The sequence below is a fragment of the Camelina sativa genome, chromosome 19 (genome assembly GCF_030686135.1).
Source record: "Camelina sativa cultivar CO46 ecotype springtype chromosome 19, ASM3068613v1".
In the NCBI taxonomy this organism is placed as follows: Eukaryota; Viridiplantae; Streptophyta; class Magnoliopsida; order Brassicales; family Brassicaceae; genus Camelina; species Camelina sativa.
In genome coordinates this window covers 18,275,871-18,418,073 of record NC_141898.1, presented here as the reverse complement: position 1 = coordinate 18,418,073, position 142,203 = coordinate 18,275,871, and the positions used below count along the sequence as shown (strand labels likewise).

The following is a 142,203-nucleotide window of genomic DNA, read 5'->3' as shown; positions in this document are numbered from 1 at the left end:
AAAAATAAATAACTAGGAGAAGATATTATTGTGATGTATCCATCTCAAAATCATGGACTTACACAGATGTATAATTTATAACTGGTGTATAGAATAACTTTGCATTTGAGGTTTTATTTGAGCAAGTGTACAATTAAAAACAAATCTCTTACAAGGTTTTAAAATGCAGATAACTAATTTAGTGATCATGGAGGAAACGGGTAGAGGATAAAAAGTTGTGTATAAACAACATACATCCAAATAAAGAATTGACCGATAAACTCAAATAACAAGATGATTAATCTTATATCAAAAAATATTTACACCTTTGGTGGTAATAAAATTTGTAGGGTTTAAAAGTAACTGAATATTATATCTCGATCAAGTTGTAAAGTACCGAGTATATTATTTTGAGTGTAAGAAAATAGAAACAGCTAGCTAGGAGAAAGTATCATTATGAATTATGATGCACCAGTCCCAAAACCATGGAGTTATACAGATGCTTAATTTATAATTGGGGAATAGAATACCCTTTGCATTTGAGGATTTGTTTTAGAAAGTCTACGATAAGAACATAAATCTCTTACTAGTTACACTCATTATAATTGGCTCATATTAAAAAGCTGTTATAGATAAGCGGTTGGCCAATAAGTTGACAAAAATACACTCAAATGACATATTTCACAAGGAAAAAAAAATCTTATATTGTTAGGTTTACACATATTATTGTATTATTATTTGTTTGATTTCAAATAGAATATCATAACTCTATCAATTGTGAAGTAAGTATATTGTTTTAACAAAGGTAACAAAGAGAATGATGTGGACCTTGTGGTTACAATTATTTATGCAAGAGTTGGATAATGACCACAGACAATTATATCAATTAAGCGTATCAGCTTAGAAAGATGGAAAGTGATGCTTGAAAAGATCTTGAGAAGTCATAATCTAATAGACATGTTGACAAAGGTCTTCTTGTGATCAATATCTAAGTGGGAGTTTGTTAAGTCGTGGAGTCGATATCTCAGATTTGTTGTGTAACTTAACGTTTGTACAATACGCTGACCGAGCAACGCATGGTGAAAAAGTATGGCTAGTTCGACTGTTCAAGCAAGAATATTTTAATTCGTCTAATGTTTTGAGGGGATCGAAAGTGAGAGATGTGAAGGGGAGAAATGAGAATGAGAGACTCGGTTGTTGAACGTGACAGTTTTTGTTGCTATTAGTAATTAGTTTATCCACTAATCAAAACGAAAAATGTAATTAATTAAACTAATGACTCATTATATAAGCTGACAAAATAAATAAATAAACCAATAATCAAATTTGATTAGGTTTAAGTCAATGAAAGGACGGCTGATCGTGCGCGTGGAAATGCTATATAACCATTCTTATCAAAAACAAAAATACACATGAACTTAACTAAAATTTGAATTTTCCACGTGAACTATTGAAATCAAGCCAAAACCATCAAATCGAGTAATGGTATTACTGTTCCGTTAATATATGATGATTGGATGCTACACTAGACCTTAAACGACGCCGTTTTAATTGTTTTAAGAAAAAATTGAAGTAAAATAAATTTCAAAAATTCAAGGATTGAACCATAGAATCATAACGCATGTAAGCAGGCGATTTAGCAGCTGAACTATAGTAACAAATAGTACAATTGCAAACGGGTATACGTATATAGATTTACGATGCAAATGAAAAAAACTAAGAAAAATAAAAGCTTATCATTTCTTCTCCTCCGATCTTCCTTTTCCTATTTCTACACACTTCTTTCGCTGCGTCTTCAACAATTGGGATATTTATGATGATTAATTTTTCTTAATTTCAAATTAGGATGTCATATATGAACTGCAGAGGTTAATTTCAAATTAGGATGTCAAGAACTGAGATATTTATCACCCAATTCAATTTCTGTTACAATTTTTTTTTATATATAAAATCAAGTTCAGCTATTAAGGATCGGATTTTATACACGATTTTAATTAATTTTGATCTAAACTAACAAAAAAATCACAATTCTTGATCCAATCCATGAGAAATCAACAATCACAATCACAATGTTATCGGAGAAGAAAAAACAAAAGCAGAGAACAGGGTTACCTTTTCTTTAATAATTTCTGCGTTGTCTTAAATATATATGTTTATCCATTTCATATTTAACGAAAAGTTACGGTAGTTCAGCTGGTTTTATGGTTTGTCGTGAGTATAAGAGGTTGGGGGTTCAACCGCGTATTCTGTACATACTGATTTTTTATTTTTTTTCTTAAAACAATAAAACAACGTCGTTTAAGGGTCTAGTGTGGCATCCAGTCATCATATATTAACGGAACAGTAACACTCTTACTCGATTTAATGGTTTTGGCTTGATTTCGATAGTTCATGTGGAAAATTCAAATTTTAATTAAGTTCATGTAGTTTTAGGCACACTCCAAAGATCTGTGTATGAATATGATAAAGCAACTAAGTTCAGGGGGGAATTGGCCGTTTTCCCGATTTCTTTCTAAGTAATTTAAAATGATCTGTGCAACTAAACATTTTCTTTCTTTCTTTTTTTTTATTAAAAAAACCTAAAATTTAGATATTGTAGTAAAAGAGGGAAAACGGCCAATTCCCCCTTGAACTTAGTTTCTTTATCGTATTCATACACAGATCTTTGGAGTGTACCTAAAACTACATGAACTTAACTAAAATTTGAATTTTCCACATGAACTATTGAAATCAAGCTAAAACCATCAAATCGAGTAACGGTGTTACTGTTCCGTTAATATATGATGATTGGATGCCACATTGGACCTAAACGACGCTGTTTTTATTGTTTTAAGAAAAAATTGAAGTAAAATAAATTTCAAAAACTCAAGGATCGAACCATAGAATCATAACGCACGTAAGCAGGCGATTTAGCAGTTGAACTATAGTAACAAATAGTACAATTGCAAACGGGTATACGTATATAGATTTACGATGCAAATTAAAAAAGCTAAGAAAAATAAAAGCTTATCCTTTCTTCTCCTCCGATCTTCGTTTTCCTGTTTTCTACACACTTCTTTCGCCGCGTCTTCAACAATTGGGATATTTATGATGATTAATTTTTCTTAATTTCAAATTAGGATGTCATATATGAACTGCAGAGGTTAATTTCAAATTAGGATGTCAAGAACTGAGATATTTATCACCCAATTCAATTTCAGTTACAAATTTTTTTTATATATAAAATCAAGTTCAGCTATTAAGGATTGGATTTTATACATGATTTTAATTAATTTTGATCTAAACTAACAAAAAAATCCCAATTCTTGATCCAATCCATGAAAAATCAATAGTCATAGTCGCAATGTTATCGGAGAAGAGAAAACAAAAGCAGAGAACAGGGTTATCTTTTCTTTAATAATTTCTGCATTGTCTTAAATAAATATGTTTATCCATTCATATTTAATGAAAAGTTACGGTAGTTCAGCTGGTTTTATGGTTCGTCGTGAGTATTAGAGGTCGGGGGTTCAACTGCGTATTCTGTACATACTGATTTTTTATTTTTTTTCTTAAAACAATAAAACGACGTCGTTTAAGGGTCTAGTGTGGCATCCAGTCATCATATATTAACGGAACAGTAACACCATTGCTCGATTTGATGGTTTTGGCTTGATTTCGATAGTTCATGTGGAAAATTCAAATTTTAATTAAGTTCATGTAGTTTTAGGCACACTCTAAAGATCTGTGTATGAATATGATAAAGCAACTAAGTTCAGGGGGGAATTGGCCGTTTTCCCGATTTCTTTCTAAGTAATTTAAAATGATCTGTGCAACTAAACATTTTCTTTCTTTCTTTTTTTTATTAAAAAAACCTAAAATTTAGATATTGTAGTAAAAGAGGGAAAACGGCCAATTCCCCCCTGAACTTAGTTTCTTTATCGTATTCATACACAGATCTTTGGAGTGTACCTAAAACTACATGAACTTAACTAAAATTTGAATTTTCCACATGAACTATTGAAATCAAGCTAAAACCATCAAATCGAGTAACGGTGTTACTGTTCCGTTAATATATGATGATTGGATGCCACATTGGACCTAAACGACGCTGTTTTTATTGTTTTAAGAAAAAATTGAAGTAAAATAAATTTCAAAAACTCAAGGATCGAACCATAGAATCATAACGCACGTAAGCAGGCGATTTAGCAGTTGAACTATAGTAACAAATAGTACAATTGCAAACGGGTATACATATATAGATTTACGATGCAAATTAAAAAAGCTAAGAAAAATAAAAGCTTATCCTTTCTTCTCCTCCGATCTTCGTTTTCCTGTTTTCTACACACTTCTTTCGCCGCGTCTTCAACAATTGGGATATTTATGATGATTAATTTTTCTTAATTTCAAATTAGGATGTCATATATGAACTGCAGAGGTTAATTTCAAATTAGGATGTCAAGAACTGAGATATTTATCACCCAATTCAATTTCAGTTACAAATTTTTTTTTTATATAAAATCAAGTTCAGCTATTAAGGATTGGATTTTATACATGATTTTAATTAATTTTGATCTAAACTAACAAAAAAATCCCAATTCTTGATCCAATCCATGAAAAATCAACAGTCATAGTCGCAATGTTATCGGAGAAGAGAAAACAAAAGCAGAGAACAGGGTTACCTTTTCTTTAATAATTTCTGCATTGTCTTAAATAAATATGTTTATCCATTCATATTTAATGAAAAGTTACGGTAGTTCAGCTGGTTTTATGGTTCGTCGTGAGTATTAGAGGTCGGGGGTTCAACTGCGTATTCTGTACATACTGATTTTTTATTTTTTTTCTTAAAACAATAAAACGACGTCGTTTAAGGGTCTAGTGTGGCATCCAGTCATCATATATTAACGGAACAGTAACACCATTGCTCGATTTGATGGTTTTGGCTTGATTTCGATAGTTCATGTGGAAAATTCAAATTTTAATTAAATTCATGTAGTTTTAGGCACACTTCAAAGATCTGTGTATGAATATGATAAAGCAACTAAGTTCAGCGGCGAATTGGCCGTTTTCCCGTAATAAAAGATATACACATTTTGTCTTTAACAAGTACCTAGAAGTTTCCGTAACTGATCAAATATAAATATTTTTAGAAATTGCAAATACATAACAAATGCGCGTTTTAATAATGAAATATGGATTCGTATTCACAATTATATTAATTTTTGTTCTATTTCCAATTGAAATTTGTCTCTCTTGTTACTCTAACAATTTTCTTGTGAACATTTTACAATATATATTCTGGAATAAAAAATATCTAAAATATGTTGTCAATTTACTAAACAAATCTTTTTATCCAGAATATTTGCTTCTAATTTTTATTTTGTATGTCTTATAATTTCTGTTGAAATATGTTATTATAATACCTATTTTTGTTTAACACTCCTTTCGTTTATTTGAAGTGTCATTTAAAATTTTGACACACATATTTTGTGTTGATTTTCATGGGCGCATGACTAATCAGTACCGTTGGTAGTTCGAGATTCATGAGCATCGACACATCATTACTTCATCGATCTCTAAAGTTTGGAATTCTTTCATTAAGAAGCCAAGACTATGAATTAAGGGGTTTAATTTGACAATGTAGAGTTTGACCTGGGAAAACAATCTGACGTTAAACAACATTTACCAAGGAAGGCTCAAGGGAGGCTTAACTGATCTTGTCTGCTTATGATATTGTTGGATACATTGTTAAATGATTTGAATTCATTTTTAAAAACTTTGCTTGGGAATATCCGTCACACGTGGCACCTTAATCTCCAACCAAATTGTCATTATGGAGGAAAGTATTTTTTATCAATAAATTTTTAAAAGAGAAAAAACTATAGTTAATATAAAAATTAAAAGAATGGGATGATTAAAATATAAACACAAAATAGCGTCGATGCTAAATCAAACGACAATAATGGTCGTATGACTATCTTAAAGCATAAGGGGCCATCAAATTGACAGCTATTAGCCTTCTTACATATTGTAACCATATTTTGTCGTGCGTGCAAGGATTGTCTCGTGTACAATAGTTTTCCCAAAAAAAATTACAAACACAAGAAAATACTCCTTCCATTTCAAAATATATGATGTTTTAACTAAAGCACGCTGATTAAGAAGTTTTTACTTTTAACAAGTTCAACCAATCAGAACAATACTGCATAATATAAAATACTAAATTAATATAAAAATTGTATAGAAACTTGAAAACATCTTATATTATGAACAAAAAACTTCTCTAAAACATCTTATATTTTGAAACGGAAGGAGTATCATATTTCGCAATCCCAATTCTCCTCTTAAGATGAACAAACAAGTTTCCCTAAGAAACTATTAACTTTTAATACGTTAAGGCAAATTCTAAAAAACTGATTAACTTTTGTGGCAAAATAAAAATAATACGTAGAGAAACAAATGAAAAAAAAAACAAACAAAAAAGAAAAAAATGATAAAAATCCCAAAAAAAAATATCTCCTTATTTAAGTTTTAGATGTTTTAGTACCCAAATTTTTTCGGTTGAAAGACTACTACACATATTTATCGGTGCTCATACAATAGAGAGCGCATCTTCCATAGCTTTGTAATGTTATTTACTTTGATTTTAAAACATGGTGTTATTTTGAAATTTTATAAATGGGCCAAATGGCATACTAAATTTAAAAATATATTTTGAAATTTTATAAATGGGCCAAATGGCATACTAAATTTAAAAATAAAATTTGTGATGTGTGTGAGTGACCATATCCATGGTGGATTTAGAGGCCGTGTTGAAGAATTTATAGGAGCCAGCCACTACCACCGTCAACGGAGATAAGTCCTAGCCATGGTGAAGCTCTTTATCCGGAAGAAACAACTGAATGTGTCAAAAAAATAGTTCAAAATAGCTAGAATAGAGGAGTAAATCGCATTCTCCACAGCACCAAGGGCATAGTTTGTAAGGCCCTTAAAAGGTACCTCCGCATAAATCGGTTTTTAACAAGCTAGCTCTTGGATATTAAGACGTCCATTGTAACAATTCGAAAACGCATATTATAAGCGAGATGTGAATTAAGGAGATTACCTCCAACGTGGACTGGGAAACGTAAATAGGTAACAAAAACTCAGACACAGAAAATTAAATGCTCCACCAAACATGCAAAAGGCAGAAGCCGTGGCATATTCTGTTCATGCAGCTTCTTTTGCGAATCTTAAGTAGACTATTGATTTAGAAACTAAATCCAGGTGTGGTAATGTGAAGGATGAGATAACAAAGAAAATTGAAATCAGCAAGATATAAACTAATCAAAGAGTGGAATGATTATTTTCTTCTTCTTCTTCTTCAGATTCATCAACTAACGCAAAACAAACTATAACTGGAATTTAAAAAAAATCACTACAAGAACTGAATTGATATTATATATACACACGCTTTAACAGGAAAAAAACAACAACAACATGATTATGACATATTCATCAAAGTGTAACAGCAAGAACATGTGCTACATCGTACTTATCTGGCTCAGTGGTTGTATACACAATGTCATACCACTCAAGTGTTCCCCAAATATCCCCTTGTTTTTTTTCAAGCGCAATTACCCCACACCAAACTATCTTTTTATGATGGTGGTACTCATTAATAGACACATTTTCTTCCCGGAAAACCACCATCTTTCCATCATAATCCGTCACTTTGGCATCAACAGGACGATAGCCCGACAATCTTAACATTTTTTCAAACCAATCAAACCCTTTAAATATGTCCAATCATCCCGTCACTACAAAAGTATATAACACGTTCTCTATCACAAAATAAGATGATGAGCACAACCATCCCCTGTTAATAGCTAAGTCTGCCGCTCTCCATCTACCTTTATTCAGCTTGAAAGTCACAGCTGGTCGCTCAAAACACTTCACCTAGACACTTCCATCATACCCTACGCTTTGATACCTAAAATCGCCACATATTTTCTCGCTAGGATTTGATGAATCAAACTCCCAAGTTAATTTGATGCCTTGTATCGAATACCTCCATCAAGTTAAAGTTAGTTACATCGAGAATTTTGGAGCCTCCTATCACATATATTTCTCCATCAAGGACGCAAGCAGAAGGGGACACTCTTGTGACCCGCATGCTTGGGGCCTAATGCCATGATGCTAGCCTATGATGCATTATCATCTTTTATGAATCCGCCAATGACATAAATATTAGAACCAACCCTTGCAAAAACTGACTTTTAGATCGGTTGCCTTTAAAGGAAAATTGCTTTATTATTTTATTTAGATAACAACGAAAATATTTAACTGAAACAATAGCTTTTACTTCTTTTCTTCCTTCTGAAAAAAGTAAACTCCAGAACTTTTCTTTTCTATTGTAGGTTTTATATCAGCTCAAATCATTCTCCTTCCGTCCTTCGTCTTTAAAATAGCACTAGTAATTCTTAGAAAAATAGATGGTTCCACGTAATATCGCCCGGAAGAATGTATATAACCATCAATGTGATTATGTGAATCAATGCATTAAAAACTAGATGATGTTCATCCTACGAGCAGGCTACGCCTGCTAGGTGATCTCTCATCTAACTTTAATCTTAATTTTTTTTAGTTATTTGATGCATTTTGATATTGATTGTGTATTAATGTCGTCAAATTTCAGCTCTCAAGAATTTATCTTCTGTCTAGTTATATCATCCCAACACTATTTCAGCTCTCAAGAATTTATTAGTTTTTAGATTCAAAAAAAAAAAAGAATTTTATCAGTTTCAATCTGCTTTCACATTTCTATTCAACTTTCCGCACATTGTCTCGTATTTTCCTTTGCTTGCGCTAGCTCAGGAATAAATCGATGAATACCTGCTTATAATGGGGCATCTTCCCCATACCCTGCAGCAATTTATTGGCAAACCATCGATAACATTACTTATCAATCAGTATTTTGATTGAGGCACAGAGAATTTCATTAAACAAAAAACTTGCCAGCAAAATAGTTGATGTCAATGACATAAAACCCAACTATGCTCCCATGTTCTCTGATCATGTCTATGTAAAACAGCTAGAGTTCCCTGCATGTACACCAGAAACCAGACTCTTACTCGCAATGGGAAAAAGGCTAGATGATTCACATACCAATCGGTTTTGTAATTCTCTCAAAAGCCCCTCGAGCAAAGGCTTTGAAGGTCCAATGCAGTGAATCACTTTTTACAAGAGGAATATACTAACCAACAACATGGGGGTCCAAGTTTCTTTTGTCTATTGAAGCTGCAGCAGGTGATACCCTTGGGAATTGAAATACACCAGCAACTTTGTCAAGTCTCATGGCTTGATCGGTTTTAGTATGCTTGAAGCATTAGTAAATTTCAAATTTACTATAATTTTTCCATGCATATACGTGCAATTTTCTAATATGGTCGAAATTTTGACATTATATTTATTCATATTCTAAGCACAAGTGGTTTCATAAAAACTTTTTCTCTCAGACACAAGAATCGAGGAACCTTCACAGTATCTTTTCTCCGGCGCCGGCAAGGTTTTTCTTTGTCGGCGTCGGGACTTAAATCCTTTCCCTTCCGTTTGTTCTCGAGTTCATGCTTCTGTTTTCACTCTTGTTAAACTTTTTTACTCTTTGAAACCTTCTCAAATCCTCTCGAATCACATGCATCTAACAGGCAAAATAAGAATAAACAACAAAGAGGACATCATATGGCCGGCGTTCTCCATCCCTCACCCTCTAATTGCGTCACCTTACCCGAAGCTTAATGTAGAAGAACCACCAATGTGTAGATCTGGGTCTTCGAGTATCCATGAAGAGCTCTCATACCAGGCTTCGTTGATGGCAGGAGCATATACTCTTGGACCGTCAGATGCACCATGCCTGGTAGAGATGCCGACAGTGCACGGCGACTTCCTCCTCTTGGTTTCGACTTCCCGTACTGGAGAAAGTAAGCTCATATGGTTCATATCTTTTGACTCAAACCTCTCAACTACCGTCCCTCCATTCACCTGAGATGCTCGAGCCACCGCAAAACCTATCAACATCTCTGTACGGCCGCCGCGTTCAGACCTCTCCTCTGCCAACCAAAGTGAACCTAGGGTTTCATCTGGTGGGCTTAGCAAAATTTGGCCCAATAAGGTGTTTGAAGCCCTTATACAAAAAGTGTGATTCAAGCCTCTTTCAACAAATATCCAGGTCTGGTCTGAATTCCTCTTTACCCAACCCTAGTCAATCTATGTGTCATTTTATGAATCCAATTGATCGAAGACTTCATTTGGAACATATCTCACCATCGTTGCTAGCTTGGTACAAGAATCTTGTGAAAAACCTGTTATTAGTTACACTTAGGGATGATACTTATGAAATTGAAAGCTTGGTGGAAATCGACATTATGATCTCGGCTTCACGAAGCCGTGATTACCGAAGCTTCCTCAACCTTTTTCATCTGCCTCCTCTGAATTTTGAGTTTGAGCAAGCGTATCCCACAAGCCTTTTGTCCAACGATTTAAAGCGACTGCCACCCGACTATAGAACCGTAGTCATCCTTGTCCTTGCCGATGAGCAAATTCATCAAGCTCTTCTCATGCCGGTGAGAATTTGGGCCATGACATCCTTCTCAACGTCACATGATCTATTGACAGTGACCATTGCATCGTTCATTGCTTCGTCCATGGATGATCCTTCGACAAACCGTGTTGTCACTTGCGCCAAATTGCCACTAAGCTTTTGTCTCCAAGTTATCATGGATTCTTTGTCGAAATTTTCTAGCTATCTCTTTGTCTTGTTATGTTTGGTTATGCTTGTTGTTAACCTTGTGATATGCTCAAATTGTAATACCCTAATGATACTAACAGCCTTGCAGTTGTAATATTCTAGGGTTCGAATCCACAGAGACTCTAGATCACACAATAGACTTATTAATCTTTTAATTATGCTAAATCAAATTATTAAATTAAAAACAATGCAAAAACAGAATTTAAAGGTGTTGTAAATTCAAAGGATCAAAGAGCTAGGCCTAGGGAAATTCTCAGGAATTTATGAAATATTAAATCAAGAAATAATTAGGATTCAAGCAATTAAGAACAGATCTAGAACTCTAAACTCTTTTGTAAAATAATCAGTTCTCACTGCAAATATTATCTAAATTTAAAACCAGGAAATAATTTATTTTCAAGAAATAATTTTGTTCATCAAAAGGTTTTATCAGGAAAATCAATTATATTCTCATATCAATTTATTTTTCTAGGTGATCAATCAAGAATTAATATGAAGAACAACCTAAGATGAAGATCATAGAAGATAATGAATCCTAAATAATCAGATCTAATGCACCATAAAAATCCTATGAAAAACCCTAAACCTAACAAACAAACTACTCACACATTCAATATAGAACAAAACATCTTTTCTAAATAATAAGCAATTGATATTAAGAAGTAAGAAAGGAGTTCAAGAATCTTCTCTCTACTGATGAAATCAGATCTGTCTCTCCCAAAACTCTCAATAACTCTTTTGGTTGCAGAATAAAAACTTCGGTCTAAACAATGACCATAAAAATCCTATAAATACTCTAAAACACGTCATGAGCCTTAATTGCAAATAAGAGAAACTTGGGCAAATTTTGTAAATCTTCTAAAGCTTGTGGAAACAACTTCCGTTTGGTTTGTGGCAGCTGCATCGATCGATGCTGAGAGTGCATCGGGCGATGCATAGTCTTGATCTCGTCTCCCAGCTTCGTTGATCAGCCTTCATGCTTTGATTATGCTCCAAATCATCCTTTTTAGCTCATTTGTGTTCCATCTGTGCCAATGAGTATCTAAACCTATAAAGACTAAAAACAACCTAGAAAACAATCAAAAGACTCAAAAACTACACTTATACCATGGTTAAAAACCACAAAAACCATGATATATCACCTTGTTACTTTTGGAATATTGGTTACCCTGAACTTTGTCTGATCTGAATGAAACCAAGCTTTTGTCCAAAAAAAAAAAAAAGAAACAAAAAAATTATTCATATTCTCAATATGATATAATATACTAAATGTCTTTGAAACTCCATGAGTTTTCTTATACTTTGGAAAATTAGACATCGATAATTATGAATCAAATACCTTGGGAAATCGAGAGATTAGTTCATCTTAACCTTCCAATTACTTTTGCACTGTCTATAATATATTAACATATGCTTTATATATTATAATAAGGGAAATATATTTTTGATTTTAAAGATACATTTCAATGTCTTTAAATCTCTTATAACACATATTATTATTCTTTACGAATAAACAAACATACAGATTCATAAAATAATAGAAGTGTTATAGCCTTTTATATAGGAACTAGATCAGTTTTAGCACGACTTAAACTTTATTTTATACATAAATTTTGTATATTATTTTTATAATTATAAAATATATTTTTGATATATCATATTCCCTCTGTCCTTCATAGTTTGATGTTTAGGATTTTTCACACATATTAAGACAAATAATATATATGATTAATTTATTATTTACTTTTTCTAATAGTTTATTTATCTTTATTTATAGTCATTTCATGTACATGTGATGATTCATTTTCTGACATTTTTTATACTTTTTCATTTTCCCACTTTTTTAATATTAAAAATATTTAAAACATCAAGTTTTTAAAGATAAAAAAAATTCTCTAAAACACCAATTTATCAGGGACAGAGGGAGTATTCGTTTTTAAACTACTTTGATACTTTATATTAGTTTTAAACCATTTTATCATATAATTTTAATATTTTACATTTAATTCGTTGTCTAGTAAATGATCATAGCTCATTCATCATTTAACTCATTACATTTCACCCGACGCGGTTGTAAATATTTTTAATAATTTTTAGAAATCAAATTAGAGTATTTTGTAATTTTTTTTCTTTATATTAAAGATGTATTTTTTTCTTTACCAAGATCAAATAAAACTAATTAAAAATATTTTAATAGTTTATTTTATTATATACTACAAAATATTATATGAAACTGAATATAAATATTTAAAGAACGACCTGCTACTCAGTTGGAATTTTTGTTTTGTAACAATTTTTTTCATATATGGAACAATTTTTATTCGTTTAAAAATTCAAACCATAGTATATGTGGGAAAAAAATATTTTTATTATTATATGAATAATTTGATGATTTATTTTTCACAAAAATAAAATCATATAAATATATGAGGTGAAATATATTAATTAATGACAAATTTATATAGTAAGTTAGATATCAAATCTAATATATTTCTTTCTATTAGATATATATATGTTTTTAAAAATTAAAAGTTGAGTCATTCAGGCCCGATGACCGAAAGAAGCAAAACAAAATTCGGGGTTGGCCGACATATTGTACTTCTGTTTTTCCAAAATAATTAAATTTAACAAATTAGTATTTGATATTTTTACCCTTATGGACTATTATTAATTTGTTTTTTAAAAAACTAATATTTGTAGTGGCATTATGATGTAATTATTTACACTTTTTAAGGTTAAGTTCAAAAACTTACTTTACAATTCTAAGAAAGAGAGAATTCAATAGGCATGACATTCATTTGATCGTAGAGGATGGAGAGCCAACCATATATCAAAAGATGATGTAGCTATAGATATAATGGTAAAAAGGAGGCAAAACTACCATTTATAACGTTATTAATTCGCAAAAGGCATACTCTCAGGATGTCTATAATATTTATGTTCTATAAACATAAAATTGAAACAATAAAATTTTTACTTACCTCATAAAAGCTCAAGCGTTTAAAGACATCCTGCACATAACATGTTATAAAGTAGAAGGTAACAAATTGTGAATTATGAGAAGAGTCAAGAGAGAAAAGAGAAAAAATTTGATGAAAGACTTCTTATTCTTATTTTTTTACATTCTTCTACAAATTTCTTGCACATAACTATAATAGTGGCAAGGAGAACATGATGACTTATACTCTACTTAAAGAGACAAAGACAAGTGTAGAGGAGCTAATGACAAGTGGTGAACAAGTGTTACACCATAAAAAAAAGATAAATGTAGAGGGCTAATAACAAATGGTGAACAACTGTTACACCATAAGAACATATATTGCATGCAGGGCCGGCCCGTAACAATGGACTGTCTAAAGCAAAAAAAAAAATTTGAAGCTTGACTAACATATTATGGAAAGTATCATAAATATTAAAAGTATCATAAAGTTACCACACTGGGGGATTCGAATAAGAAACTTGACTAACATATTATGGAAGCTTAACCATGGACTACAAAGGGTTTTAATAATTTGGATCCCTCAAAAATACTTATTTATTTATTGTGATGTCTAAAGCTCTTGCTTATTGGGCATTAGCTCTTGGACATGCATGATTGTATGTAGGGTGTATATGTCATTCAGGTGGAAGACACTTGTTATGATGGATAATCATACCTATTTTGTAACGAGCATAAAAATTCAATTTTTTCCTCCAAAATATATTATTTCTCTTCATTTCCTTTTCCTATATCCTTAAACTTAGATTCATACAATCTTAATCACTCTTAGATTCATACAATCTTAACCACTCTCCAGAGTGCCTTAACCATTAAAATAACAACATAATATATTTTTGATGAGTAAGACTATATAATAATACCTATGATAGGCCATAGATATCTCAACGGCCCATATGTGCTAAGAGAATTCCCATCGGTTATATCGATGAGATCTCTTTTATTTTTTAATAATTAAACATAATAAAAATAAAGTCAGTTTGAGTCTCTCTTATCTTGCCAAAAGTTCATCGGGTTCGTTAATGGTGCTATCACAGCTCCACTACGTACCATCTCGTCAACACTTGGCAACACAGAGATCCCCAATCTGCAGTATGAATCCTGGTTCTGCACAGATCAGCTTAACCGTTCGTGGCTCTTTGGAACTCTGTCAGAAGAAGTACTTGGGTATGTTCACAATCTCACTACCTCGAGAGATATCTAGATATATTTAGCTGAGAACTTCAATAAGAGTTAGCCCTGGGCATAATATCTGAACCCGAATCCCAAACTCGACCCAAAGTAGGTGGTTTGATTTGGGTTTGGATTTTGTGTAAAACCCGATCGAGGTGGTTCGGTTCGGGTTCGGATTTTGTATAAAACCCGATCGAGTTTGGTACCTCTGAGGTTCGGATACCTGATCGGGTTCGGCTAATATCTGAACCCGAAATAAAACCCAAACTAATCCGAATTAAATGTAAAAATGCATCTAGGGGGAATCGAACCCAGTACCTTGGACATTTAAGGGTGCATATTAAACCATTTTGCCATCTTAGTTTCTTTGTCCTAATGTGAAACGTTAAATATTTATATATATACATGTGTTCTGAAATTTATAAAATGAGAAAAAAAAAATTTGTTCATGATTTTTTGAGTTCGGGTATACCCGAATAACCCGAACCCGAACGGGTAATACCCGAACCCGACCCAAAAGTACAAAAAACCCAAACAGGTTTTATATGTCTAACCTAAAAACCCGAACCCGATTGGGTTCGGGAACCCGAATGCCCAGGGCTAATAAGAGTAGTATAGCTAGAGAATTTACTCTCCGCCGTAGTTTATGGGTTCTAGACAAAAAAAGACATGACCTTTGCGGCTTACTGTCGAGAGTTTATAGCCATCTGTGATGCTCTAAGTTCCATTAGTAAACCCCTCTGAAGATATTTGGGTTTTTGAATGGTTTGGGTCGTGACTATGATCCAATCACAACTGTTGTTCAAAGCTCTCTCAGCAAGGCCTCTCCTCCAAGCTTTGGTGATGTTGTCTCAGAAGTCAAAAACTTTGACACCAAGCTTCGGTCTTTCAACGTTCCTGACTCTGTTACACCTCATCTGGTGTTTCAAGTTCAAAAAACAGGTTATGGCAACAAGTCACGAGGCGGATATCGTGGTCAAGGAAGGTCTTCAGGGCAAAACAGAGGACGTGGTGGTGACTCTTCTCGGGGCAGAGGTTTTTCTCAGCATCAAACCAATCCTCGAGCTACTGGAGAGTACCCCGTTTGTCAGATTTGTTGACGTGTTGGTCACCTTGCATCCGACTATTGGAACAGATTTGATGAAAACTATCAACGTCCTGATGTTCCACAAGGGTTCTCCTCCCCGCAAGTCTCCGATGGATTGACTGGGTTACAGACTCTGGTGCTACTGCACATGTCACTCCCTCTGCTAACAATCTGCAGTCTGCAACAACCTACACTGGGAATGACACTGTTTTGGTTGGAGATGGAGCCTACCTTCCTATAACACATGTTGGATCCACCACTATCTCTTCTTCTGCAAGTAAGATATCCTTAAATAATGTCTTGGTCTGTCCAGATATCCAAAAGTCTCCTGTGTCTGTCTCGAAACTGTGTGGTGATCTGCCTTGTGGAGTTTGGTTTGATTATAATAATGTCTCTGTTGTTGACATACACACTTAGAAGGTGGTGGCAAAGGGTCCTCGAAGTAGTGGCTTATATATGTTGGAGAATCAAGAATTTGTTTCTCTCTTCTCTAATCGTCAATGTGCAAGCTTCTAAAGACATTTGGCATCATAGACTTGGGCACTCAAACTCTCAAGTTCTCCAACAACTAAAGACCAGCAAGGAAATAAGTTTGAATAAGAGAAGCACAACCTCTATTTGTGAGCCTTGCCAGATGGAGAAGAATAGTAGACTTCAGTTTTTTTCTTCAGACTCTCGAGTTTTTTGTCCTATGGATCGGATCCATTGTGATCTTTGGGGACCATCACCAGTTGTATCTAATTAAAGTTTTAAATATTATGCAGTTTTTGTGGATGATTTCTTCCGGTTCACTTGGTTTTATCCTATGCGTGCTAAGTCAGAATTCATCTCTATATTCAAAGTATTTCAGAAACAAGTTGAGAATCAATTCAAGACTAAGATAAAAGTCTTTCAGAGTGATGGAAGAGGAGAATTTACCAGTAATGCTCTGAAACTCTACTTGTCTGAAAATGGAATAATGCACAGGATTTCTTGTTCCTACACCCCTCAACAAAATGAGGTTGCAGAGAGGAAACACAGGCACATAGTAGAGCTTGGTCTGACAATGTTGTTCCACAGTTATACTCCTCTGCATCATTGGGTAGAAGCTTTCTTCACTGCCAGTTTCATCACCAATTTACTTCCTACACCAACACTGAATAATTGCAGTCCATATGAGGTTCTCTTCAATCAGAAACCAAACTATTTGATGCTAAGAGTCTTCGGTTTTGCTTGTTATCCCTGCCTTTGTCCTATGGCTACCCATAAATTTGATCAAAGATCTCTCCAATGTGTTTTTCTTGGTTATCATACTTAGTATAAAGGGTATAGATGTATCTATCCTCATACAGGCAGAGTTTACATATCTCGCCATGTTGTATTCGATGAAGATTGCTTCCCCTTTCAACAACAATACAAGTCCCTAATTCCACCATATCAGACTCCTCTTTTTCAGGCTTGGCAATCTGCTTCAGTGTCTCCAATTTCACTACCTCGAGAGATATCTGGATATATTTAGCTGAGAACTTCAATAAGAGTTAGCCTTGGGCATATTATCTGAACCCGAATCCCAAACCCGACCCAAAGTAGGTGGTTCGGTTCGGGTTCAGATTTTGTGTAAAACCTGATCGAGGTTGTTCGGTTCGGGTTCGGATTTTGTGTAAACCCCGATCGAGTTCAGTACCTCTGAGGTTAGGATACCCTATTGGGTTCAGGTAATATCTGTACCCGAAATAAAACCCGAACTAATCCGAATTAAATGTAAAAATGCATCTAGGGGGAAACGAACCCAGTACCTTGGACATTTAAGGGTGCATATTAAACCATTTTGCCATCTTAGTTTCTTTGTCCTAATGTGAAACGTTAAATACTTATATATATACATGTGTTCTGAAAATTATAAAATGATAACCCGAACCTGAATGGGTAATACCCGAACCGGACCCGAAAGTACAAAAAACCCAAACGGGTTCTATATGCGTAACCTAAAAACCCGAACCTGAATGCCCAGGGCTAATAAGAGTAGTATAGCTAGAGAATTTACTCTCCGCCGTAGTATAGCTAGAGAATTTACTTTTTTTTTTTTTTTTGTACTGAAGGGAAGAGAGAGGGGAGACATACTTTGAAAAATTGCATTGTCTTGTATGGCCCGAAGAAGAAGTCTAGTCCACTGATTTCCAACCCCAAAGTAAGAGATTAAGTCCGGTTAAAATCCTGATAAAAGTTGAGACAACGTTAGTTTAACCAGATATCCTTTGAATAAGGGCTTTCAGGATTGTTGATACAGCTCATAGATTTTCCAAACTTCAGTTCCGAGATTAAGCATAATCAAGATTCATAAGAGTGTTAGCCAAATAACAGAAACCATTAGTTAGAGATCCTAATTCCAAAAAGAAAAAAAAAATAAAAAATTTGACTCAAAAATATGGTTTTGACAGACACAACTCACACTCAAGAAAGAAAACATAGTTAGTACTAATCTCCCCCAGACTTAAACAACATTGTCCCCAGTGTTATCAAGCCTAAGATTGATCAAGAAAGAAAAATCAAATTGAAAAAGTAGTGAAATAATGAACCAAATACGTGTTACCGAAGTGTTAGCCGTTGTGTCGACCACGACAAATATTGCATCGATCGATGCAACATCGTCCATGTCCGACTCCGAATCCTTCTTAGTTGCATGTTAGTTGTGTGTTTCTCATGAAAGTCAGCTCTGTTAAGAATCACTCAAACACAACATTAAATGCAACATGATAGATAATGGTTCATAATGCAATACAAGTTCAATCTGAAACAAATGACAAACTGACTCAAGGAAAAATAAAAATGACCCAAAGTGAAAGAGAAAAAGGATAAAAAAACCGTAAACAGAAGTAGGATCAATCCTCAAGATCAGCATCACTACCACTCGCTCCACCAAGGGGAGGAGAACCTTATCTGTGCCTAGTGGGACGGACACAGCCACACCGAGACAATCGAGCAATCGCGTTCCAGATGGCACGCATGGTGGATGTCTGGTATACCTGGTAGGCTCCCTGACTCATAGTAGCAGAAGGCTGTGGTGGCTCAGGGAAATCTATCGCGGTAGTGCCGGAGGAGGAACCGAACTCAAAACCCCCAACAGGGTGATCATCAGCAAAATCGGCAGCAGGTGGCTCAGCAGGTGCGGCAGCTCTCTGACGACGAAAAGGTGATGGTATAACAAAATCAAAGGCAGGAGGAAGAAAACGCAACTGCTCTGCATCCTCTCCGATAGTGGTGAGGTCTGTTCATGGCAATCTGATCAGATGAATACCAGTAGAATCCTTAAAACGCCATAGCATTTCCCTCTTTATCCAAGTGGAGTTCCTCAAATGCTCCTCATCAATAACGGACCTCTCAGCACAAACGGAAACAAAATCAGTAGAAATACGCAGTCGCTGAAAAATAGGAGTAAGCAGACTCCCAACAAACTCTGTCTTCCCACGCCCAAAAGTCTTGACCTTCAAAGAGATCAAATGAGAAGCAAACACTGCACCATTGTTAACCCTCTCAGGGTCAACCCAGCAATCATCCTCAGCAATCAAATCATAAATCCCATATGCCATCATCTCCAGCTCACTCACTCTCATCTTTCCAGGTTCCATCTTACACAAAATAGTGTTGGCTATGGCCCTAAAAATGTATCTGATCATTGGATGCCGCACATCAGTCATAGTGGAACCTCGGGAATCATAATCGCCAGTAACGAAGTAGGACCAGAGATGCGAGACATCTACAAACTCTCCTGGAAGTGAAACTCCCTCTGGCTCTCTACTAAAACCGTAAATGTCACAAAGGTCGCATAAAGAAATCTCATACCAAACTCCTCTAATGAAGAAAGACAGCCTTCCTTCACTAGCTTTCGGGACCTGCTCGTTCTGGAAGAGAAGGCGGACTAAAGCCATGAATTGTCGGACCAGCTCCGGATACAAGTCATAGTGGTGAGTGCACATGGTCCCAAGTCCAATCTTCTCTAGAATTCTCAGTACCTCATCATGTATCCCAAGCCTCTGCATAGTAGCAGGATCAACAAACCGAGTTGGCTTGATCTCAACTTTCAGCCAAGCATTGTAGAACATAGTCTCATACTCTCCCCAAGTATCAAGAAGCGGTCGGTTGATGTATTCAAGCTTCTTAACCTCTTCAGTTGGACGTCCAGGCCAAACATGATGTGGCGGAATCCGTAATCCTTCTCTTCTTGGCCATGGATCATGACATGTGGCTTGAAGAGATGCATCAGGGGCTGGAAGTGGTGGGATTGGGTTCAGTGGAACAGGAGGAGGAATCGCCGGCGGTGGAGAGTCGCGGAGGCGCGGCGGCGGTGCGGCAGAACCGGAACAGCATGGTCGTTTCGATCTTTGGCCGGTCGACATTGCTCCGAATGGCAAAGCGGATGTGGGGATCGAGTAGAGGAGAGAAAACTGAGTAGACAGAGCCTTGAATCGATGGATTTGGTGGAGAAATGAGTGAGTTATAGTCGATTTAATCTTGAGTTCTTCGTATACGAGTTCTTGAGGAAAACAGGTGAAGAAGACGAAGTCGGGGTTCTTTAATCGCGACTCTAGGTTAACTTGCATCGATCGATGCTGATGTTGCATCGGTCGATGCAAGTGTTGGGTCGATGCAACTGGGCTCAGTCTGGCCCACCAAAATTCGATTATTTTGAAACCCATCAGCCCATTAAACCTCTGTACCATTAACATCATCGAGCTATGCATCGATTGATGCACCAGATGTGTCGATCGATGCATTGCCACTTCTGTTGATTCCTTTTACGTTTTCTGCATCACTTAAACTCAAAACTAAAAATTAATAGGTTAGTAAATCCTAAAAATAAAAATAAAAATAAAAATAAAAATAATTAAAATCCTACCAGTGGGTTGCCTCCCACTCAGCGCTTGTTTTAAGTCATTAGCTTGACTTGGCAGCGGATTAGGCAGAGGGTGCATCATCCAAACGCACAATGTGTCCGTCTGGTATCCCAGATTCAGCCCAATAGTGTTTCACCCTCTGTCCATTGACAGTAAACTTCTCACCCTTGGAGTTAAGAAGAACAATGGCTCCATAAGGGCGGACTTCTTGGATAGTGAATGCTCCGGACCAGCGAGAATGAAGCTTTCCTGGAAACAGCTTCAAGCGAGAGTTGTACAGAAGTACCTGGTCATTAGGCTCAAAATTTCTGGAGATGATCTTCTTATCATGATAAGCCTTGGTTCTCTCCTTATATAGCTTAGAGTTCTCAAATGCATGATGTCTAAACTCATCCAACTCATTCAGCTGAACCAACCTTCTCTCAGAAGCTGCCTTGGCATCAAAATTCAGCAATTTAACAGCCCATGCTGCTTTGTGCTCTAACTCCACTGGAAGATGACATGCTTTCCCATAAAGCAGATGAAAATGTGTAGTGCCAAGTGGTGTCTTATATGCAGTCTGATATGCCCAAAGTGCATCATCTAACTTGGCTGCCCAATCCTTTCTAGTAACACCCACTGTCTTCTCAAGGATTTCTTTGATTTGACGGTTAGAAACCTCAACTTGACCACTAGTCTGGGGATGATATGGGGTAGCTACTCTATGTTGAACTCCATACTTCTTTAACAACTTATCAAACACTTTATTAATAAAGTGCTTACCTCCATCACTGATAACAATCCGAGGCACTCCAAACCGTGGAAAGATAATTGTCTTAAACAGCTGAAGAACCACTGCAGAATCATTCTTGGGACTTGCAATAGCTTCCACCCACTTGGAGACATAGTCAACAGCTACAAGGATGTACTTGTTCTTGTAAGAAGAAGGGAATGGTCCCATAAAATCAATGCCCCAGCAATCAAACACTTCAACCTCAAGAATGAAGTTTTGTGGCATCTCATGCCGTTTACTGATTTGACCCTTCCGCTGACATGCATCGCATCTTGAGACAAACTCATGAGCGTCTTTGAACATCGTTGGCCACCAAAAGCCTGCTTGGAGAACCTTGGAAACTGTCTTGAATGTAGCAAAATGTCTGGCATAGTCAGATCCATGACAATGAAACAAAACGTCAGGTACCTCAGTTTCTGCTAAACATCTTCTGTAAACTCCATCACTGCAATGGTTATACAAATAAGGTTCATCCCAATAGTATCTCCTAAGATCTCTCAAGAAATTCTTCTTTGCATACCCTGTAAACTTGTCTGGTTCCACCTCATGAGCAAGGTAATTCGCAATATCAACATACCACAGTTGATCAGAAGTAGTTACAGCAGCCACGTCGTCGTCAAACTCATAACCCGATGATTCCAAATACGTGCGTCGATCGATGCATGGTACTGTGTCGGTCGATGCACTCGCTAAATCTTGTTTGTATCTAGATGCTGCATCGATCGATAAATCAGCTGTGTCGGTCGATGCACTGCCACGAGTCTGCAAGATTTCCTGAGGCAAAGTAGCTTGAGAACCAATATCAACAAAGTAGACATTCTCCTATGGCAGTGAATCATGAATTGGAACATCATCTTCTATCTTGATCCTTGATAAATGAGCAGCTACTCCATTCTCTATCCCTTTCTTGTCCTTAACCTCAATGTCAAATTCTTGAAGAAGAAGAATCCATCTTAGTAACCTTGACTTAGCATCCATTTTCTACATAAAGTATTTGAGTGCAGCATGATCTGTATGAACTATGACCTTCGATCCAACCAAGTAAGAACGAAACTTCTCAAAAGCAAACACTACTGCTAACAGCTCCTTCTCCGTTGTTGCATAATTCCTTTGAGCATCATCAAGTGTTCTACTAGCATAGTAAATAACATGAAGTTTCTTATCCTTCATCTGTCCTAGCACTGCTCCCACTGCAAAATCACTGGCATCACACATTACCTCAAAAGGCAAATCCCAATCTGGTGGTTGAACAATAGGAGCACTCACTAACTCTTGCTTAATCTGTTCAAAGGCTAAACGACATTCATCAGTAAACTCAAATTTGACATCCTTGCATAGTAGAGCTGAAAGTGGTCTAGCTATCTTACTGAAATCCTTGATGAAGCGTCTGTAGAACCCGGCATGTCCAAGAAAACTCCTTACCAACTCACATTATCTGGTGGTTGAAGACCTGTCATCACTTCTATCTTAGCGCGGTCCACTTCAATACCAGCTTCTGAAACCCTGTGACCAAGCACTATACCATCTCTAACCATAATATGACACTTCTCCCAATTAAGAACTAAGTGCTTCTCTTCACATCTAGCTAGCACTTTCCAGAGATTATCCAAACAGCTCTTGAATGAAGACCCATAAACAGAAAAATCATCCATGAAAACCTCCATGTAATCTTCAATCATGTCTGTGAAGATGGCCATCATACATCCCTGAAATGTCGCAGGAGCATTACAGAGACCAAAAGGCATTATGCGGTATGCAAAAGTACCATATGGACAAGTGAAAGTCGTCTTCTCCTGGTCATCGGGATGAATCAGAATCTGGAAAACCCCGGAGTAACCATCCAAAAAGCAGTAGTATGGATGGTTAGCTAACCTCTCAAGCATCTGGTCAATGAAGGGCAACGAGAAGTGATCTTTTCTTGTTATGGCATTCAGCTTTCTGTAATCAATGCACATCCGGTGTCCGGTGATTGTCCGCGTCGGAATCAGCTCATTCTTGTCATTCTTCACCACTGTAACTCCACCCTTCTTCGGAACAACATGAACTGGACTAACCCATTTGCTATCAGAAATTGGGTAAATAATCCCGACATTCAGCAATTTCATGATCTCCTTTTTGACAACATCTTGCAAATTCGGATTTAGCCTCCTATGATGCTCAATTGATGTCCTAGCTCTCTCCTCAAGATGAATCCTATGCATGCACAAGTCTGGAGAAATCCATGCAATATCATCAAGAGAATAGCCAAGAGCTTTGCGAAACTTGTGCAGCTTGCTTAGCAATAAAGTGAGCTCTGCATTGTTTAAGGAAGCATTAACAATAACAGGATAAGAAAAATTCTCACCTAGAAATGCATACCTTAACCCTGCAGGAAGTGGCTTGAGATCAACCTTTGGAGCTTTCTCTAGACTCCAATCAGAAAAATTTTCAGCTTGTAAAGAAGTACCAACCAATTCCTCTTGTGCAACCAACTTCTTTACTTGCTCATTAGCATCTAGTAGCTTGACATACCCAGCAGCAATGTCATCTAAATGCTCAGCTTCTTCAGTAGAAGCAACCAATGCTCTCTCAAGAGGATCTTCAAGATGCATCTCCTTGAAAATCTCTTCAGCAATATTAGACAATGTATCTACATAAAAAGTTTGTCCATCTATTGTTGGCCTCTTAACCAGCTTATCCATGTCAAAACGCATCTGCAAATCTCCAACATTAAGACCAATCTGTCCTTTCTTGACATCAATAATGGCTCCAGCAGTTTGTGCAACTTGGTTCTCCAGCTTCTTAACTTGGACATTCAATGAATCAAATTTGCTAGTAAGCTCAGTATAGACATTGTCAATCTTCCCATTGAATGTCACTGTCAACTGCTCTTGTCCCTGAAGAATCTGCTCAAGCATTGCCTCCATCCTACTTTCAGTTGTCTTAAGAGGAGGAGATTGATAAGAGGAGTTGCCATAGGTCCTGGTGTAACCACTGCTCTGCTGCTGTTTCTAATAATCTTGCTTAGGAATGAAGCCTTTAGAATTAGACTGATAGTTGTTGCGCTGGTTGTTTCTACTGAAAGACCTGTTGCCTTGCTGATTTCCAAACCTTTGGCCCTGATTCCCATACATAAAGTTGACATCTTCTTCTTCATTCTGCTGCTCTGGCTCAAAGATCTCAACATCTTCTGCAAAATGGACTGACTTCTTTCCAACAAGAAGGTTATGCATTGTATCCAACTTGACATTCACTGTAGCAAACTGATTTGAATCATATCCTTCATGTGCCCTTTTCCGTTCTAAGTCCGCATTCTTAGTATTGTTGCTGGATGCTAGCCTCTCTATCAACTTTTCAGCCTCATTTGGGTACCTTGTCTTGAAGTTCCCATCACTAGCAGCATCCAAAGCCATCTGATACCTCCAGTCAATCCCGCTGAAGAAGATACTAATCAACTGAACCTCTGAGAACCCATGATGCGGACAGTCTCTCTGATATGCCTTAAACCTCATCCAAGCAGCTTTGTAAGATTCAACAGGTCCTTGTCTAAAGGTTGAAAGCTTAATCCTCAGCTCATCAGACATCGCATCATCGTAGAAGTAGTTCAAGAACGCCACCTTGATGTCATGCCAGGTTATCAGAGATCCTGGTTTGAGTTTTCTTAGCCAATGAGAAGCTTCCCCACCAAGAGAGTAGGGGAAAAGCTTGCAGTAGAGATAGTCCTCAATGGCTCCATTAGCCTTGATGCTTGTAACGATATCCTCGAAGTGCTCAATGTGGTCTAGAGGCTTCTCATGAGGCAAATTCTGGAATGGTCTTTAGCCAACAAGAGCAAAATAGGCAGGCTTCAGCTCAAAATCATTCCTTGGGAATGGAGGAGGAACAATTGCGGAACGGTTCTCATAGAATAAGTCTGTCCTGTTGAAGTCCGCAAGAGTCTTGACAAGCTCTCCATTGTTGTCCCGTCTAGGCTGAAGGTCCAAATTGGCTCCATTCGCACCAGCTCCGACATTGCGTCGATCGATGCCAGCATTGCGTCGATCGATGCCTTCTTGGTTGCGTCGATCGATGCCATCGTTGTGTCGCTCGACGCCACGTGCATCATCCTCAACCACGACGAGTTCTTCCTGAATAACTCGTCCTTCAACATCAAGTTTCTGGCCTTGCTCGTTGTACACATTGCCCTCATGATCCCTCAAAACTCCAGCCTCATCAGGTCTCAATATGAGTGTTTTGACCATCTTCGCTGACTTGGCTGCTTTTGTGTTATCACGCTCTAGTTGTCCCAACTCTTGGTTTGTAAGCTTAACAACTGGACCAGTAGGATTTTTCTTGGTGTTAGGCTTAGGCATGTACCTGAAACACACAAGAGAAAATAAACAAAAGCGTGTGAGTAAAATAGAAAAATAAAAATCTAGACAAAACAAAGACTTTAATCTAATGGTGAATCAAAAGAGTCCCGGCAACGGCGCCAAAATTTGATATGCTCAAATTGTAATACACTAATGATACTAACAGCCTTGCAGTTGTAATATTCTAGGGGTCGAATCCACAGAGACTCTAGATCACACAATAGACTTATTAATCTTTTAATTATGCTAAATCAAATTATTAAATTAAAAACAATGCAAAAACAGAATTTAAAGGTGTTGTAAATTCAAAGGATCAAAGAGCTAGGCCTAGGGAAATTCTCAGGAATTTATGAAATATTAAATCAAGAAATAATTAGGATTCAAGCAATTAAGAACAGATCTAGAACTCTAAATTCTTTTGTAAAATAATCAGTTCTCACTGCAAATATTATCTAAATTTAAAACCAGGAAATAATTTATTTTCAAGAAATAATTTTGTTCATCAAACGGTTTTATCAGGAAAATCAATTATATTCTCATATCAATTTATTTTCCTAGGTATTAATTCTAGGTGATCAATCAATAATTAATATGAAGAACAACCTAAGATAAAGATCATAGAAGATAATGAATCCTAAAATAATCAGATCTAATGCACCATAAAAATCCTATGAAAAACCCTAAACCTAACAAACAAACTACTGAGACATATTCAATATAGAACAAAACATCTTTTCTGAATAATAAGCAATTGATATTAAGAAGTAAGAAAGGAGTTCAAGAATCTTCTCTCTACAAATGAAATCAGATCTGTCTCTCCCAAAACTCTCAATATCTCTTAAAAACTTTGGTCTAAACAATGACCATAAAAATCCTATAAATACTCTAAAACACGTCTTGGGCCTTAACTGCAAATAAGAGAAACTTAGGCAAATTTTGTAAATCTTCTAAAGCTTGTGGAAACAACTTCCGTTTGGTTTGTGGCAGCTGCATTGATCGATTCTGAGAGTGCATCGGTCGATGCATAGTCTTGATCTCGTCTCCTAGCTTCGTTGATCAGCCTTCATGCTTTGATTATGCTCCAAATCATCCTTTTTAGCTCATTTGTGTTCCATCCGTGCCAATGAGTATCTAAACTTATAAAGACTAAAAACAACCTAGAAAACAATCAAAAGACTCAAAAACTACACTTGTACCATGGTTAAAAACCACAAAAACCATGATATATCAGCTTCTTACTTTTGTAATATTGGTTACCCTGAACTTTGTCTGATCTGAATGAAACCAAGCTTTTGTCCAAAAAAAAAAAAAAAAAATTATTCATATTCTCAATATGATATAATATACGAAATGTCTTTGAAACTCCATGAGTTTTTTTATACTTTGAGAACATTAGACATCGATAATTATGAATCAGATACCTTGGGAAATCGAGAGATTAGTTCATCTTAACCTTCCAATTACTTTTGCACTGTCTATAATATATTAACATATGCTTTATATATTATAATAAGGGAAATATATTTTTGATTTTAAAGATACATTTCAATGTCTTTAAATCTCTTATAACACATATTATTATTCTTTACGAATAAACAAACATACAGATTCATAAAATAATAGAAGTGTTATAGCCTTTTATATAGGAACTAGATCAGTTTTAGCACGACTTAAACTTTATTTTATACATAAATTTTGTATATTATTTTTATAATTATAAAATATATTTTTGATATATCATATTCCCTCTGTCCTTCATAGTTTGATGTTTAGGATTTTTCACACATATTAAGACAAATAATATATATGATTAATTTATTATTTACTTTTTCTAATAGTTTATTTATCTTTATTTATAGTCATTTCATGTACATGTGATGATTCATTTTCTGACATTTTTTATACTTTTTCATTTTCCCACTTTTTTAATATTAAAAATATTTAAAACATCAAGTTTTTAAAGATAAAAAAAATTCTCTAAAACACCAATTTATCAGGGACAGAGGGAGTATTCGTTTTTAAACTACTTTGATACTTTATATTAGTTTTAAACCATTTTATCATATAATTTTAATATTTTACATTTAATTCGTTGTCTAGTAAATGATCATAGCTCATTCATCATTTAACTCATTACATTTCACCCGACGCGGTTGTAAATATTTTTAATAATTTTTAGAAATCAAATTAGAGTATTTTGTAATTTTTTTTCTTTATATTAAAGATGTATTTTTTTCTTTACCAAGATCAAATAAAACTAATTAAAAATATTTTAATAGTTTATTTTATTATATACTACAAAATATTATATGAAACTGAATATAAATATTTAAAGAACGACCTGCTACTCAGTTGGAATTTTTGTTTTGTAACAATTTTTTTCATATATGGAACAATTTTTATTCGTTTAAAAATTCAAACCATAGTATATGTGGGAAAAAAATATTTTTATTATTATATGAATAATTTGATGATTTATTTTTCACAAAAATAAAATCATATAAATATATGAGGTGAAATATATTAATTAATGACAAATTTATATAGTAAGTTAGATATCAAATCTAATATATTTCTTTCTATTAGATATATATATGTTTTTAAAAATTAAAAGTTGAGTCATTCAGGCCCGATGACCGAAAGAAGCAAAACAAAATTCGGGGTTGGCCGACATATTGTACTTCTGTTTTTCCAAAATAATTAAATTTAACAAATTAGTATTTGATATTTTTACCCTTATGGACTATTATTAATTTGTTTTTTAAAAAACTAATATTTGTAGTGGCATTATGATGTAATTATTTACACTTTTTAAGGTTAAGTTCAAAAACTTACTTTACAATTCTAAGAAAGAGAGAATTCAATAGGCATGACATTCATTTGATCGTAGAGGATGGAGAGCCAACCATATATCAAAAGATGATGTAGCTATAGATATAATGGTAAAAAGGAGGCAAAACTACCATTTATAACGTTATTAATTCGCAAAAGGCATACTCTCAGGATGTCTATAATATTTATGTTCTATAAACATAAAATTGAAACAATAAAATTTTTACTTACCTCATAAAAGCTCAAGCGTTTAAAGACATCCTGCACATAACATGTTATAAAGTAGAAGGTAACAAATTGTGAATTATGAGAAGAGTCAAGAGAGAAAAGAGAAAAAATTTGATGAAAGACTTCTTATTCTTATTTTTTACATTTTTCTACAAATTTCTTGCACATAACTATAATAGTGGCAAGGAGAACATGATGACTTATACTCTACTTAAAGAGACAAAGACAAGTGTAGAGGAGCTAATGACAAGTGGTGAACAAGTGTTACACCATAAAAAAAAGATAAATGTAGAGGGCTAATAACAAATGGTGAACAACTGTTACACCATAAGAACATATATTGCATGCAGGGCCGGCCCGTAACAATGGACTGTCTAAAGCAAAAAAAAAAATTTGCTGCCCATAAATATTAAAAGTATCATAAAGTTACCACACTGGGGGATTCGAATAAGAAACTTGACTAACATATTATGGAAGCTTAACCATGGACTACAAAGGGTTTTAATAATTTGGATCCCTCAAAAATACTTATTTATTTATTGTGATGTCTAAAGCTCTTGCTTATTGGGCATTAGCTCTTGGACATGCATGATTGTATGTAGGGTGTATATGTCATTCAGGTGGAAGACACTTGTTATGATGGATAATCATACCTATTTTGTAACAAGCATAAAAATACACTTGTTATTTCTCTTCATTTCCTTTTCCTATATCCTTAAACTTAGATTCATACAATCTTAATCACTCTTAGATTCATACAATCTTAACCACTCTCCAGAGTGCCTTAACCATTAAAATAACAACATAATATATTTTTGATGAGTAAGACTATATAATAATACCTATGATAGGACATAGATATCTCAACGGCCCATATGTGCTAAGAGAATTCCCATCGGTTATATCGATGGGATCTCTTTTATTTTTTAATAATTAAACATAATAAAAACAAAGTCAGTTTGAGTCTCTCTTGTCTTGCCAAAAGTTCATCGGGTTCGTTAATGGTGCTATCACAGCTCCACTACGTACCATCTCGTCAACACCTGGCAACACAGAGATCCCCAATCTACAGTATGAATCCTAGTTCTGCACAGATCAGCTTAACCGTTCGTGGCTCTTTGGAACTCTGTCAGAAGAAGTACTCGGGTATGTTCACAATCTCACTACCTCGAGAGATATCTGGATATATTTAGCTGAGAACTTCAATAAGAGTTAGCCCTGGGCATAATATCTGAACCCGAATCCCAAACTCAACCCAAAGTAGGTTGTTCGGTTTGGGTTTGGATTTTGTGTAAAACCCGATTGAGGTGGTTCGGTTCGGGTTCGGATTTTGTATAAAACCCGATCGAGTTCAGTACCTCTGAGGTTCGGATACCCGATCGGGTTCGGCTAATATCTGAACCCGAAATAAAACCCGAACTAATCCGAATTAAATGTAAAAATACATCTAGGGGGAATCGAACCCAGTACCTTGGACATTTAAGGGTGCATATTAAACCATTTTGCAATCTTAGTTTCTTTGTCCTAATGTGAAACGTTAAATATTTATATATATACATGTGTTCTGAAATTTATAAAATGAGAAAAAAAAAAATTTGTTCATGATTTTTTGAGTTCGGGTATACCCGAATAACCCGAACCCGAACGGGAAATACCCGAACCCGACCCAAAAGTACAAAAAACCCAAACAGGTTTTATATGTCTAACCTAAAAACCCGAAAACCCGAACCCGATCGGGTTCGGGAACCCGAATGCCCAGGGCTAATAAGAGTAGTATAGCTAGAGAATTTACTCTCCGCCGCAGTTTATAGGTTCTAGACAAAAAAAGACATGACCTTTGCGGCTTACTGTCGAGAGTTTATAGCCATCTGTGATGCTCTAAGTTCCATTAGTAAACCCCTCTGAAGATATTTGGGTTTTTGAATGGTTTGGGTCGTGACTATGATCCAATCACAACTGTTGTTCAAAGCTCTCTCAGCAAGGCCTCTCCTCCAAGCTTTGGTGATGTTGTCTCAGAAGTCAAAAACTTTGACACCAAGCTTCGGTCTTACAACGTTCCTGACTCTGTTACACCTCATCTGGTGTTTCAAGTTCAAAAAACAGGTTATGGCAACAAGTCACGAGGCGGATATCGTGGTCAAGGAAGGTCTTCAGGGCAAAACAGAGGACGTGGTGGTGACTCTTCTCGGGGCAGAGGTTTTTCTCAGCATCAAACCAATCCTCGAGCTACTGGAGAGTACCCCGTTTGTCAGATTTGTTGACATGTTGGTCACCTTGCATCCGACTATTGGAACAGATTTTATGAAAACTATCAACGTCCTGATGTTCCACAAGGGTTCTCCTCCCCTCAAGTCTCCGATGGATTGACTGGGTTACAGGCTCTGGTGCTACTGCACATGTCACTCCCTCTGCTAACAATCTACAGTCTGCAACAACCTACACTGGGAATGACACTGTTTTGGTTGGAGATGGAGCCTACCTTCCTATAACACATGTTGGATCCACCACTATCTCTTCTTCTGCAAGTAAGATATCCTTAAATAATGTTTTGGTCTGTCCAGATATCCAAAAGTCTCCTGTGTCTGTCTCGAAACTTTGTGGTTATCTGCCTTGTGGAGTTTAGTTTGATTATAATAATGTCTCTGTTGTTGACATACCCACTTAGAAGGTGGTGGCAAAGGGTCCTCGAAGTAGTGGCTTATATATGTTGGAGAATCAAGAATTTGTTTCTCTCTTCTCTAATCGTCAATGTGCAAGCTTCTAAAGACATTTGGCATCATAGACTTGGGCACTCAAACTCTCAAGTTCTCCAACAACTAAAGACCAGCAAGGAAATAAGTTTGAATAAGAGAAGCACAACCTCTATTTGTGAGCCTTGTTAGATGGAGAAGAATAGTAGATTTCAGTTTTTTTCTTCAGACTCTTGAGTTTTTTGTCCTATGGATCGGATCCATTGTGATCTTTGGGGACCATCACCAGTTGTATCTAATTAAGGTTTTAAATTATGCAGTTTTTGTGGATGATTTCTCCCGGTTCACTTTGTTTTATCCTATGCGTGCTAAGTCAGAATTCATCTCTATATTCAAAGTATTTCAGAAACAAGTTGAGAATCAATTCAAGACTAAGATAAAAGTCTTTCAGAGTGATGGAAGAGGAGAATTTACCAGTAATGCTCTGAAACTCTACTTGTCTGAAAATGGAATAATGCACATGATTTCTTGTTCCTACACCCCTCAACAAAATGGGGTTGCAGAGAGGAAACACAGGCACATAGTAGAGCTTGGTCTGACAATGTTGTTCCACAGTTATACTCCTCTGCATCATTGGGTAGAAGCTTTCTTCACTGCCAGTTTCATCACCAATTTACTTCCTACACCAACACTGAATAATTGCAGTCCATATGAGGTTCTCTTCAGTCAGAAACCAAACTATTTGATGCTAAGAGTCTTCGGTTTTGCTTGTTATCCCTGCCTTCGTCCTATGGCTACTCATAAATTTGATCAAAGATCTCTCCAATGTGTTTTTCTTGGTTATCATACTCAGTATAAAGGGTATAGATGTCTCTATCCTCCTACAGGCAAAGTTTACATATCTCGCCATGTTGTATTCGATGAAGATTGCTTCCCCTTTCAACAACAATACAAGTCCCTAATTCCATCATATCAGACTCCTTTTTTTCAGGCTTGGCAATCTGCTTCAGTGTCTCCAATTTCAACTTTTGCACCACAACATGACTCCATATCATCAGTTAACCCTAGTCAAGAGAAGACTTCAACGTCAAGTCCAGCTTCTGAGAATGTTCCTGCTGACGTCGTGGATCAAGAGAATACTCAAGTTCACAGTGATTCTGAGACTTCTTCGACTACAGAAACTGACAACTCTGCTGCCGAAGACAATATACAGGAAGATCAGCTAGAAGAGGAACAAGTTAATAAAACTCATCCTATGACTACAAGGGCAAAAGCTTGGATTCATAAACCTAACACTAGGTATGTTCTCCTCACTTCTCGTTTTGCTCCTGAAGAACCAAAAGATATCACTGCTGCGTTACTACATCCAGGATGGAAATGATGCTGCTAATGATGAAATAAGAACGATTCACATGTTACACACATGGGATCTAACGAAACCTATAGAGGACATGAACATTTTGGGGTGTAAGTGGATTTTTAAAACAAATTCAAACCAGATGGATCTGTAGACAAACTCAAAGCTCGTCTAGTTGCCAAAGGGTTCGATCAAGAGGAGGGGCTATATTATCTTGAAACATTTAGTCTAGTAGGTTGAACAGCAACTATATGAATGGTCCTTGATGTTGCAACTTCAAAAGACTGGGAAATCAAACAGCTTGATGTATCGAATGCTTTTTTACATGGAGAATTGCAGGAACCAGTATTTATGTTGCAACCTCTTGGATTTGTTGACACACAACGACCATCTCACGTTTGTCGACTCACAAAGGCTCTCTACGGTCTTAAACAAGCTCCAAGAGCCTGGTTTGACACCTTCAGCAAGTATCTGATCAAGTTTGGATTCACCTGTAGCAAATCAGACCCTTCACTGTTCACATATCACAAGGATGGTAAGTCACTTGTTCTCCTCATATATGTTGATGATATGCTCCTTTGAGGGAATGATCTGGCTCTGCTACAAGCCCTTCTCACGTCTCTGAACAAACGATTCTCCATGAAAGACCTTAGCGAGCCTAGCTATTTTCTTGGAGTTGAGATTCAGAAATGCTCCACTGGTTTTTTTCTTCACCAGACAGCTTATGCCAAGGATATCCTTCATCAAGCTGATATGTCAAACTGCAATGCAATGCCTACTCTGCTTCCACAAAACTTGGACAAACTGAATCCTGAACTGTTCTTGGAGCCAACCTACTTTAGAAGCCTTGTAGGGAAGCTTCAATATCTCACCATTACACGACCTGACATTCAATTTGCAGTCAACTTCGTGTGCCAAAGGATGCATGAACCAATAGTCTCAGACTTTGGTCTCCTCAAACAAATTCTACGATACATCAAGGGCACCTTACATATGGGACTACACCTACGAGAAGTTCTAATTTGTCCTTGTCAACGTTCTGTGATAATGATCATGCAGGTTGCAAGAAGACTCGACGATCCACCACAGGGTTTTGTATTCTCCTTGGTCCCAATCTCATCAGCTGGTCAGCGAGACGGCAAGAAACAGTCTCAAACTCGTCAACAGAGGAAGAATATAGAGCACTTACAGCCACAGCTAATGAGATAACATGTATATCATTCATGCTTCGCGATATGAGAGTCTCTCAACAGTATCCTACCTTGCTCTGGTGTGACAATCTCTCTGCAGTTTATCTAAGTGCTAATCCTGCTCTTCACCAACGCTTCAAGCATTTTGATACTGATTATCACTACATTCGGGAACAAGTTGCCTTGGGACACATTGAAATACAACATGTTCCAGCACAGCTTCAATTGGCAGATATTTTACTAAGTCACTACCTTAACGTGAGTTTGAAGATCTCAAAACCAAACTCAGTGTTGGTGTTTCACCCACCACGAGTTTGCGGGGAAATGAGATTAAGTATGTATAGTGGGCCAAAAACTAGTCCAACAAGGTAAAAACCCAAGTCAGAATTCAAGTCAACATCCTCAAGACAAGATTGACTGTACTGCAAAACCCCTTCTCCATTTTTTTTTCGTTATGGTACTAAAGAATAAAGCTTAGGATCATAATTCACGTTTTAAATAGATTCCTTTGCTATCCTGTCGAGATGTTGACTAACTTAATTAGAGAAGACGTGAAGGTTCTCATTTTCATTTAATGAAATAATTAAAGAGAACAACCCATCTTCAAAAGAAGAAAAGAGGAAGAAGAAGACTAGCGTGCCAGTTTTGGCGTGTGCCTAAATAAACTGAGAAACAAATATATTCACCAAATATTCTACTTACGAAATCAAATTTAGAAGAAAAATAAGAACTTCGGCGTGTAAATTTTCCACTGTTTTATGTTCAAAGTTCAAACACACTTAGATAATATTTGGTTTTTTTCTAAACTATGTGAATGTATTAATTTTTTTTTCTTTCTGGAATATTAAAACTGTGAATCTGTGATAGCTTTGAGAAATAGGTTTCTCTGGGTTTTTACACGGAGAGCTGTTTCAGGGAACTGTCTTTTCGTTTTTGCTGGTTCACGAAGTTGCTTCCAAGCACAATTTGATTTTGAAATCTCATTGCTTTTAATTTAGTGAGTTTTGTTAGTTAAGGTTTTTGGGTTCTAAAACCCCAAAGCTATCAACTTTGTTGTATGTGATGAATTAGTCATGTCAATTTCTCAGATTTAACTTATGGGTCAACTTTAAACTGATCATAGCACCTGAAATTTGCAGTTTTTTTTTTACTTGATTTAGTGGGTTTTGTTAATTAGGGTCTTACGGTTCTTAAACCCCAAAGCATTCAACTTTGTTTGGTATGATGAATTATTCTTGTAAATTTCTCAGATTTAGCTGATGGGTCAGTTTCAAATTGATCATAGCACTTGTAAATATAAAGTTTTTTGGCTTGGTTTAATGGGTTTGTTGATTAGGGTTTTAGGGTTCACAAACCCTCTCGCTCGCTCTCCCTTGCAAATTTCTCATATTTAGTTAATGGGTCAACTAAAAACTGATCATAGCATCTGAAATTTTCAGTCTTTTCTTGGATTTGTGAGTTTTGTTAATCAGGGTTTCAGGATTCAAAAGTCCTCTGTATCTTGCATTAAGCATTCAACTTTGAACTTTGTAATGAATTTTTCTTGTAAATTTCTTAGATTTAGCTAATGGGTCAACTTAAAATTGATCATAGCACCTGTAATTTGCAGTCTTTGGTTATTCTTTAATTGCAAAGATAATAAATACAAATTAAAGGATAAAAAAAGATACAAAGATGCTTCTTGTCTACCGTTGTGGTGGTTTACTTCTACTGATACCGAGATGCTGTTTTAAATTTTTTTTTTTTTAAATTTGCAGGTTCCCAAACTTCTACGGTTGATTAAACTAATACCAGAAACATGTGCTTCAAAGTTGGAACTTGAAGACTTGAAGAAACACAACACAGTCACCACACAGGTTAATCCATTTTTTTAATCATCATCTTAAGCTGCATTTACATTAATTATAATTAATGAATGACACCAGAAGTGATTAAAGGTGTGGATCTTGATTCGATTTTGTGCTTGAGACATTTTGCTACGGTATTGTCCCCTTTGGTTGCTGCGTTTGGCCGTGCTTCACGGCATTTTGCTAGTGTATAAGGAAGCAATCTGCTTCTCTAATTGGCTTTTCTATTGAAATGAGAACCTTTTTTTAATTTGATTATTCTACAAGTTAACAGTTTAATAAAGAGGAAATAAAAAGAAGTTCTGAATCATGTTGCTAATCTAATTGGTTTTAGAGTCAGTTTCTCTGTATTTGAGGCTTTGTTTTCTTCCTTTTGGTCCTTCTCTGTGTTTGTGCTTTTAGATCTCCAAGGGAAGAAGTTAAGTTAGTTGCATAAAAGTATCAATCTCTGGTCCCCACCCTCAGTTCTTGGAACATCCTCACTTTCTATTTAAGGGAATGGCTTTGGTTATGGTTAAACTAATTTGGAAGAAGTGGAGGTTGTGATCCTTGAGGCTTTTTTTGGTGGTCTTCTTGCAAGTCATTTATCTTTACCTCTTCAAGAGTTTTTTCGCCTAGGGGAAGAAGATGAAGTTCATGAAAATTGGTTCGAAGCCAGATTCGTTCAAAACTGATGGGAATAATGCCAGGTAACAGTCAATCTTGATCAAGTTTAGCTTATTATTGCAATCTATTCTTTTGTTTCTTCTTGTTGTTTGTTTGTTGCAGCTGTTAGTTTAATGTTTATATGTTCTGAAGTCTCTCATCTTGTAAAACATCTATTAAATTGAATCTTGATGCGAAAGGCTATGGTCAAGCTTTCATTATGAATTACTTTTTCTTTCAAAGCTTGTTCTTGTATAGAGAAAATATCATAAACAGAGTATCTAATTGATGATAGCTGACTTTAGATGTTGATTTTATCTCACGCAGGTACGTGGAAAATGAACTGGCTAGTGACATTAGCGTCAATGTTGATGGATCAAGATTTTGTTTGCATAAGGTATGTACCATGGTTCTGTAAATGACTTATCCTCACATTCTTATGTAGTTGGGTTTTTATTAGTCATGGTGCATCTTAAGGTGCAAATCTCTGTGTGCTAGTCCCACAGAAAAGACTTTAACCGGTCCATAGTTCTTCCCATTAGTGGTAAATTTGTATGGACTTTTACGGTTTTCATCTGAATCTTGTGAAACCTATTGTTCAGACATCACGCATCAATTTTAGATTAATAGTTTTACATAATCCATTAGTTTTGATCTGATGAATGATATAGGTAAATCAAGAATATTCAAATATTAGCATTTTATACAAAGAGATTATCAAAGCTGATTTTCCAAACTGATCGCATATTTGATGATTCTGTTTTATCCTTTGCAGTTTCCTCTTCTTTCAAAGTGTGCATGCCTACAAAAGTTGCTCTCAAGCACTGATAAGAACAATAGCGATGAAGTTGATATCTCTGGTATTCCCGGCGGCCCAACTGCGTTTGAGACATGTGCAAAATTCTGTTATGGTATGACAGTAACGCTAAGTGCGTACAACGTTGTGGCCACCAGATGTGCAGCTGAGTATCTAGGTATGCATGAGACAGTCGAGAAAGGTAATCTCATCTACAAGATTGATGTGTTCCTAAACTCAAGTCTCTTCCGTAGCTGGAAAGACTCCATCATTGTTCTTCATACCACCAAACCGTTCTTACCGCTATCTGAGGATCTCAAATTGGTTAGCCTTTGCATTGATGCCATAGCCAGTAAGGCCTGTGTCGATGCTTCCCACGTTGAGTGGTCATATACTTATAACAGAAAGAAGCTTCCTGAAGAAATCAGCGGGGCGGATCAAATCAAGGCTAGAGAGGTTCCACATGATTGGTGGGTGGAGGATTTGTGCGAACTAGAGATTGATTATTACAAAAGGGTTATAATGAACATCAAAACCAAATGCAGACTTGGTGGAGAAGTGATTGGAGAAGCTTTGAAAGCTTATGCTTATAGAAGATTATTGGGTTTTAACAAGGGTGTGATGGAGCAAGGAGATTTGTTGAAGCATAAGACAATCATAGAGACACTTGTTTGGTTGCTTCCAGCTGAGAAAGACAGTGTCTCCTGCGGTTTTATGCTTAAACTGCTGAAAGCAGTGACTATGGTTAACTCTGGAGAGCCGGTTAAGGAACAGCTTGTAAGAAGAATAGGACAGCAACTGGAGGAAGCTTCTATGGCTGAACTCTTGATAAAGTCGCATCAAGGAAGCGAAACATTGTACGATGTGGAGTTAGTGAAGAAGATAGTTATGGAGTTCATGAGAAGAGATCAAAACAGTGAGATAGAGGTTCAAGATGATGACGATGGGTTCGAAGTTCAGGAAGTAAGAAAATTACCCGGGATATTATCTGAAGCTTCGAAGCTGATGGTGGCAAAACTGATAGATAGCTACCTTACTGAAATTGCAAAAGATCCAAACCTTCCTGCATCTAAATTCATTGATCTCGCTGAGGTTGTTACTAGCATCTCCAGACCCGCACATGATGGTCTCTACCGTGCCATTGACATGTTTCTGAAGGTAACTTCTCTTTTCTGGCATACATTTTGAGAGGCAATCTAAGTTTGGTTTCAATTTGTGTTTTTGGTTGTTCGATTTGTGGTTTGGTTTTCCTGATATTGGGTTATACACACAGGAACATCCAGGAATCACAAAGGGAGAAAAGAAAAGGATGTGCAAAATGATGGATTGCCGAAAACTATCAGTAGAAGCGTGTATGCATGCTGTGCAAAACGACAGGCTCCCATTACGAGTGGTGGTCCAAGTACTCTTCTTTGAGCAAGTGAGAGCGGCTGCTTCATCTGGAAGCAGCACACCTGACTTGCCCAGAGGGATGGCAAGAGAACTACGCAGCTGCGGGACCTACGGTAGCTCAAGATCAGTGCCAACGGTCATGGAAGACGAATGGGAAGCGGTTGCAACGGAAGAGGAGATGAGAGCATTGAAGAGCGAGATAGCCGCGCTGAAGCTGCAGGAGGAGAGTGGGAGGAAGAGCATGGACAAAGCAGGGGCCACGGCGAGAAGCAAAATGAGAAGCTTGATAAAGTCCAAGAAGATTTTTGGGAAGAAGCTGCAGTTGCAAAGCAAAGGAGGAGGAGAGAAGAACAATGGAGGAGGAGGAGGTGGGTCGGATTCGTCGGAAAGTCTTGGATCTATGAACGCTGGCGAAGAAGCTGCAAAAACCGCAACGCCTTCGAGAAGCTTGACTAGGAGGGTTTCTGTTTCTTGATGAACAAGGTTTTTTACAAACATGTTTTACTTAGGTTTATCTTCAATATCACGTCAGATTATATGAAATCAACTGTAATTTCTTTGATGTTTTTTTTTTTGGTCTGTTTGATACAAAAGAACCTTTATTATAAGAGATATTTAGAGCTATACACGAAAAATGAAAAATTGTATCGTAGTTAAAGCATAATCACAATCCTTCATCATTTTAAAACTTACCTTGAGCATAATCATAAGAGATATTTAGAGCTATACACGAAAAATGAAAAATTGTATCGTAGTTAAAGCATAATCACAATTGTATCGTAGGAATCGCCTCCTCCTGCCCTAACCTACCGCTGTTGCCTGAAGAATCTGAGTCCTCAGCCAACCAATTACCTTCGCTCCCTTGCACAACCGCACCATCGGTGCCTGTTCAAGCGACAAATGAAATCCCTAGATCTGGAAGTTTGACTGAACTCCCTAGACCTGAAATTTCGAATGTAGCAGCTACAGAGGGGAACAACAAGCCCAATGTACCTGCAATTGAGGATCCACAACCTGCTGATGCAAGTCCCTGGAAAGCACTTGTAAACGGTAGTACGGTACAGCTCGAGAAAAAGGGCACACCGTTCACTCTCGATTCTGGAGAGGTTTGTGTTACTATCCCAAATACCGTCATAGAGAAGAACAAGAAGGCCTGGGATAGTTTCATACTTGGTCAGTTCTACGAGGAACCGCCGCACCGTGGAGCTGTACATGCTATTGTCAATGGCATTTGGAGTAGGCAACGTCGAGACATCACGGTTTCAAAGATGGAAGGTAACTCTTTCCTCTTTAAAGTTCCCTGCCCAAATGCTAGGCGTAGAATCTTGAGCCAAAGTCTATGGCAAGTAGACGGGCAGACTATGTTTGTAGCCAAAGGGACTCCAGATGTTATTCCCACAAAACCCGAACTCTCAATGGTTCCTGTATGGCTGGACTTTCATGGAGTGCCACTGGAGTTTTTTAACAGAGAAGGCCTTGAGCATATTGTCGGATTGGTTGGTCATCCAATCTGTCTGCATCCTCACACAGAGAAGTTAACAAATATTGAGGTGGCGAAAGTTTATACGGTCATCGACCCCAGGAAACCACTTCCCGAAGCAGTAAATGCTAGGTTCGAATCTGGACAGATAAAGAGGATTCGTGTTACCAGCCCGTGGCTTCCTTCCCTATGTAGCCATTGCAAGAAGATTGGGCATACGGTGGCTCGATGCACAAATAATCCACCAAAATGTCAAGAATGTGGTTCGGTGAAACACGTCTCTGAATCCTGTCCGCGAACGGGTTCAAAGAAAAGACCTGACAAAGCTCCCATTCTCAGTCAACTTCCCATAGTAGGAGGAAAGGCCCCGATACCAAATGGCACCTCAACTCAGAAAGAGGCGATATGGAAACCAGTTCGATCTTCAAAACAGAGCAAACCAGGGTGTAAAGAGGTTGGAGAACCAAGTCATCACCCCATTATCAGGAACACTCCTCACACGGTGGAGTTAGATGAGGGTCAATTGTGTGTCGACCTCACCAAAAATCTCTTTGCGCATCTGTCTCCGTCAAGGGATACAGTTAAGGTGCCGGGAGATACCTTAGAGTCAGATAGCTTGTCTGGAGAAGATGATAACGCAGAAGCAGAGTCAGATCGTTTTCTGCGGGTTATCTCCAAAAGACTGCTAAAGAAGAAAGATGGGAAAGCAAGGGTTAGAGGCCCTCAAATCCTCTAATTTTATATCCGTCTGATGGATATTTTTTGTCGTAATGTTAGAAGATTTAATGATCCAGTAAAGCGGAGATGTTTTAGGAAGTGGATAAAGGCGTATAAGCCTCTTTTTGGTGGGATTGTAGAGACTCACGTCAGTCCTGACAAGGCGCAGCATATAGTATCGCGCGTCCTTCTAGGCTGGAATTTTTCTCATAACTATGAATTCTCGGAGATAGGGAAAATATGGGTCGTCTGGCATCCAAGTGCTAAGGTCTCGGTCCTCTCAAAATCACTTCAGATGATCACCTGCTTGGTAAAGCTTCCTTTTGTTCGCTCAGAAATTATAGTTTCTATAGTCCATGCCTCTTCTGTTAGTTGTGAGGCAAGGAGAGGGTTATGGTTGGAGATCCAGTCTATGTCTGTGTCGTCTGTGGTGTCAAGTAAGCCCTGGGTACTGGTGGGAGATTTCAACCAAGTTCTGACCCCTCAAGAACATTCAAAGCCTACCTCAACCACGCAGTCAAGGGGGATGAGAGATCTGAATCAGTGCCTTATCAGTCAAAACTCTTTGATTTGCTTTACTGCGGAAATACATTCACTTGGGCCAATAATCAGGCTAGTGATCCCATTGCTAAAAAGTTGGATAGACTGCTAGTAAATGATGAATGGATGCAAAAGTTTCCCAAGTCACTCGCAGTCTTCGGTGAGCCTGGTTTCTCGGACCACAGTCCTTGCTATTTGTTTCTGGAGAAAACCAAGCCAAAGATAAGGCAACCGTTCAAGTTCATGTCCTTCTTAAATAAGAATCCTGACTTTGCCCCTTTGATAAATGTTTGGTGGTCTGCCTTAAATCTTGATTGTTCAAAGATGCTAAAGGTTTCTAAAAAACTCAAGGCGTTGAAGAGAGTGATAAAGGACTTCAGTAAGGACAACTACTCGCATTTGGAGCAGAGAGTCTCTGAAGCTTTTGAGGAACTACGAAGGTGCCAGCATCAGCTTCTCACCTCTCCTACTCCTCAATCTTCGCTCTTAGAGAGAGAGGCTCATATGAAGTGGAGTACTCTAGCAACTGCAGAGGAAGCTTTCCTCAGGCAGAAATCCCGTATTTGCTGGCTTGAAGAAGGTGACAATTGCACAAAGTTTTTCCATAGGGCGATGATGTCCAGGCAGAGTGTGAACCAGATTTTGTTCCTTATTAATGAAAATGATCAGATTATTGATACAAAGGAAGGAGTGCAGAAACTAGCAGTGGGATATTTTCAAAATCTCCTTGGTGTCAACAATCAATTTCATGCTCCCTCCATTGAAGATTTAGCTGTTATAGTTCCGCATCGATGCCCAGAATCCGCTATTCAAGTCTTGTTTAGCCCCTTCACCCCTGCGGAAATAAAAGAGGCGTTCTTCTCGTTGCCAACGAATAAAGCACCAGGGCCTGACGGTTATTGTGCAGAGTTCTTCACAGCACATTGGAACACGGTAGGGCAGGACATGATCGATGTTGTCTTGGAGTTCTATCACTCGGGTCAAATCTTGAAGCAATGGAACTCAACCGTTCTGACTCTCATTCCAAAGACACCAAACGCTTCAAGAATGTCTGAATTCCGACCTATTGCATGTTGTAACACCGTGTACAAAGTTGCCTCCAAGCTTCTTGCAAACCGCCTCAAGGCTATCTTACCGGATCTTATTGCAAACACGCAGTCAGCGTTTATCCCCGGAAGGCTGCTTATTGAAAACGTTCTGTTAGCAACGGAATTGGTACAAGGCTACAATCTCAAGAGCATCACAGCCAGGGGTATGCTAAAAGTTGACCTGAAGAAAGCCTTTGATTCAGTGCAGTGGGAATTCATCCTCAACACGCTCAAGGCTCTCAACTTCCCACCACATTTTGTCAAACTCATTACTGAATGCAACACAACGCCTACTTTTTCCATATCAGTAAATGGTGAATCTTGTGGTTTCTTCAAGGGTGCGAGGGGCCTAAGGCAAGGGGATGCTATCTCCCCTTACCTCTTCACTCTCGCGATGGAAGTCTTCACACAGATGCTCAACAATGGTTACAACAATAACACCATCGGGCATCACCCCTCGGCTTCAAACCCGCAGGTAACCCATCTTGCCTTTGCAGATGATATAATGATATTTTTTGATGGTCAAGAGGGATCTCTGCAAAACATCAACAAAGTTTTACAAGACTTTGAAGCCATCTCTGGTTTGGCGATGAATAAGGAGAAGACAGACCTTTTTCTTGCAGGAGTGAACCAAGATGAAGCCTCGGAGTTTAACACTCTTGGCTTCAGACTTGGTTCACTCCCCATTCGGTATTTAGGTCTGCCACTGATGCATAGGAGGTTGAGGTTATGTGATTACAGGCCCTTGCTGGATAACCTAACCTCCAGATTTACAAGCTGGTCGGCTCGAGCACTTTCTTATGCAGGACGCAGAGAATTGATTGCCTCTGTAATTTATGGAACTGTCAATTTCTGGGCTTCAGCGTTCATTCTACCACAAGGGTGCATAAGAAGTATTGAGAGTTTGTGTTCACGGTTTTTATGGTGTGGTGATATCAACAAAAAGCCGAACACCAAGGTTGCATGGAAGGCGTTATGTATGCCTAAGGATGAAGGCGGTTTAGGCTTCAGATGCATTGCCAAATGGAACAAAACACTCTGCTTAAAATTAATCTGGAGGCTGTTCAATGCTTCGGATTCTCTTTGGGCAGACTGGATCCGGAATAACAAAATCAAAGATGGTGTTTTCTGGCTCATTGATGAAAAGAAGCAAACGTCTTGGACATGGAAATCTCTTTTGCATTTGAGACCCCTTGCTAACAGGTTTCTTCGCTGCGAACTGGGAAATGGTGAAAAGATCTCCTTTTGGACTGACTGGTGGTCTCCGTTTGGTCCTTTGATTCAGTTTCTGGGTCATACGGGTCCTTCTCAGACAGGTATACCAATCTCGCACACGGTTTCTCAAGCCTGCTTAAATGATGGATGGCATCTCAGACCTGCTAGATCTCCACAAGCGGAACTCTTGCATATCCACCTCACGACACAAACAGCGCCCACTCTGTGTAATGAACCGGATAGATTTCTTTGGAAAATTGATGATGACCTCTTGGACCATTTCAGTACTAAGAGAACCTGGGAGGCTGTCAGGCACCGTCAAGCATCACCACTTTGGGCAAAACAGGTGTGGTACAAAGGGGCTATCCCAAGACACGCTTTCATGCTATGGATCACTCACCTAAATCGACTACCCACAAGATCCAGGCTGGCAAACTGGGGAATGCAGGTTGAGGACAAATGTTGCATATGCGGGCTACAGTCTGAAAATCGAGAGCATCTTTTTCTCCATTGTGAGTTAAGTGAAGTTTTGTGGTTGCAAAATACTAAGAGGCTGGGATACAATCCTTTTGTTTTCCACACCTGGGATGCGTTTACGGGTTGGTTGGATATGTCGGATGCGACCTCCTCCCAGACACTGCGAAGATTGGTGGCGCAAGCAACTATATACTCCATTTGGACTGAGAGAAATGTGCGCCTTCACAATAACCAGGCAACACCACCGCACATTCTATTCAGGTTTTTGGATCGACAGATAAGAGACGCCATTCTTGCAAAGAGCCACCGGAAAAATTTCAAACGGCTAATGGAAGACTGGCTTAAATATGCTTACTGAGACTACGAGAGTCCCTTCTAGTTGGTCTGTTTTTCGGATACCTTTTGTCTTTTAATTTTTTTGTGGCAAAAGCTATCACAGAGTCTCACATCGCTATTGTAATCAGTACAATTGAGTTTCTTAAATGAAAATTCACAGTTTTACAAAAAAAAAATAATCACAATCCTTCTTCATCATTTTAAAACTTACCTTGAGCTTAAACCATGAGACATGAACAAAAATTACCTTCATGAGGTTTTAAACTACTACACCACATATATATGGAGTATTTGTGATGTTTTAAAGCACCAGCTTCATCAGCTTTTTTACCATAGGTGAGACATGAATAGAATAAGAGGGGGTATTGAATTTGGATTTGGTAGGATTTTGTAGGATTTTAATATTTTAGAATTTTGAAAGATTTGATTGAGTTTTTAGGAGATTTGATTAGTTTTTAAAGTTTTTATATTTAAAATACAAGAAAATGAATGAGATTCTGTAAGATTTTGTTATTAAACTTAGGTGATTTTAGAATATTTTGGAACAAAAAAAAAAAGTGTGATCTCGACATCGTTTTACTCTGTAAAATAAACACAGGCTCTCTTATGTAGTATTCTCTAAAATAATTCACAGAAAGGACAAAATGTTTACTTTTTTAGTATTGAACATATGGGCAAATTGATATACTTTGCGTTGCTTGGGGTGCTCTATTGCAACAGCCCTCAAAATTCGTGCATCAATCTGCAGTAGAGTCAAAATATATATATACAATATGGTTACGGTTAGACTACACGAAAGACATGAAAATAAAGATGATTAAGCAGCAAAAATCTAAAACAGTGTCAAGTAAGTGAAACTATTTGATCAAAACTAATATCCAAAAATACAGCAATTAAAAAGCACACAGATAGATGCTTTGATCAATATCTCACTGCTGGACTTGGTAAAGTTGTACTTAAATCAAATAAAGAGACCAGTTTTGTTACCTGAGGAAATATTTCAGTTAGAGTGCGATAAACAGAACCGAAACCCATCGCTGAATTGCTCTAAATATAAACCCTGCAGAGAAAACAAGCCAGATGTTATCTTAGAATTAGAATGGCCAACGAAGAAGAGAAAACAGCACAAACCAGATGTTATCTTAGAATTAGAATGGCCAACGAAGAAGAGAAAACAGCACAAGCCCTTCGTGTATTTGGGAGATGAGAAGCGACTGCTGCGAGGAAAAGGAGGAAGGAGAAGAAGAGAGGAACAAGTGTATTTATGTGTAAATTGTGTTAGGGACCGAGATTTCTTTTTTATGTTTAAAAGACTTGCGGACTTTTGTGTAAATTGCTTGCGAACATATGGGCAAATTGATATCCTCTCCTTCTGGCGTTGATGTTTTCTCTCATTCTTTTGGCAAACTTTCTCACGCTTGTCATTGTTTGCACCTGGTATCATCACCTCCTGCTTGAGAATGAGGGGAAGATTGGTTGTCTTGTCCTTGTGATATTCCGACTCACCGAGCAGCTACCGTTGTTGGAAACAGAATTAGACTCAACACCATTATTCACATCAGTCTCGTCGTGGTGGAAACGACCATATTGTAGTGGTGGTGGGTCAGAAGAAGCAACGGAGACAAAATCAAAATCTATAGATTTTAGTTCAGTTTTATAAATCATTGATTCAATAACAAAATATTGTAAGTTATTTTAAATAATTTTACATAAATCTAAGTTGAATAACAAAAGATTTTATATAAATCTAAGTTGAATAACAAAAGATTTTATATAAATCTAAGTTGAATAACAAAGGATTTTAAAATACTCTAAAATCTTTTAAAACACAAGTTCAATACCCCTCTAATACTGTAGTTAATTTTTGTTGATACACAAAAGGAGTTGGAACTTGAGATTCTTTACAAATTTCACTTTTCCAAAAGAAAAGAAAAAAAATCCTAAAAATCATTACCCTTTTATAAAGTCATTGAAAGTGAGTGGATTAAATTTACTCCTTAGGTTCATTTATAAGAAAAAAAAATTTTAGTTGGTTCCCAAAAATTTTGTTTTGAAAACGTGAATTATTATTTAGGGATTTTTGCCATTTATGCCATATTTTTTTAAAATCTTTCCAAATCTGCCATATTTGTAAAACCTTTTCAAATATGTCATATCCATTAAATATGGCAAACTCAGTTTTACTAGATTGCCCCTGCAATTAAGATGTGTTTTGACTATGGAACATGGAAAAAGATGGGCGCTTGGTCGGAAGCATTTCACGGAAACGTGTGAGTGATAATTAGTGGACAACATATGAATATATAGGAACAAAATGGTGGACAATATATTAACAAGTTCATCAAGTGGTGGACAACATATTCATACTGAAACAAGTCTACGAGGTGGTGGACACAATATATTCATATTGGAAGTAGTCCACCCACCTATACCAAGAAAACAACATATGCATATTGACTAGTTGTCCACCATTTGGATAAATTCAGTAAATAGACAACATAGTAAAAGTGATTTGAGCTAGTCTACAACGACGATACGTAGATTGTCCTTTAATGGACAACTATTTAATCGAAGTGATATTGGTGGACCAAGGTATGTGATAGGATACAATTACTAAGCCGGTGAAATTCGTTCCTTTATGTATATAACAAACGAATGTGTCCATTACTCATGATAGACAATATAATAGTAGACAATAAGAATAACACAACGATTTCGTCTACTAAGGTTTAGTCTACTAAGTTACTATGTTGTCCACAACAAACAATTTTCCAGATTCTACATTGACGGCAACCTACTGCGATTTCATCCACTCCAATTTCCATAATTTCAGATAGACAATATTATAGTAGACAACAACCAATTTTTCCCATTCCAAATCTGGTCCATAATGTGACAACAACCTACTGCGATTTTGCCCACTACAATTTCCATAATTTCAGATCACTGACCTTGAGGTGGGGACAGTTGGGTAATCTATTTGCGTTTTCTCGTTGACGGAAGAAGACATATTTGTTGATTTTTTTTAAAAGCAAGAGAGCAAAACACACAGAGCCGCGTGAGAGAAAGCAGGGGAGAAGACGAAGGGGAGGACAAAACGGTTTTAGTGGCTAGGGTATTTTTTTTTTTTAGTTATTGTGGAATTTGACTTTCCCATCTTCGCTCATGCCACATTTGAAAAGAACCAAACAATTATGGCTAGGGTATGACACATTTGAAAAGAACCAATTATGTGTATTCCAAATGTAATACAACCGTTTAATTCCAACCATTTAATTCCAGATCTGGAAATGGGTATGACACATTTGAAAAGAACCAAACAATTATGGCACATTTGGAAAGAAAAAATATTGTTATGGCATATTAGTTAGTTTTCTCTACTCCCTCTGTTTCATAATATAGGATATTTAGAGAAGTATTTTTGTTTCATAATATAGGATGTTTCCAACTTTCTATGCAACTTTTAGATTAAATTTATATTTTATATTAAGCCGACTTGTTTATGATTGGTTAAACTTTTTAAAAGTAACTATTTTTTAATATGCGTATTTTCACTAAAACATCATATATTTTGAAATGGAGAGAGTATTATTTATTACTAGTCTTATTAAATTATTTACACACTTTAACCAATTTCCTAAAATTTCCACTACTTGTATAAATACGTGAAGTAACAACCGAGTCAAAAAAAAAAAAAAAAAAAGTCAAAATTGTTTGTTAACTAAACGGTGCGTTTAGGGTTCTCTCACCAACGATTTTATCCATGGCGAACAAAGCAACGTCGTCCTCCTCCTCTTCTCCGCCGGTAACCTCAAAACCGTCCTCTCTTTTTCCGATATAGTCTCTCACCCCTGTCACTGTTTTCTTAATCAAGACTCTTGATCAGGTAGTTGCAGATGAAACGCAAGACTGGATGGTCGGAGCCGGGTCGGGTTGGGTCGAAGCTCGTACATCTTGCGATCACTTGAACTCTCTTTCTTCCGATTTGCTTCACTTACCAACTCCTGATACTCCTTGTTCAAGGTAATGGAGACGCTTGATTTGATGTTTTGGTTAGGTCTCTCTGCAACACGTTCCTGCTTTACGCGATTGTGATGATGCTTGGATTCTTAAAGATGTTATGTTACTGGAGTCTCTCAAATCTTTTAGATTGATGTATTTTTTGAATTGAAGCCCTCAACAAGTAGTTCTGACATTTAATTGCATATAGGCCATGGAATCAAGTTTCTTCTATGTGCATTGGGGTTAGTGCAGTTGAAGGCCCTTCTCCTTTGTGATTTTTTGCTTAGTAATTCTGAATTTTAAGGAAACAATCTAAAGCATTGTACCTCTTGTGCTTGTGGAGTGCCTGTGATTGATTTGTTGATTTTTTCATCATTATTTTAGATTGATGCATTTTGAATTGTAGCTTGGAGCCCTGGACGAGATAAATTATATGTGAGCATTGAGTTAAGGTCGTTTCACATGACAGAACTTAACTTAGAGTTAGTTTTTATCTTTGTCTCTCTGTTTTTAAAAGTCTAAAAATATATGATTTGGCTATTTCCCTTTGTGATTTTTTTTGTTGAAGTTAAAGATAGAATATGATACTTTTGTGTAATTGTAAATATTTCTAAGGATACACTTTCCATCATTGTATCAAAGCTCTTGTGATTGTTTGTTGGCAGTATATTGATTTTGACATCATTGTTGTATTAACCCAATTATCTAACAGTTCAAACATAAGTTAACTTTGAATCCGTTCCATCGTTGACTCGCTGAATTGGCTTTTCGCTTTGCGAGTTTTGTTTAAGCTGAACATATCAAAAGATAGGGATGTTTAGTACCACTTGTAGGGAGTGTTTAGTGATTCTGAATACTAAGAAAACAATCTCAAGCACTGTATCAAAGCTTTTGTTGTATTTTTTGGCAGTATATTTGATTTTGACATCATTCTTGTATGAACTCAATTATCTTACTTTCTAATGTGTATAAGGTGCCAAAATCCAGTAGAGAACTGGTTATGCCTTTGTTGTAAAGAGGTTCTATGCAGCCGTTTCGTGAACAGGCATATGCTTATGCATCATCAACAAACTGGTCACTGCCTTGCACTCAGCTATAGGTACATGTTTCTCATTACATTTGTTTTTTCTTCCTTAGTTATTTTAATGCCAACTGATATTTGATATCTATGTGGAAGCACAGTGACTTGTCGGTATGGTGCTTCTGCTGCGAGGCGTATCTTGATGCTCAGATCATATTGCAGCTGAGACCAATTCACCAGGCTGCTTACATTCTTAAATTTGGCGAGGCCCCTCCTTTACCCCAACTCTGAGCACCAATTACCTACTCTTTTTCTTCTTACCTGGTCTTTGCTTTTAGTCTCTCTGGATGTGTTAGGGAAGATAATGTAATGTCGTATACTGAGCTCTTGTTGTTTTTTTCGTGGTTCCATGATGCCAATGAGGTTTATTACGTTAACTATCATCTCACTTAAAATTAGTGTAAGTTTAATAAAAGTTCAATTTCGAACAAATGATTAATACAAATTAAATTTCTAACTAATGTTAAAACAATAGCTTCATAATTCCAACGCAGAATTTACAAATTAATAAACAAAATAAAAAAGTACGTTTTATCTGCCACAAATAAAATAAATAACCGTCGATCCCACTTCCCCCACAATCATATGATTGAACCCCACTTTCTCCTACAAACTCTCATATCCTCTGTTAACTCATTATGATGAGCAAATTCAATAAGTTATCTTTGAAGGCTGAGACACAAACGAACAGAACACGATACAATAATGTTTTGTTTTTTGTTTGGATGGCGAAAGACATCCAAGTGTAAGAGTGTAGTGAAACAGCTTCAATGTCGTCTAAAGCTGCTCAAGAACAAGAAATACGCTATTTCAACACACTATCGACACGACATAGCTCAGTTGCTTCGCATTGGTGAACGAGACCGTGCTCTTCATAGGGCTCAACAGCTCTACCTTGATGAGAGTCTCATGTCTCTCTACCACTTGTTGCTTCACTTCTCCGACGTAATCCTCCTCAACCTCTCCTACATTCGGAGACGTAAAGACCTTCCTGATGGCATCAACGAAGCCGTCTCAACACTTGTATTTGCCTCTGCGAGATGTGGAGACTTGCATGAGCTACGAGCCTTGAGGATTCTTTGTGGTGCGCGTTATGGGCAGCACTTTGTGGATACGGCTCTTAATCTTCTGCCTGGCAATTGTGTCAACCCTCAGGTTCATTGATGTTTCTCGCTTATCTTCTTCGCTTCTCTTTATGTGTCAATTAACACCCAACTCGTATAAAACTCGTTATGATTCAAGAAACTTCTAGTGTTGTTTCGTCTTGCTTAAGGTTCAAGAAAGACTACATCTCTGACCTCAAAAACCTAACAGAGCATAAATATACTCAAATGCAGGTTATAGAGAAACTCTCCATGACCACAGTATCGTATGATTCCAAGTCCAAACTATTGGGTGAGATAGCAGCGGAGCACAGCCTTTGTCTAGAAGTTTTGGCACTCCAATACACTCCGGAATTTCACAAACAGGTGACTCTTTGAATCACTATATAAAATCTTATTTGCTTCTTAATGTTGTTGGAGTTGCGACTTGCGAGTATGTAATATGGTACATTGGTACTTCTTGGTGTGTGTAGGTACTAAAAAGCAAGGAGGCAGAAGAAGAGACAGAAGTCATGGGTTCGGATTCTTATGAGCCAGAGTGTGCATCACAAAAGGCTGATAGCGAGGCAGAAGTGTATAAGTTCACTCTCACGGATGGGGATGTAAATGAAAAGCAAGAAAATAGTGGTGGTAAAGCACCAGGGGATCAGAGAAAAGCATGTGATGAGGATTATTTCATAGAGGAAGAAGTGGTGGAAAAAGATCAGAGCGGGTTCAGGTTCAAAGAGACTGACGAAGAAAGAAAAGAGAGAAGGAGGTCAAGGAGAAAAGCAAGATCATCAAGCAGTCCAATAGCCAAAGACATGGAGTATTGGAGGTACTACTACAAGGGAAAGAGAAGTCGTCAAAGGAGAGAGTGTGGTCACTGTTACCATATAGTGTACAACGTGTTTACAATGTTGCCGGATCAAAAGGGTAACGGAGGAGAAGCAGAAATAAGTTTAAAGGAAGCTAAGCATGTTCATCCTAAGCTTCCGGACTATGATCAGATTGTTGCTCACTTTACTGCTCTTAGGAAACAACAAAAACATATGCGTTCACCTTAATTCGTCACTCTCATTCTTTCACATGAACATTAAAAGTATGATCCATTTATTGTTATGTTATTTTATGTGATTCAGTCCCTATTAAGAGGAAGAGGTTGCCCTGAGACGAACCGAACCGACCACAATTCTGGGTTTTCGTTTCCTATTCGGTTATAACCGGAAATGTAAATGTTATTCTGTTATTGGTTTGGTTCGGTTCCACGGGCGATAACCCATCGGTTTAGTTTTAACCAAACTATAAAAAGACACTAACGCTCTCCCTCATTCCACTCGTCCAGCCCTCTTCACGAACTTGTACAATCGATGCCCCTAAAAGTCTAAAACTAAAATAACATGGGAATTGGGAAGACATAGTTATGCTTTCTACTCCGGTGAAAGTGAAGTCTGAAGACTAAAAAGAATTATTTTTAATTTTTATTCGATACATTTAGATGAAATTATATACAATAATGATAGTTATGAAATATTATATTACAAAAACTTTAAATTACTATTAAGTTAATAATTTTATATTAAATATACAATTTAAAAAGAATTAAAAAATCAATTGTGTTTAAGAATTAAATCTGATCAAAAGAATCCTAAACCAATTTTATTTTTTCATATTTAATTTAACGTCACCATTTATCTTTTTGTGTTTTTTCATGATATAGGTGGCCAAATCAATGTTTTTAACCATCTTCGTATATTTTTGAAACCGGAGTGTCACAATTCACCCCCACTAACAGATCACAACGTTCTCGTTGCGCACCAAGACCGTCACCCCCGACGGTGTGAGCCCACTCGACTACAATGAAACAACCCGACCCGTTTTTTAATAATATATAATTAAACATACTATACTATTTAATTAAACTAACAACATAAACATCATTAACCAACCATAATACCAGTAACATGCACAGCAAAATACATGTATTACTTTATCAAAGTGATTCACAAAAATAACTACAACTAGAATAGAGGCTCTCTTTGCGTCTGAAACAGCCTAGCAACGTCCGTTAAATATCAAATCCCTTTGCTGGAACGTTTCCCCTAGATGTCACGAAGCTTCCCACAAAATCTCTTGCCGACCAGAAACCAGAAGAGACCACGATCTCAGTTACAACTCTCGATGGTCCCAACTCACATATGAGAAAACGTGTCCAACGAAGCTTAGGAAACGATTTCAGCAGTCGAACCCTCCTTCTCCCAAACCCTAACAGTTTTGTTTCCTTTTCTTCTCTATAAAACAAAAGCTTTGTTGATCTCCTTCTTCTCCTTCCCACCAAATCGACTCTCTTTCTCACAGACCAACAACGACAAACACAAAAGAGAAGGAGTCATCCTCATAAAGAAAAAATAGGGCTTTTGGTTTAATTAGATTAAACCAGGTTTATTTTAACCAAAACTAGTTAACCACCCTTTGGCTTAGTTAATAACTCAACTAGATTAGTAAACCAACTAGAAATTAGACCAAATTCACTCTAATTCCCAACATTTCATATTTTGGGACACGAGAGTTACTTCTACATTCGTCTGGGTTCGGCTCTGATACCACTTGTAATGCCCCGACCGCCACCTCTCTGTGGATCCCATGTCTACTCCCGGCCCATTGGTCCTTCTTTCTTAATGGGCCTCACATCCTCTAACTAATCCCGTGAGCTTATCCACATCCGACGGTCGGCTAGCTATGTCTGGGAGGTTTTAAAAATTTGTTTATCGTTCCTACAAATCACCAAATGATTTTTTCCCCGTCTTTTGTTCTCACTCACACAGTTCCAACAATCACTTCCCGGAAGGTCACCCCTACTGAAACTATTCCACCTTAAGCACGCTTAACTCTGGAGTTGTCTTAGAACCCTTGACCGAAAAGATAAGTGCACTTTGGTGATATATGTGGCAAATCAATTCTTTTAAGTCTCTCCGCATAATCCTGAACCTGGGGTGTCACACTTTTTTAAAAAAAAACTTAATAATATAGAAAACTATTGTATTTTTCAAAAATGTTAAATAATATAGTGACTAATCCTAATTGGTTATTTTAAATCGTATGTGGACAGCTTTATAAGCTGGTAGCTCCTACTTTTTATTAGTGTAGATTATTAATATTATTATTATTATTACTAGGACTCATATCCTTGCAATATCGCGGAGGAAGTATTTCAAAAAAAGTTACACTAAATTTTAAATTTAGAATTTTATAATATATTATAAAATTATTTGAAAGTAATAACATAGTTTGAAAATATATGCTAAGAATAAAATTAAAAATTATCTCAAAAGAAGAAAAATAATTAATAGTGCTAAAACTACATAAATATCAAACATATATAATTGCAAGCTAAAAAAACACAATTGTCAAAATGAAAACTTATACTAAAAAATATTATGCCAAAAAGACTCAACTTTAAGTTAAAAATTATTAAATGAAAAGTCATAATGAACAGTGACAACTTTATAAATTTTTTTGTATGTATTATAAGTATAACATAATTTATGAAAAATTATAGTAAAAAATAACAAGTATCATAATATTTATTGATATTTATATTATTAATTAATAAACAAATGTTATGATGATGTGATTGTAAGTGCAAATATCAAACAAAAAAATTATAATAAGTAAAAACGATACATAAAAGGGGTAAATGGTCAGATTATTATTATTTAAAAAAACGATAAAAACACCTTTGTCAATACATTATACATAAAAGGGGTAACTGATCAGATTAACTCTTGTATGGGTGAACGAGAAAGCACAGAAAAGTGAAGCTTCGACTCATAAGGATCCCAATATATTCCAACCACATCGCCTATCTTCAAATCTCTTCTCACGACGAATTCCCTACGCCATGCACTGCCGAGAATATAGCTTTGACACCTGGGCCATTTCTTAAGAACCAGCTTGTGCATAGTATCAGTGTCTTCATCATACACGTTGACTGCTAATCCAGGGCCTTCTTCGACTACCCTTTGATCAGATGTAGGGAGATGTCTCAGAATGTCGCTACGCACGATGCTTCCATTCAGGAAAAGATGGTTTAGATAGCCAATACTGCTTCTGGTCAATTCCTTCTTGATGGTCCATGGATCGGTGTAGAGAGTTAGATTTGTTGAGACATTGTGGCGCCAGGTTTATGTCTTCTTCGGTTTGCTTATTGTCTGACGCATCTTCGGAATCATCATGTGGCTTGTCATACGGAAACAGATCCAGGGTGACCAAAGTCTTATTTGACGCTGAAATGGGAGCCATATCCTTATCCATGATTGAAAAAAACTAAAAAACCTGACCATTGGATCAAAACTCTTTTTTTTTTCTTGCTTTAAAATCACAGTCAAAGAAGCCTCTTTCTAAAGTTAGTTTTTTAAGTGATCTCTCTACTTAAATCATTTTGTTACTGGATCTGAAATTTATAATGAAATCTGAGAAGCTTAGTATACATTTCAAAGAATTTTCAAATATATGCAAAATATACGAATATTCAAAACGAAATAATTTAAAATTATGTTAAAGATCCCTTCTCATAAGTGCGAGCTAATTTCAGAATAACCTTAACATTACAGTTTAAAATGTTGATGAAAATCAAATTTAAAACTATTTATCTGAAATAATTATATATAATTTAAGTGTATATTTTTTTTAATGATTTTGTACAAATCTTGATACTAATAATTACGGCAAACCCCATATTCATAGTTGCTTTTAGATCTAGATATATTAAACTTTTAGTGTATCTTATATGCAACTCTATATGAATATTACTAAGATCTAATATGCGGTACACTACCGGACAAAATATATGATATATGAAAATTTGTTAATGTATAGAACTCAGAATTCTCAATTTAAAACAAAAAAACCATCATAAAATTAGTAAATAAATAAAAAAAATGGACGAGAGGCCAACCTATACCACGAAGACCCGATGCGTTTATAAGGAGGCGGTCATCGTTTGTATATGGTAAAAAAATTCTGAAGTGTTGTTTTGTAGGAATTCATGTTTATATAGACATTGAGCGTTGAACAATAATAAATAAAAAGACATATTGAGTATAGATTCATTACCTAAAAATAGTATCCATCAATTATACTTTACTAAGTGTTTTTTTGACTAAATATAATATATATAAAAAATTTGGACTAAAAAGTCTCGAGAGAAAATCGTGCGAGTGGATTTCACGCGCGGCGATTTTTTCTCTCCCGAACTCTTCTTCTTCTGATCATAATTTCGTGCATCGACGTTAGGTCATCTGTCAATTCCGGTGATGGTGAGGACCCCTCGGCCCATGGTTCTTCATTCGTGACTCATTGCATCTTCTCGGTAAAGCTATTGGACAAAATCAAGGGAGCAGTGGAAAGGAGAAGAATCTGCGAGACGCCGATGGTAAGAGCTTCACCGGAGGTGTAGCTATGCGGAGTGGAAGAGGGAGATTCACGGCGAGGAACGAGAGAAGAAGGTAGATAGATCTGGAGACTGGAGATTCTAGAGGTTTCACGGGATCGGTTATGATAGGAGAGGTAGTCTCCGATCCGGCGAAGCTAAGCCACCGTCGAAGGTCTTCATATCTACTCCCTACTGCCTTTCTCTCTCACGACTGAGCACAAAACCTCCACGACAAAGGACAGATCAGATCTCTTCCTCCTTCTCAAAACGGTTCTACAGTGGCGGGATGGCAACGGATCTTGGCTCACCATCTCTGTTCGGTTACAGTCGTCCAGGCTCACCGGAGGTCCTGTTCCGGTTGAGCATCCACATATGTGGACGGCGGCTGCAATGAGCTTTTCGTTTGTAGATTAGGGTTTCACGGACCAAAGTTTAGTTTGGTATGTGAACCCGACCGGTTTTGTTTTCCAACGGTTTAATTCGGTTTGATGTATATGAGTTGGACCCCTTGGGATTTTTGTATGGGCCTACTCCGGAAATAGCCCATTGTACATTATATTTTTATAAATTGAATATCCTTTAATAAAAAAAAAATTATGGCAATATAATATAAATTATGTTGACACGTGTAAATTTATAATTACCATATTATGCAGTTTTAAGGCTTTCTATTAACAAGGATTACTTGCTTTTTTTTTTTTTGGGGGGAAGGTGAAGGTGAAATTTAGTGTTTTATTTAAAATCTGGCAAACGAGCAAAAAGAAAACCCTCACCTTTTTTAAAAACATGTAAATGATCCTTATTATTTTGTGGGGTTTTAATCTCTCAACTTCTAATAGATGATAACATAACTCATGATGTTCAAACCCAAATAAAATCTGAGCATTATATTAAAAAAGAGATATAAAAAAAAAAAATATTAAGATCTAGTTTTTCTAAATTCAAGTTTACAAGTATTCTTTGGAAAATTGATTTTTAAATTTTAAACTGATTCAACATTTATTATTTTATTATGATCATGTAATAAGTTTTTATTACTATCCCTACTATTAAAAGAAAAGTCATTTATAAAACTAACTTTAGTTTTGTAAAGAATTACATACAAATACCATTGGAGTTATGACAATTTTTTTTAAGTAAAAACAAAATAGTCCACTACTCAGAAACGGATAAACATGCGGGTCAAAATGACATGGTTATAATGTTTCGGATCTTCTTCTTTAATCTGGACCATTGCTTCACTTTAATCTTGGCCGTCAAAATTATATAATAAATATATGATCCTGATAAAAAAAGAATAAAATCGTGAACATTTAATGTTTAAATGGAGAGAATATCAGCATATATGTATTTTCCTTTTCATAAACCATAATCAATTTAATATTTTCTAAATTTTACTATTTCATAAATTTTAGGAACAATAACAAAATATTTAATTCCCAAAACCGAATTTTAATAACATAATATTCCCTATAAATATAATACTATATACATCCGATTACTTCATATATTTTTTTTTGTTCTAAATTATGATGGTTGTTTTCTCTTCTTTTTCTTAATCCATATAAGCCTAAATTTCTTCTGATTTGTTTTAGTTCAATATAAAACTAAAAAATGCTATGTGTGTTTTTTCTTTTTACAACCAGCTCCGTTTTGAATTTTAAAATTAAAATTACGGTACTATTAAAAAAATATATTATACATTAATCTAAAGTTTTTCTATTATTTCTTAATTTTTTTTTGAAAAATGTAAACTGTAATATAAATCTTCATATTATATTAGATTATACCAAATTTTAAGCTGGATTTTTAACGCAAATTATTTGATTGCATGTCCTATAATTATGGTGTTAATTGTAGGGGTGTCAAAATGGTATAAAATTCTATCATATAATTATGAGATTTATCAAATAACAAACAAACTTGGTTACTGTAACATCCGCGAACCGGAATTCCGGTTTAGAGGATGCATCGGTTGATGCAAGGTTGGTTTTGTGCGGACGAGTTTAAGTTTAACGCTGCGTTTTGGGTTAGGGAAAAACCCTTAACATAAGTTTCTGTCTCATTAGTCGTGTTTAGCCGCTTTTGAGAGAAAGAAAAGAGAGAAAAGGTGTTCCTAAGTGTTCTTGAGTGTTCCTGAGGAGTTTGGGAGATTGAAAGTTGTTCCTGTAGAGATCTGTAGCTGGGATCGTTGTAGGAGCTTCCTGGAAGTGTTTTCTTGCTTGGTTGGGGCTCAGAATCGTCTTGGCAAAGGTAAGTGCATGCCCATGACTTATCTAAGCTGGAGATTTCTCTGATCTGCTTGTTTATGAGTTGTTTGGCTTGTTAGAATGTTATCTGGGACGTTAGGAAGCTTTTTTATGGCTTGGGATCGAGTTTTGTGGTTGTAGGAACGAAGATCCGGCGAGAAGCCTCGGGGAAAACGATGTTCGACATGTGCGTCGGTCGATGCAACTGCGAGGACGGCGCGTTAAACCTTGGGTTTTCGTGCTATGTCGAGCATGCGTCGGTCGATGCAGTGTGCGTGTCGGTCGATACAAGTGTAACTTGCATCGGTCGATGCAAGCCTTGTGTCGATCGATGCAACTCCAATCGGTGTCGGTTGATGCAGAGTCCTGGTTTGTTATTGATGTTTGTTGATTGTTGATTGATGGTTAGAGATGTCTCTATTACTTGTGTGTATAGCCCAGTAGATGGGAGGATTGCCTTACTGAGTGTTTATTAAATACTCATGCATTGCAATTTGTGTTTGTGGTGCAGGTAAATGCAAAGTGTGATCGTGGAATCAAGGCAGTAAAGAGGAGGATGTTCTACAGACTTGATTTGATGTTTTCTGGCTTGCTAGGTTGCTAGAGTTGGGTCCTACAATGTTGTTTAGGATTGCTGGTTCTCTGGTTTATGTTGATTGGAATTATTACTCGTTATGATTTATTGATTATTGGATATTTATTTGTATTGTTATTTTCGTTGTTTGGTGTGTTTGTGGTTAGGTGACTGGTGGGTATGGGACCACTAGCTGTAGAGAATTTATTTATTATTATTATTACTATTATTATTTATTATTTAAAAAACGGGTCGGGTCGTTTCAGTTACCAAGAATTAAACAAGTGTGATATTTTGACATATTTAAAATATATATTACGGGAGAAATAAACTCACTATATTAGTGGAAGTATAAATTACTGAGGGGCTGTTATTGGAGAGGTGATTTCTAAGTCCATATGGAATTGTAAATTCCTAAAATAAAAATACATGGATTTTGAAATAACATGTTTTATCCTTAGATTTGAATCCTTCTATTTTACACTTTCAAATCCATTCAAATCCATTTAAAACATAATGTGAATTTTGAAATCCAAAAACAAATCATTAAATGAATAACATGGGATTTTAATAAGTATTTGTAAATCATGGAACCAATAACACATAACTAGGTAGAACACCAGCGCATCGCGCGGAAGCATATTTAACTATAAATCATATCAGATATTTTATCTTTGTTATTTAATTTATTTGACATATACTCATATTCTTATTCAAATTTTTTTTAGTAGTTAATTATTAATATATATTGGATTATTGTATTTGTTATTGGATTTTATCACCAAAACAAACAAGAAATCCACTAATGAATAGGTTTGTTATCTATTTCCTATTGGGTTTTTAATATTTTGGCGAGATGGTGAAAGGATGGTGATTGGAATAATATATAGGCATGTCAATTAGGGCCAAAACCCATGGAAAGCCTGCGGGCTGGCCCGGCCCAGCCCCGAAAAATATCGAGCTCGGGCTTAAATATATATGTCCAAAAAAAACGGGTCTTTCGGGCTATAGGGTCTTTCGGGCTAAGTCCGACTGGACTTGGACCAGCCCGAAAAGCCCTTAAACAAATATAATTGTACTGTTTTTTTAATATATTTGTTTGATTGTAATAATTGATTAATGATTTATTGTAAATAAAGTTTAAAACTCTAATTCTAGTTTTCATATTTAGTTAATAATCTTACTTAATACTTTTAAAATTTTAGTCTGTGATATTTTATATGAATTATATATTAATTTATCTGGTTAAAATATAAAAATCTGATTTAGTTTCAACTTTTTTTTTTAAATTAAGTTGGTTTTAGAGAATATAAATGAACTACTAACATTTTGATTGATTTGTTTTATAGTGAACCTTTAAACGTTGCTTTTCAAGACTTATAAGTTTGAATTTTTGATCCGTAAAATAAGCTCAAAAAAGCCCGAAAAGCTCTGTTAGGGCCGGGCTCGGCCTTTGAAATATAGGCTCGAAAATATTTCGGGTCGGGCCAGGCCGGGCTCAAACATATGCGGGTTTTACGGGTTTCAGGCCAGGCTGGACCAAGACAGCCTGATTGACACCCCTAATAACATATATATATATATATATATATATATAGGTTAGTAATTTCAATTAGGCTTTTTATATATTTTTTTCAAAAGATCACTTTCTCCAATTTAACGATTTCGAAAGAATATAAAATATATGATCAGTTTTTGGATTTCGGAATTTTAGGCGAAATTTTATTTATGCAAATCAAGGAATATAGTTGTTGTGTTAATCCCTATTTTTTTTACGCAAATCAACGATAAAGTTTGGTGTATATGATTCCTTTTTCGGTTTGCAGTATATCTGATTAGTGTATTTTTATTTCGTAACTTAATTTGGGAACTTAATCATTTTTGGAGAATAAAATCATAATAACACGTCATCCATTGTTGGTATCTATAATTTAGGAAAACGTTATTGACATCTAATTAGGAAATTTAAATTTAATTTTGAAAATTTCATTTGATTGTTCCTAAAATAAAGGGCATTAAAGAGTTAATGAGGTAACTAATATATGTTTTCATTGGCAGAGATTTTGTTAATATTTTTTTTAATATTGTTGTATTTTTATAGGGCATACGGAAATTTATACATAAATATAGCAGTGTTTTGGAATTAAAACAGAAAAAAAAGTATGCGTCGCTTGTTAAAACAGAATAATAATAGTTGTTACATAATATGTTGTGATTCTTGTTTGTTTTAAAACCAAACTTATTAATATTTCGAAATACATGATTCATTTGACCCAAAAAATTGTATTGTTAAATAAATTTACATCATTATATATGGACTTTATGTTATGGGTTGAAGGCAATATCCCCTAAATAATTGGGGTAAGGCTAATATGTATGTGAAGTTGGGATTGATTAAATGTATATATCATTCAAAATGAAATACACATATTAATGGATTTTTTGAAATCACATTGTGGTTCTTATTCTTATTTCTTAATACATATGGAATCTTTTACTTTAGAATTCTATTAGCTTTGTAGTTCTCATGGCTTATTTTGATTCTCTTTCTTCCATTTGTGATTCCGTCTCTTTTGATTGAATACTGGAACATTTTCTTCACGTTATGAGTGTGAACAATTGGTATGTGACGTACACCTTTTGGAACCTGTGCAAATGGAAGATAAATTGTCTTTTTTTTTTTTTTTTTTGGTAGAAGACCGGATGGCAACAGCCCCCGTGATTTATTTAAAACTTAAAATAGAAAAATTACAAACAAACTCTCCGAGGCCGTGAAAGACCACGAAGATCATCGTCCAACAGAGGAATAATAAAAGTCGGAGCTGAAACAAAATTATGAAAACCTAAAGGAAGAGAAAACGCATAGCTTGCTAATCCATCGGCAGGACAATTAGCTTCTCTATACACATGAGAAATCCGGACATTCCAGTCCTTTGAGATAAAGCCATGGCACATCCATACCAGGAAAGACAGCGGATGATACCTGCTTATCCCTGTCTTAAGAAACCCCACCACCATATCTGAATTCAGCTCCAATTCTACCCGATCCGCTCGCTGCTCCCAAGCCAGGTACAAACCATAGTACACACCCCACAGTTCAGCTAAGGGAGCCGAACACCGTCCAATATTAAGCGCAAATCCACCCCTCCAAGCGCCTGCTGCATCACGCAAGACACCTCCTGCACTAGCTGGACCATGATTCCCACGAGAAGCGCCATCCGTGTTTACTTTCAACCAACCGGGTTCCGGGAATCGCCAACAAACCATGCGCTCCACTCTAGCTATCCTCACTCTCCCTTCTGCACAAGACCGATTAGCATTCACCACCTCCCGAGATAGATCTTTCAGGAATTGGACTCTATCCCTGCATTTACCTGTTTCACCAAAAACATTCATACACCGCCACTTCCAGCCCCACCAAACAGTCATAGCAAAAGTTATTGACCATTATAAACCATCCCTGGTCCCCGCCCCATTCAAATTCGCATATATCCATTCCAACAAGGTTTGACCAAAAAACTCACCCCTCCTCTGCCTCGGGACAAGCCGCATCCAAACACCTAAAATGGCAGGGCAATCGCGCAAAACATGTAAGATAGTCTCCACTCCACCCTTACATACCGTACAGACATCAGAGTCACATATGTGGCGTCTATGTCTTTCAGCATTCACCATTAACACTTGATGCCCTACAAACCAGAGGAAAACGCGTACACGTTCTGGAACAGCAATTCTCCAAACTCGTGTGAAGAACGTAGACATGTCTGGTCGTGGAGTCCCATTCTGAATGAGCATCTCATAAGCCGACCTTACTGTAAAGACCCCATCATTGGTCCTTCCCCATGATAATCTATATGTCGCCCCAGTGAAGTTATCAACAACTATAGACATTAACTCCTCCCTCAAATGTACCAGTAAATGCGGTGCAATCTGATCCATATCCCAACCCCTACCATCGATCCAGAAATCTCGAACCAGTCCTGACTCATGATTAGGTCCCAACTCACCTATACAATTATCAGCCAAATTATCCCATGAGAGCCATTTATCTGTCCAAAACTTGATAGTACGCCCATCACCAATCACCCAACTATGACCAGGTAGAACCACCACTCTTAAGCCAACCCCTACGCTCCTCCATGTTGAGGACCAGTTACTCTTCACTGCAGACCACGATGTATCCTGCAAATAACCCACTTTATACTTACTGATCACCACTTTAGCCCAAAGTTTGTCTCTGTCATTAAGTAGTCTCCAACCAATCTTTGCAATAAGAGCTATATTCATGGTCTTAGCCGCTCGAATACCCAAACCACCTTCTGCTTTAGATAAACATACCCTATCCCAAGCAACTAAATGCTGCTTCTGCTTTTTTGGTGTACTACCCCACAAGAAAGATCGTAAAGTTTTATCCAAGGCTGCGAGAACAGACTGGGGCAGGATTATAGTTGACATGGAGTGAACAGGTATAGAAGATAAGACTGCTTTCGTCAATGTCAAACGACCTGCAAAACTAAGCATTCTCCCCTTCCACCCAGCTATTTTTGATGAAACTCTTTCCAGAACTGAACTGAACGTCTCTTCGTTCATACGCTTGTGAAGTATTGGCATACCCAAATATTTACCCAAGTCTCGAGTAGACTGAATACCACTCTCTACACTGATCAATCTCCCCAACTCAGTAGACACATTATTTGAGTAAAAGAATTTCGACTTCTCGAGGCTTACCTTTTGTCCCGAGGCTGAACAAAAAGCTTCCAACACGCCACAAATCACTCTTATTTGTGTTACTGACGCCTCTGCAAACAGAATGAGGTCATCAGCAAAACAAATATGAGAGAGTTGTGGTCCACCTCTCGAAAAACGGATTGGTTTCCATCTCTTATTCACAACCGAAAGATCAATCATCTGACACAACCTTTCCATGGAAAGAACAAATAGATAGGGTGACAGCGGATCTCCCTGACGCAGTCCTCGTTGCGGAGTAAAGGGCTCAGTCTTCTCCCCATTCCATAAAAGGCTCATAGATGGTCCAGATACACACTGTAAAATCCATCGAACCAAGTCTCTGTAAACCCTGGTGCTAGAAGCGTATCCTCCAAGAAGTCCCACCAAATTCTGTCATAGGCCTTCTCCAGATCAAGTTTCAAAAGCATCCATCCCTTTCTTCCCTTCTTGCGTCTCATAGAATGGACATCCTCTTGAACCACCGCAATGTTGTCAGTACTTAGCCGGCCTGGGATAAAGCTAGCTTGAGCAGGACCTATAAGCTTAGATATCATATCCTTCAGCCGTTCTACCAAAGTCTTAGTGATAGTCTTAAACAAGACATTACACAGACTAATTGGTCTGAATGGACTAATCTGTTTCGGCTTCAACACCTTCGCGATCAACACCAACAGAGCATCATTTGTACTAGGCGGTAAAACACCAGTTTCAAAAAACTCAAGCACAAACCTTACCACAGAGTCACCAACCACATCCCAACACTGCTGATACAAGATTGGTTGGTATCCATCTGGTCCCGGAGCTTTAAAACTCCCCATCTTGCGTATTGCCTTCTCTACAGCAGTACTCGATTGCGAGAAGTTCTAACTCATGAGAATCTGACACCCAAATACCCGCATCATTCTTTAAACATTCAATGCGGTTTCTTCTCCGTTGTATAATTGTGGAAGTCTGGAAGAAACTGGTGTTCCTATCTCCTAGGACAATCCATTTTTCTCGAGACTTCTGAAACCATAAGACCTCCTCTAGTTCAAGTAAAACATCAAACTCTTTAACCAGATCCTTTTCCTTTCGTAACAGAACATCCGTTTGAGAAACATCCAATAAGTCCTAAACAGCTTGAATCTCCTCCACCAGCTGCACTTTCCGACGCTGAACATCACCGAAGACCTCCTTGTTCCATTTACGTAGAATCAAACGTAGCTCCATCAACGCCTCAGGTGTCTTTAACTCCCTCTTCCAAGAAGTTGACACCAAATCCTTAAAACTATCATGCTTCAACCAAGCTGCTTCAAACCGAAATGGCCGTCGCCTTGGATCCCCTTTTGGTTCCGGTGAAAGTTGAACGTACAAGGGTGCTTGGTCAGAAGATAGAAAAGGAAGATGCTTCACTATAGCTTCCTGCCACTGTAATCGAGTCTAAGCACAACACAGGACCCAATCCAATCTTTTAGCAACAAAATTCGACTCCACCTTGCCTCTCTTCCATGTAAACTGGTTACCTTGAAAACCAAGATCAATCAGAGACAAGTCGTCGATCCATTCTCCAAACGCTAATGAATCCGCAGAGAGACGACCATTCCCCCCAGTACGCTCATCCACGCGGACAATTGTGTTGAAGTCCCCACCAATTAACAGCGGACCAGAGATGCCATGAATGACCTCCATCAACTTTGCCCAGAGACCACTCCGTCTAGTAACAGTAGGAGCTGCATAGACGACTATAAGCTGCAACACCTCTACCCCATTCACAATCTTTGCATGAATAAACTGCTCGGACGATTCAACAATCTCCACACTACCAATGTCCGATATCCACAACAACCACAATCCCCCACTCTGTCCTACAACTTTGACTCTAAACGAGTTCGCAAACCCCAATTTTTGACAAATCTGGTCAGCTCTACTTCCACCCGCATGAGTCTCAAATAAAGCCAGAATGTCCGTAGGGAATCGTTTCAAAATATAACGAATTGATATTCGAAAAGTGGGTTTATTCGCCCCCCTACAGTTCCAGAGCAAGCAATTCATCTTGACTACAATCAATAAAACTCGAACCACCAGGGATAACTGTTACGCGACCCGATCACCAGACGCTTCCCCTGAAGGAACCTTCAGTGACGCAACCCCATCAGTCCCCAAAACAGCTTCCACTTCCGGCTCAATCGAACCATCACCCATACTCGGACCCACCGAGCCGGAGTCAACAGACATATCTAAACTCTCTCCATCCACCGAAAATCCACCTTCACGACCCATCGTCTCCTTCTCAACTCTAAGCCGCTTACCGTTGGCTGACATCTCGATAGTATCTCGTATCGGACCAAAGAGCAACCCCCGTGTCGGCTGAGAGTTTGTGGGCTTTTTGGACCTAGGCCCAGTTACTTGCTTCAGTCCCTTACGCGATCCAGAACTTCGTTCCTGGGCCTCAAAACGTGTGAAGCCTTTCTCCTTCGGCCCATTTGATCCCACAACAATAGACTTCACTTGCGGAAGACTCTTCCCTGTCACCACCCGATTCGGGATATATTTGTTTTCCTTATTTGCCGCCACAAGATATGAACCTCCCGTAATAACCGTCGGAGTTGATTCATCCGGAAAGTTCCCAAATCTATTCGATACCGGAATATTTGCTACCCCAGAATCAGGCAAGACCTCGCGGACTTTCCTTCCCGAGGTGCTTTCCACTTCACCCGCAGCGGCCACACCCTTACCGGCCGCCTGAGCGGGTCGCTGGTGAGAATTTTGCACCAAAGTAAAACCATCTGCATTCTGGTCACCATTACTCTCCCCCGTACGCATTTTTGTATCCTCTAGACCCGGAGCCACAACTCCCCCCGTGACTTCCTTCTTCGATACCACCCTCACTGCAAGCACTTTTGGACAAGCGTGGATCATATGAACAAATATTCCACAACCAGAACAAATGTTCGATAGACCTTCATAAGCAACAAAATAACGATCGCCATTGATCCTAATTGTACCCTTAAGTGGCTTCTGGAGATTTACTTCCACACAAACCCTTGCAAATCTCGCCCTCTCAAAATTCAGAGTATTCAAATCCACCCGAAGTGGCTTCCCCAAGCCTTGAGCAATCCTCATTAGAATACGCGGATGATAGAAATTGAGCGGAATGTTAGACACCCTAACCCACACCAGCGTCGTCACTATCTCATCCCGTAAGGGATCAAATTTCGGCGACCAAGCTTACACCATAATAGCTCCCGAATACCCTCTACGGTCCACTCGGGACCGCAGCCATGTACTCCTCCTCAACCTCAAACCAAATCATGAAAAACTGGCGCGGCAGATCCAACACATACATCGCACCACGTGGCTTCCATAGTTCCGTCAATTTCTTGCTCAGAACAGCGAGGGAGACATGCCTACCTAACACCTTCACAATCATGCAACTTTTCCATAAGCCATTCATCGCCTCCAAGACTTCTGGTTCTATAGTAACCACTGGCTCCCCATCCTCTCCATCAGGGAATTCGAGTCTTACTCGTTCATCAACGTACACTGTAGCCAGTATCTCCTCCGGTGCCGGTCTCCCTCCTGCCGCACTCCCCGTAACCTTCTGCACCCACAGACGAGATCCATCCGGGGGATCCTCTGGAGGTCGATCTCTTACACCCACATCCATCATAGTAGCATCGTCACCGGTTGAGCCCAAAACCCTAGAGTCGCCAAGCGCAAACATTCTCTCTGATTATTTTCGGTGTTTATTCGGACTTGTTATTTGTGGTCGAAGATAGATTGTCTTTGTTAAAAGGAGTTGTATGTGTATAGAATATAGAAATAAAAAAAATCTTACCGAACCGAGGTTGTTAATTGGGTGAAAGTCTTTTTTCACTTTTTTTCTTCCACTGTTTTTTATTGGACAATACTTTGGTTCACCCCTAGGGTGAACCTCTTCATTCACCCCCATAGTAAATAAGGAAATTAAATCTGTATATATTATTATAGAATTAAAAACTTAAACCACTCTTTTATAAATCCAAACCGATATATAATTTCATCCTAATTGTAAAATCTAAACCCTAACCATCACATTTGTAAACCCAAACCGACATATAATTTCATTCTAATTATAAAATCTAAACCCTAACCATCTCATTTGTAAACCCAAACCGACATATAATTTCGTTCTAATTGTAAAATCTAAATCCTAACCACCTCATTTGTAAACCCAAACTGACATATAATTCATTTTAATTGTAAAATCTAAACCCTAATTCTCACTTATAAACCCAAACCGATATATAATCTCGTTTAATTGTAAAATCTAAACCAAGTGGATATTTAATTTTCCTTAAATAAAAGTATACAGAAATTGTTTCCTTAATTTGTTTTGATTTTTAATTTAATTTTGATTTATTTTTTAAATGAAATATTAGATGGAACATTCTGATTGGTTGAGAGATGAGGGGTGAATACAAAGGTTCACCCCTAGGGGTGAATACAAAGGTTCACCCCTAGGAGTGAACCTAAGTATTTTTCTTCTCTCTAACCATGATGAAAAATGATGAACTTAGGAGGAATCTGTTATAATTGTGGAATTGTTTGCTTGATATGGTGAGTGGTGATGTATATGTTAGCGATAAAAAGGATGTATTTAGATGTAAGAGGAGAGGTTTAGCTTTTTGAGACACACGTTTAGTTATAATATATTTTTGGATTTTTTTTTAATTAATACAATGGCAGAGAGTTGTAAATAAGTTGATGTTTTGAGGGTTGTAAATTAAAGATATTTTAAAATTAATACTAATATATTCCTTTTTATCATTAATTTCACTTTTTAATCAAATTAAATTTTTTGAATTCTATTTTTGATTTGTACTAATCTGATAATCAAAAATCTTTGAATATAGACTAATAATTAATATACAAAGCTGATCTTTAGCAAATCCAAATTGTTAACTTTAATAATATATCATTTATTATATTCAAAGATTTCTCCACAAGTTTAGCAATACATAAAAAATTAAATGTATTTGATTCAATAATAAATGTTACCACCATTAGCTGCTATATTAACAAAACCATTCCTTAAAATTAGTTATCAAAATCTAAAATCTATGCATAAAAAAATGAACAAAACAATTCCGTCATAAATGTTGTGCATCTTCAGCGGCAATCAACTAATAAATCCCTTTAAAATAGTTACCAAAATTGCATAGAAACTAATTTGTAAAATACATAATTGATTCATTACATGGTCTAAATATTTAAAATAAAGCAAATAATCGGAAAAAATCACAACACTTCCTATATTTAAATTTTTTATTCTATGGGATATTCTTTACTTATACGGTACCTAAACATTCAAAATTAAAACATATATTTCTACCAAAATCGAATCATACAACGGACAGAAAATCTCTAATTATAAGATTTTTTAAATATACTCTTACTAATCAGAATTATATTAATGTTTATGCACATAATTTCATATCAGAAAATGTAAATTAGATTTTTATTAAAATTCCAATCTATTTATGGTATTACGATGAGAAGTAGTGGACATGAGACATAAATCGGTTATTCGTATAATTGAAAACATTTTACTTAAAACGATTTTCAAATAAAGGTTGACTATATGACATATAAAGAATTATCTTGAGACAAGTATTTTGAGAATTCTGGGTATTTTTAAAAATATTTTGAGAGTTTTTGAGATAATTTATACTAACTATATAAATTAAACATTCAAATGGAGAATACATGTATTTTGTCTAAATTTCTTAGCCAAAATTTATTAATAACATTATTATATTGGTAATTATTTAAAACAGAATGGTTAACGAACATAAAATTTCTAACTGGATGGATCGAGATGAGATGAGATGGGATGAGACTGGACGAGATTTAACACCCTGTAACAAAATTACTTTAACATTTTCAACAAACACGGGCTGTGTTTGATTATTATTGATAGATTACAAAAAAATGTATATTTTTGAGCTAATGAATATGATGATGATGTTTATTTTTGGTACCGGTTGTAGTATTCTACTTATACACTAAAGTATTGACAAAACACCGTAAAAGAGTGACCAACTAGTTTTTATGGAAAAAATACTACTATTATACAATTAAAATTTTATGACCTAAAAGGGTTTATTATTAGATTGAATATATGTTTTACCAGTGTATTTTTGAAGTAATCTTATATACTAATTAAGTATATATACTTTTAGAAAACAATAATTAAATTTTGAGAAAAGTCAAATTTATTTATTGTATTAAGAAGAGAAATAGTATGTGTAAACTGAAACGGATATATTCGAATAATGAAAAACAATATATTAATTATTTTTTTTAAACGGGACATAAATCTTAGATAAAAGTACAAAATCAAAAGTATAGGTAGATAAATTTAAGTGTCAAGCTTTCACTAATATGGATAAGAATTGATTATGCGACATGTAATTAACTACTTTGGAAGAGGCACTTTGAAAAATTTGGTATTTTATAATTTTGGATAATTTTAACTAAGTAAAAAAATTATTCAACAGAGAAATTTGGTATCCCGAATAAATTTCTTACCCAATCTCTTTTAGTAAATATTGTTTAATGAATAATTATTTAAAAGAAAACGAACATAAGAAAAAAAAAATTCTGATGGATACAGGATGAAACGAGACGAAAGGGGATGGGTTAGGACGTGAAAGGGTGGGACAGGACTAGACGTATTTGTAACACCCCGACTGCCACCTCTTAGTGGGCCTCATGTCCAATCCCAGTCCATGGGTCCACCTTCCTTAATGGGCCTCACTTCCCCTCACTAGGCCCGTGAGCCCATCAATATTCGACGGCCGGTTTGCTACGTCCAGAAGACTTTAAAGACTTGTTATTGTCCCTACAAATCACCACATGATCTTTTCCTATGTTTTGTCCACACTCGCACAGTTCCGACAGTCACTTCCCGGAAGGTCACCCATCCTAAGACTACTCCAGCTCAAGCACGCTTAACTCTGGAGTTCTCTCAAGACCTTTGTCCGAAAATATAAGTGCACTTTGGTGACACATAGGTGGCCAAATCAATTCTTTTAAACCTCTCCGCAAGTCTCTGATACCGGGGTGTCACAATTCACCCCAACTAACAGATCCCAACGTCCTCGTTGCGCACCAAGATCGTCACCCCCGACGGTGTGAGACCACTCGACTCCACACACGTGATATAGATAATAGTAGAATAATCTAGAAAATTTTGTAAGCTAACCATGGAGACTATAAATACCTCCTCACCCCATCATTTGTAATTAACTTGAAGAAGTGAAATAAAAAGAAAGTTTCAATAAAGAGTGTTCTTCATAAGTTCTCTAAGTCTCTTTAAAAGTCTTTCAAGTATTCTTTAATTGTTCTTCCAAATTTTCTATCATACTTGGAAGAATTCTCATTTTAGTTCTTTCGAGTGTCTCAGGGTATTACGGTATTGGGCTAGTGCTAAGCACTATTGAACTTCCTTTAGGGCACTCCCATCAGTCATCCCCTAATGAATGTCTTTACTATAAAATAATATTAAATTTAATGCTTGTTTAATCTAGATATTCCCATTAAGTTTTTATTACTTTTCATCTTCCATTGGTGAACTTTGTGTATGGATGTCTTAAAAATAAAAACAAAAATTGATTTATATAAAATTATTTGTGACATTTAAAGGAAGAGCAGATGAGTTTGATTCTCCTTCATGTCACTTCTTCTAAAATTGTTGCTCCTTCCCCTGCCTTTCGCCAACGGTTTTTTCCCAGCTATGGTCAACGTTCACAGAGCACTCAAGAGATACAGATTGCACAAGAAGATCAAAGTCTCCACAACACATTCCCTCCTTCAACTGCTAATTTTCACAAATCGATCTCTAATTCGGTTTTGAAACCGCTCATAAGGTTTCTACAACGAACAGAGTCAGCTCTCATGGTGAATGTGTACCCTTACCTCGCTTATAAACAATTGTTCCCTTCGATTCCGCTCGACTTCGCTTTGTTTCAGCAGATGAACAGTCCCAAGCGACGGAGAGATTACCAAAAACGAAAGCATCTCCTGCATACACCAATGGGAGAGATTAGAGAACATAGATAAATGTTAATATCAACAGTTTACTGTCTAAACTGAACAATAGTCTATTTGAGTGGAAGTTGAACGCAGCATTTAGCATGTTTGGTTTTATCAAATACAAAACGAAGAGATTAAAGCGATATGATGGTAGCAACCCAAGGAAACTGTTAGGATTCACACCTGTAAGCAACTCGGAACACTTCTCTAAATCTAATCGAACTTTGCTCAAGAATCTTGTAAAAGTAAAGAACTAGAACACGAGGCAATTGTTAACCCAGTTCAGTGCAATCGATGTGATTACACCTACGTCTGGGGCCGAATCAATCCGGCAAAATTCACTATGAGAAAAGGTTACAGCTCAGAACCGAGCTTTACAACAATGGTGGATCTCTCTCTCTAACAAACTCTCTTTTCTTTTTTTCGATAACAAAAGATGAAGAGATCGATAACAATAAGATCGAAGAAGAAGACTAAACGTAAGAAACGCAACGTTTCAGTTATATTAGCAAACCCTCCACTGCAGTTAGAGACTTTACTCTGATCTCCTTCTCTCTGGTTTAATCAACAATTTCCCAAACCAGAGATAGCCACCAAACCAACTCTTTAATTTCCGGTTTAGAACCAAACCATCATCAACCCAGAATTGAATCAGTACTAACAATCTCAACACTCCACCTTGATTCAATTCCTTTTCTCTAACCATGAACTTGCACTTACTTGGATTTAACCTTCAGCCGAGATGACACTTCACCTCACTTGATCAGCTTTAGAAAATCTAAAGCTGCCTCAAACTTCTTAACTGGAATGCCTTTTGTAAGCAAATCCGCAGGATTCCTTGATGTATGAATCTTCAGAACCTCAACCTCTCTAGACTCAACAATGTCTCTGATGAAGTTGTACTTAGTTGCAATATGTTTCGTTCTCTCATGAAACGTGTTATTCTTTGATAGACATATTGCTGAATGCGAGTCACACCATACCGTGACCTTCTCTTGTTCATAACCCATGTCCTCCAAAAGCCCTTTGAGCCATAATGCTTCTTTAACCGCTTATGTGAGTGCAATATACTCAGCCTCTGTGCTTGACAAAGTCACAGTTGACTGTAAACTCGACTTCCAGCTGACAGTATTACCACCAACTGTAAAAACATAACCATTGGTAGACCTTTTCCGATCTAAATCACCAGCATAATCGGAGTCGCTAAAACCTTGAATCTCTAGCTTGTTCCCTTTCGTGAAAACCAAATTCAAAACACTAGAGCCTCTTAGATACCTCAGCAACCACTTCACTGCTTCCCAATGAATCTTCCCAGGTTTCTTCATAAACCTACTCAACAAACCAATAGCCTGAGCTATGTCCGGCCTTGAGCCCACCATTAAGTACATGATACTTCCTATGGCACTTGCATATGGAACCTTTTCCAAATCAACACACTCTCGGTCATTCTTCACAGATGCCAACTTGAAGTGCGTTCCAATCGGAGTTTCTACCTCATGAGCCTTACTCATGTTAAACTGACTCAATACTTTCTCCAAATAACCAGACTGAGACAAATATAGAACCCCTTCTTCTCGATTACGAATTATATCAATTCCCAGAATCCTACTTGCAGATCCCATATCCTTCATCTCAAACTCTAAGCTCAAAGCTTCTTTCAACCTACTTATCTCTTCTTTACTCTTAGCAGCTAACAACATATCATCTACATAAAGTAACAAGTAGATGATTTCACCAGGATTTACCTCTTTTGCATACACACAAGAGTCATGCTCACTCCGGTTGAACTCTTGTTTCATCATGAATGCATTAAACTTCTTATTCCACTGCCTTGGAGCCTGTTTTAAACCATCAAGAGATTTCTTCAACAAACAAACTTGATCTTTTCCTGGATCTACCTCATAACCTTCAGGTTATTCCATGTATATAGGTCGATCAAGCTCTCCATGCAGAAATGCCGTCTTGACATCCATCTGCTCCAGTTCTAAGTCATCTTGAACCACCAATGACATTAAAACTCTAATTGATATGTGCTTCACTATAGGTGCAAACACCTCTTGATAGTCAATCAGTATCCTCTGTGTAAAGTCTCTAGCCACCAATCTGGCCTTAAACCTCTCAGGTTCTACCCCTGGAATGACTGGCTTCTTTCTATAGAGCCATCTACAGCTAATAACTTTCTTATTTACAGGTCTATCCACTACATCAAAGGTCTCATTCTTCTTTAATGAACTTATTTCTTCATCCATACCCGCATCTCATTCTTTACTGTACTTGTCCTCTTTCGCTTCATGATAGCACTAGAAACACTCCTTTCAAAGGTCTAGGTTTAAGCTTTCCCTTATCTTGATGCACATAAGCGACATAGCCAAATCTTCTCAAGTGTTTATAACCACACTTCTTATTCAGCCACAGCTCTTCAGGTACATTGTGATCAATAGCAGATGCAGGGGACCGATTTACAAGATAGGCAGTAGTACCTGCTGCTTCAGCCCAGAAACGTTCTTCTAACCCAGACTCATTTAACAGACATCTTACCTTTTCCATAAGTGTCTGATTCATCCTCTCTGCAACTCCGTTTTGCTCTGGAGTATAAGTGCAAGTTCGATGTCTCTCAATACCATGCTTCTTACAATATTCATCAAACTTCAAATTGCAAAACTCCAATCCATTGTCTGTTCTGAGGACCTTTACCTTTTTACCAATCTGATTTTCAACTTACTCTTTCCACTCGCAAAAGCGATCGAATGTCTCATCCTTTGTCTTGAGAAACATGAGCCAAACCTTACGAGTCTTATCATCAATGATAGATAAGAAATACTGCTAACCTGAGAGTGACAGTGTCACATTCGGTGAACCCCACAAATCTGCATGAACATATCCCAATGCATCCTCAGTATCGTGTCTACCCACATTGAAACTCAACTTCTTGGACTTTCCCATACGCAATGCTCACAAAACTCCAAGTTGGTTCTTTCTTCTGCAATAGTCCTTTCTCGGTTAACACTTTCATACTGTTAAGACTCAAATGTCCAAGCCTGTTATGCCACAACACGGTGCTGTCTTTCACATTCTCAGTGTTGCAATTATCGCTGATAACAGTCTTACCATTCAAAATATACAGACCATTGTTCAAGCTTCCTGACAAAGCTGTTTTCTTATTCTTGAAATATCTCACTTTGTCGTCTCCACCTTCATGCTTATATCCCAGTTTGTCAAGAGTACCCGTTGAAATCAAATTCCTCCTCAAGTCTGGAACATAATTAACGTTGTTCAACACCTTTATTGAACCTCCATTCGTATTAACACGAATTGAACCTATTCCCTGTGATACCACAGCTCGATTATCTCCCAGCAGAATAGTTGTTTCTCCATTTTCTTGAAAACTACAAAACCAATCCCTCATAGATTTCATGTGAGATGTACACCCTGAATCTAGAATCCACAAGTCTTTGAACAACTGATTGTTGACACTCAGAGCCTCCGAGAATACCAGCTTTTCTGTTATAACTCCAGCTTCATTCTGACCTTCACTTTCAAGCTTTTGCTTCTTGGCATAATAGTCCTTCTTAACATGCCCTTCATTCTTGCAGAACCAACAAGTGACTTTTGTTTTGGAGTTTGACCTGCTTCTATCTTTTTCCTTCGAACGATTTAGTTGGCCTCTAGTCTGAGGTCTTCCTCTTTCAGTAGTGTACAACGCTGCAGATGAACCTCTCTCAGACTCTTTCGACTCAGCCAGCTCTCTCTCCAGAGACTTAGCTGAGGATATCACATCCTGAACAGACAAACTCTTGTTACCATATTTAAGCGTATGCTTAAGCTGAATGTAGCTGGCTGGCAAGCAATTTAACAGCAATATCGCTTGAACCTCTTCAGAAACCTGAATCTCCAAGCTCCCCAACTCTGCAACAATCTTCAAGAAATCGTCTACATTCTGATCTATAGTCTGAGCATGATTTACCTTACGCAGAACCTTGTCCCCAACATGATTTATGATTAACGTCAAAGCTTGTTGCGATTGATCAATCTTGATTAGATATGGTACCTCTTTAGTCTGTAATGACGAAGAGTCTGATGATTCTTCAGAAGCAATCTTCTTTTCTTCTTCCTTTGTTAACGGAACTGTCTTGGTCAGCGTGAAATCGGTGAGAATGTTCTTTAAACCAAAAACCCCAAGCTGAGCCAAAATCCGAATCTTCCATAGTGAGAAGTCGCTATCACCATTGAACATCTTAATCTCAACTCGTGCCGTTGCCACCGCCATCAATTTGATCTAAGAGAAGAACCTACGCTCTGATACCACTTTGTTATGATTCACACCTGTAAGCAACTCGGAACACTTCTCTAAATCTAATCGAACTTTGCTCAAGAATCTTGTAAAAGTAAAGAACTAGAACACGAGGCAATTGTTAACCCAGTTTAGTGCAATCGATGTGATTACACCTACGTTTAGGGCCGAAACAATCCGGCAAAATTCACTATGAGAAAAGGTTACAGCTCAGAACCGAGCTTTACAACAATGGTGGATCTCTCTCTCTAACAAACTCTCTTTTCTTTTTTTCGATAACAAAAGATGAAGAGATCGATAACAATAAGATCGAAGAAGAAGACTAAACGTAAGAAACGCGACGTTTCAGTTATATTAGCAAACCCGCAACTGCAGTTAGAGACTTTACTCTAATCTCCTTCTCTCTGGTTTAATCAACAATTTCCCAAACCAGAGATAGCCACCAAACCAACTCTTTAATTTCCGGTTTAGAACCAAACCATCATCAACCCAGAATTGAATCAGTACTAACAATCTCAACAGAAACTTAATAAAAAAAAACAAGTCTATTTAATGTACTGAGATTTTTGTGCTAAAGAATGTAGCTTTGTTTTCAAATTCCTTTCAGCAGAAACAAAGTAGTAAGTATACAAAAGACAAGATGACATACCATAACGTCAATCAAGTGGACTCTCGAAACATAAAATTCAGAAATTTAACCACTAAGATCATCCACACCAACAATTTCTATACCGAATAAAACCAAAACTAGCAGTCAAATAGAAGATCTATAAGGAAGAAGATAAGTTCACTTACCCGGAGAAGCGATACCCGACGGTAATGGCGGAGAGCAACAACGACACTCCTCATCGGCTAACAACAACACGAACGAGACGATGTCGATGATCTATTTCTTTTAAGAACATGCGAAAATCCGATAGTCCATCTGAAGTGAATTTACACTTCTGAGAGTATCTCACTACACGTTACGAATCGATTTATCAGAATTGATTCATTAGAAAAGGATATAGTTTTTGTGTTGTATTCAGATATAGGCGAAAGGCGAAGATATGTTTTTGCAAAGAAAAAAAAGAAAATAAAAATATACTCTCACTGGCCAATGTCATGGTGACACATAAGATGTCTCCAAGGTTCTAAAATCATCTCGGCAAAAACACGGATCAATACTGTTTGCAAAATAAATTTTCTTTTTTCTTTTTTTTTTTAATTTCTCATTTTTCTACAGACCGTCACTTTGTATGACCAATGGGAGTGCTCTACATTACATCGGAAAGAAAATAAATTTTAAAATAATAATAAAAGTTGTATTAAAATTGATCCATGTTGAGAAAATTATGCGAATGTAAGAGCTTCTCCAACAGGAGCTCTTACCAGGCCTCTTATCTTATTGATACGTGTCAGCGTTTTGATACTTAAAAAAAAAATTATACCAATTCTTTTTTTTTCTTATTCTCTCTCTCTTTTCCGATAATATATATCTGCAAGGCAAACACATAGATCGACCATCAGTTTGATTTTGGGAATTAGGGTTTGAATTACTGTTTAGTTAAGGTGCTAATCCGACCAAAGTGAAGGAGCACCGTAACGGTGGCTGAGAGAGCATAGTGATCGGTGAGTGTGGCGGCCAAGCTGATGAAGGTTTTGGATCAACGGAAGTCCCGGTGGAGACGGAGGTGTGTTGCTGTTCTTCCCTCTCTTATGTATTTTGAAAAATATAATGGTAATGAAAATTATTGAGCATAGCAGAAACATCATTTGCATGTCTGGATTCTTGTAAAATATGATGGTATTGGATTTTTCTTATATTGAACATGATTCCAAGTTTCAATTTAGAAAATTTACAGTGAATTGAGTTGATTTTTATTTTTGGCTACTACTGGGGATTTTGTGTGTTGTCTAATTGGGTTTTATGGTTTGATGATTTCGAATTCAGGATGATTCAGTAATGATTTCGAATTCAGGATGATGTTTTTTTTTTTTTTTTTAATGTATTGTTATAGAATTTATAACAATAGTTATAAATTAGGTGATTGTTATAGAATTTATATAAGACCGTGTCTTTCACTATGTAAATTAGGTGACTTGGTGAAATTAGAAAAGGAAAAAATTCTTGCTTTAGCTGATCGAGATTGGGGTTTGATGTGGATGAAGTTTTTTTTTAAACTGATATGTTTTTGTTTATGGATTAATGAGCAGAAAGCGTGGGAAGTAGTGCAATCTCCATTTAAGAATTCGATGATGATGGGTTTCATGATGTGGATGGCTGGAAACACAGTCCATCTATTTAGCATTGGTATTACATTCTCTGCTCTTTGGCAGCCTATCAGCGCTCTCCAGAGTGTTGGAAAGAGTAAGAACCTTCTTTACATTACTATTATTCATCTTAGCCTTATATGCAGTTTGACGTCATATACTCACAAGTCTCACATTAGTCAGCCCACAATGGTATGTACCTATACAAGCCAAGTTCTCTACGGTAGTAAATATTTAGTCTCTCTTCCAACTACTCGAACTCTCTAACCTGTTCTGGTTTATAATGTTTTGTGGTTTCTTATGTAGGTTGCTAGCAGGTTGCTAGCTGGGGTGGTGATCTTTTGGACCGTGTGGCATTCTATCACTCTCTCTTGCTCCAAGAGATAACCATGAAGCTCCGGTTCAGTTTGCTCTTGAAAGTGGGATTCCTGCGATTCTTTGCATAATCTCTACGCAACGCCTCCCCTTCCCTTGGGATGCATTTGATATGGCTCATTGCTCGAGAGTCTTATTCCCTGGACATAATTTGGTAAGTAGCTCAAAAACTATAAGAAATGTATTGACTACTTCATAGTGATATCTACTAATGCATCTGAGTTCTTGTGATTGGTGTATAATCCATTTATCTCAACTCATTAAAAATGTGATCACTGATCTTGCAGGTGGATCTATTCGACTCCTCCTGATTCAATCAATTGCATCAGACAGAGAGAACATAGTGCACAGATTTTTCTTCGTTTGATGATGATACGAGAAGCAGAAAAGTTGGAATAGAGATGAAGAGACAGAATAGGAGAGCATTGGGTGTGGTGATTAAACAGAATCTCGTTGGTTCAAAAGCTTATCCTTGCGTTGTTAACAAGAGAAGAGGCTTCTCTCAACTTAACCCTCTCTCTCTCAAAATATTTTTTTTCAAAATTAAGAACTCCAATACAAGCTTCACCATTGGAGAAGCAAAATTTTAATTACTCTTTCACAAGTTCTTATTTTAAAAAAATACAAAATATATTCTTAAAAAATTTAAAAACCTCAAAATAACATCCTAGTTGGAGAAGCTCTAAGAACACGAAAGAAGAAGAAGAATCTCTCTCGACGTCTCTCTCTCCCTCCCTCCCCTCATTGCTCCACTAGTTAGGGTTCTTCTTCTGATCTACAAAAACTTATGTAGCTGCACGAGAAAGCACACGAAAGTGGAGCCTCGAAGCAAAACGATCCCAAAATAATCCAATTTCGTCTCCTTGTCTCAAACCTCTCCTACGGACAAAATACATACGCCATCCACCGTTTAAAACATAACTATGCAACGTGGTCCATCTCTTTAGAAGCAGCTCGTACGTAGAGTCAGTGTCGTGGTCATACACATCGACCGTGATTCCTAACCCTTCCTGCACGTTAATCTTGTCACCCTTGTTGAGATATTTGATGATGTGGTCCTCAATGGGGACAGTGTGAAGAAGAAGACCGCTAAGCTGGCCAAGATCGCTAGGGGTTAATACCTTCTTGATGATCCACGGATCTTTGAATAGTGCCAGTTCTGTTGACACACCGTACCATTCGTCCTTTGCCCTTTCTTCATTCGTGATCGTGAGGTCCCTCAATTGCTTAATCTTTCTTTCTTCTTTAGTTAATCTGTTTTCGCTTGGTGTCCAAGAAACCATGGCTGAATCATCAGGGTTCCTCTTCTTAGAGTTTTCACAAGACGACAAACACAGATTCGTGGAGACCGTAGGGTTTTCCGATGAATTACTGTAGAACAAGTATTGAGTATTCGATGCAGCAGAGGGAAGAGCCATCTTCATTGCCGATGATTGAAGGTCTTGTGGTGTTTTTTCCTGATGTTGCATCAATCTCGTTCGACTCAATTTGAGAATGCAACGTAGATGTGTATAATGCAGGTATTAAAACCCACCTTCGCCTTAAGGCCCTTAACTTAAATCTTTTCAGGTATTTTCCTGTTTCGACAAAGGATATTTATTTATTATCGAGGAAAAGGAAAGATTATATTTTCGTTTTGCAGATTTATGTAAAGAGTTAATTAAAAAAAAAGTATTTGTCTTACGGATAACTTCGGATTTAGGCATTTTCGCATCTGCTTACGAAAACAGGCACTCTCTCATTTTCTGAGGACCATTTTACCTTTCTTCAACTGACGTCATTCTCATTTGCCCTACCACAAACGTAACGCTGATTTTTAAAATATTTTATTTCTAATTGAGGGTTTACTATTCTAATCGCCTACTCTTCGCACCTGCATTACGACCGCTTATCCGTGGTCTGAAATTTCATGCTCGATCTATTACTGGTTTATTAAACTCGTTCACATGGTCAATACAAGAAGTAGAAGAGGTCTTCAAGGTTCTACTCCTGCTACTAGTAGATTGGGAGAAGAAATCCGTATTGGAAGGACAATCTGTCCTCCGCCGTCAAAGTCGGTTGGTAGGTTGCGAAATCAGAGACTTAATGGCACTGAATCTCCGAGGAAGATGTCAATCTCAGGTTATATTCTGTTTTAATAATATAATTCATGACTGTCGTCTGCCATTTCTATTCATCGATTCTTACCGCAACTTAAATTAACTGTCTCTCACTCTATTTGTACGAAATTACATCAGTTATGTCAAGTAGTGAAGGCTCTCTTCCTCCGGTTGCAGGTACATAAATCGATGTTATCTATGCTTCTGTTTGGCTAATGAAGAATTTAGTTCTGTAAGACCGATCATTATCTACTACAGTCTGGGTTACTAATTGATTTCTTCCTCCAAGATTTTGTTACGGATGTTGTTCACTATAACATTCATAATAGATTTCTATCTCTTGTTTGTTGTACAAGATACACATTATATACCTCGCCGAAACATATTTTATTTTCTAATTATTTATTCTGTCATCTAGTTAGTTGGGTCATGTTCTTCTACTTGTTTATCGTTTAGTCATTTTCTCTACATGAACTTCTCATTTTGTATATTTACTGACCTAATATATTGTCATAATATTTTCATTTCTACTATGCCGATAGGTCCCAGTAGCAGTGGCAACGCAACGTCTGGTAGCAGTAGTGGTTCAGCAGGAGTTTTAGATGACTTTGCTGAATGGGGTAGAAGTCATTATGTATCTCACTCATCTTCTTAAGGTTTCGGACTGCAATAGTTTTATATACAAGGGAAAATATAATTTACACCTTCCCTAACGGTAAATGTTTTGTATTGAAGGTGACGAGGAGGATATACATACAGAAATGTTGCCAAAGCGTTTCTTTTCAACTGATAGGTATCCAACTGACGGCAGGGTGAACTCGTACTCCAAACCACAGTATCTTCTTGACATTTTATCTATCTTGGATGGGACTAAAGAGCTTAAGCAGCTAAAAAACTTTCCCTTCAGCTCCTTATTTCATCTCCTTGTACGTCGTTGTTCATTGTCTGGCAAACTTCTGCACAACTTTCTCTGTGGGCAAATCGTTATGACGAATTCTCATGAAATCTAGTTTACATATGGGGGATATCCACTGAGATTCTCCTTGACCGAGTTCCAAGAAATTATAGGTTTACCCTGTGGTTCTTATCCGGATAAGGATACACTAAGTGATGCGCAAACCCATGGCGAGAATGAGTCCCCATATTGGTATACCCTTATTGGCCGTCAAACATAAGTTAGTATTGAGGATATTGTAAAGAAGCTGAAGGCAGAACCAACTATGCCAGGCTGGAAGAAAATACGCCTTGCACTTATTGTAATTGTTGAAGGGGTGTTAATTTGTGGGACTCAGCCAATAAGACCTTCATTCCCTATTGTTGAAATGGTAAGAAACTTAGATTTCTTTTTTTCTTATCCTTGGGAACGACATGCATTTGAACGGACAATTCGGATGATCAAAGTGGGGAACAAAGTTCAATGGCAATACAACCATATTAACAAATTGAAACAACCTTCATTGGTGCTCCATGGATTCCCAATAGCTATCCAACTTATGCTGTTTCAGTCAATTCCACTACTACTGAGGTATGTACCATCCTTTCATGATGGACAAACTTTTTACGAGAAGGGACTCACAGAATTGCCGAAGTTGAAGACATTTCACACAAGGAACATTGTTGAACTTGAGCATGATAAAAAGGTTAGTATTGGGGCGTTTTATATATGGTTTCCTCTATATTATGAATTAATGTAACTTCTAATTGGATATTATTGCAGCTTAACGTTCATCAAATGTTATTCTCCTCAAGTAAAAGGTGTAGAGAATCTGTGGATGTGGATTATGAAGGCGATGAGCAAGTTGCGCATATGGTAAGCTTGATAAAGAAAGGCTATAAATTTTCAAAGGCTGATTGGCGTGGAGGCGATGAGTCCCTTCCTAAGTTGTGCATATGCAAGGACAAAAATCACAATGGCTGTAATTGTGGGTGCTTGATTTGCCTAGACAACACTGCTAATTCAAATGATGTCAAGTATGACAGCTCGACATAAAGGACGTCCTCCGATATTGCCAAATTGAGGGTAGAAGTTGAACGGATGAGGAAGACATATGTGTCTTCTTTTCATAAGTTAAATGCTACCATTTCTGAACTACAATCGCTTCTTATGTCCGGGAAGTGTCTGTCGTGCAATATAAGTGATTTCATTGGTGGGGCATGTACTTCCCCGAAATTGGGATCGGTTGGTGGCAAAGAAATTGTTCACTTAACCCGATCCACTAAATCGGTTCATACTTCTGATAATGATGGTCTTCCTCTTTAACAACCTCACATTCTACCTCAAGCTGAAGCTTCCCTAACTTATCAAGGTTATGTGGTTCATAAAAGTGTTCCCAATAATGTAAAGACATCGGCCATCCTGGATAAGGTGATCTCTTATATCTATTGCCTCTATATGTATTAGGTACCCACATTTATGTAGTAATTATATGTTTTCCTCATCAGGAGGATGTCAATGTTGCTGATAAGGTTTTAACTGTTTCTCACCCTTGTTTACAAACAATGGGAGAAGATGTTGCATCTACGCTACTTCAGGTGCGTAAGTCTGACCCTTTATAAAACAACTCTGTATGTATAGTGCCATCAAACTTTTACCTGTAACCCTACATGTAGGACACAGTAGGTTATGTTGATGATAATTCTGTTAAGGTTGATGGGTGTAGTTCATTTTCAATGGTGTGTATGAGGACCAATTTTACTGTTCTTCATAATGTGCAGTTGCAGGGATTGAAAATATTTTCCCAACTGCTTGTTGTATGCATAATATTGCTTATGGTCGTTACTTATTGTGTTTTCTAGGAAAGGATTGTTACTGAAGTTACTTCTGAACAAACCCAGCAAGATCAGATGGTCAATAACAATCTCTTAACACCTGAAACTGCTCCTCAGGTAATTGCATGATGTTGTACAACTATCGTCTTATAATTGTCATGTTCATGTCTTCTCACCTTCTGCTATGTCAATTTCTGACTTTTCCCCAACATACGTAGGGTCAAGTTAGCCATGTAATGTCTCCATCTACATCAACGACTGTGAACAACCTTTCTCTGCAACTTCCCCTTTCAAAGCTGTCTGAACTGCCAACCGAAAGAGCCCCTAAACTCTGTAACCCTTTCATGGAGTGTAGAGGTAAGAGAAGTAGGGTTTCAAATGTTAACCATAACTTGATTTCAGCCCCCAAGCAATCGAAACTCTCTCGAGGAGCTGCTGGCGGTTACATTCCTTTCCGTCAAATTTCTCAAAAACTTATTCATAAGTTTAAACAAATGCTTAAGGCATACTGCAAGCCGTTAGTCACAACGACTCCCTCTCCTCAAGCGTGTACTACTGCTACTAATTTGCATAGGGTCCCACTAAATTCTTTCATCTTATAGGTGTTACGATCTTGATGGATGTGAAGTTGGAAGCAATTTCTTTGAAGAAATTTACACAACAAAAAACTGGCTATTCAAAACTGTAAGTTTTCTATATTGTTGGTACCTCATACTGCATACTTCCCTTGTACACCACTAAATGTCCTTAATTACCAAACAGAATTCCTATATGTGTCAATATCAATATTTTTCTCTACACATATTTTGAATTTACTCTTCCTTCCATACATTAAGCCTCTATTTCCTACCCACTGCAATTATGGGCTGTGTTTGCATTTCTGTTCAAGTTCTATTGACATAGTTACTATTTTTATACGTCACTCAGCATTTGGACATGATGCTTTGTCCCTTTTGGTGAGAAAGAGGCTCCCACCTAGCCGGAAGAAAAGTTGTTGTCTTGGACAGTTTACTTACCCAGCTTTTGACTGCACAATATCGTAAATTCATTCACTCATCTTCATCATCTTCATATGATTGGCACCCTGTACTTTCTAGCTACATAGAAGGTACTGTAGGGGATCGTAAGGAGAAAACCTCCTAGTTCAAAGATGTTATGACAGTTTATGTCCCAATGAACTGGGGAAATCGACATTGGGTTGGTTTGGTCATATGCTTGAAAAAATGGCACATAGACATCCTTGAACCATATATGAAGTTTACATCTGCAGAAGATGTTGCCTCTTATATGGAGCCAGTGGTGAAAAGGTTGCCTCACCTCATTAAGGCATCTTGCAAAGTAAATGATATGAGTCATGTACATGATTCAGAGTTCACCTATTGCCGCGTTTGAGGCCTTGCGCAAAACACTCGAACTGGAGATTGTGGAGCGTTTGTTATGAAATTTCTTGAGATGCACTCTAACGAATTCTCGACGAATGAGATGGGAGATATAACGAATGAGATGGTTAACATGTTCCGTATGCAATATGCTATCGATGTATATGAAGAGTTTATTGCTAAGGTGTGTCTGTAATCTTCTATTCATGAGTCGTTCTATGAAACTGCCATTATACATGTTAAATGTCTTTCGATCCTCTTGTAATATTGTCACTTATTCTGTAATTTATAAATTGTCTATTACACTTATTTCTACCGTCGTTGCGACATGTTACTTTCATTTGTCTTTCATCTTTCACGTTGTCATCTGTTTTGTAGGGCTTTGGATTTTTGGTTACAAAGGCACAACTCTGTTTAATATATTCATGTACTTAATTCGGTAATTGTCTAATCATATTAACGTATATTAAGTTGCTGGTTAACAACCACCACTCACCCACTTTACATAAATATTTCATTTATGACTTCTTCGACTACAAAAAGGAAGTTATTGTTGTGTTTATTATGTAGCTCGCTCAGATTTTGTTACAGTTTTTCATAATGGATAATCTCCTTGATGATGTCGTTGTCGAAATATACAAACGGGTTGCATCTACAAGTTTCACCTCACTTGCGCTGTTGTTATTAGTTGCAAAAAAGCAAAGCAAGCTTGCTCTCTCAGCCGACGTACTTCGTTCTCTCCCCTTGCATGAGTTCTTCAACAACACTGACCTAGTCAATGAAGGCTCTCCATTTCGGGCATTTTTCTTAAAATGCATTCTTGAGGAGAACCTAGTGGCGACTTACCTGGAGAGTCTCCGTATTGCATCCCAATATGGGGATGTAATCCATGCTATTGGAATGCTCTTCTATGTCGTGCCGGAGTCAGACCACGGTACTTTTGCAAGAGGTATGTTCCTTATATTTGCTCAGTTTCCGTCTGAAGGCTTTGCAACAATTTACGACTTCTACGCTCGTCTTGGCAATATTGTGCAACTAGAGGCTATTGGTAATGTCGTCTACCACCACCTGCTCATGTTTCGGCCTGTTCAAAAACGATTATTTTCAAACCTCCTCATCCTTGAGAGTATACCCGCTTGTGTTGGAATCAATTGCAACTTGCAGACAAGATGTGTTAATTGTTTTCTCTACTGGCTTATCATCAAGTTCAATGATATATTCTAGTTTTTATGGTCTCATAATGAGATAAAGTTTTCATGTACAAATATGTTGTTTCAATTTTTCGTTCATGGCGTTGCTAAACTGCAATGATGTAATATGTTCGTTTTTTTATCTTTGGTTGTTTATTCTCATCGTGTGCTGTATAATATAAATGTAATGGTTTCTACGTACATATGATGTTTGTTTCTTGTTTTATGTCATCAATATCTTTCAAACCCCGACCTCTGTTATATTCAATACGGTTCTTCGCTTTCAAATGTTAGGGTTTAGTCTTTCAATATTAGGGTTTATTGACCCCTTACTTAGGGTTTACCAATCCTGATTTCAAACTGCTTCTATTTAACATGTTCTCGAACTCCACCTCTGTTTTATTGCAGAGAGTTCTACGCTGTCAAATGTTTGGGTTTAGTATTCCAAAAGTTAGGGTTTAGTGATCCCCCCCCCACCTTAGGGTTTAATGATCCCCCTTAGGGTTTAGTGATCCCCCCCCCCCTTAGGGTTTAATGATCTCCCCTTAGGGTTTAATAATATCATTCTTAAGGTGTGTATTCTTTAATTTTAATTGTTTATTCATCTCCTTTAATACTTATCCAATTTGACATACAGAAGACATCCTATTCCAACGCTTTCATTAACTGTCGTCGACTAAATTCATCTACTACAGACGATATTAATGGACCTCTACACATATGTAATAATGTCATCTCATTTACCTCTGTGTAGCCATTTATTAAATTGCGAACACACTCTGTAATATTTAATGGAAGCTGGTAATTTGATATGATGGACAGCTAATTCATATTTAATTGATGCACCACCTGTTAGCAGCGTTGTCATATCAATAACGTTCTTAACCATTTACAGCTTAGCTAAATTCTATCCACTATGTCCCCTGTATCAACTAACCTAATTTAAGGCCATATCTGTTCCTCTATAAATTATTCTTATATGTGTACCAATTTTAGTCCTCCGAATATCATAACTCAGTTTCGCCTAATGGGTCACCTACCAAATGAGTTACTTGTTCATATTTTCATCTATGTTAGCAAGTACGGCTTTAGGTCCCTTGGTCCTTTAATAGCTGCTTCAAAGGACACCAACTCATTTGCCTTCTCGCCCCTTGTCTTGCAGTCCGTTGATCTTTCAGAGTTCATGCTTAACAGTTCGATGGCAAAGATGGACTCAATTTATCGTCCCTTTTTCAGTAGATGCGTGGCTGAAGGAAATGTTACTGCAAATCAGCTTGAGGCTTTACGTATCCTATGTCAAGACGGCCCTGACGAGAATGCGTTTGCGATGTTGACTTTCTCGGCCACTAATTCTGTCTACGCAACTTTTGTTTGCAACGTGTTTCGTATTTGCGCGGGTGATTATCATACTGGAATCTCCACAATAGCGCATATTTGGGAAATGGTAACTCATTGGGAACAAGCTGTCGTCCTTGCAGACATGGTCATCCAACAAATAGTGCGACTTGGTCCTTCTGCTTCTGGTCTTTACTTGCAAACCCACTGTTACCCGCTAGAAGATATCCCTCATTGCACTTATATCAATTGTGCCGCTGATAATGTTTGTCAACAGTGTTTCGCGTTCTGGTACTCTTTCATCATTCGCTCTATCTGTTAAATGCCCGTGGTTGGTATATGGACTGTGCGAATTCTGCATTTTCTAATCTTATGAGTTATGTCGATTCTCTTCTACCAAGTTTGTATTAATAGTTGGATGTTAGTATTTATGTAATGTTTCTCCAATTCTTAATATACATGTTCAGTTCCAGCTGCAATCCTTGTTAGTCAAATGAGGTCCAGGCGATGATAATACGTCACATACATTAACCATCATTTCATTATGTTACATTGAGTGACCATCCTTACATCCATGATAATATGTTACATTGACTGACCATCCTTACCTTCACGATGGTTTTTAAGATCGTTCACACCCACATTACACAACAGAGGATTATAGTTTGCAACGTAGGTTTATATACAACATTCAAATTTAGTTTTGAATTTCTGAAAAACCAGCTTCTCCCCGGTTGCAAATCCCACTTTCGTGCAGCTTCTTATGTACATTGCAAAAGGTGATATTTCTGTGCTGCTCATTCTACTGCATCTTATCCCAGACATACATGATGTCTTCTATTTACATAAAAAAATGTACCACTTCCTTCATCCCACTACTTTCTCCCACACCTTGCTCAGACATTTCACATTCAATGCATTACTTATTGAGCTTTCTATGTTGCTGATGACAAAGATTAATAGTACACAAACCTATGGTATAGGGTTCCTACAAGTAGCCCTGTTATGGCCTGTCCCATAACACCTCCTGCACCTGCTTGGTCCGATCTTCCTTCTCTTTATTGCCTTCAACAATAAAACATAGATGGAACCACATCCTTTAATTAGTAAAAACCTTAGAGTTCAAATTTTTAAGATAGAAATTTGATTAATTACCCGTTCCTCGCCATTTGAAGGGATCCTCCTCTTCCTTGGGCGTCCTGGCCCTGCATTTGTTTCCGGGGGAACTCCATTTGGATTGAGCATGTCCTCTGGAATGTCGTGGTCAGCAACATCAGGAACCAACATGACGACAACACTATAAGTGTTTCTCCATAAATCAGACTTGTAGTTCTCTTCAACTAGACGTGGTATTGGAATCCCATTAACCCTTGCAGCCGCCAATGCGTGGGAACACGGAATTCCAAGTGTTTCAAAGACTTTGCAGGTGCAGGTCTTCCTGTCTAGATCAACAGTAAACAAGATACCATGGCTGTTACTAACTTGGTATATGTCTGCGCTGGCTGGTGACACACTTAAGCCAGCTGAATCAGATAGATGTTTGAGAAGTAATTCCTCAACCTCAGGTGTGACAGGACCGAGATGCTTGTTAGCTTTTGAACGTCTACAGTAGAACCATCTCATTAACATCATTCGTATTGTTTCTACCATTGAAACAATAGGGAACTCCAAAGCTTTAGCCATTGCAGCGTTAAGACTCTCGGCAATGTTGCTGCTCATAATGTTGTATCGTTTACCCTGGAAATACACTCGTGACCAGTGTGAGATCCCTATTCCTCTTAGATAGTTTGCACACAAAGGACTTCTCCTCTCGATTTCATCAAACTTTTGCCTGAACTCGCCAACTGTGTAAGCACACGCCGCCTTTGCCACCAAATATGTGAGTCCTTTCTGTCTACTATATCTACTTTTGACATTTCAATAAAGATGAATGGAGCAAGCGCCATGCTTCGCGAGAGGATAGACTTTCCTTAATGATGTGTAGATTGAGTTGTGCTTGTCGGAGACAAATACCAAGTCATCTGCGTCTGGAACTATGGACATAAGTTTTTTGAAAAACCATGTCCATGCTTGTTCGTTCTCAGAGTCAACGACTGCAAAACCCAAAGGCATTATCTGGAAATTTCCATCTTGAAAGATAGCGGTTAGCAAACATCCACGAAACTTTGCTTTTATAGTCGTTGCATCGATAATCAAAACTTTCCTCATAAACTTTGCTGCGTGAATGCAGGCGCCAAGAGCAAAGAACAAGTACTTAAACTTGTTTTTCGACGCACCTACTCTCCTACTCACAACATCCCAAACCGTACCAGTATTTGTTTGTTTGAGAAGGTGCAAATAAACCATAAGCAGCTTGTAACCATCTTATGGGCTCCCTCTAGCGGCTAATACAGCCCTCTCCTTTGAATGCCATGCTTTCATGTAACTTATTGAAACGCGTAGCTCATCCAGTACTATATCAGGGATGTCAACAGCTCTCGGTCCAAGTTTCCCATTCGCATACTTTGATTTCAAGACTTCAGCTATTACTTTACAAGTTGCCTTCTTGCCATATTGAGACCTTGTTGTGATGTCACATGTATGTGTGAGTGTCCCTGTCCTCACTATCATGTTTTCCGAAGTTCCACTGGCAGTTCTGCCATATACTATCCATGGGCAATTTGCATCAACACACCGAACAATAAGCCGCTCCCTATCTGATCTTACTTGGCGGTAAGTGAAGAATCATTTGATTGCATATATAGCAATCGAAGTTTGCATCTCTGATTTATTTCTGAATATCCTCCCAATGAATATGGCATCGTTGTTGGGATCATAAAAACCATTAGGGAGTTCTTGTGTCTCTATGAACTCATCCTCATAACAAGGAGCACAGTCGTGTGATGGGACAACATCAGCTGCAATTATTTCATTATAGATGTTTGCAAGGCTCAACCGAATCTCAGGATCTTCTACATCCTCTCTATTCAACGATGTTGTATCTATAACAAGCTCATCAGTTGGTTGTACTCTAGCAGGGAAAACGTTTCCAATGAATACACCAACCTCCTCTTCTGTTCCTAAATCTTCAGGCACACCCTCATCGAGAATTGTCATTCTCATTGCATTTGATGTTTCCCCTTCATCCATTCCATCACCCAATCACAATTGCCTACATTCCCTGTTAACGACTGCATTCCAGAAATCGTAATCATAGTCTTGTTCATCCCATGTCTCATAATCTTCCCATTCTGCAATGCCTCTTTGAACCTCTTCACAGGCGACATTTTCTTTTCCTTTATTACTATTCAAACCATGTGCGTCGCTTGCCAATTCTTCCATCACCTTCAGTTGAGCTTGCACCTCCGTATCATAAATGTTGTTGAGGTCTATAGCATAACTTCTTTCAACAACTGCTTCTTCAGAGTCTCTCACGGACGGTGTTCTTCTCTCATTCCTGAAATGATGGTCTACGTCAGTCTGAAATGTGGAGGCAGCAACCTCTACACTGCCTACAGAAGGCGTTCCGTCGTCAAGGTGAATAATTCCTTCACCACTTCCATTTCCATTCTGGAGTGGGCTAAGTTGTTCTGTGCGATACCCACCTTCCAATGTAGCGAAGAGATTCATAGGTTTCGTTGTGGCTCTGACTTTGAAGAAAGTTTTTAGGCCTGTGTCAGTTGTTATGGACACTGGAGGAGTCCTCCCAGCAGAAAGTATTGACATTTCGGTGGGTGGGCAGTATGTAATTCGACGTAAGATTCCTTCAACATCTTTCTCAAATTCGTTCTCAATTCGTGTTTTGAAGGTGTTGTACCTCATCTCATCCGAAACCATAATGCATTGGGCTGGAAAGGTGGTTTCTACGAAGAACTTCTACCCTCCATCAGCAGAATAGTTCCAGTCCCTAACTAAAACGAGTATAGGAGTCTCCATTACCTGCAATGAAGAGAAAGCCGCAAAAATTTAATACATTTGACTCATCATAAGTAATAGGGCATACACATGTCACTATACGATATTTATATATCGTAGACCATAATAAGTTAATCTTGTTCACCGATCCTACCCCCTTCTTTACGGGTCTCCCAACAAATCAAAAGTTTCAGCTGATACAACAAATGACGGATATAAGCTCTGTATTTCTTCCATACTCTGCTAATATGATTCTAAAATTCCTATTCTTACTACCTATGCTTCTCAGTTTGCAATATACAAATATGAGATAATAAAAGCAACTAGGTTTATGACAGTTACCTCCTCGTCGAAATCGATCATCTAGTTTCTTGTTGTCACTAAGATCCGTAAACCTCTCTGTAATTTGATACTTATGACGCCTTTCTCTCTAATAATGCAGTTTCTCGAAACTCCATTATTTATGTTAATCCACAAACCCTAGTACACCAAAAGTACTGTTCGTTCCTTATTTTTTGTCCACACGATTAACATCAAAAATTGTGTCGAACAGTGCAAACCCTCTCTCGCCTCCACATATTATGTTCATTATTCTTAATTTCCTTATTAATCACCATGACATCACCACCCCACTTGCCCAATGAAGCTTCACATTCCTGCTCTTTTTCTGAAGGGCAAATTCGTCAGTTCATTGCAAGTTTTAGTCAACAGTAAAAGTTAACTGTTCAAAGTGCCTATTTCCAAAGTGCCGGCCCAAATAATGCCTAGTTTGGCAATAATCTCTTATGTAAAACGTACTTTTTAATTTATTCATTAAATGTCAATTTCTGCATCGGAATTTTGAGTGTAAGTATGTTTGAGTTTTGTCAATTTTCAGAACTTTACCTTTCATCTCTAAAATTAAAAAATACAAATCAGTCATACTGAATAAAATAATCTATATAATAATAACAATCTGAATAAATGCCAACAAACAGTTGCGATTTTTCGTCGTACCTTTTCGTAAAATATGTATATATATTTTTTTGACAGAAAATTTCAACGGTTGCATCTCTCTAAAAAGTTGCGTCTGTTAAATGTAGAGTTGTGTCTCTTACAAACAGTTGTGTCTATTCAAATGTTCGCATCTTTATAAATTTATATATAAGTGACTTCTCATCATTGTATTCAAATTTTCTTTATTTTATATTTTTGACAGAATTTTTTTACAGTTGTGTCTCTCTAAAAAGTTCCATCTGTTGAATATAGAGTTGCGTCTTTTACAAATATTTGTGTCTATTCAAATGCTCACATCTGTAGTAATCTATATATAAATAACTTCTCATCATTGTATTCAAATTTTCTTTATATTTGTATTAGTTATAAGAGAATTTTATATTTTTGACAGAAATTTTTTACAGTTGCGTCTCTCTCAAAAGTTGCGTTTTTTGAATATAGAGTTGTGTCTTTTACAAACAGTTATGTCTATTCAAGTTTTCACATCTTTATAAATCTATATATAAATAACTTCTCATCATTGTATTCAATTTTTTTTATATATTTGTATTAGTTAAAACAGAATTTGTTAGAAATGACGTTTCATCACTGTGAAAAATTTACTGCAGGTTAATATATTTTTTTAATCGTTGTAATATTTAATTATATTCAGGCCTTGATTGGTAACAGACTTTTAAGACTTTAAAATTATTTAAAGCATTAGCAGCTATAATTTTGCCAATCACACTTTGATTGCTTTTCTTTTTTTTTTTAAGTTTTGAAAGCCACTTTTTTTTTCCCCTTCCTTGTTTTCTCAAAATATTTAAAGCTTCAAAATCATGCTGTAAAACTAAACAATTTTAAAAACATTCTTTTTTTCTCCCCCATTATATTTAAAAGCTCTCCAAAAGTATATATATTTTTTTACATATTATATTTTTACAAATTAATTATTTTCATTTTTTCTCTTTCTTTTAAGATTCATTTCAATAATAATTTTTATTTTTTTCATCATTATCATTAATAATGGTGTAAAAGATTTATGATATTCATCATTAGTAACAGAGTATCATTCAAAACAATACATTAATAAGTGTTTAATGGATTTTTGACTGCTAGTATAACTACTCAATTAAAAAAACATTCAAAACAATTAAAAAAACAAAAGAAAAACAGAGTTTTCAAACAAAATCATATATTTGATTGATTTACATTTTAAAAATTATAATTTATCATTAATAAAATTTATTTTTGTTATTGAATTGCTATATGGATTCTGACATAATTTATATTTATTTAAATTATATTATTAATATTTAATGATAATAATAAAAATAGCTACAGCTTTAAAAGTTGTTGGTAAACAATCAGATTTTAACTGTTAAAGTTTTTTAAAGTTTTTACAGTCAAAGCATCTACAGCCAAATTCTCTACAGCTAAAATTTTAAAGTCAAAGTCTCTACAGCCAAAAATAATAGCCGCTACCAATCAGGGCCTCAGTCTCTAGGTATACATCTTCATAAATTATTAATTTTAATATATTAAAACATATATTTTAGTCGTTTAATTGAACCATTACAATATTGGTATAATTAATATTTAAGATCACATTACTTGGATAAACTATTCATAAATTATTATTTATTAGTTTTAAATAACTAAAATATATTTAAAATGAATTGTTGCAACCTTTTAATTACACCACGACAAATTTTGTTTATTTAATGAACCATTAAAACTTTTGATTTATCTTATGAATCGTTGCAATTTTTTTGGTAAATTTGATATTTATGGTTGTGTCTATAATACTAAAATATATTTAAATAATTTTTTGTTTTTGTTTAAATAATCTTAAGATACTCTCTTTAAACATCTATTCATCGAGGGTTATCATTCTATTGGTATGAATCCAAACTGAAATTTTGGTTTTTAGCTGTTAAAAAATGTGGTTCAAGTTGGGTTTTCAGAAAATGAGAGCATATTGGCTCGTATATGTTTGTTTGTTTTTGTCATAAGTATATATTTGTCTACTCAATGCTTTTTGATTAGAAAACTAATTGTATTATAGAAAACAATATGGATTTCTATATTTCTATTTCTTAAAAAAATATCTGATTATGAAATATCAAGATAAAAATAAAAATAAATATTAAATTCGTTCTATTATATTTTCTACAATTGGGAATATTTAGTTTATTGGGAGATGAAAAACCGGTGATCAACAGAAAAATTGACGGTTGAGATGATTGTCCAATAAACTATCTTAACGACAAAGACTTATCTACAACTTTATATAGGTTAAGGGAATTTGTATATTTAGTTCTAGTCATAATACACTCAAATTGAAATCTTAACAACAAATTATATTGAATATGAAATATTTTAAAAGTTTGAAAAGGTTTTGGATTCTGACTGCCAAACAAAAAGAGGAGCGTGTGAGAGCAATGAACCCGATCGTCTTTGGCCGACCATCTTCCTTAGACGCGCACATTGTGATGCTACATCATACACCTAAATATTATTGTTACAAGTTTTAACTATTATTTTTCCCCTCTAATATTTATTTATGTGTGACTCGAGATAATTAACCAGCAACTTAGGCGGAGAAAAATAAGTAGTAAGTACATTCAATATTGAATTAACTATATATATGTATATATATATAATCTATTATAATTGCCAAAATGTTTAATTACTATTGGTTGTTTTATATAGAAATATGTTTCATCTATAAAAATATTGTTGTTTGTATTATATATTCATTTACAATACTGCCTTTATGAAAATAGATATATTTTTTTATATGAATATATAACTGATTTTTGATTCAAGTAAATAAAATATGTGATAATTTTCTGTTTAGTTATATTCAAATTTGAGAGGATTGGTAATTTTCTTACTGATTGACTAAATAATAATATTAATATTCATTTTTTATGAAGTAAAAATTGATTTTGGAAATAGAAATATGTTTGAATTATGCTAAAAAGGATAGAAATAATTAATTTAAATGAATTTAAACAAAGCATTATGTCATATTAAGAATGGTTCTCAATTAATATTTTTAATATTTGTAATTTATTTTATGATTATTTAAGAAATTTATAGTGTCTTATACAATGTATTCATAATTTTATCGTTTAAAACAAAACAAAAAGAAAAAAAATTAAAAATATAATCATTTACATATCATATTTGACAACAAGAGAACAAGTTGTAATGGTTCATAAAATATACAAAAATATGACTGTAAGATTAAGAAGAGAAGACACGACTGTAGATTGCATTTATTCATTTTTTCAGAAATTAAAAAATATTTACGAAAAGACACAGATAAAATGTTACATTGAAAAGATGCGAACGAAAGGTTACGAATAAAAGCGAAGGAAATGACACGACTGCAATGTAATCTCATGGCAGTTAATCGTAAAATTTTTGTTTAATTTAATGTGTGTACTGTGTAGCATTGATAATTATTTATTTAATCATATGTGAAGGTAAGATTATTTTTTTAAGTATATATTTTCAACTAAAATATAAAGAATTTTTCAAAAAATTGTATGTTTTTGAAATTTTTATTAAATAGTTTAAGAATCTCAATAGTTTAGTAAATAAATTTAATTAAAGAATTTTTGTAATAAATATTTTACTAAAATGAGTTCTCCGCGATATTGCGGGGGCTCCATACCTAGTAATATATAATATAAATCATTTTTTTACCCTTAAATTTAAGAAATGTTTAAGAAATAATATCAAATTGAAGGTTGCACGAGTATCTGATTCTATATTTAAAATTCTAAAAATCTAATTACCATGAAAACATTTAAAACATACGTAGAAAAATTATGTTTTGTATTATTTTGAATTATGTAAGATTAGTTTGCATTTTTGAAGATATAAAAGGTAAAATTGCAAAAATTGGTGATTTCAATTGTTTGATTTTTTTATTATTATTTTTTTTTTGCAGAAAACCCAATATATATTCACTATTTTTCTGTTTTACTTTTGGAGAAATATATTATAAATTTTCTTTTCTTTTTTTTTGTGTGTAAAAACAAAAAGAGAGTGAATGGTAAAATATCAATATTCATAGGTCATAAGAAAAAGACGAGTGCTCCCTTCAGGAAACATCAAAGGGAGCAAAAACGAAGAAAAAAAAATAATCTCTCTGAATCGCTTCTGCTTTGGTACGTTCTCTTCTCTCCTTGGATGTCTTCAATCTAGGTTTCGAGTTTTGGGATTCAATTGTTCCTTCCAGAGAGCTCCAATTTCGGATCCTCTCAGTTTCTTCTTCTTAGTCCCCTGATCTGATTATTGAATCCCAGAATTATCTTCCGACGAGCTCAGCTTTTCTCCGATCTCTAATTTCTCTCCGTCTTCTTATTCTGTGTGATCCCTTAATCAACAGCCGAGGACCTTAAGCTTGTTTCGATTGATCTAATCCTCTGAGCTCTCTCAGCCGCGGGGATCATTGTCCCTTCGCAATGGTGGTCTGCAAATGCAGAAAGGTATGTTTCATCTACTGATTTCTTAGACTGGATTTCTTATCAATTGATGATCTGCGGGAGTGATGACTGTTAGCGATTTCTGATCTTGCATCTGAGTTTTTTCGAATTATATGTTTGCATGTGATTTCCCCCAAAATTGTCGCGCATTTGGTTTGATCTGGATTTGTTTTTTTTTTCTTTGGGGGAAACGATTTGGTTTGTTTTGTAAATTTTTGTTTCTGTTTGGATTCACTTGTAGCGCTCATCAAGTGGATGCTACTAATGTTTCCGTTTCTCTTTGTTTTTTTTTTGTTTACAGGCTACGAAGCTGTATTGCTTTGTTCACAAGGTCCCTGTTTGCGGGGAATGCATTTGCTTCCCGGAGCATCAAACTTGTGTGGTATGTTTTTATCTACTCTATATACTATATGGTGTCACCCTGCGAGCTGATAGTTTTCTAGGGGAATTAGTCTCTTGTTGTTTGGATTGTGGTATCCTTGTAGAAATAGAAGAAAAACAAAATATGTGGAAGATCTTCTACTGTTGGAAATAATTGCTGCTTTTGGTTTAGTTGTTGATTTGTTATTTTCGTGTATTTTTAAAAGGATAATCTGGATATATATATGGTGCCTGTTTGGTTATGTAGTAATATTGTTGTCATTTTAAAGAATTCAACACTTTGACCAGTAGATACTCCGTCTTCGATTCTGTCTTTGGAGCTGTTTCGTCATTTATTGATGTTAATTTCACACTTAAGATAAACATCAGTGGCAGCAAGAACTATTTCTCGATCTTGTTTTTCCTGATCTGTGTGCACAAGCAGTCATTCTGCTCTATTTCATAATCTCTTTGCAGCCATTTTCCTCTCGCTTTAGTTGAGCAATGTTCAGATTTTTTTTTCTTCTTTTCTTTATGCTGCTTCATTGTTGACATGGAGAAACAAGACTGAAAGATGTTTTTATCATGTTGTAATCAATAGGTCCGGACTTATTCAGAATGGGTGATAGATGGAGAGTATGATCAGCCAAAGTGTTGTCAATGCCAAGCAACATTTGATGAGGGGGCAGGTCATCAAGTCACTCGGTTGGGTTGCTTGCGTATGTTATCTGACTTTTACCTCTGTTGGATTCGATTTTTATTTCTGAGTGTCTTCTACAACTAAATGATTGGAATTATCTCTATCTTCTATTTGTATCAGATGCTTTACATACAAATTGCTTGGTTTCGCATATCAAGAGTTTTCCTGCTCATACTGCACCTGCTGGTTATGTGTGCCCATCATGTAACACGCCTGTAAGTCCAATTGATACATATGAATGTAGTAGAAAAAGTTCTTTTGTGTTCTTCTTTTTTTTTTGTTGCATTGTTTTTCTTGAGTGTTGGTCCTCACGGGAGCTCTTGGTTGGTGTCTCATATTGATACGTGGATTTAGAGAATTATTTGAGTTAGAGTGATCTCCAGTGTTTTTTTATAGCAGTAATGAGCACTTGATAAGTGTTATCAAGTTGTTCTGTCTTTCTATCAATGTGTTCGTTTTTTGTGGATACTTGGGTGACCTAACGTTATACACTAAATGTTGTATTTCTTTGATTCGTAGGGGATTAGTAGTCCATGATTTTCTGGTTTAGTTAACTTCTTCAAGTCAGTAGCAACCTTTGTTTGTAATGTAGCAGATGAGAGCCAATCAATCAATATTACGCCTAGACAGACAAAACTTGGAAAAGTAATTAAAATTAGAGTAATTAATGATAGATAATTCATGTTGTCTTGACTCTTTTCTATCAAATATCGGATGACTTTTAGCTGCTTCCTATGTTCTGGTGTGTAATACTTTACTCTATGATGTGATATACTGGAGGTAGTTATCTAGATTAATTTGGTCTACCAAGGTTTGAGCTAATAGAGTAATAGCCATCCCGATTGTATGCCATTCCTGTCTGTCCTTTTTAAAACATTTTGTATAGCCTGGCTTTATCTTACGCCGACGTGTTGTTTCTTTCTTGGGAGAGTGCCATATTATAGTTCTCATATGGTTTCAATTGCAGATATGGCCTCCCAAGATGGTAAAAGATGCAGGATCTCGGCTTCATGCACTGTTAAGGGAAGTGATTACGCAGGTCAGTTTTATCTTTTAGCTCAATTGTTTTTGTTGATTATCCAACTTTTCATCTTGAAAGAAGTGAAAATCTCCAAAGTATTACCTTTTTGAGTGTTACCCTCACTTCAGACATCTCTCAATGTGAGCATATATTATCCCCCAGTAATATGGCAGAGTATGGTATTGTCACATTGTTTTGTGTTGACTAGTGAACACTATAACATGTCGTGAAATGATTACTGGTTTAGTTTGATATAATTCTCCGCTTTCCATATGGCAGACTGGTCTTGAGAAAAATTTACTTGGGAACCATCCGGTTTCTCGATCCACTGAATCTCGTAGCCCACCCCCTGCATTTGCTTCAGATGCATTAATTAATTTATCATCATCTTCTCATACACAAGAAGGAAAAAACCTGCCTGATAGTTATTCAGTAGCCGGAAATGGAGAATATTCCAAACCTGCGGTTTCAGAGATAGTTGAGATAGATGTTCCTGCTTCAGCTGGGAATTACATGAAAAGCTCAAGCCCTGGAGTAAGATTCTCTTTGTTTTTCGCAAAAACTAGTAGCAATATCTGTGTCCCCTCTATAATTTGTCACAAATTTATGTATTTGTTGATATTGTATATAGCTTGCTGCTGCTGCTGCACGGAAAGGAGTACCCGCTGTGGACAGGCAGAACTCCGAGACTCTATATTATGCGGACGATGAAGACGGAAATCGTAAAAAGTACTCAAGAAGAGGTGGGAGAAAAACCGTATCTTTTTTACCGCTCTTGTCTGAAATGCTGTTGTGGTTTTGCGTTAGTAGAAGACTTAGGCTGAGGATATGTATCTGGTTTTTATTTCTGAGATGCATAGTATTTACTTCAAGCTGCCAAGTGTGTGCCTTCCAGTAGACGAACTCCACTTTTGTATGAATCAGTGACGATGATTTTGACTGATTCTCATTTCCTTTTTCCATGTAAGGTCCTCTTCGTCACAAGTTTCTACGGGCTTTACTACCTTTCTGGTCTAGTGCATTACCAACTCTGCCCGTGACAGCACCACCTCGTAAGGATGCAACGAAGGCAGATGATGGTTCTGAAGGTCGTGTAAGGCATCAACGATCATCAAGAATGGATATAAGGAAAATACTAATTCTCATAGCTCTCATGTAAGACCTTGTTTACAGTGGAACTCTTTCTTCACCTGCTCGTTATATGTCAAATGTTTGGTGCAGAATAATTAAGTATTATCAATTGTGGCCTAAATCTGTGTGACCAATGTGCAGAGCCTGTATGGCAACAATGGGGATTTTATACTACAGACTTGCGCTACAGGCAATTGGTCAAGAAATACCCGATGAGGAGCAGCGATGAGGTAAAATCCTATCAGACAGGGGAATAAGGCTGGCTCAACATATATCATATACATTGCTGGCTTAACCAAATCAATTTGCCCCTGGTGTAGATCCTTTTGGACGACTAGAAAATGTTTTTTCATGAGTTGATTCTGAGAATTGTGGCCTGCGGTTTATTTGGTAGAACGTTACAAATCATGTTCCTTGTGTCAGTATCCTTGGTTTGTTGCTGGTCGAAAGTATCTGTTTCAGATCGACATGTTTTAGTTGTAGCTATTGTTTTTTGGTAGACGAAAACACATTTTATGGACGCTTCAATGTTCAAGATTTCATGGCCTATTATTGAGTAGTATCTCTCGTTATTTCGGGGTAAAATAGATGGTTCTAAATGTTTAGATATCGATCTGAATCTTTTATATATTGATTAAGAAAGAAATTACGTTTTTGCTCATGTGTCTGTCTATTGAAAATGGAAAGGAATTTATTAATTATTTTGCTCAGAGATCAAAAATAAGTGTAAGTTTATAAAAATAACTGCATTATTGCACTCTTGTAATTATTACTGAAGTAGAATTATCGAGAACACTAGCTTCACTTTTCATAAAGACTATTGTGTCCTGCAAGAACTATATAAGAATTGCGAGTACAAATTTGAAAGATTATATTATCGGACCATAGCTTTAAAAGATTATTAAAATCATAATTTTTAACCATAACTGCATCAAAACCATCGGTTCACCCATTTAGAAATTTAAAATGTTTAATTAACGGCATTACACATGAAATAATGTTACTTATATATGTTGTTGTTACTATTCATATTTAAATTCCGTATATCATATGTCCTTAACCAAAAAAAAATAATGAATTTACATATATTTTCTATCTGCATTTAATAAATTTTCTTTTCCACCTTTAACACAAATCATCCATAACTTTGACTATAATTTACTAGTATTTTATAGCTTAATAAATATATTATTTTGTTGGTTTATTTACTTTCCAATCACAATCAAAAGCACTGTAAAGGAAAAAGAAAAAAAAGGAAAACTAAAATTACATAGGAGTCACTAAGGTTACATGATATGAAGTTCCTTACATTAGTCTTCATCACCTTTGTTTTATTTCTTGCTCCAACCAAAACAGTGGTGGTTCGAGTCTCGGGGGATGAGGAGAAAGTGGCATGCATCGCAACAGATCTTTGAGCATGCCTACCAGCGGTAGAACTCGGAAGCCAACCGCCCACAGAGTGTTGCGAAAAATTGAAAGAACAAATGTCATGTCTGTGTGGTTACCTAAAAGACCCATCTTTTAGTCACTATGTTATATCTGAACAGGCTCAAAAAGTTTTAACAACTTGTGGTATACCAATTCCAGAATGTTAAAAGTTGAAATATATAACAATTATTCATGTTAAAACTATCAAAATAAAATATTTATAATTATCTGTTAAAATGTTCATCATTAAAAGTTAATTAATATGTCATAATTAACGTCTCAGATTACAAAAGTCTAAAATACTTTCATTTAACTATGACTTAAAATTATTTTTATTTTTAAAACTCTTTTTGTAAAACACCTAAAAATTTTGGTATTTGAACCAAAATAATAAAAAAAAAATTCAAAAAAAAACCCCCAAATTTTCATTTTCCCGCCAAAACTAAAAATATGTGTTTTCGCCAAAATCTCAAAAGCATTTTAAAGATCAAATATTTTTTTGTTGTGTATTTTTATATTATAAAAAGATGAATTTATTAATAAATTTTTTATTCAAATTTAATATGATAATTATTTAGTTATAAGCATAATTAAAACCATTAAAGCAGTTTCAGATCAATATAAATGGTTATTTGGTCATTTTACGTATATTATATTCAGATACAAATATCAAACACAAAACAAACATAATTGCATCAAAACATAATTTCTGGACGGATGAACCAAAAACAGTTATTTAGAAAATTATTTGATAAAATTAATAATTTGCTTGATTGGTATAGCATATGATGGGTCTAAGGTTGGTCTTTTAACATCTAATCATGTTTTATTAGTTGATCATATAAGAGAGCATAGAAAACTTTTAAATGTTCTTATATGCTCAACATCTCAATGCTTTTTCATTGAGCTTTTTCATAAGTATAAGGCTTTTAAAGTAGTAAAAATATATTTTACCCTAACTAATTTAATTATTATTGTTCAATAATCTCAATGCTTTTTTTCCTTTACTTTTACAAACTTTAAATTGTTGTGTCCTCCCTTATTTAATGCTTTGACCTTTTATCACATTTAACACTACTTTTCAAAAGACTATGAGTCATAGACTGCACTAATTAGAAAATTCATTTATAAATAAAACCACCATATAATATCATTAATTAGCCCAAGTTGAAGTTAAAGCTCATAATCTAAAACTTTATTATTATTCTCTTCAGCATGATACAACAATACCAAGATTGCACATAATTTTTTTAATTAGTTTTCAGAATTTTATTAAATTTATGGATCAAATTCTGATTCACTTGTAAGTGCACTGGCTGGAGCGATTTCTCTTTGTTTTGTTGGAATATCCCATCCATACCTGAAATACTCTCTTAAAAATTTGGTGTGGCGGACATATACTCCTCGTTCTTTTGCAATCCACAGACACACATTAGGGTTCATTCCATTACATGTAACATCTATAAAATTTAGGCTTGGAAAAAAAGCTTCAAAAAACACATGATGTTTATAGTTTGGTCCCTGAAATACAAAAACAAAAATTGTTTAACTTTATTGTACAGTCAATAATGTAACTTTTTTTGTACAGTAAACATTTTATTGAGTGAATAGTTGAATCAGTTTTGAGCATATTCTATATAAAACAAAATGCATTAAAGTAAACAAAAAAAATCGTCTCACAATCCAGTTAACCTTTTAAAATACAAGAAAAGTTCTAATATAGCTTACATATGACAATAAGTTTTTTTAGATTGGACCAAAAAAAATCAAAAACAGGATTTGTTCCTAAAACATTTGAATTTTTCAATAATACAACAAAACTCATCCCTAGTTCCTGTACCTAAAAATATGTAAAGATATCTATATATATATATATATATATATAAACATAAAATTTAGTTTTTACCTGCCATAAGCTACACCGATACAAAACATTTGGATAAATTATAAATTTGAACTGAAAACTCTCGCCTATGTTAAGATAGGTAATTGGAAAACCATGAGTGTTACTCTCGCATTGAACTTTCAGTTTCTTGTTAAACTGAAGCTGATTTACAATTTGGAGATGAAAAGCTCTGAAGAAAGGAGGCAACGATGAATTTATAGAATGAAAGGAAAAGAGGACAAGAAGAAAAAAAACCAAATATTTTCCCATTCTTAATTCTTTGTAATAAACTTTTCTTATATAACTAAAGATATATATACATACACAGGAGGCTAGTAACACATATTTGAAGAAATATATCTAACAATATGGTAATTAGTAATTACTAATTGTGCTAAAGTTGACTAAATCAACGTGTCCATATGGTAACATTTGACCAAAATCAAAGTGTCCATACGGTAACATTTGTTTAGTTTAGATAGTAAATAAATAATTTATCTAATATAAGAATACTATATTAGTATTAGCGTATACTGATAATTTATCACGATCATGTTATAATGGCTAATTTAAAAAAACAAACTTTACTGGTATTAAAATGGCAGTGGTTGGTCGTCCTTCATTATGAACGGCCTTTTTCTGTGGGCAATTCTTTATCTTTAGGACTTGTTGTCTCTTTCGTTTATTTCAAGCTAAGCCTTATAGTTTGTTTGTTATATGGTTTAAAATTATTGATTGTAGTTTATTTTATCCTTCTGTCTAAATTTATTGGTGTATTTGGTTCTTTTTTAAAAAAAGTTTATAAACTTTTAATCTATTATAATGAAGTGTTTAGGAAAAAAAAAAAACTGAGTAACAACGGTTCTTATGTTTTTGGTCATCGCACGTACGGAAACACAAAACACAAAGCGAACTCAGATAATAATAACAACAACTCGTTTCACCCCCAAAAGAAAAAAAGAAAAGAAAAAAATAAGCAAAAAGAAAAGAAAAAAAAAAACAAAAAATCCCTTTAGGGCACACAACAAAGCGAAGAGAAAGAAGCACTTGTGTTCTGTGTAACAAATTTCGCGGCTAACTGGTTCGTCGTACTCACTCTCTTTAGAATTCTCAATTCAATCTTCGATTTTATCATTCTGGGTTTTTTTTGCTTTCACCTCAATTCAATTCCGATTGATTTGACTCTTTCTTAAAAAAAAAAAAAAAAAAAGTTCGATACTTTGCAAAGTTGGGATCTTCTCAAATTCGTCTCTGTTTTCGATAGTTTCTTACCTCAGATCTGTCTGAAAAAACCCTAAATTTGTGTTTGATTTTACTTTCTTAGTTAGTCAATCGGTTCTAACATTTTTGCCTGAGCTCAAGTTCTATCTGAACTTCTTCTTACTTCGATCTAAAGAATTAATGTATGTGTTTTGATTTTTCAAATCAGGTGTATACAGAATTGGGATTGTCTAGGTCTTGGGACCAATTTTGCTGCAAAGCTTGGATCTTTGGATGAAGCTGGATTTGGGAATTTGGGTTTAGTTTCAGTTGAGGTTGGTTTGAAGGTTTTTGGTTGAAGAAGATGGGGTCAGATCAATGTTTCTCAAGATTAAACACACTTGAGATAAAAGCCCTAATTTATCAGAAAATTGGGCATCAGAGAGCTGATACTTACTTCGATCAGCTCGGCAAATTCCTTACCTCGAGGATAAGCAAGTCCGAATTCGACAAGCTATGTATCAAGACGATTGGTAGGGAATGCATTTCTCTTCACAACCGACTTGTCCGTTCCATTTTGAAGAATGCCAGTGTTGCTAAGTCCCCACCACCGAGGTATCCGAAGAAACCAGGGAGTCAGTCTCTTTATGTGGATTCTTCTGCGTTCCCTCCTTCGCCTAGAAAGTGCAGGTCGAGGAAGTTTAGAGACCGGCCTAGTCCGCTTGGTCCACTTGGGAAGCCTCAAAGTCTTACAACTACGAATGATGAGTCAATGTCAAAGGCGAGAAGACTTCCAGCTTCTGTTGAAGATGGAGAAGAAGTTGAGCAAATGACTGGGAGTCCGAGTGTGCAGAGCAGAAGTCCCTTGACAGCTCCACTTGGTGTTTCTTTCAACAATCTTAAGAGCGGGATTAGAAAGTCTGTTTTGAGTTCATACAATGGTATCAATCGTGAGAGTTGTCAAAGCAGGGGGGAGCTACCTGATACGATAACATTGAGAGCTATGTTGGAGAGGAAACTTGAGATGGAAGGGATAAAGCTGTCTATGGACTCTGCTAACCTTCTTAATAGTGGATTGGATGCATATATGAGAAAGCTGATCGAGCCTTGTTTGAGTTTATCCTGTTCTCGGGTTAGAGATATGAACAGTCTACAAAACCCAGCGGTGTCTAACGTATCAATGTTGGATTTCCGTGCTGCCATGGAGTTGAATCCACGGGTTCTTGGAGAGGACTGGCCTATACATCTTGAGAAGATCTGTTGCCGTGCTTCAGAAGAGCAAAGGTTGTAGAAAAAACGCCGTAATTTTTAGCAATACAGCAATATCATATCTGATTTGACAGATTTGGATGGTACATTTACCTGAGATTCTTTCCTTTGGAATTTGGGTGGCATTGCATGCGATTAGAGAGATACTTGAAGAAGCTTTGAAGGGGAAACAAAAGAGGCTTGGGGTTTGTACAAGTTCTGATAGATATATATATATAGTTTTAAATACCATTTGTTTAGCAGAGATATCTTTACTTTTTTCTGTAATCTTTCCTCATGTCTGATGTAACAAATTTTCCATGAAAGCAAAAGAAAATTTTAGCAGTTCCATGACTCTTCTTTACCCATGAGTTTTCTGTTCCAAGTTCTTAAACCGCAGGAGGTTACATGTAATTGAAGCAGAACATTCGGACATATAAAGGAAACAAAAAAACTCATTACTTTTGTGAAACTATAATCTTACATGTACCAACCTAATTCTACAGACAGCAGAAAAGTCTTAAAGAATACTAATTGCAGTTTGAGATGCGGAGCACAAAATATGGAGGTAATGCCTGAGATAATGTAGATTTGAGTGTTTTAGCTTGAAATCACGTCTGGTTTTTTACGGTTTGCCATGTAAGTCATGTAGATTGTCCATACATACGAAAACGAGTTGCTTACAAGAGGCTGCATGGAAATAAAGATAAGAGCAGAGTCAGAGTGAGTGCATCCTGAAATAAGCAGCGAAAACCGGAATAGTAAACGATTTGAGTTTGGAGTTTTCTCTTGAACCACATGTGACATGTCTAAACACCAGAATAGCTAGTCGAAAGAGTTACCTGTAAATGAACGGGGAAGAATCTGAATGTAATAAAATCACATACAGGCCAATACATGACACCATTAAACAGCGCAGGGAGTAAGTCCCTTTTCAATCTGGCAAGTATATCTGAACCACTTTCCCCTGGGAGAAAGATAAAGTAAAACCCCATCACTAAAATCAATGATATTTTGTATTTTGTAAGACACATCCAAGATCAAACAAATCCGACACAAGAATTGAACCAAAGAATTCTCAAGTTCAAGTAGCAGAGAGGCAACTTGTTTCTGAAACCTATGTGGTGACTAAGAGTATACTAAGAACTTCAAGACTGCGAGTTTCTGGTTATGTAAATAACCAATCAATCTCCATTTACCATTCTCACCACGACACATACTAGCCACAAGCAAAAATGACTGTAATTCCAGTTAAACTGATCTAGTTCACAAAATTTTCATGTACATAAGATTCAGTTAGATGGTCTCGCAATTTTTTAATGATTTTGTTCCACTTAATTGAGGCAAAACAGAAGAGTAGCAGAGGATGTAAACAGGTTTGCATGTTTCATCCTATCCTAACACAATCCTGGTCTTAGATATATACAAGAAGCTTACCTTGCAGGGAAGCATTCAACGAGAAGAAGATAACGGTCATGGTAGGCCCGTAGATCGCCTGTCCCATGGCCATTTTCTTAAACGTAGTGATCAAATCTCGCGTAGGAAAGAGTCTTGACATGAAATTGAACCAATAGTGAAGTGTTGGTCCCAAGACAAATAGACCATATCCACCCATCCTTGCTGTTCTCACCAAGTCATATGACTCAGACGATTTTTTCGCAATTGTCTGTCAAAAGATCAAGACAGGGTGAACCAATGTCAGCTGTAAAAAGTCAATTCTCACAGAATGGAGTGCTACAAAAACAGTAACTACAAAGAAAAGTAACAGAGGAAATTGCTCAATTCACATTAATTAGCTAAATCACCATTTCAAGAATGACCAAATCATAAGACTTGGAAGAAGTTTTTACAATCGTTTAATGAAAGATTAAGACAAAATGAACCAAATGTGACCTCTTGAAGTCAGTTCTTATACAGTGGAAAAGGCACAAGAATTTGGATACAGACACACTACTCCAATCTCTTTGGGTTGCAGACACATTACTCCAATAAAGAATCAAACTTTTTACTCCTCCTGATCAAATGATATGTTCTCTTCCTATCTGTTCTAGTTCTACTTGATATTAGGATCAAAGACCTAAGAAACATCTCCCGCAAAATTAAGCGTTTTTGTATTTGTGAATCTCATAACTAACACATAAATGTCACAAAAAGGCATAGTTTTTAGCTACCATACTTGTCCAGTAACATTGAAAGCAAAACTGTGAAGTACCTGAGAAGACAAGTCGGCGGCAATGTAAATAAGAGAGGAAGTGACACTTTTGGTCAAAACTGGGCGTGATTTAACCATACCAAGGTACCATCCAAAGAACCCAACTTTCGAAATCGACGCAGATGACGAAGAAGAAGAAGAAGAACAACAAACACCCAAAGAAGGAGAAGGTGAGACTCCTGTTTCTTTTGCTCTTCCGAGAAGCTGACGCGACCGGAAATAAGGTCTCGATTGAGCAAGACCGGTGGTCTTAGCAAATGGGTATGTCTCCGCCGCCGCGTTCCGCCGTATGAGACGGACGGTGTTCGCGGCTGCGTTTCTGAACAATGCTCCGCTCATTCTGGCTTCCGAGATTTTAGGTGTTGTTGTTTGCTAATCAGGAAGCTTTTGAGTTTTTGATGATGACTGCAAAAAGTTCGATGGATTTTTCCGGTTTCTTCCTAAAAAATCAAAAAAGCTGTTCATTTTAGTCGGTTAAGCTAAACCGTATCTGGACCGAGTTACCCAAAATTTCCAGTGTAAAATGGCCAAAAAAAAGTCATCAACTTTATGAATAAGTAGAAAAAAGTTTCAACTTTGTTGTTTATGAAATAAATACCCAAATTTCTCTGGACTCAGTAAAATTACATATTTTAATTGGAGAAAGTCTTTAAAATGCCCAAAGTTTTCATTTTTGTTTATCGAAATCTTTCGCCTTATTCCAAATAATATATACAATAAATTTTACTTGATTATTTTAATAAAATATCTAATTTTTATTGATTTTACTATTTTTATCATGTCATTAAAGTCAACTTACAAGGTTAATTAATATGATATATATATAGGGAAACTAACTCTAAATCGATTTTGAGTTTTAGAACCCTAGAACCCTAAACATTACAATTGAAATTAACAATAGTTTCATACCTCATCTATCAGTCGATTCTTGATACGAACACACCAAACAATCAACCAGAACCGCAACTACTCAGACGGCAACTATCATCGCAATCAAAGGAATGCGGGATTTGAAGTTTGAGAAAAAAAAATCGCTTTTAGGGTTCTAGGGTTCTAAAACTCGAAATCGATTTAGGGGAAGAAAAACAAGGCAACAATGTCTTTAGTTCCCTCTAATTAACCACGTGGGGTTATAGCTTAACCCTGGTTAACATTTTCGTCATTAGAGTTAACAGTCATTATGTCGTAAGTACAAATCTACCGTTATTAATAACATAAAGGTTTTTAAAGACAACGGAAATTAAACTATGTATTTTTTGGGAAATTTAATAACTAGAGGAATTAAACGGCAAAAAAAAATTAGATTGACTAGTGGCTTCCACATCATTAAGATTCAACTGCTATTTAACACTCTATAATGTGTGTGTGTTCGTATTAAAAGTATGTGTTGGTGCGGGATTTAGCACCCACGACATACCGATCTAAACCGAAGATAAACCGAGTAATTTTGCACATCAACTGAACCGGGGGACCCCCTTTTGGGCAAGCTAAACGGGCCTATAAGCAGAAGCCCGACGAAGTCACTTGCCCGACCTCCGAGACCGCCCCCTAAGCTCAACCTGATCATCATAAGAGGAAATTTACCATATTTGAAGATTCGAGATTTAAGGAAAATAGACTTATCTTGTAATCAATGCATTCATATAAATAGAAAGGTGCTCTTTCCTTGTAAAGCATCCAACAATTAATACAAAAAATTTACTTGTTCTTGAGCGAAACCCTAACTTCTTCCTCAAGAGATCATAACCCTTCTTTATTTTCTAGCTTAAATCCAGTTTTTCTAGAGAGATCTTAAGTGAATTTGTTTCCCACTTAAACAAATTCATTGTGTGAATTCTTGATTCAACAATTGGCGCCGTCTGTAGGAACCCTTACACAAAAGGTCTACGTTTTTTCTCTCTACCACCAAAACTAAAACAAACCAGAAAATCAAGTTCAACTATCTGCACCTCCACCTTCCAAGGGGAATTCCCGGCAGCTCCCGAAGAACTGGAAGACAGGTGACCTATCTACGAATTGCCCCAAACAGTAGCTTTTCGTGGAACCAAATTTCGTTTCAATTCGAGCTCACCTCTGAGAGATATCGCAGTTTCTCTGCAATATACTCTATTTTTTCAAATAAAGATCTGTCTGTTTTCGACCAGCCAGCCTCAGGATCGATTTCTCGGCTGAGTACAACGAATCAGGTCGTGTTCTTCAGAGAGATATCGCCTTCTCACTACCGCATATTCTATCTGTTGAAATTAATATAGATCTGTCGGGTTCCGACCAGTCAACCTCGGGGCCGATTTACCAGCCGACTCTGCCGAACTACTTTATGCATAACCTACCTATGGATTGCCCAAAGAATAATCTTTCCATAGAATCCGGTTTCATGTTGATCGGACTTGTCTACCGAGAGTTATTGCTGTTTCTCTGCAGCAAACACTATCTGTTAAAACACAGAGCTGTCTCTATCGCACCAGTCAGCTTCGGGATCAATTTCCCGACAAAGTACTATGGCCCATATTACGCACAACCCATCCACGGATAGGCCTTAGAGTCAATTTTCCGGAAAAGGTAACCCCAACCCAATCCGAAGTGTCTATCGAAAGTTATCACCCTATTTCCGAACTGACACATCTTGTTTGAAACCCTATCTATCAGCTCGCCGTCACGACTTGGAGAGCAGTTTGCCGCCGATATAGAAGGAACCAAAAGTCGATATTCAAATGAAACTGAAGCCCCGAGGCTTAGCTTTCTGACAAGATGTTGATGTCCAAATCGGTCACAATCAGAATGTTTAAGTTCGGTAAAAGGATGGTCGAAGTTTTCTTCTATCAATCGGTGTCGGAGCACAAAAGACGGGTTACAATACAACTTAGACGAGTTAGCAAGTAATGAACGAGTTAGAATGGATGAGTTAGACGGACGAGTCTTCGAATCCTTCGCTTTTAACCTTCAACGGGTAAAAAGCCTTGTCTCTCCTTTTTTCTCCTTTTGATCGAACGCCGTGCACCCGCTTTTATAGGGAACTGTGTCGGTTCGTCCATTACAAAGACCAAAATACTCCTTCCCTTCCTGAAGGTTTATTTGGGCCTTCTTATGGGCTGGGCCTTTTGTTAGGTTACGGGTCTACCCCTAACAGTAGCCCCTCCTCACCCCTAGTTCGTAGTTTTTAAGCAAAGAACTATGTCGGGGGTCGAACCTACGACCTTTCTTTTCTGTTGGAGTCCGTCGCAGAAACCCAACTTGCCTGAACGGGCGTGGGCCTTCACTCTTGGTCGTTGGGATGATGATCTTTAGACAAGGTTCGAAGAAGCAAAAGGTCGCGCGTGTGATTACGCAGTTTTCGATGTTTTGGGGTCGAATCATCGTATGCGATTCTTGACGCGCGTGAGATCCGGAAACTGTACCGTCGCCGAACGCGTACTGTAATGATTGCGTCTCTAGAATCTTCCTTCCTTCCCTATAAATACCGCTTCTCCACCCTTCTTATTTCATCTTCTCGAGCTTTGCTTCCCTCACTCAGGTATTCTTCCTTTCTATTATCTCGTCTCTTTTTGTCAGTTCGTTCATACTTCGTATTTTTCATTATGACATCCTCCCAATCCGTATCCTCCGATCCTTTCGCCGCTAGTCACCTTCGACGAGCTACCTCCTCCGAATCTGGTGGTTCGGCCAGATCTATTCGTCGCAAGGTTCGGTCTCCAGTTTCTTCCGGTTCATCATCGACGGATTCAGATATCGCTTGGCTTGCAACGATTCAACACCGCCTTTCTTCCGACCCAGCCGTTTCAAGCTCGTCGGGACTTCCTTACAGGATCCCTTCCTTGGTTGACGAGCCGTTAACCGATGACCCGTTCTTTCCCGAGGAGATTGATTTCCCTCCGCCGGTTGAAGGCGCCTTTGCACATGTTGGTAGATCGACGCTGAAGATTGATTCGGCGATTTTCGCGGTTGGCATTGGGAAGTTGAGCACTAAACAAAATATTCTAATTCCTTCTCCGGCCCAACGTCCTTGGGATGCTCCTCCCGACTTCATATGTCTCTCGGAGAAATTCTTTACTGAGTGTGGGCTCACTTGTCCTCTTCCCTCTTTCTTGATGACGTACTTTGCTCGGCGTAAGGCGGCCATTTCTCAATTTACCCCAACAACTTTTCAGAACGCCGTGGGTCTCTCGATTATGGCCGAGGCTGCAGGAGTCGAGCTGACTTGCAACCATTTGGAAGAGTTGACAATTTTTAATCCGTCGAATCGGACTAAATCTCCCGGAATTTATTACCTGGGTTCGGCAAAGAATACGACTCTCGTCGAAGGAGCCAAGGGAAAAACGTATAATTGGAAAGGCTCGTATTTTTTTCTGGAAGTTACTCCTGGGGTTCTATAGGACCCGTCCATTCCTTGGTTTTCTGGGTGGAACCCTTCACCCGGTAGCCGACCGTTCTTGTTTAACTATCTTTCTGTTCTTGGTCGGGCTTTGGTTTTACCTAATCCCCCTTGGTTCATCATCTTTTTGTAGTTGTCGTCTCAAGGTGTCTTCTTCCATATCCTCCTACTCTTCAAGCTGAGGTTAACGCGATCAAGCTCCTTTGTCCCTACGTCTGGCCGGGTACCGAGTTGAAAAAAGGTCGTCCAAGGAAAATACCAGCTTCGAGGAAGAAAGGTAACTCGATGTGTTTTTTTTTGTTTTTACTCAGTTTTTGGTTCTGGTGCCCTTGCCTAAAACCGTTTCTGCTGTCCACGATTTTAGCCAGAAAAATGGGGAGACTGAACACAAATGTTCCCGACGTATCTGCTCGCTACCGTCGGGTTCCAGAGTCTTCTTCCTTGCCTCGTTCGACTCCTCGCTCGGAGTCTCGTCCCGAGACTCATCCTGCCGACATTGGTTTGACCCAGATAATTCCTTCCCAGTCTCATCGGTCGGTCGAGACTTCTTTGAGACAGCCTTCCAAGATTCTTCCTCCGAACCGTCACATCGGGCCTGCCGAGACGCTCTCGAGAAGGAAGACAGACGAGGCTCCTCGTCGTCACGCTGAGGTTTCTAAAAGTCCTCAGAAGAGGAAAGAGGGATCAGGCCAAAAGCGACCAGATCCTTTAAAGAAGCAAAAGACGTCTGATTATGGCTGGAGCTTCACTCACTCCTCCTCAGCTCGTCCTTTTCCGGACGACCCTCAATCCTGCGCTGACCTTTTTTCGAAAGATTCATTTCGATGCAGGTCGCATACTTCCTGCTGAGAGGATGAAGGAAGAGGATGCGGTTACTGACGTTGCCCAAGCCGCTTTTGAGGTTCGTCAGATTTACCGATCCCGTATGATGTCCTCTCGTATTTTTTTTTTTTTACACTCGTTCTCTTTTTTTTTGCAGCTTATTGCACGAACTAATCGTTTGGCTTCGCGCTACGATCGTCGCGTTCGTGATCTGGAGGGCGATCATCCGGGAGAGTCGAGTTTGGCTGAGAGGGTTGAACGTCTCGAGGCCCAGCTTGGGGAGGCGGTTCAATCTAATCAAAGGTTGAGCAATGAGGTTGCGAAGATTGAAGATCATCGACGCAGATTAGTCTCGGAGAGGGATGGTCTTATGAAAAAGCTCGAGGCGTTAGACGCCTCTTGTAGGAGGCTGCAGCTTACCCTCAGCTCGGAGACGAAGAGGCTCAAAGATCGGCGTGAGGAGTTCGGGTACTTTGAGAGGATTAGCGCCTTTACTAAGTTGAGCGCTCATGTGCCAAAGCTGCTAGCCAAACACAAGGGGTATCCTGACGCGGTTATGGCGTCCGGGAAAAAATTCGTGGAATATAATCAAGCTGTTGGAAACGTCCAGATACTCAAGACGCTTGTCGGCGAAGGTCAAATTTCGCTAACCGCCGATGGGGTCAAGGAGGGGTTTGTCGCCGTGATGTCTCAGCTGAAGGACGAGGTGGAAAGTATTGAGGTTCTGGACATTGTCGATGCTGATTTCGACGTTGCTTCGGTCTTTGTTGAGCCTCTCCCCTCTATCCCAGATTGGGTCGCTTCTCCTGAGAGCGGGGGTGACGAGGATCGTGATGAGGAGGTTGAGCGCAAAGGGTCTGATAGTGGGGAGGCCGAGGCTGATGGGACCGAGCAACAGGTTGAAAAAGACGCGAGCGCTCCGAATAAAGAACGTCCTGCTGATGGATGTCCTCCGACTCCTGGCCGCGAGTCTCCAGTTGATGGTCTTGTTTCATAAATTTGTTTGAATCGTTATCGTTCCTGCCGTGTTTAGGGTCGGTTCCTGTGTACGCTTTCTTTTGCGCCGTGTTTTGGGGTCGGCTCCCGTATGTTAAACTGTCGTTGCCGGGTGCTGGCTCCTTTTGAATTTTATTATCGTTTTGCGTAATAATTACTTGTCATTTAATGGTTGTGATTTCCGAGGCGTCTGTTACTGGGCGCCTATCTTTGGAAATTGTGCCTCATACCGTATAATTAAACCTTCAATCTCTGCCAAATTCATTTCGTGTTTTGCTTTGGCGATTTGCTCTTTCTTTTGTGTCTTGGGAAAGGTTGTTCTGATGTCGGTAACGACGAGGTCGACGTGGTTGCGGAGAGAGCGGGAGCGACGTATTATGAGGTTCGACAAACTTATCCGCTCCGAGCTTGATTACTACCATGCTCGCATTCAGCGGCTGAGGGCTTACATCATTGCTATGCGTCGTTTATTCGACCGTTACTTTGGTTTTTGTCGTGTATACGGGATCGTAGAATGTCTTGAAGTGTTGATCGACGAGGGGCTCTTTGTTCCGACGTGGCAATGGGAACGACTACAGTACGAGAGTTCTCGTCGTGAGGCATTATTTGCGGAAGTTGTGATACCTGACCTTGAACAAGGCGACCTTGAGTCTATTGGTCGAAGGCCGTTTGAAGAACGTGTTGTGTCGTTATATTAGTCAACTGGAAGGCACGAGGCACTACTTTGATGAGAGCAATCGTGCCAAGGGGATTTGTGCGTACCTGGAGGAGATGGTCGCTAATGGTGCTAACGTCCCAATTGTCGTGTTGAAAGATGTGAAGGAGTCATGCCGTTACTAGCAGACGACGATCGGCGGGTTAGAGTTCATCACTCCATCTGACGCCGATCTTGGAATTGAATGATTCTTTTTTCTGTTCCCCCTTTTTTATGTGCAAAGGCGGGGTCGTTTTTTTTTTTAACACTATTGTCGTCATTCGAACAAAGTCTTTATATTATTTTTATGTTGCTGTTTTACTCTTGCTTCGAGTAGCGTCGTGTTGTGAGTCGCAGCTCGGCTTGGATTTTTAGGATTAGGTGCGACTCGTGATTGTCGGCTCACCTCTTTTTTCCGAGTTGGGACTCGGCTTTTATAGAGTTAGGTGCGACTCATGAATGTCGGCTTACCCCTTTTTTGCGAGTTGCGACTCGGCTTTATAGAGTTAGGTGCGACTCATGATTCTCGGCTTACCCCTTTTTTGCGAGTTGCGACTCGGCTTTTATAGAGTTATGTGCGACTCATGAATGTCGGCTTACCCCTTTTTTGCGAGTTTCGACTCGGCTTTTATAGATTTAGGTGCGACTCATGATTTTCGGCTTACCCCTTTTTTGCGAGTTGCGACTCGACTTTTATAGAGTAGCTGGGTCCCATAAGACAGGACTGCCTACGTACCCCCCGATCAGGAGGGATCAAGCCGCTCGTAGTTCACATTACATGATTGTTCAAAATAGAAAGAGCAAGCTGATCATAGCCAAACTTTTTTTTTTTTTTTTTTAGTAGTAGTAACGCTTTAGATGCATGGAGTTCCCAGACCTTGGTACAGGTTCGCCGCTCATTGTTAAAAGTTCGTAAACGCCAGGGTGAACGACCTTGGATATTTGGTATGAGCCTTCCCAGTTGGCTCCCATCTTCCCGGCGTTAGGCTCGGCGGTGTTCTCGAAGACCTTTCTGAGGACGAGGTTTCTTTTGTCAAAGTGTCAGTTATGGACCTTCTTGTTGTAGTATTTCGCTGCGGCGAGTTGATAGTTCTGAATTCGTTTCAGCGCTTTGTCGCGTTCTTCTTCCAACTCGTCGAATCGATCGAGGAGCATTTGACTGTTGAGTGCGGTATCTTGGACGAGCATTGTTCGTCGAAGGCTCGTACTGCCGACTTCAGCAGGTGCCATTGCTTCCATCCCATAAGCCAGAGAAAACGGAGTTTGGTTGGTAGCTTGTCGTGAGGTTGTTCGGTAAGACCAAAGTACATCGTCGAGTTCGTCAGCCCAAGCGCCCTTCTTAGCATCCAACCTCTTCTTCAAGCCGTCAAGTATAGTTTTATTTGTTGCTTTGGCTTTTCTATTTCCTTGTGGGTATCTTGGTGTTGCCTTTCGCAATTTGATTCGCCACCTTGCACAAAAATCTTTGAATTGCAGAGAAATGAACTGCGAACCATTTTCGGTGACTAATTCGTAAGGAAGACCGTGACGACAGATGATATACTTCCACACGAAGAGTTGGACTTTTCGCATCTGGCGACGAACTTTTCGCAATCGGACATCATTGTGGGCCAGTAATGGTCGTGCTTTTTGATTCGTAGTGCCAGGGCTCGTCCACCCGAGTGGTTTCCGCCGGCTCCCTCGTGGGTTTCTATCATGACACGTTCTGTGTCGTCGCCGTGTATACATAAGAGAAGGGATCCTGATGCGGTCCATCGAAGTAAGTGGTATTTCATTAGGGTATAGTGAGCAGCTTTTGCTTTGAGCCGTCTTTTGGCCCATTTGTCTGTTGGCACGTCACCATCGGCGAGATATGACCGGATTTCAACTCGTCAGTCCGTTGGATTGTTTTCTGAGGGAGGTTCGCATTGCCGACGCGATGTCGCTGTTCGATATGTGGTTCGGATTTCGTTAGGCTGGTGAAGGGCGAGGCATGTCTCGGCTCGTGTTCCCTCTATACCAAGATACTTGGCGTTTCGTTAGGCTGGGATGATACGTCGTAGGTCCGGGTCGGATGTTGAAGCGAGTGCTGCTAAGGCGTCGGCCTGAGCTTGTCCCCTCTGGGGATTTTGACGAGCTCAAATTCGTCGAATTATTTGGACAGAATTTTGACTACTTCAAGGTATGCTGCCATCGGTTCGCTTTTTGTGTCGTATTCGCCGAAAAATTGATTGGCAACAAGCTGTGAATCACAGAAAGCGTAGATTCGTCTGATTTGCATCCCGCTAGCAAACTTAAGTCCGACGATAAGTGCTTCATACTCGGCGGCATTGTTGGTTGCTTGAAACCGAAGACGAAAAGATTGTTCTAAGATTTCGCCGGTTGGAGAAGTATGGCGGATTCCCACACCGGATCCAAGGTGCGAAGATGCTCCATCCACATGCAATGTCCATCGGTCGTCTGTTAGGTCAGTGGGGGTTGGCCCGGATACGTCTAGTGGTAGCTCGATTAATAAGTCGGCCAACACTTGGGATTTAGCAGCTGGGCGTGTGTTGTACTCGATTTCGTACTCGCTGAGTTCGATCATCCACTTCGTCAACCGGCCAGATTGATTTGAACTGTGTAATACAGATCATAGGGGCTGGTTGGATAGGACGGCAATGGTATGTGACTGAAAATATGGTCGGAGCTTCCTTGGCGATGTGACGACTGCCAGGGCGACCTTTTCGACTGTCAGGTAACACGTTTATGCATAATCAAGGGATTTACTTATATAGAAAATAGGTCGTTGTTCTCCTCGGTCGTCCTTGACGAGTACGCCGCTGACGGCGGATTCGGAAACTGCAATGTAGAGTAACAGGACTTCTCCAAACTCTGGCTTGGCAAGAATCGGAGGGGGAGGGGGTGGATAAGTAGCTCTTTAACTTGCTGAATGCATCGTGGCAGGCTTCGTTCCATTCGAACTTCCCTTTGGTCTTGAGGAGTTGGTAGAAAGGTAGGCACTTGTCAGTTGACCTGGATATGAAACGATTTAGGGCCGCAATTCGTCCAGTTAGTCGCTGCACTTCCCTAGCATTTTTTGGTGATGGTAGGTTGAGTATTGCCCTAATTTGCTTGGGGTTTGCTTCAATGCCTCGCCGGGTCACCAAGTAGCCGAGGAACTCTCCCGATTTGACTGCAAAAGTGCACTTGGCTGGGTTTAGCTTCATTCCGTACTTGTTTAAGACGTCGAAACATTGTCGTAAATGGGTGATATGATCGTTTGCCCGCCGTGACTTGACAAGCATGTCGTCTATATAAACTTTCATCGTCCTGCCGAGTTTTTCAGCGAACATTTTATTGACCAGTCGTTGGTAAGTTGCCCCCGCGTTTTTAAGCCGAAAGGCGTCCATGAAGGTCAGCAGCTCGTTTGTGATGAACGACGTTTTTTCCCGGTCGTCTTTGTGCATTAATATCTGATTGTACCCGGAAAAGGCGTCCATGAAGGTCAGCAGCTCGTTTCCTGCGTTTGCTTCGACGAGTTGATCAATTCATGGCAAAGGGAAACTATCCTTTGGGCAAGCTTTGTTTAGGTCGGTAAAATCCACGCAGACTCGCCATTTCCCGTTCTTTTTTTTTACGACTACTGGATTGGCCAACCAGTTAGGATATTTTACTTCGATGATGGATCCAGCGCCAAGGAGTTTGTCCACTTCGTCGTTACGGCTTGCGATCTTTCGGGTCCTAACTTGCATCGGTTTTGCTTGGATCGGCATTGAGTCCAAACATACTTCTTCTGTTGCAGCGACGCCCTGCTGAATTGGGGTCAGCTTTCCGTCGGTCGGTGACGAGCTGTCGTCGCTGACACGCTGCTTTGATTGCTATAACTTCTTTCCTGTACGAATCATGTGTTCGATCAGGAACCAGGCTCTTGCACTTTGTTGGTTTCCGCGTAGCGTATATATACCTTTAGGGGTTGGTAATTTGACGCACTGATGATACGTTGGGAATTTGACGCACTGATGATATCGTACTGCTTTCATCTTATGGATCCACGGGGTCCCAAGGATTACGTTGTAGATAGTCGGCTTGTCGATGACGGCGAACCTGAAATACCTGATCATGCTTCCCACGAAAATTGGCAGATCGATGGTGCCGACTGACATGATATGATCCCCATCGAAACCGGTCAAAGAATGGCATTCTGGCTTGATGTCACTCTCTCCGATCTCAATTTGTGCAAGGACGTTCCTGAAGATCACGTTTACCGAACTTCCGGTGTTGATCAAAATTCTTGTGACCTCGCTTTCGCCGATCAGTAGTTCGATGACCAGGGGATCGTTGTGCGGCAGATCCAAACCTTCTAGGTCGTTATTTTCGAAGGAAATCGTTCCGTTTTCGGAGCTTATTTTTGAAGGCCATGACTTCCTTATTTCGACCTGCTTAGTATAGTCTCTTATTGACCTGACCGAGTCATTGCATCCTGTTAATCCACCCATGATCATGTTTATCCGTCTTATGCTTGGGGGGCGCTGGTCGGCTTGTCGGTCTGTACGTTGCCATTTTTCATGACTGATGGCGCCTGGAATTTCCATTTCGTCTTCGCTTTGATCGGCGAGGGTTTTGGAATCCTTGACAAATTTTTGAGCGATATTCTCAGCTCGCTTGATGTCGCTGTTCCTGGGCCGGGTCGTCTTGCTTCTGTCGGATTCGATGACTATTGTCCCTTTTTTGTATCATTCCATCAGGATCGTTTGGAGGTAACGACATTCCTCAGTCGCATGGGTGGTACTTTGGTGATAATCACAATACTGGGTCGCACTGCTCTCACCTCCTTCCTTCCGGATGTATTTATTTTCGCCGATCGCAAAAGTTCGACGAGTTCGATCTTGATTTCTGGTAAAGTGTTGTCGTGGCTCGACATATTCGACTTTCGGAGCTGTGATTACTGGCTGTTTGGTCGCAACGCTTGTTTCGCCGGAGTGTTTCTTAGCGTTGACCACTTTCTCTTCTTCAAGCTTGATGTGTTTCGCGGCTCGTCCCAGGGCGTCAGCTATGGTTTCCACATGAGTTAAATATAGCTCTTCTTTAAATCAAGACTCGTACCAAAGTGCCTTATTGAGTGCAATGATAGCAGCCGCGTCTAGGATCGAGACGTTGACGACGACCTCTCTAAAGCGTCCAATAAAAGACCAGAGTGATTCATTTTATTGTTGAGTCAAGGCGTATAGGTCGGCATGAGAGTTCTTGTTTTCCATTAGAACAGAGAATTGTTTCAAGAATGCAGTTATCAGGTCCTTGATACTATCGATTGACCCAGGTGGGAGTCTTGAGAACCAGCTTAAAGCGGTTCCTGTCAAATGCTCGGCAAAGACCTGGCAGGCTCCAGCATCGTATTCCGTTGGGCTGAACTGTAAAGGGCCAAGGGATACGCCGAAGGTAAGCAAGAAGTCTCGCGGACCGACCATGCCGTCATAATAGCCCAACCTTGGCTTGACTGCACGTTTTACCGCCGTAGTAGCGAGTTTTCTAGAGAACGGGGTTCGTTGCGTTGTTTCGAGCATGAGATCCACTTCAGGTGCTTTACTTGATGCTCTATGGAAGACTGTTACCATTTCTTGCATCTTCTCTCGAATTTCTTTCAGCTTGGCGTCCTTTGTACCATTGTCTCACTCGTCGATGCGTGGGGCGGGATTGCGCTCTGGTTGGCCTCCTCGTACACTTGTCTCTAGCTTCGTCATGGCTGGGATGAAACTTGCCAAATTTTGCATGGTGGAGTGGAGATGGTTGATCTCGTCCTGAGAGTTGATTTGTGCTGCAATCAGCGCGTCTAACCGAGTATTAGTTTGCTCTTCTTGTTAGTCGAGACGCATCAATATCCTGCGAAAGAGTTCGTCTATACTGGAAACGGGTTGGCTACTGAGCAATGCGAGCTGCACAGGATTCAGCGTTGGTTCTTCGGTCGCCGGGCTGGTTAAGTTTGTCGCAATGACGAACGTCCCTGGGCTCTCTGTCGCCGCAGCCTTTCTTGGGGCGTCCGGAGTTGGGAGTGTGGTTTGTTCCCCTTGATCCGCCGCTGGAGTGGTCATTCCATCCGACGAACCAGCTTCCTTACTTCCTTCTTTAGTAACAATGGTTATCTCGTCTAGTTGTTGTAGGTCCGTTCTTCAAACTTTCGAAGAAGATTTCGACTTGGCTCCCCTTACCTGGCGCGCCAAATTGTTGATGTCTAAATCGGTCACAATTAGAATGTTTAAGTTCGGTAAAAGTATGGTCGAAGTTTTCTTCTATTAATCGGTGTAGGAGCACAAAAGACGGGTTACAATACAACTTAGACGAGTTAGCAAATAATGAACGAGTTAGAATGGACGAGTTAGATGGACGAGTCTTCGAATCCTTCGCTTTTAACCTTCAACGGGTAAAAAGCCTTGTCTCTCCTTTTTTCTCCTTTTGATCGAACGCCGTGCGCCCGCTTTTATAGGGAACTGTGTCGGTTCGTCCATTACAAAGACCAAAATACCTCTTCCCTTCCTTAAGGTTTATTTGGGCCTTCTTATGGGCTGGGCTTTTTGTTAGGTTACGGGCCTACCCCTAACACAAGATCAACCACACCTCAACCGGTGCTCTGTATCTCAACTTATAACCAATTTGCTTGAACAGATGCAGCTTGTTCGCAATTGTCAGACCGTCAACTTCATGACCATATACCCAGCGACCCGGATAGAATCTGTAGTTGATCTGCAGAATAGTTTGAAGCCCCAGGTCTCATATCTCTTACAATACCGACTTCGCCTCTACCCGATATGCCTCAAGAAACTTATCACCAATTTGATTCAACTGGTGTAATCAGACAGAACTCTATATTGCGGAACCCACCTCCGAGTTTTAACGATGTTTCCCATCAATCTAGGGAGTACCAGATGTCGTATTACATATACATCTGAAACCCCGACGCTTATGTTTCTAAAGGGACCAAGATCTCCTTAATCCAAGCTGTATTAAGAAAATTATCACACATCTCCCTCAACTGGTGTGATTTGTCAAAACCCTAAATCGTTGATTTGATCTTTCAAGAAAATCAAACTTTGAAGGCACTTTTTTGGCGTTATAGGAAAAACCAGACGCCGTATTACATATCAATCTGAAGCCCCGAGGCTTGTCGTTTTAACGAGATCTACCTCGTCTCAATCCGAGCTGTCTGCAGAAATTTTTATCGATTTCTCTAAACCTGAGATAATCCGTTAAAACTCCAAATCACAAATCCGACATGTTAAGAGAAACGACTTTGAAAGAAATTTCCAGTCATTCTATAAAGAACCAGACGAGCGACATGTCAAATTGAAGCCCAGATGCTCATCTTTCTAAGAAGACCAATTTCATGTCAATTGACTATTCCTACCAAAAGATATCACCGTGTTTCTGAAGCAGACACATTCTGTCCGACACATTCATCAAGATAAGTTTTCTATACATTCATATGTGTTAACTTACTCAAATCACCTCACGCTAGATATACTCATGCCATATAGAATCATCAAAACGGATGAACTTGGAGATCATTATCACTTGATCATATGCATTTGATTTGCTATCCTCTATACCACATGCCTTGGATTTCTTGATTTTTTATGCATGAATCGTTATTGTGAGAGATCTCTTCAACATGATGGCGTATCTGATCAGATCGGAAATCCGAACTCATTAGTTCCGAAAAAAAAAAAAACCGAGCCATGCCTCGCAAAAAGAAAAAAAAAAGAAAAAAAAACCGAGCCATGCTTCGTATAAACTTAGTTTGCGACTCCGAACTCATTACTGCAAAAATCCGGGCTCCACGCTCGCAAGTCAAGGACGAACATTCTTTTAAACAGACATGTTCAGCTCGTCCTTCAGAGAACTTTTCAGTTCGTCTTTCAGACAACTCTTCAGTTTGTCTTCGGATGAGTTTCAGTTCGTCTTCAGATAACTTGTCAGTTTGTCCTTCAGACAACTTGAGTTTCAGCTCATCTTTCAGACAACTTGAGTTTCAGGACGACCTGGCACTAAGAAGTAGTTTAGATTTCCTAACTGACTCCAGCGGCGATTAGCTCTCGGGCACACTTCAACCACGCAGATCGGGTTGTTATTGGCATATTGTGTTTTTTCTATGAATTGGATGTGAGATGCTCAACATACCCCTTCCCATCCTATTTATAGTGAAGGGGGGGGGGGGGGGGGGAATAACCGCTGAGTCCCAATATTTTTTACACCAATCATATTGTAAGAGCACATTCGCCAAGGACAATCAGATTGCGCTGCGAAACCGTGTCAGCATTAAATGCTGCGGTTACACACACAAAAAAAACTACTACTACTAAAAACCGAACCCAGAGTCTTTTTTTCGCCGTCCGACTTCCGAACTGGAGCAAAGGAGGTAAGCCGAAGTCCCGTACTTCGCCCTCCGCTAACGCATCTTTGCGCTTGGGTTGAATTACCTAATAAGGATTACTCGGTGTAAGCCGGGAGACGTCCCGCCCCTTGTAAAATTCTGATTAGAGAAAACTTTATTTCTTGCAAAAGAAATTTGTCCAACCATGACAACTTTTCAGTTCGTCTTCGGACAACTTGAGTTTCAGTTCATCCTTCAGATTAATTCTCAGTTCGTCTTCGGAAAACTTCTCAGTTTGTCCTTCAAAAAACTTTTCAGTTCGTCTTCAGACAACTTTTCACTTCGTCTTCAGACAACTTCTCAGTTTGTCCTTCAGACAATTTTTCAGTTCGTCTTCGGACAACTTCACTTTCAAGTCGTCCTCAGACACCTCACTTTCAGGTCAACTTCAGGCAGCTTCAGCTTCAGCTTGTCTTCAGATAATTCAGTTTCAGTTCGTCATCATACAACTTCAGTTTCAGCTTGGCTGCAGATAGCTTCGATTTCAGTTCATCATCAAATAGCTTCCGTTCTATTTAAATCTTTCGACATCCTGGCCACATACTTGACTCGCGTGAAACCGCAAAAGGGGAATAATCTGAGCCCAGTATCTCGCTCTCCTCAAAGTGGTCAATTATCATGTCGATACGAAAGTGTAATATCTATATCTTCAACAATGACATCTTGAGGTCATCCAGTTGTCAATTATCATCCCGATCTGAATCATCATTCAGTTCGGAGATCACAAACCTAATAGCCTGCGAAGACTGAGCTTCCTCTTCTGGAATTGCGAGCTAGCTGGTCAGCAATGAAGAGAGCAACCAACTTACAAAAGTCATTATGATCTACGACACGTCTCAACCTTGATTAGCAACTGTAACGGTGCATGATGTGAGCACGGGATCGGACACGCGCCGGACCCGGACACCTCTCAGACACTCATATCACCCGCGAGGACACGGTCTTCGTCCTTACCCAAGGACGAGGGCGCCAAAGACGTTAGGATCATAACTCGTACTCTTTTTCCTTACTTCGGGTTTTTCCCATGAGGTTTACCGGAGAAGGTTTTAACGAGGCGACGAGTCCTGACGCACAACGATGTGGTTCCCGCGTCCAGCCTAAGGACGTGGCCTATTTTGTCTTTTTCTTTAAGCTTTGCGTTTTGAACTTTTCTAGATCCTTCCTGAGCGACTCAGTAAACGATCGTGACCCGCGCTCACATCAGTTCGCGTGCTCGGAATTCAGTTTTCCAAAGTTTAGATCGAATATTTTTTCCTATAGTTCGGAAACTCGAATGGATAATCGAATCTACCGAACTGGGGGGGACTAATTCTTGGTGCGGGATTTAGCACCAACGACATACCGACCTAAACCGAGTAATTTTGCACATCAACTGAACCGGGGGACCCCCTTTTGGGTAAGCTAAACGGGCCTATAAGCAGAAGCCCGACGAAGTCACTTGACCGACTTCTGAGACCGCCCCCTAAGCCCGACTTGATCATCAGAAGAGGAAATTTATCATATTTGAAGATTCGAGATTTAAGGAAAATAGACTTATCTTGTAATCAATGCATTCATATAAATAGAGAGGTGTCCTCTCCTTGTAAGGCATCAAGCAATTAATACAAAAACCTACTTTTTAGTTGTTCTTGAGCGAAACCCTAACTTCTTCCTCAAGAGATCATAACCCCCTCTTTATTTTCTAACTTTAATCCAATCTTTCTAGAGAGATTTTAAGTGAATTTGTTCCCAATTTAAACAAATTCATTGTGTGAATTCTTGATTTAACAGTATGTATGAGATTTAAACTTTGAGTTTACTTGGATTATGATTTAGCATAATCGTATATTTTTTAAAGTGTGAAAATTTTGATTTCTCCCCGGTTTTAGCATCGAAAACTCAGAAACAATTATGAAAAAAATGTGTATTCAGCTTCTTCCTGACCTCAACGGTGAGTTGTGAACATCGACGAAACATCCTCACTGATCAAGAATACATTGGTCTAAAATATCATCGTCAAAATATTTTGTATCGTATAGACTAATAAAGCTCCTTTATGAATCTGATTGGATGGATTGATAAACAATACGAATAGGAAGGGCTATTTTGTTAATTAACAAGAACAGAGATAATTAATAACCCGAGTCACATGTGTATGTGTGGTTGGATACTTGGATAGCAAATCTCAAACCGGTAACACAATAATTGGACACTAAACCAATCACAAATTATCGGTTTGGTAGGTTCCTTTCGGTTAATGATTTACATAACACCGTCAATATATCTCGTCGCCAGTATTTTTTTTTGTTAAGCTTACTCTATTTCCATAATAACCAACCACACCTTTACATAATTGTTCCAATTCCAACCCTATAAATATACTCACGTCGATCGAAATCAGACTAGACTTTTCTTTTTTCTTAGAGAAGTTTTGTTCTCCGGCTTAAGGAATTAAGAAGAAGAGAAGCCACGACAATGCCGCCACATCCTCGCGAACTCAAGGCAGAAGACATCAGGCTCCCACCGGAGGTGACTCGTCTGCTCTACGTTCGTAACATACCTTTTAGCATAACGAGCGAAGAGATGTACGATATCTTCGGTAACTACTGCAAAAAAGGTGGTATTCGTCAGATTCGAATCGGTTGCGACAAGGCCACAAAAGGCACGGCCTTCGTTGTTTACGACAATATCTACGACGCCAAGAGAGCTGTCGATTGTCTCACCGGCTTCCAGGTAGCGAATCGGTACCTTATCGTGCAGTATTACCAACCCACTAAGATGAGCAGGAAGGTTGACCTAAAGAAGAAGGAAGAGGAGCTCGCTAAGTTGCAGGAGAAGTATGGAGTCTCTACTAAAGATAAGTGACCGATGTTCCTCGTGGCTGTCAGTTACTGCTGCGATTTACGGTTTTTTTAATTTATCAATTAGGGTTTTAATTGGGTGATGTGTTTTGAACTATTTTGCTCTTAAATCTTTTTTAATTTCAAATTGGCTATTACTTTAACAATTTGTTTGGCTTTGATCGTTGCAGTTGATGATCTTGGACAATATCCCTGTTTGGATGATCGAAGGGTTACTCGAAGCCAAACATGACGCAGCGGCATCGTAGTTACTTGGGAGGCAAGACAGGTTTTGAGGATTTTAAGATTTCCTTTATTTTTTATAAGGAGATGGAGAACCGCGGCCTAGGTCGAGATGACAAAACCCAAAAGATGGAAATCAAGAGAATGTTTCTCTTTCTAGAAGAATCTAGAAGATTATGATAAATGTTAATATTGAGCTTAGGGAATTTAGCATTATCTCTACATATATTGTTTAAATGTATCCTTATCTTAGTTTAGAAAGTTGTCTGTATGTATAAGAGATATAAAGCATAATCATCAAAGAAACATTTTTCTCTTTCAACAATATACAGTATATATATAACAACACTCTCCAAACCCCTTTTTAGATAATATTTATAACTAATCATGCAGTAATATACTTATTTATTCAGAATAATGATTTTCATTTTTATTATAATTATATGACCTTTTGATGTTTCTAAAAAAGAAAAAAAAAACTGTGTGACTGTGTAAGTGGTAATTTGATCTCTAACTGACAGAACATGATGCAAAAGCAAATCGGTAATTTATAGAACATGCCTGTCCATCTAAAAAGAGTGCGGTTAAACATGCTTTCAATTGCAATATATCAAATCATATAAACCATTTACAGAACATGATGCAAAAAAAAAACAACAAGCATGTTGTAGATGTGGAAGAAGCAGAAGATGAGCTGAGGAAAGCAGATATATATACATAAATTTATTAAATTTGAGATTGATGAAAGTTATTATTTGACTCTGTTAATTTCTGCAGGTTTTTACAGGTATTTTGTTTTATACCACGCAGTTAATAGTCTACATAACATCCACTGAAGCCACAAAAAAAACCAAGACATCGAATCTTAAATGGAAACGAGAACGCAGACAACATTAGGAAGCAAGGTCTACATAAGTACATAACATCCATTGAAGCCACACAAAAAAAACAAAAAAAAAAGACAAGTAAACCTTCTCAAGTACTCTGTTTGCAAAAACCCTAACTTACTAATCTTAATCTAAAGTCTTCTCCAACTTCTGGCTATCATTCCATCAGAGGAAGTGAGGACCAATGAGCTTTGCAATCTCGAGGAACCCAACCCGATCTTTGCCTTCGAATATCTTCTTCAGCTTCTCGTCACATAGTATTTCTCTCTTGTTTTGTGGGTCCTGAAGAACAAATTAGTCAATCAGTAAAACATCATTGTACATAGCAAAAGAGAAAAATAAGCAAGAGCTTTCTAAGAGAAAGTAACACAATAAGTTTTGGCTACTTGGTTGCTTATAGACTATAAAAGCTACAGAGAAACAACATCTTCAGCACTTGAAACACAATAGAACAAGAATTTCAAGAGCTGAAAGAGAACCTAAACCAAACAGCAAAAATACCAAAAGTTGCATCTTAAAAAATTGAAATACAATAGAGAAGCATTTCAAGAGCTGAAAGAGTTCCATCTTGAGAATGCCAATCTAGACATTTATCTAGTACTAGAGAAAAAGGCTCATGAACAGAGAGGCTGAGAAACATATCTGTCACCTCAAAGGACACACATTGCCAAACATGTTCAAGTCAGACTCAATCAAAGAATCAAAACTGCTTATACACATCTACCACAAAAATCATATGAAGCAATTGGTCACTAATATCAACTACTATATAACAATCTTCACTCCCAATAAGCAAATTTTACAAGACATTCAAACTACCTTCATTAGTTAATAGACAAGCTCTAGATTGCAACTATGCACAGAAACAAAGTTCTCAGCTTTAAGTAATAAGAAGACAACCCTTATCCAATTTTCCTACCAGAAACCCTAAAATTTGACCCTTTTAAAACAGCAAACAGCCAGATTGAAGAAATCAAGACATAACCCTAAGAAAGACCAAACCAGAATGTTGTAAAGAGAGAAACTAGATTTGATTTACTTGAAGGTCGTGTTCTTTGATGTAAGCCCAAATGCGTTTGAGAGCTTGTGTGCGAGGGATTTCAGGAAGACCGACGATGTCTTGCATCTCAGGGGTCACTGGTCGAGGCTTCATGATACCGCGTGGCACTCTCTTATTGGTTGCGGTTGGCTCGGAAGACTCAGTCGCAGATGTTACTGCTCGTACCAAGCGTAGCTTAGCCGCCGGGTGAGAGGCGAGCCTGAGAGAAGAATGAGGAGTCGATGCGTTGCGGAGCGATGGCGTTTTGATGCAGAGGAAGATGGAGAATGTTCCGGAAGAAACCGCCATTTTCGGTGTGATTTTGTCTGTGTGGTAGTGTGAATTTGGGGAAGACGAAAGGGGGGTTTTGTGTTATCCTTTTAACTTTTTTTTTTTTTCTTTTTGGTTTCTGATTTTTGGGGTTTTTGTCGTAATCGAGGAGAAATATTTATTTGCCCTTTACATTTTCTTTTTATTTTTTTTTAAACACTAGATTTATCGGAACTATTACATATGAATTTACAGTCAAACTTCTATAAATTAATAAAATTAGAATCATGAAAATTTATTAATTTATAGAGATTTTCATTTTTCTATAAATTAATAATTATTAATTTATAGAGAAGCTTTCCTAATTTGGTAAAAAAAAAGTAAAAAATAAGATTTAATCGTTATAACTAATATTTTTATAAAATCAATTACAAGGAAAATAACAATTATCATGTTTTTGAATATAACACTCAAAGATTTTCATGTAATAAAAAAATTAAAAATGAACTCTAACAAAAATTGATGTGTATATATACATATATTTAGATAATTTTATATAATTATTAATTTATATTATTGACGGGACCATATATTAACAAAGGATTTTCAAAAAAAAATATTTTATTATATTATTGAATTGTGTCTAAAATTACACTAGTCCCATCTTGGAACCGAAAAAAATATTAATTTATAGAGATTATTAATTAATAGAGGTTCTACTGTATATGGACCAATCCTGCTCCATGCTCTTGATGGAATAATTGCGCATCACATGAGATTGTCTGTAAATTTGTCTCCATTAATCTGCAAAATTAATAAATTGCATTATCCGGGGCTCGAACTCCAGACCTCCTAGTGAAGAAGCATTAATAAACCCTAAGCCAACCACTCGGCCAACGGGCTTCCACCTTTTTCTTGTCTTCCTTAATTTTTTTTAATTAAAATATATTAAAGGCCTTTTTGAGTATTTAATAAATTTCTTTTTTTACTATTGTTGCATGTTTGAATTCGATATTATTTTTTATAATAGTACATTAAAAACAATTTTTTTTTCATGCAATATCTTATTCATATGGTTTTGATTTGCATGAGTATGTGTGAGTAGTTTACTTGTTGGGTAATAGGGTTTCATGTTATCGTTTGTTTAAGGGTGTTTAGATCTGGTTTAGTTCATCTTAGTTCTTTGTTCTAGGTTTATTCTTAATGCATATTGCTTGATTAGCTAACTAGTGATTGATCATAGGCGTATTACACATCACAAGTGTTGTAAACTCGCTCGCAATAGCCTAGACAAGTATCGTGTTATAATCTGCGTCAGTTGAGTTATAGAACTTTACAGATTAGAATTGAACTTGCTTTAATTGCTAGGATATATGCGTCGTTGCCTGCGAAAGTTGAGTAACGGAGTATATAGACTTTAGATAGGTGATTAGCGAGTAGCTTATCTCTCGTTCCTTCGTGTTTCGTAGTCCAAAGACGTTTAACCATTGAACTTCCACACCTATTCCCTTTAGGCTTAAACCGGTGCTTGATACCCTGAGAATTTCCTACAGCCCAACATTCCGTCCATTTATATTTCCTTAGTTTATTCGCATTTAGTTATAGCTTTGTTTAGTTACGAACCCAACCAAAAACCCCCATCTTACTATTGTCTTAGCCATTTTCCTCTCTAGCAAACTCTTAACCTGATTTATTCGTCTCTGTGTGATCGATCCTTAAATACTACTACCGATCAACTGTGCACTTGCAGTATTCGTGTGGTCTTTTGAGGTAAAAGATTGAAGTGAAATTCCACACACATAAAGCTTTTCGGCGCCGTTGCCAGGGACCTATTAAGTCACTTTTGAGTTTAAAGACTAGGATTATCGTCTAGGATCTTTTATTTTTGTTTTTAAACTTTTGTTTGGCATTTATGTTTCAGTTTACTTTGATATTTTCTTTTAAATTTTCAGGAACTCTAGGGTTAGCTCAATGGAGAACCAGAACCACAATTTTGGAGACCTTAACAATCCTCCACCTGGGAGGAACGATCAAGGAGTTGCTATGGATGATGAAGAGTACACCCGAGAACATGATGATGTTCGTGAGCAAGATCAACTTGATCCATTCGTTCAAACCATTGCTGAATTTGATACCCCTTATCAACACATTCAAGACCGATCCGCGATTCAACCTACAAGACCGCCACAAGATCATTTTAAAATAAGCCCTCAAGTTATCACCTTGGTAAAGCAAAACCAATTTCTTGGTTTTAGCACGGAGCACCCAATAGACCACATTGAACATTTCGAAGAAATATGTGGAGTAACTGCTACATCCAAGGAGTCTCAGAACTACTCGATGTGCAAACTTTTTCCGTTTTCCCTTGAAGACAAGGCAAGTAGATGGTTGAAGTCTCTGCCTCCGGCATCGATTACAACTTGGGAGGAATGTAAGGCCGCTTTTCTAAATCACTTTTACACCAGATCTCGCTCCAACCTCTTGAGGAGTAAGATACAAGGATTTAGACAAGGAAAAACTGAATCATTTAGTGAAGCTTGGGAGCGCTTCAAAGCATATGAGAGAGACTGCCCTCATCATGGTTTCACAGATGGTGGCTTGATGAACAAATTTTATGAAGGAGTTGACCCTAAAAACCAGCTATCTCTAGATATAGCAAGTAATGGTAATTTTGCTACAAAGACGATTGAGGATGCTCGGATTTTAATCTGCAATTTAGCTGAGAGCGACAACAACTACCGCTCGACCCCTTTGGACATGGAGGAAGATTCGAATCAAGCCTCGGATATTAGACAGCTCAAAGAAGCAATGAGTTTGATCGTCGAGCATATTCAAAAAGGAGACGACACCTTCGAAGATGAGGAAGGATTTTGTGATAAAGAGGAAGAGTTGAATTACATTGGAGCTAAAAGCATCTACCAATGGAGGTTTTATAACCGAAACTTCAAAGATCAAGGACATCAATTCAACCGAGGCAATTTCCGGCAAAGAGTTACATTTACCGATTTTCAAGGTTTTCAAAGAGGATTTCCTAATCCAACCACGAGAGATCCAAGCCCTGACTTGAGAGATTGGATGCTAGAAATTGAGGCCAACGTACAAGCCTTTATAGAAGACATAAAATTGAAGATGAGCGATATGTATAAGGATCTGAACGACAAGATGACATCCCTTACAATCAAGGTCGATAACCTCGAAAAGCATAATAAGTAAAACGTTCTTATTCTTGAGAAATACAAGGAGCCCATTTTGGAGACCAATGAGCAATTGCTTAACTTAGCAAACTTAAAAGCTATAACGTTGAGGAGTGGAACAACCTACAAAGAACCAGAATATCTGGAAGGATACTTGGAGAAAGACCAAACACCAGAAGTTATTCCCGTCGAAGAGGAATACGGAACCATGGGGGAGAAGGGAAGAGAAGAGCTTATCCACGAGGAGCTCACCAAGGACACTCCACCTCTCGTTCCACCTCCGACGCGCATTTATCAACCCAAGGTACCATATCCAACTAAAGTTTCTAAGAAAGAAAAAGAGAGAGCCAAACTCAAAGAGCTTGTCGGGGAACTATCGGTAAGACTACCTTTTATTGAAGCTTGTGCTATGATTCCCCCTCTAAGGAAGTACATGAAGAGTATTTTGACAAATAACATCAGTTTAGAAGATGGTGTCATGGTGATTACGCAAGAGCGCAGTGCAATTCTACAAAATAGCATTCCTCAAAAGCTAGGAGATCCAGGCAGTTTTGTTTTATCATGCAGAATTAAAGATGAAGTTTTTAACCGCTCTCTTTGCGATTTGGGATCTAGTATCAACATGATGCCATGGTCAGTTGCCAAACGACTGGGATACCATTTTTTCAAGCCTACAAAGATCTCATTGGTCCTTGCGGATAGATCGATTAGACGACCTGTCGGGATTCTAGTTGATGTGCCGATCATTATTGGAGACTGCCAAATCCCTACAGATTTTGTGATCTTAGAGCTTGAGAGGGAGCCTAAAGATCCTTTGATACTTGGTCGTCCTTTCCTTTCCACAGCCGAAGCTATCATTGATGTTCCCAACGGAAAGATCGACTTAAACCTTGGAGGCTATGTTATGAAGTTTGACATGAATGAATCATTGAAGCTATCGATTTTGGAGAACTTAGATAACCCGATCTTCACCAACAACGATTTGGAAGAATACACTAGCGGAGTATGCAAAGATATATTCTTTGATGACCCCTTGGAGATAACATTGACTAGAGCACTAGAGGAGTACAACTTTCAGAAAGAAGAAGTCGAATATTGCGCAAAGATTCTTGACTCCGCTGAAACTTGTGAGAACATTGTTGCATATCTTGATCTCGATGAAGAGAACGACGCTCCTAAACCACCTAAAAACACACCAGCCGCTGTAGCAGACCCATGGAGCGAACTAAGAGCCCCCAAAACCGAGCTCAAGTAGCTCCCCGCTGGTCTCAAGTACGCTTTTCTTGGACCTAACTCTACTTACCTTGTTATTATTAACTCAGGTTGGATGATGTTGAGACAACCATGCTTCTCGCCGAGCTGAGAAAGCATAGAAAAGCACTAGGTTATTCACTTGAATACATTCAAGGAATATCTCCCGACCTTTGTATGCATAGGATCCATTTGGAAGAAGGATCCTAAAATTCTATTGAGCATCAAAGGAGATTGAACCCAAACCTTAAAGAAGTGGTCAAGAAAGAAATAATGAAGCTTTTAGATGCATGAGTGATATATTCTATTTCAGATAGTGCATGGGTAAGCCCATTTCATGTGGTACCCAAGAAAGGAGGAGTGACTGTCATTAAAACCGAGCCCGATGAACTGATCGCAACAAGGACGATCACCGGCCACCGTATGTGTATCGACTACCGGAAGCTCAACGCTGCAACAAGAAAATATCACTTCCCCTTACCATTCATTGATCAAATGCTAGAAAGGTTAGCCAATCACCAATATTATTGTTTTCTAGATGGTTATTCAGGTTTCTTCCAGATTCCAATCCATCCGGATGATCAAGAAAAGACGATGTTCACCTGTCCCTACGAAACGTTCGCCTATAGAATAATGCCCTTTGGTCTATGCAATGCTCCAGCCACTTTCCAACGATGTATGATGTCCATCTTCACGGAATACATTGAAGATTTCATAGAAGTCTTCATGGATGATTTTTCAGTCTACGGTTCGTCGTTCAAAGCATGTTTAGCCAATCTCGGAAAAGTCCTACAAAGATGTGAGGAAAAACATTTAGTTCTTAATTGGGAGAAGTGCCACTTTATGGTGAGAGACGACATAGTTCTCGTTCATAGAGTATCCGAGAAGGGAATTGAAGTTGATAAAGCAAAGATAGAAGTCATGATGAATCTGCGACCGCCGAAGAATGTTAAAGGAATAAGAAGTTTCCTTGGGCATGCTGGGTTTTATAGACGTTTCATTCAAGATTTCTCCAAGACATCAAGACCTCTCACACGCCTACTTTGCAAAGATGTGGATTTTGAGTTTGATAAAGATTGCCTGGCTGAATTCTATAAGATTAAAGATGCACTAGTTTCAGCCCCGGTTGTTCAACCACCAGATTGGGAGTTACCCTTTGAAATTATGTGTGATGCTAGTGATTATGCAGTTGGAGCCGTGCTTGGACAAAGAAGAGACAAGAAACTGAATGTTATTTATTATGCTAGCCGAACCCAGCTAGATGAAGCACAATGCAACTACGCAACTACGGAGAAGGAGCTTTTAGCTATTGTGTTTGCTTTTGAGAAGTTTCGATCATACCTTGTAGGATCAAAGGTAATTGTTCACACTGACCATGCAGCTATTAGATATATACTGTCTAAGAAAGATGTCAAACCGCGTCTCATAATGTGGATCCTCTTGCTACAAGAGTTCGATATCGAAGTTAGAGATAGAAAGGGAGCAGAAAATGGAGTCGCCGACCACCTTTTGCGAATGAGGGTGGAGGAACCGATGCCTCTAGATGATAGTTTGGCCGAAGAAAATGTCTACGTCATTGAAGCTGTCCCCATGAATAACAAAACAGCGCCGCCGCAAGCACTACGTTCGCAAGCTAAAATACTTTGCATTTTAGTTTCAGATTAAAAAATAAAATAAAATAAAAAAATATAAAAAAATATAAAATAGAAAAGCCAAAAAGAAGGAAGAAGAAGGACCATGGATTGGCAATGCACACTATGACTAGTGGCAAGCACCACCTACTGACCGGCCATGTTTAACGTGATCGACGTACGCCAAAGGCAACAGATCATCACCGTCCTTGGGTGATCGATGCCGAGAGTCCCCACCAGCCATACCAACCGTAGTCAATGCCATGTCTTACGTACTGTGTCCGCGTACCATGTACTATGTACTATGTACCATGTACTATGTACCATTTACCATGTACCATTTACCATGTACCACGTACCATGTACTACGTACCATGTACCACGCCCACCGTACCAGCTGCTGCTGTCCGCGACCGTTCACCCGTGTACCGCGAGACAACTCCAAACCACCACCATCCTCACCACCTACCATCACCATTCTTTCATTTAGGTATGTTTTTCTTATTTTTATTTTATCATTTTTATTGGTGGTTTTAGGTTTTTGTTTCAAGGAGGATGCATTTAGAGATATATCAAACACAATTCGAATGAACTTAGCCTAGTTCAAACTCGATGTCAAGCAACCAAAGGAAATTACAAACGGTTAGTCACCACACTTTCATTCCACAGCCGAACTCTAAGACACTTTTTGGGCAACCATAAAACGTCTAAGAGTCGACACAAAATCATTCCATCAAGGTGACATTGTTCTTAAACCCTACACTTTTCCTTATGGTTTTTAATCCTCAACACTTTCTTTTTTCCCACTGAGGACGGTGTGATTTAAGTCTAGGGGAAGAATGTTCCATCTTATACTAATGCTACTTTCTATTTTGTTGACTTGAGACCTTTTTCCACTTTTTACATCAATAATCTTGACGTTTTTATCAAGTCACATTTTTTTATTATTTTATTGAATCAAAACTAGAAGTGGATTATGATTTTATTCTAACGATTTATTTGATTTGGATTAACACTCTTATGACTCTTGATTATGCTTGACAACAGAACCAAAGTTTGGAAAGACTATGAGCCGACTCAACAATCCCCCAAGTCCCTATTCGATGGATATTCAGATGATCTAACGTTGTCTCTAACTTTAATAGGACCTAAACCGGACTTAATTTTCAAGCCATGGGATTTGGTATACATTGGACTAGATCTCTACATTCAAGCCACACAAGACATTGCACTTCTTCAAAAGTATGTTTCCCTCTCTCTTCCCTTTAATACTCGGAAAAAAAATAAATAAATAAAATAATAAATAAAATAATAAATAAAAAAGAAAATAAAAGATGAGATGATTTTGATCAGTTTAGAGGGATAGGTAAATTACCTGTGACCTCATTATTCTACTCTTGAGTCAAATGATCACACAAAGCTTGGAAGCGAGGGGTAGGTAAATTACCGATGACCCCAATATTCGCCTACACCTTTGATAAAAAAAAAGGCAAGAAGTGAGAAAAGAGAGAGGAAAGGACTCATACGAAGAAAGTCTTGGCTTGAAGGGAGTCTGCAAGCCATTGATCGATTTTCCCTTGGTAAGATTTCACTTTTTATTATTGCTTAATTTATGTAAAGAGATGACAATGAAGATTTTGGAGACTCTAAAGAATTGTGGGATCAAGGAGAGTCGATGACTCTCATGGTGGATTACAAATGAAAGTACCTAATGTCAAGGCAAATAAGAGTGCAAAGACAATATCCCCAAAGATAAGTGAATTTCCATTATTTTCAAAACCTCTTTTCCATGATTTACTTTGATTGTTTGCTTGAGGACAAGCAAAGTCTAAGTCTGGGGGAGTTGATAACATCATTATTTTACTCACTTTAGCTATAGTTTCCATATGCATTTAGGAAGAGTTTGATGAGATTTCTAGTATAAAAGTTCTATTATCAAGTATTTCAGGTTTCAAGAAGGTTTTATAGGTTTTATAGCAATTTTGACCAAAAGACAAGGAAAAACGTTTTAGGAAAGTTTCAATGCTTTACAGTACGGGAAACTTTTGAAGAGCTTTAAGAACTCAAAATATATCATGCTTGGTGTCTATGGAAAGATGGAAGAGTCATCTTTCTCCTAGAAGTGTAATCGAGTCAATCCATCCAGCCATCCGGAAGATATTACCGATTTACCAGAACATATTATGAACCGACGTAGGAAGAACCGACCAGCCGATGGGCTTCTATTCAAGGCCTGACCAGCGACCATCACTGAGGCCCAGTCCAAGCCTCCTCCACGGTCCAGAAGTCTATTTCGCCGCCCCTTGTCCTGCACTCAAGAAGAAAAAACGTTTTTACCCTAACAAGCCCTAATCCAAGACAAAACCCTATAAATACTCTTAAGACTTAGGGTTTCAAGGTGTGCTTCCAATGTGTCTCTTTTCTGCCTCTTAATTACTCATCCATGCCTCCAGCAGCAGCCCGAGAGACGTCCCTAGACCTCTACTCAGCCGTCGAAGTTCGTTTATCTACAGCTCTCTTGGAAGTCATCACCGTTACCTTTGAAGTCACCAACCTCTTTCTAGTTTTCTGTATTTTCGGTTTCCTACTTGTTTAAGGAAGAAGAATCATCTACTTTGTATCACAGAGAAGATCTCTAAACCCTTTTATCATACTTCTAATCTTATATGCAATATCTTATTCATATGGTTTTGATTTGCATGAGTATGTGTGAGTAGTTTACTTGTTGGGTAATAGGGTTTCATGTTATCGTTTGTTTAAGGGTGTTTAGATCTGGTTTAGTTCATCTTAGTTCTTTGTTCTAGGTTTATTCTTAATGCATATTGCTTGATTAGCTAACTAGTGATTGATCATAGGCATATTACACATCACAAGTGTTGTAAACTCGCTCGCAATAGCCTAGACAAGTATCGTGTTATAACCTGCGTCAGTTGAGTTATAGAACTTTACGGATTAGAATCGAACTTGCTTTAATTGCTAGGATATATGCGTCGTTGCCTGCGAAAGTTGAGTAACGGAGTATATAGACTTTAGATAGGTGATTAGCGAGTAGCTTATCTCCCGTTCCTTCGTGTTTCATAGTATAAGGACGTTTAACCATTGAACTTCCACAGCTATTCCCTTTAGGCTTAAACCGGTGCTTGATACCCTGAGAATTTCCTACAGCCCAACATTCCTTCCATTTATATTTCCTTAGTTTATTCGCATTTAGTTATAGCTTTCTTTAGTTACGAACCCAACCAAAAACCCCCATCTTACTATTGTCTTAGCCATTTTCCTCTCTAGCAAACTCTTAACCTGATTTATTCGTCTCTGTGGGATCGATCCTTAAATACTACTACCGATCAACTGTGCACTTGCAGTATTCATGTGGTCTTTTGAGGTAAAAGATTGAAGTGAAATTCCACACACATCACCGTTCATTCAAGATAGCCGGATCAATGGTAGCAGGTCAAAGCATTTCTAGTTCAGCCCAAAAAGATCTAAATTTCCCAAAGTGTTTAGTGAACTCCATTTCTTCTTGGTTAAGATTGTTGATAGCTCTCTTGATTTCAAAGACTCGGTTTAAGTTGGTGGTGTTGTCGAACACCGTTTGAAGAGTATCCCATACGTCTTTGGTTGTCTTGTAGTAGGAGTAAGCCTCGAGGATGGGAGCAACAAGTGCATTTTGGATAAGAGCCAAAACACTTTGGTCTTCTTGGAACCACTTCTCTTCACCACCAAGGGCAGTCTCTTTGTCATCTTCTTATTTAGTGGTAGTTTCCTTAGGAGCTTCGCTTGTAGTGATATTGGTCCATAGCCCTCGGCCACATAAAGCTGTCTTTGTGATTCTAGCCCACAACAAATAGTTCTCTCCTTTGAGAGTAACTGGAATAATCAAGGTTTTGTTACCTTCCATAGTAGACCGACCGTTGGTTATTGATATTGTCCAACGGTTAAAGAAAAGTGTTTAAGAATTCGAGAGATGAATGAACGAGTGTGTAGAACAAAGTAATGAGATTAGTGAATATGTTTAGAAAGAGGAGCGTTTTCGCTATGATACCATGTAAGTTTTAGAGTAGAATAGGTGTAACTTGAAGAACACAAGAATAAGAGAGTTTGCGGATTAGAGTGTAGAGAGTGTAGGAGTGTAGAGTGTAAAGGAGAAGAATTCTCACTTCTTACTTAGTTTTGTTCCTAATTACATTCTAAATATAGAATCTACAAAGAGGAATATGCTGTACAAAGATTCTATGCACAATTATCCTAGTTGAAATTGGCATGCTTACGCTTAAACTAATATGTGACTTCTTAAGCTCCCACTTGCCTAACTCGCCAACGGTCATATAGGAAGGATCTAGAGAGAGTTGACTTTTCTTCACATGAGCATTGTGAAACTTCTCATGGGCTTTATTGTTGGATGGCCGAATGGTACGGACGGCCCCTTTGCGTGAGTGTACGGACGACGGTTCTTCATGAAACTAACTTATACTTCCAACAGAGAGGCTAAAGCTTCCTACAATCTCTCTGGTTAGCCGCTGGGCGACTCATCTTCCCAAGCCATTCACAGCAGCCTTTGGATCTCTGTGGATGAGACTCATACATGGTTTCGGAACACTAGCATTCCATGGTTTCCTGCCCAACCGTCAAACGTCCAGGTCCCCTCTATCTATCATGTTGTTGCCTGTTAGACTTTACCTAGGTTCATTGGTTAATCTAGATGTTCGAAGACTGCATCTAAGACTCTGTTTACCTAGAATGTTTTGGATTTACATAGGCTTTGTTAGAACCCTGGCTATTGCTCAATATGTGACATTTTCTGCGGCTTCTTATAACTGGAAGAAACAAGAATTGTTTAACTGTTTACTATCTAGTACTTCTAGGTCTCAACTAAAACCCTTCAACCAAACCTTGAGTTCTATATCCCCAACCCAAACGACCAATCCTAAACTCTATCGACCATTGTCAAACCGGCTACATGCTTTGTATGGATTTCTTAATCTCTTTGGCAAAGGGCGTCATATGAGAGAGAACCCACCTGCATTGTCACCGTTTGTCATACATGTGGTTTGGTTTATCTCTACTTCCCCAGGTATGGTGTGGTTGTAAAGGTTTTCAACGCTATGGTTTATTGCCATGTACCCCAATGCTCTCATCTGACAAAGCTAAGCAATCAGCCTTCAACATCTTATCCACCTACCAAACCCTTTCTATGTTATCAACAACCCAAAAGCCCAAGCATGATCCTTAGATACCTTTGGCAATCTGACGTGCTTTGTGTGGACTTCTTAATATCTTTGGCAATAGGCGCCAAACGAGAGATAACCCACCTGTACTCTTACGTTTTGCTATACTCCTTTAGCTACTGGTTTTCACTCCCCTGTATGGTCTGATTTTATTGGTTTGCAGCTATATGGTCTACTGTCCCAAAACACAACGTTTTCATCCGACAAAGTTAGGCAACCAACCTTCAACATCATCTCCATCACCCGGATTGTAACCCACCAAACCAGTTGCAACGCTTTGCCTTGATTGTTTCTTTCTTCAACGTCAAAGTGTCCTATGACCACGATGTGCCATCCATCGCTATTGAGGATGAACTATCAAGTGACCATGACCTCACATGTTCACATGTTTCAAGCTGCCTTTAGGTGCTTGTATCACAGCTCTCATGGATCATTACTTAATGTTTAAGGCTTTGGGGAAAGCCATTATTTGTAACTTTTCTAAACCTTTGGGATCTTGCTCCTTACCCTGTATTGGTTTGGTCTGAATGAATGAAAATCATGTTTGACAAAAAAAAAAAAATGCCATGAATATAATGATTAAAAAAAAAAATCAGTTATTATGCATTCAAATTGTATAAGAGATGTGGACAAAGAATGATTAACAAGCAATACAAATACTTTAAACATAACTAATAACCTAACCACCAGTAATAACATAACTAATAACCTAATCTAGAGATTTACATTGTCCAAAACCCCAAACATACATCAATTTTCGTAATTCCTTATCAGGCATATCATATAAGATGGATAATTATTTTCCCCACTAATTAATCACATGTCTGTTAAAACTCAATGTATATACTGCCATGATCAAATGGTATATAAATGACTTAGGAGTCAAATCTACAACGACCAAAAGTTACACTAAAAATTTGTTAAGACAATAATAAAATGATTTGTTTGTTGTTCCTAAATTAATCAGAAAATAAAAAAATATATAAATCAGTAAGATAAAAACATTGGCATAGAAAATTCGCATGGATTCATGAAAGCGGATATTAGATCATTAAAAAAATGATGATATAAGCTACTTTTCTTGAACTGAAATCACTAAAATAAAATTAAACCGTTCTCATAGCAATCCCAACTAAACTCTTGTTTGATTTTAAGAATTTAAGCTAGCATTAAACTAAACTCTTGGTGCTCGACACAAAACACATGATGGATTCACTCCTCTGTTCCAAGACAACATAAGGTCACATGTTGTAAGCCTATTATGTACAACAAACCAGAGCATAAATGAGTACTTAGAAAAAGAATTCGAGAACCAGATCCCTTGTTACAAACATGACCAAAGGAGCAATATTTGTCATTGTCATACCAAAAAGATTGTTTGTAATCCACTTCTAACCTCCATCATGTGGAAACCCTTAACTTGTGATACGTATTTAAACAACTTCTTAAAATCGATTGTTGTGGTAAATAAAGTAAACTGGTTCAAATTAATATGGTGAATAGTCTAGGATACTAGCTCTTTCTGGGTTAATTCGGTGAAAAGGGAGCTGCTACTACCTACGCTCAACATCATTTTGGTGAGTAAAGGATACCACAAATACATGGGGTTTTGGATTTGGAAATTTTCTTTCTCATTTATAGTTCATGTTTTGATTTAGCAAAAGTTTTTTTTCCGTTCGCTTGAGCAATAGTTAAGATTTTGGTTTTCCCATTCACCAAATACACGTTCGAGAAAAAAAAAATCTTCTCTTTGTCGTTTGCCACCAAAAAAAAATCATTTGCTCTATTTTAATTTTTAACTTCCAAATTTTAGGCTATTCACCTAATTGATCCTACATTTATATATGAAGTGGCAGTAACATTGAGCTGTCTGGAAGAGCACATGAATAATAATAGTCACTAACGAGATAAGAATCCAAAAAAACACTCATCAAATAATTGAAATAAATATTATTCGATCTGTTCAAAAGCATCCATCGTAAAACACAGAACGCCCCACCCAACCCCACCATTCGACATGCTATCACCAAAAACACTCCATCACTTCTCCCCTTTACTCATTTCATAAGGAACAACAAACTTTATTTTTGTAATAAATCGTTTTCTTTTTTTTTTCACA

The 142,203-nt window shown here is 37.6% G+C and overlaps 13 protein-coding genes, 5 long non-coding RNA genes, 2 other non-coding genes and 2 pseudogenes across 33 annotated transcripts; 9 read left to right on the top strand and 13 right to left on the bottom strand.

Moving 5' to 3' along the window:
- Positions 1-11,396: 11,396 nt before the first annotated feature.
- LOC147920762 (uncharacterized) lies at positions 11,397-13,892 on the bottom strand. Of its 2 annotated transcripts, XR_015591794.1 has the most exons (3): positions 13,723-13,892; positions 11,884-11,941; positions 11,397-11,767 (listed from the first exon to the last, which is right to left on the bottom strand). It is a non-coding gene; the product is annotated as an uncharacterized LOC147920762 (long non-coding RNA). The 2 variants fall into 2 exon arrangements; XR_015591793.1 differs by lacking the exon at positions 13,723-13,892 and having other exon boundaries at positions 11,884-13,713.
- Positions 13,893-25,089: 11,197 nt separating this feature from the next.
- LOC147920761 (small nucleolar RNA R71) lies at positions 25,090-25,196 on the top strand. The gene has a single exon (XR_015591944.1). It is a non-coding gene; the product is annotated as a small nucleolar RNA R71 (small nucleolar RNA).
- Positions 25,197-26,691: 1,495 nt separating this feature from the next.
- Positions 26,692-29,190, bottom strand: LOC147920760 (uncharacterized). The gene is made up of 2 exons (XR_015590388.1): positions 29,037-29,190; positions 26,692-27,262 (listed from the first exon to the last, which is right to left on the bottom strand). It is a non-coding gene; the product is annotated as an uncharacterized LOC147920760 (long non-coding RNA).
- An 815-nt stretch (positions 29,191-30,005) lies between these two features.
- Positions 30,006-39,592, top strand: LOC104766684 (phototropic-responsive NPH3 family protein NPY2). Of its 8 annotated transcripts, none has more exons than XM_087503317.1 (6): positions 30,006-30,179; positions 36,028-36,126; positions 36,520-36,806; positions 37,090-37,159; positions 37,538-38,716; positions 38,832-39,592. In XM_087503317.1, exons 3-6 carry the CDS (start codon positions 36,745-36,747, stop codon positions 39,423-39,425), a joined length of 1,905 nt encoding a protein of 634 aa, XP_087359443.1. In that variant the 5' UTR covers positions 30,006-30,179; positions 36,028-36,126; positions 36,520-36,744; the 3' UTR covers positions 39,426-39,592. The 8 variants fall into 8 exon arrangements, with proteins under 8 accessions (XP_087359443.1, XP_010488921.1, XP_087359441.1 ...); XM_010490619.3 differs by lacking the exon at positions 30,006-30,179 and adding an exon at positions 34,844-35,009; XM_087503315.1 differs by lacking the exon at positions 30,006-30,179 and adding an exon at positions 34,870-35,267.
- A 5,706-nt stretch (positions 39,593-45,298) lies between these two features.
- LOC147920759 (uncharacterized) lies at positions 45,299-45,894 on the bottom strand. The gene is made up of 2 exons (XR_015590540.1): positions 45,791-45,894; positions 45,299-45,545 (listed from the first exon to the last, which is right to left on the bottom strand). It is a non-coding gene; the product is annotated as an uncharacterized LOC147920759 (long non-coding RNA).
- Positions 45,895-48,462: 2,568 nt separating this feature from the next.
- On the top strand, positions 48,463-50,318 carry LOC109131004 (uncharacterized). The gene is made up of 4 exons (XM_019241265.2): positions 48,463-48,608; positions 48,690-48,826; positions 49,779-49,904; positions 49,988-50,318. Exons 1-4 carry the CDS (start codon positions 48,567-48,569, stop codon positions 50,115-50,117), a joined length of 435 nt encoding a protein of 144 aa, XP_019096810.1. The 5' UTR covers positions 48,463-48,566; the 3' UTR covers positions 50,118-50,318.
- Positions 50,319-50,582: 264 nt separating this feature from the next.
- On the top strand, positions 50,583-52,035 carry LOC104767981 (uncharacterized). The gene is made up of 3 exons (XM_019240941.2): positions 50,583-51,041; positions 51,224-51,355; positions 51,463-52,035. Exons 1-3 carry the CDS (start codon positions 50,592-50,594, stop codon positions 52,033-52,035), a joined length of 1,155 nt encoding a protein of 384 aa, XP_019096486.1. The 5' UTR covers positions 50,583-50,591.
- Positions 52,036-54,741: 2,706 nt separating this feature from the next.
- On the bottom strand, positions 54,742-55,282 carry LOC104767982 (B3 domain-containing protein At2g33720-like). The gene is made up of 2 exons (XM_087501219.1): positions 55,033-55,282; positions 54,742-54,983 (listed from the first exon to the last, which is right to left on the bottom strand). The coding sequence occupies exons 1-2, from the start codon at positions 55,280-55,282 to the stop codon at positions 54,742-54,744; spliced, it is 492 nt and encodes a 163-aa protein (XP_087357345.1).
- Positions 55,283-65,063: 9,781 nt separating this feature from the next.
- LOC147920758 (uncharacterized) lies at positions 65,064-65,984 on the bottom strand. Its single transcript, XM_087501218.1, has 2 exons — positions 65,427-65,984; positions 65,064-65,372 (listed from the first exon to the last, which is right to left on the bottom strand). Exons 1-2 carry the CDS (start codon positions 65,982-65,984, stop codon positions 65,064-65,066), a joined length of 867 nt encoding a protein of 288 aa, XP_087357344.1.
- On the bottom strand, positions 65,893-67,796 carry LOC147920757 (uncharacterized). The gene is given in 2 exon segments (XM_087500525.1): positions 65,893-67,170; positions 67,172-67,796. Coding segments are annotated over 2 exon segments (1,629 nt in total). The 5' UTR covers positions 67,657-67,796; the 3' UTR covers positions 65,893-66,026.
- A 3,697-nt stretch (positions 67,797-71,493) lies between these two features.
- Positions 71,494-77,391, bottom strand: LOC109130713 (uncharacterized). The gene is made up of 3 exons (XR_015590498.1): positions 77,098-77,391; positions 71,895-71,999; positions 71,494-71,793 (listed from the first exon to the last, which is right to left on the bottom strand). It is a non-coding gene; the product is annotated as an uncharacterized LOC109130713 (long non-coding RNA).
- A 253-nt stretch (positions 77,392-77,644) lies between these two features.
- LOC104766686 (uncharacterized) lies at positions 77,645-79,473 on the top strand. Of its 5 annotated transcripts, none has more exons than XR_015591713.1 (5): positions 77,729-77,975; positions 78,499-78,652; positions 78,739-78,778; positions 78,862-79,084; positions 79,218-79,473. It is a non-coding gene; the product is annotated as an uncharacterized LOC104766686 (long non-coding RNA). The 5 variants fall into 5 exon arrangements; XR_015591714.1 differs by having other exon boundaries at positions 77,779-77,975; positions 78,735-78,778; XR_015591712.1 differs by lacking the exon at positions 78,739-78,778 and having other exon boundaries at positions 77,645-77,975.
- Positions 79,474-79,715: 242 nt separating this feature from the next.
- LOC104767983 (B3 domain-containing protein At2g33720 pseudogene) lies at positions 79,716-80,354 on the bottom strand (annotated as a pseudogene).
- An 8,320-nt stretch (positions 80,355-88,674) lies between these two features.
- Positions 88,675-90,048, bottom strand: LOC104767984 (uncharacterized). Its single transcript, XM_087501217.1, has 3 exons — positions 89,699-90,048; positions 88,858-89,605; positions 88,675-88,767 (listed from the first exon to the last, which is right to left on the bottom strand). Exons 1-3 carry the CDS (start codon positions 90,046-90,048, stop codon positions 88,675-88,677), a joined length of 1,191 nt encoding a protein of 396 aa, XP_087357343.1.
- Positions 90,049-96,578: 6,530 nt separating this feature from the next.
- On the top strand, positions 96,579-100,837 carry LOC104766687 (uncharacterized). 2 transcript variants are annotated; one of them, XM_087500505.1, is made up of 10 exons: positions 96,579-96,758; positions 96,980-97,079; positions 97,378-97,458; positions 98,038-98,155; positions 98,257-98,351; positions 99,104-99,175; positions 99,437-99,691; positions 99,789-99,900; positions 100,126-100,312; positions 100,430-100,837. In XM_087500505.1, the coding sequence occupies exons 2-10, from the start codon at positions 97,056-97,058 to the stop codon at positions 100,515-100,517; spliced, it is 1,032 nt and encodes a 343-aa protein (XP_087356631.1). In that variant the 5' UTR covers positions 96,579-96,758; positions 96,980-97,055; the 3' UTR covers positions 100,518-100,837. The 2 variants fall into 2 exon arrangements, with proteins under 2 accessions (XP_087356631.1, XP_087356632.1); XM_087500506.1 differs by having other exon boundaries at positions 96,616-96,758; positions 96,897-97,079.
- Positions 100,838-101,548: 711 nt separating this feature from the next.
- LOC104766688 (Bifunctional inhibitor/lipid-transfer protein/seed storage 2S albumin superfamily protein) lies at positions 101,549-101,883 on the top strand. The gene is given in 1 exon segment (XM_087500481.1): positions 101,549-101,883. A coding segment is annotated over 1 exon segment (300 nt). The 5' UTR covers positions 101,549-101,583.
- A 1,006-nt stretch (positions 101,884-102,889) lies between these two features.
- Positions 102,890-103,882, bottom strand: LOC109130988 (S-protein homolog 26-like). The gene is made up of 2 exons (XM_019241252.2): positions 103,623-103,882; positions 102,890-103,237 (listed from the first exon to the last, which is right to left on the bottom strand). The coding sequence occupies exons 1-2, from the start codon at positions 103,869-103,871 to the stop codon at positions 102,995-102,997; spliced, it is 492 nt and encodes a 163-aa protein (XP_019096797.1). The 5' UTR covers positions 103,872-103,882; the 3' UTR covers positions 102,890-102,994.
- Positions 103,883-104,456: 574 nt separating this feature from the next.
- Positions 104,457-106,394, top strand: LOC104766690 (uncharacterized). The gene is made up of 2 exons (XM_010490627.3): positions 104,457-104,682; positions 105,031-106,394. The coding sequence occupies exon 2, from the start codon at positions 105,166-105,168 to the stop codon at positions 106,090-106,092; it is 927 nt and encodes a 308-aa protein (XP_010488929.1). The 5' UTR covers positions 104,457-104,682; positions 105,031-105,165; the 3' UTR covers positions 106,093-106,394.
- LOC104766689 (protein SYM1) lies at positions 106,371-108,733 on the bottom strand. Its single transcript, XM_010490626.3, has 4 exons — positions 108,262-108,733; positions 107,487-107,715; positions 106,892-107,016; positions 106,371-106,739 (listed from the first exon to the last, which is right to left on the bottom strand). The coding sequence occupies exons 1-4, from the start codon at positions 108,598-108,600 to the stop codon at positions 106,650-106,652; spliced, it is 783 nt and encodes a 260-aa protein (XP_010488928.1). The 5' UTR covers positions 108,601-108,733; the 3' UTR covers positions 106,371-106,649.
- Positions 108,734-125,979: 17,246 nt separating this feature from the next.
- On the top strand, positions 125,980-126,369 carry LOC104767987 (splicing factor 3B subunit 6-like protein pseudogene; annotated as a pseudogene).
- Positions 126,370-127,452: 1,083 nt separating this feature from the next.
- On the bottom strand, positions 127,453-128,955 carry LOC104766691 (zinc finger CCCH domain-containing protein 44). The gene is made up of 2 exons (XM_010490629.2): positions 128,514-128,955; positions 127,453-127,756 (listed from the first exon to the last, which is right to left on the bottom strand). The coding sequence occupies exons 1-2, from the start codon at positions 128,820-128,822 to the stop codon at positions 127,640-127,642; spliced, it is 426 nt and encodes a 141-aa protein (XP_010488931.1). The 5' UTR covers positions 128,823-128,955; the 3' UTR covers positions 127,453-127,639.
- Positions 128,956-131,258: 2,303 nt separating this feature from the next.
- On the bottom strand, positions 131,259-131,368 carry LOC147920756 (small nucleolar RNA R71). Its single transcript, XR_015591932.1, has one exon. It is a non-coding gene; the product is annotated as a small nucleolar RNA R71 (small nucleolar RNA).
- Between the last annotated feature and the right edge of the window lie 10,835 nt (positions 131,369-142,203).

Coding starts and splice junctions, on each gene's coding strand:
- LOC104766684 (XM_087503317.1), top strand. CDS start 36,745: ATGAAGTTCATGAAAATTGGTTCGAAGCCAGATTCGTTCAAAACTGAT. Junction 36,807..37,089: donor ACTGATGGGAATAATGCCAG/GTAACAGTCAAT, acceptor TATCTCACGCAG/GTACGTGGAAAATGAACTGG. Junction 37,160..37,537: donor CAAGATTTTGTTTGCATAAG/GTATGTACCATG, acceptor TATCCTTTGCAG/TTTCCTCTTCTTTCAAAGTG.
- LOC109131004 (XM_019241265.2), top strand. CDS start 48,567: ATGGCGAACAAAGCAACGTCGTCCTCCTCCTCTTCTCCGCCG. Junction 48,609..48,689: donor CCTCCTCCTCTTCTCCGCCG/GTAACCTCAAAA, acceptor ACTCTTGATCAG/GTAGTTGCAGATGAAACGCA. Junction 48,827..49,778: donor CCTGATACTCCTTGTTCAAG/GTAATGGAGACG, acceptor AATGTGTATAAG/GTGCCAAAATCCAGTAGAGA.
- LOC104767981 (XM_019240941.2), top strand. CDS start 50,592: ATGTTTTGTTTTTTGTTTGGATGGCGAAAGACATCCAAGTGTAAGAGT. Junction 51,042..51,223: donor GCAATTGTGTCAACCCTCAG/GTTCATTGATGT, acceptor ACTCAAATGCAG/GTTATAGAGAAACTCTCCAT. Junction 51,356..51,462: donor CTCCGGAATTTCACAAACAG/GTGACTCTTTGA, acceptor TGGTGTGTGTAG/GTACTAAAAAGCAAGGAGGC.
- LOC104767982 (XM_087501219.1), bottom strand. CDS start 55,282: ATGGATAAGGATATGGCTCCCATTTCAGCGTCAAATAAGACTTTGGTC. Junction 54,984..55,032: donor TTTTCCTGAATGGAAGCATC/GTGCGTAGCGAC, acceptor ATCAAAGGGTAG/TCGAAGAAGGCCCTGGATTA.
- LOC147920758 (XM_087501218.1), bottom strand. CDS start 65,984: ATGAATTGCTTGCTCTGGAACTGTAGGGGGGCGAATAAACCCACTTTT. Junction 65,373..65,426: donor TTACATGGAAGAGAGGCAAG/GTGGAGTCGAAT, acceptor TGTTGTGCTTAG/ACTCGATTACAGTGGCAGGA.
- LOC104767984 (XM_087501217.1), bottom strand. CDS start 90,048: ATGGTTTATTTGCACCTTCTCAAACAAACAAATACTGGTACGGTTTGG. Junction 89,606..89,698: donor TTGGTATTTGTCTCCGACAA/GCACAACTCAAT, acceptor TGTCAAAAGTAG/ATATAGTAGACAGAAAGGAC. Junction 88,768..88,857: donor CTTCAAATGGCGAGGAACGG/GTAATTAATCAA, acceptor TTATTGTTGAAG/GCAATAAAGAGAAGGAAGAT.
- LOC104766687 (XM_087500505.1), top strand. CDS start 97,056: ATGGTGGTCTGCAAATGCAGAAAG. Junction 98,352..99,103: donor GCCCATCATGTAACACGCCT/GTAAGTCCAATT, acceptor TTTCAATTGCAG/ATATGGCCTCCCAAGATGGT. Junction 99,692..99,788: donor TGAAAAGCTCAAGCCCTGGA/GTAAGATTCTCT, acceptor TATTGTATATAG/CTTGCTGCTGCTGCTGCACG.
- LOC109130988 (XM_019241252.2), bottom strand. CDS start 103,871: ATGGGAAAATATTTGGTTTTTTTTCTTCTTGTCCTCTTTTCCTTTCAT. Junction 103,238..103,622: donor ATCGGTGTAGCTTATGGCAG/GTAAAAACTAAA, acceptor TTTGTATTTCAG/GGACCAAACTATAAACATCA.
- LOC104766690 (XM_010490627.3), top strand. CDS start 105,166: ATGGGGTCAGATCAATGTTTCTCAAGATTAAACACACTTGAGATAAAA.
- LOC104766689 (XM_010490626.3), bottom strand. CDS start 108,600: ATGAGCGGAGCATTGTTCAGAAACGCAGCCGCGAACACCGTCCGTCTC. Junction 107,017..107,486: donor GTTGAATGCTTCCCTGCAAG/GTAAGCTTCTTG, acceptor TCTTTCTCCCAG/GGGAAAGTGGTTCAGATATA. Junction 106,740..106,891: donor TCTTCCCCGTTCATTTACAG/GTAACTCTTTCG, acceptor ATTTCCATGCAG/CCTCTTGTAAGCAACTCGTT.
- LOC104766691 (XM_010490629.2), bottom strand. CDS start 128,822: ATGGCGGTTTCTTCCGGAACATTCTCCATCTTCCTCTGCATCAAAACG. Junction 127,757..128,513: donor TCAAAGAACACGACCTTCAA/GTAAATCAAATC, acceptor TTTGTTCTTCAG/GACCCACAAAACAAGAGAGA.